The 144179-nt window shown below is 37.7% G+C and overlaps 4 protein-coding genes across 7 annotated transcripts; 3 read left to right on the top strand and 1 right to left on the bottom strand.

Annotated features, from left to right (window-relative positions):
• Positions 1–37202: 37202 nt before the first annotated feature.
• Positions 37203–76461, bottom strand: kcnt2a (potassium channel, subfamily T, member 2a). Its single transcript, XM_066692247.1, has 28 exons — positions 76116–76461; positions 65777–65856; positions 65582–65681; positions 64256–64304; positions 63677–63736; positions 63013–63087; positions 62520–62603; positions 60668–60762; positions 56799–56979; positions 56221–56385; positions 55699–55835; positions 54957–55020; positions 54042–54150; positions 53728–53836; positions 53395–53544; positions 52579–52808; positions 52079–52292; positions 51803–51908; positions 51434–51606; positions 50719–50790; positions 49844–49978; positions 48213–48324; positions 47270–47371; positions 46584–46667; positions 46019–46147; positions 42814–43114; positions 42037–42121; positions 37203–39937 (listed from the first exon to the last, which is right to left on the bottom strand). The coding sequence occupies exons 1-28, from the start codon at positions 76208–76210 to the stop codon at positions 39829–39831; spliced, it is 3405 nt and encodes a 1134-aa protein (XP_066548344.1). The 5' UTR covers positions 76211–76461; the 3' UTR covers positions 37203–39828.
• A 958-nt stretch (positions 76462–77419) lies between these two features.
• LOC136714780 (complement factor H) lies at positions 77420–91524 on the top strand. 2 transcript variants are annotated; one of them, XM_066692391.1, is made up of 16 exons: positions 77422–77565; positions 78397–78582; positions 78674–78779; positions 79256–79332; positions 79656–79838; positions 80201–80371; positions 80902–81093; positions 81396–81578; positions 84589–84756; positions 87159–87344; positions 87493–87672; positions 88201–88383; positions 89318–89497; positions 89786–89962; positions 90522–90707; positions 91399–91524. In XM_066692391.1, the coding sequence occupies exons 1-16, from the start codon at positions 77493–77495 to the stop codon at positions 91410–91412; spliced, it is 2445 nt and encodes an 814-aa protein (XP_066548488.1). In that variant the 5' UTR covers positions 77422–77492; the 3' UTR covers positions 91413–91524. The 2 variants fall into 2 exon arrangements, with proteins under 2 accessions (XP_066548487.1, XP_066548488.1); XM_066692390.1 differs by lacking the exon at positions 87159–87344 and having other exon boundaries at positions 77420–77565.
• Positions 91525–93806: 2282 nt separating this feature from the next.
• Positions 93807–135679, top strand: LOC136714782 (complement factor H-related protein 1). 3 transcript variants are annotated; one of them, XM_066692392.1, is made up of 14 exons: positions 93807–93941; positions 106838–107029; positions 107308–107484; positions 113839–114006; positions 115012–115197; positions 115341–115520; positions 115945–116127; positions 117113–117292; positions 121302–121478; positions 121694–121717; positions 121973–122149; positions 122946–123134; positions 123643–123686; positions 124345–124469. In XM_066692392.1, the coding sequence occupies exons 1-13, from the start codon at positions 93869–93871 to the stop codon at positions 123654–123656; spliced, it is 1920 nt and encodes a 639-aa protein (XP_066548489.1). In that variant the 5' UTR covers positions 93807–93868; the 3' UTR covers positions 123657–123686; positions 124345–124469. The 3 variants fall into 3 exon arrangements, with proteins under 3 accessions (XP_066548489.1, XP_066548490.1, XP_066548491.1); XM_066692393.1 differs by lacking the exons at positions 115945–116127; positions 117113–117292; positions 121302–121478; ... (3 more) ...; positions 123643–123686; positions 124345–124469 and adding exons at positions 130821–131003; positions 132504–132680; positions 132903–132926; ... (2 more) ...; positions 134852–134895; positions 135554–135679; XM_066692394.1 differs by lacking the exons at positions 93807–93941; positions 106838–107029; positions 107308–107484; ... (9 more) ...; positions 123643–123686; positions 124345–124469 and adding exons at positions 128074–128206; positions 129584–129769; positions 130821–131003; ... (4 more) ...; positions 134852–134895; positions 135554–135679.
• Positions 135680–137175: 1496 nt separating this feature from the next.
• Positions 137176–143692, top strand: LOC136714784 (complement factor H). The gene is made up of 8 exons (XM_066692397.1): positions 137176–137302; positions 137668–137847; positions 138755–138860; positions 139087–139163; positions 139435–139626; positions 141017–141190; positions 142140–142322; positions 143020–143692. The coding sequence occupies exons 1-8, from the start codon at positions 137233–137235 to the stop codon at positions 143208–143210; spliced, it is 1173 nt and encodes a 390-aa protein (XP_066548494.1). The 5' UTR covers positions 137176–137232; the 3' UTR covers positions 143211–143692.
• The last annotated feature ends 487 nt before the right edge of the window (positions 143693–144179 follow it).

The raw sequence follows: 144179 nt of genomic DNA, 5'->3' as shown, positions 1-144179 counted from the left end.
AAAACTCCACCTTCAACCCCGGCAGGTACTGTCTTTAAAAGATTAGCTATATATCATATAGAGTTTCCTTTTAATATATAATTCTTCTGAAGTAAAACTGAGATGTGTTATATAATATGTCACCCTATACCAAAGTATGGGCTTTAAAGATTCCTCCAGTCTGGTCATGGATTGAATAAATACTTTTTCCACCAAGAGCAAAACCTCCACCTTCCCCACCAGCAGATTAGCTTCACTTCATATCACGTTTCATTTGAATACATACTTTTGCTGCCCAGTCATGTTGCCTACAGGCAGATTAAGTCATTTGCTGTTATTCCCATCTGATGACTTTAAGAACAGACAAAATGAGTCCCTGTGACTTCAGACAAGATCTTGAAGGACATATCACATTAAAAGCCTATCAGAGCAGCAATTAAACCTAATTTGCCCCTAATTGTATCAACTCAGTTATTATATCCCCAAACTTATAATCAGCCCAGTAATGATATAAAAGAAAATATGTGACAACATAGTGTACGTATCTAAGCCCAGATGCGTGAGATAAGGGCCAGCTATCGATGGCAACACAACATGTGCACCTATGTCAAAACAATTCAGTAATAATGAACTCGCATTTTTACAGATAATGCCAATGATAATGTTCATTTTAAGCCTGAAGTGATTTTGATTTACATCTGCTGCTTGTATACTGTATCTTTTCTAATATGACATGCTGCTTCATATTGGTGGTGTAATATATAAAACATGGAAAACAAAACAAACATAAACAGACAGTATTCAATGTACATTACAGGACATGGAAAATGCAATGATGTCACCAATCCCGGCTCATTTCACTACTGTAAGCCCTATTACACTTTCAAGATATGGTTCGATATGCATGTTAACCAAGCGCTGTATATTTCAGGATTGTGTCATCTACACAAACGATGTTCTGGCAACATTGCAAGAACGTAAAGACAACCAATATGGACATTGTGGCAATACAAATGTACAGACTCCAGGGAATGCTGTCAAAACATCGTTAGGTAGAATTGTACAATTCAAATTACATTATACACTACAAATACCTTAATAGAACTACACTCTGGACAAACAAAGTCACGAATGAAAAATAAAATTGAACAAAATATGAATGTGAAATAATTGTGTATTGTGCATGATGTGCATTGAAATTAGTATGTTAAGCTAGTATGCGGCAATCTGAGGACTGTATGTTGGCATATTTGAACTGTTTCAAAGACGCATCATACTTGTGAAAGCCGAATACAACCAGACCACAATGCCAGCATGCAATGTGTTTTACACTTGGGGGGATGAGATTTTCTGCAACTTCCAGCAGATCAAACAAATGGTTTCCTTCTATATTTGAAAAGGAAACTTTGATATATTTCTTCGTTTATTAATCTTTTCAGGTCTGCGAGGGAGCAGCAATGTCACTTCTGGTCATATTTGAAAAGGAACATTATTATTTACCAGTGGTTTCATCAAGGAAGCAGATTTTGTAAAATTAGGCCCTGCAGCTCCCACTTGGTGACAGGAATATGAATGGCCGACACTCCAACAAATGCATTAGCAATGATTTATTTTAGTCCATTGAGTTTGTTTACTGTTATGTATGCCGATGGACACGTAATTATTTTGAGCCTGATCAGCAGAACAAAGTTAATAGTATGGAAATAGTGAAGCAATGTGACCCTTTTGTTGGCTATTTTAATAGAATTAAAAAAAAAATTAAATACAATAAATGTGAAGTGCTTAATGAACAGTCTGAAAAGATTGACCCCTCTCTCTTGGTTTCTGTTCCATTTCGAGAAAGGGTAGTGGTGTTTATCTCTACTAATATACAAATCTTCATATTTGAAACAACATTTAATAAAAAAATCTGATGCATTTAAATAAAAAAAAAAAAAAAACTGACAATTGATTACAGATGTCATGAATACAATACTATATTTAGTTCACCAATAATGCCATTTAAAATAATATAAAGCAGGGATCTTAATGTCATAAAGCTCTTTGCAAAAAAATAAATAAAAATAAAAATAAAATCCAGTAATTAGAATGATATTTAGAAAGTTCTGGAAGAAGTATAGAACAGCATTCCGTACGAGTTCATAAAAGTGTGCTGGAAGAATTTCAAACGGTTTTAATGGGAAAAGGTGCAATCGCTTAAGTTTAAGGAATGTATCCATTTGTTTATTTGAATAAGATTTTATGTTACACAAAGGTGCATTTACATTAAATGCAAAGTTTTTCATTGTGCATCCAAGTAGGAAAATGCAGTGTTTTGTAACTATTTGTGTATGTGTGTGTTTGTGTGCACTTGTGTGTCACGTTACTTATGTTTTGCATTTTCGTCATTGCCAGCTCGCTGAGAACAAAAGGCTGCGTTAGGAAATCGCTTGGGATCAAAGAGTAAGTGGATTACTTAAACACAATGATCGTGCTATAAACACTGGGGACTGGTCTTTCTCTTTGCAGTGCACCTATTAACATGTTTCCAATGATGTACATTGTTTCCTTTAGATTGTTTTTATTCTGTTCATCAGCACTAATTATAACCAGTAACTCTTTTTTGCAAACATAAAACAAGTTTAAAAGAGAACTAACTCACAAAACTTCCACTTTGAATTTTTGTGTGCTGCATTATTAAACAAACATCAACAAGATATCGGACATAGTTCTGTTACAAGTGACATTAGTAATACATGAACCAGTATGGTTACAACAGTAGAACAGCCAGCATCCACAGCAACGTTTGAAGAAGTGTTCAATACTTGGGAAGAAAATGGAATCTCCATAGATGGAGGTTATTTGACGATAACATCATAGTCTTTGCAAAGACATCCAAAGACTTGCAGCTTGAAATTCAAGAGCTCTCAGATGTAAGCAAGAAAACTTGAATTCAAGGGAGCTTGAGTGAAACCAAATTAATGTTTAACAGCTTTGTTAAATCTTAGAAAAAATAAGAAGATCAACAGATACTTTAAGAAGTCAAAAGTTATGTCTACCTTGGACAACAATGAATAGATCCAAGAAAAAACACAAATATGGCATCATGGAAAGAGTGAAAATGTTAAAATGGCAATGGGCCAGACACATGGCAAGAAGTGTACAGATCAAAGATGGACATAGTAAGCTATTGAATGCATCCCAAGAGTTTAAAAGAGACCTGGAAGACAACCACATGAAAGATAGGAAGATGAAATATTAAGCTTTGCTGGTGAAACATGAAAAAGGGGAAGCTATAGATCGAAGCAAGTGGAGACATCTTAGGGAAATAGATATAGGCTGCTGCTGCTGATAATATATATTACTGTGTCTTATCAGTAGGAGCTGTATAGTGATTTGTTTATTCATTTAAAATTATTTCCCTGATCTCTTAACAAAATTCCATCATTGTAAATTATCCTTTTTATTATTTTTTATTTTGTGGAACATAATGGATTATTTGAAAAAACATAATCCAACACCCAGTATCTCTTTACACATGCACTTAATGTCTTTTCAAATGGAAAAAAGAAAAATCCAAGCTAAAGTGCTCGACCTCAGACTATTGAATCTGAAAAAAACCTTTTCCTTTACCATTGTAATATCAGACAACTTCTATAGCCTTAAATAGCTGCCCTGGTGCATAGGCAACCCTAGCGCTATTTGATGTTATTCTCTCAGGCAGGGAGATCTTTTCATTAGTGCCAGGAGCTTCATCCAATTTTGCAATATGTTATATAGGGCTGTGTTCTGCATCTCAGCAAGTAATAATTGTCATGGTGTGTTTCTTGGCTGCAGTCTCTCATTGCCATGTGGTGAAACTTATGCATTCACTACTACTATGCATGTATTACAATCCTAAAACAACTGCTTGGGTTTTGCACTCACACTGTCCTGAATGTTCCCATCATAAACATTTTCTGGAAACATAAAAAAATGTGAAAAGTCAGTACCTGAAGACGTTAAGGCCTAGTCCACTCAGAGTTCAGACAGTAACAGACACATGAGATTAGCTTCATCCAAACTCGGTGAACAGCACATGAAGAACATCTTAAACTTAAAACCAGATGGATTGTCTTGGGCACTTTGTATATGGCAAGCCAAATTATCATTGAGAGATATTTTTAATTATCTTCAAATATTTCAATATATCTTTAAACGCTTTACATATATCTGCAAATCACAGATATCTTATTTCAAAGTACATTTAGAGATATCTTTAAATGATTTGCTGATATCTCTAAATCATTTAAATATATCTGCAAATCATTTAGAGAAATTTTCAAATCATTTTGAGATGTGCAAATTACTTCCTGTTCATTTACAGATATCTCTAAATCATTTCGAGATATCTTCAAATTACTTCCTGTATGTAGCCCAAGATTATCACTTCCTGTTCACTTGCTCATTCAGTTCTATCCCCTTCAGACCTGAATTATGTTCCAAGGTTTTGAAAAATATAACAATGCCTTTTTCTTATCTTTAATGCAACCAGAAATGGAACTTCAAAACTCTAAACATTAAACGTTAAATGTTTTGTCCATTTGAATGGACATTGGGTCCAAACAGTTTTAAAATACCAATACCAACATCATATGATAGCATCATATATAGCACTATAGGTACAGTACAGTGTGAGGTCATTAGACTGCACTATAGTTACGGTACAGTGTGAGATCATTAGACTGCACTATAGGTACAGTACAGTGTGAGATCATTTGACAGCACTATAATTACGGTACAGTGTGAGGTCATTAGACTGCACTATAGTTACGGTACAGTGTTGATGTAGTGTGAAATCATTAGACTGCACTATAGTTAATTTACAGTGTAAGGTCAATAGACTGCACTATAGTTATGGTACAGTGTGAGGTCATTTGACAGCACTATAGTTATGGTACAGTGTGAGGTCGTCTGACAGCACTATAGTTATGGTACAGTGTGAGGTCGTCTGACAGCACTATAGTTATGGTACAGTGTGAGATCATTAGACTCCATTATAGTTATGGTACAGTGTTGATGTAGTGTGAAATCATTAGACTACAGTATAGTTAATTTACAGTGTGAGGTCATTAGACTGCACTACAGTTATGGTACAGTGTGAGGTCATTAGACTGCACTATAGGTACGGTACAGTATGAGGTCATTAAACTGCACTATAGGTACGGTACAGTATGAGGTCATTATACTGCACTATAGGTATGGTACAGTATGAGGTCATTATTATGAGGTCAGTAAGTGCAATAACAAGGTTTATAACCTACTGTCCATTGTAATGGATGGCAAAATTCCTATATAAAAACTTGCAATTAAACATCTGATATTAAAGTTAAATTAATAAGTTCCATCTTTAATATTTTATCAAATCTATTAAATCTTGCAGCTAATATCTATAAATGTGAATACAACATGCAAAAATATTCTTTACTTTGCTGTGTGGGGTGCAGTCCTGCCATGCCTATCTTCAGTGAGGTGGAATTTTTTCAGTTTATAACAAGAGGAGTTTACTGCTATTTGATAGGTTGTTAAACAGCCAATAAAAGAAACTTGAGGATATAAGGGTGTGTTAACTTCAACAAAAACAAAAAAAATACAAGCTACCATATGACATCCATTGTAATGGACACAAGGTCTTAAGGAGCTATGTAACTGAATGAGGAAACGGGAAGTCATAATCTCAGCCAACATACAGGACGTCATTTGAAGATATCTTGAAATGCATTTTGAGATATCTCTAAATGATCATTTGGCTTGCCATACTTTGTCCTCTCCCTTTTTTTCACTTTTCTCAGTGGTCAATCTCAGTGCCAGTGTCAGATCACTGCTAGAACAGTTTCATTGAAAATAGATTTAGTTCAGAACAATAATGCTGCATTATGTTTATGCATTGAATTACTCTTTGTTAGATAATGATACTTTCTTGCCAGTTGAACAATTCAGACTTTGAAAAGAAAAGAGTGTGTGTGTGTGTGTGTGTTTATGACCTTCAGTTTGCATTCTCCACTGTGCCCTCATTAGGAATTAACAGCTGTGTATCGTTCTCCGGAGACTTAAAGAAATAACAAGATGTACACTGGCGGTGGTGCATTCCTGTCTTCATCTGTTTGATTCAAGTATTAAAGCAAGCATAATGCAGCAGGTACATTAAAATTCTGTTTTACATTAGATAATTAACAGGACCCTTGAACTTCAGAAACTCAATTCGTGAGATGAATGTTTTGCATCTATTTCCTGAATCACTGCGGAAAGCTTTAGCACACTCTTGAGATTTTACGATTTTTTTATGTGGAGAACCAATGGTTGTCACTCAGATCTTATTCATTAGGAAATGTTTAGTTATAATGGGTTCTCATTTTGGGAATATTTATATCTGCACATTTACATACCATGTAGAGTTCTGAAAAATACCATGTTATGAAAACTGAAGCGGAGAACTTGTTTTCTGAAGACGATGCTGTTTGCTGTTTATGTGGTGTGACAGCTCCACACATCTTTATCGTAAAATCTAGGGTGTGTTTGCACTGTCACAGTAGCAGGTTGTTTCTGTATCTTTGACCCCTGGTGGTCAATTCCCTTGAGGGGAATTTGGAATATATTAGAAAATAGCCAGAAATACTATTCATCAGATAAATCCTGAGATCTGCTTTTTTGAAAGATATCAAATATTTTGCAGAGTACATAGTACAACTTTACAGATATGTGGTATTATAATGAATATTTAATAAAGTATAGAAGCTCCAGCATGAATCCAGGAATTATTCTGTTAATTCTGATGTCAGAATGACATCACAGCCTGAAGGCAGAAGGCATTTGTCTGTACTACAGAAACTGTATATTTTCCTTGTTTGTCTGGTTTCAGATGTGAATATACTATTATTTTATTGGTGGGTTACATTACAAAGTGTTTAAAGTTTTAGATTAGTCCTTTACTGTAAGCATACGTTAACTGTTCCTAGAGCTAAAGGTCATAATTAAATGTTTGTGAAACTATGAAGAATGCATAGTTTTGACTTCTCCCTCTCAAAAGATAAGTGTGATGTTTGTTGATGTTAGTCACATTTTTCTCCCTGGTGAATTGCCTGGATATTATTTTCTCAAATGCATCGCTGTTATTTTTACACACAGTGCCCTGTATTGTAGCAGTCTTGTTTGAGATAACAGTTTGGTTTTGTATGTGTTAACGCTGTACCCATCCCTGCTTTTGATACTGGTTTAAGCACCATATGTAGAAGACATTTTTAAATTACATTTCAACCCCTCCACTGAAATTTAACATGCAGACACACAATAAGGATTTGCTGTTGATTTCTTTGAAGTGTAAAAAATATATATTCTACAAAAAGTTCAATTACATAGAGATTGCATATTGCAAATAGGTTGCATATTGTAGGCAGTGAAGTATTATTACTATGTGGCAGATTGTGTATTATGATTATTATGCAATTTAGTCCTTCATGGTAATCAACATTTGTCTGTCCTCCTTGCACTTTCTCTATGACCTGTTGTTGTGCTTCTGGTGGCATGGCCGCATGCTGCGTGCAAAGAGGAAGGCATTGAGGAGGAATAGAGAGAGAGAGAGAGAGAGAAAGAGAAAGAGAGAGAGAGAGAGAGAGAGAGAGAGAGAGAGAGAGAGAGAGAGAGATCCTATTCTTTGAGCTCACTGCCCTTTACAGCAACTTTCAAGATGGTTTTATAGCCTCTGCGTATCAAATCTGCATCAAAAACGCTTTCGGTATCAAGAGAAATGCTTCATGCATTAAAAATTAATCTCCCGCACTTTTAATGAACAACCTTTGGCCTGAGGGCATTACAATATTAAACTTTTCTTTAATGCTGACGGCTTCACTCAGTTTTACATTATTAAAATGAAAAAAGCTCTGCGCAGTACAATTTGTCCAGTATCATCATTAGGCAATCAGAAATTCACATACTTCTTTTCGTTAACATCTGTGCAAAAAGGCGTTGCACCTGTATCAAAATGCTCTGTTTGCTGTGTCCATTTTATTATTTTTTATTTTTTTAGGAGAGATCAAAAGCATCATCAGTTGCATCCAAATATGAAATGGCACCTATTCCAGGCATACATTGACCGGGCTTAACTAATATCTGAAAAATCTGTCCTGTCTTTCATAAAATTATGTCAGCAATCTAGAGAAAGACATCCTCCAAATGATATTTAAAATCATGCAAATCTTTACGCAAGAGTCATGCATCAAGAGTTTGCATCTCCCTGGATCCTTGGTGTTTTTTGTGTTATTTTACACTGGATGTGTGCGGGTAGCCTTTAGTGTGCTTTAAGGTCAGTTAATTGCTTTTCTTTAAATATTAACAAAGGAACAATGGTTACGTTTTAAGGTATAGTGGATTGGAAGTCTTCAATTCTAATGTTTAATTCAATATGGGACTGAATAAAATGGAAGCTCTCAGTATGAAACTGTTAACCTTGCAACTACTGACTTTGTTCTTCAGAGAGGAATTTCTGTATCCATACAATGGTGTTATCGGCAAGTTTATCGCCACAGCCTTCAGACCCATTCAGCAAAAAACGCACTTTAAATTGGCATGGAAATGAGAGCAGCAAAGAGAGTAATTTTGAAATAGACTTCACTTTTTGAGATTATGCTGCCGCTTCAAAGGAGACTTTCTTATCATGATTCACCTTACACGTCAAGAAAGTTATGATCACACGGCTACAGACCACAGGGATCAACCTTCGTTTAAAGCGCTCTTTCATGGTCAGTAATCTCTGTGACAGCTCAGATTTCAGTTGGTTCGAGTACTTGCGGTTTGTTGTAAAATACCATTCCCTACGTCAACTGCAAAGCTGATAATTTTGTTCACTCTTTGCCAAGATCAGGAGAGAATTGTGTTGCGTCTATAAGCTCACAAATATATCAAATTGATCACTGTGGTAAGATCAGATCCTCACAGTTGACTCCACCAGGATTGTCATACGTGTGATGTAATCTACTCAGTCTAATGACCATCACTTGTCTTTGTGTGCTAGTCGACGCATTTCAACTTAAAATGAACTATTTATGAATATATTTTACAATAGAAAGCCTTTGTCTGTTTTGGTGCCTTACCCCTACCTGCAGCACTTCCTCCTGCAACTAGCCGTGATGGTAACAATACAGAAATTGTTTTCTGAAGCTCACAATACAAGTATATCTTCTCCTCAAATAGCTCTAGAAATATTGTGTTTTTCACAGCAGTCATAAACAAGGAACACCAAAAGAATACTGCTTTCAGGAGAAAAGGAGTGTGAAGTTATCAGAATACAGCCATTATACATGTGTGTATATATTATTAACAGTTATATAAAACAATACATATACTAAGCAATACCTTATCTTTATGAGACTATGAAAATGAAATGCTATAACAAGGCTTTGAGATCATTGCCGTAGCATTGTAATATGCCAAAATGTTGAATGGAAAACTAGTTATTTAATACAATCACCTGTCTTTCAGTTCTTTTTTCTCTCTATGCACAGAATAATGACGGTAGATACTGAATTGTTTTGACAGGAATGTTTTCCTTTTTTCCCCGCACATCAAAAACAGTACAAACACAGGAGGAAAACAGAAGAGTACTGCAGCTCCCACTTACCTTAAAAGAAGTGACATAAGTTGTCATTTTTTCTCTCTCTTACAATGTGTTATTCTGAAGAGCCCAGAAGAAATATTTTGTTAACCTTTTGTTGATGCAGCCTACTCAGAAATGTAGTCATCTCGCTATCAGTCGTGGAATAAACATTTAGTGTGACTTGTCATTTCTCAAGTGAATGTGTGCTTCATAAACCGAGCATAAACACTTTTACATTTTAATTATGTTTGTGTAAATGCATTAAAACACCTTTAATGTAAAACATGTATCTTACTGTGTGCTAGTGGCTTCTTGCACCTCTCAATTTATATTAAGATTTCGATTAGATTTAGAATATACATTATATATATATATATATATATATATATATATATATATACACACACATTATATACACACACACTTTTCCATGACGAGCTTCAAACAATTATTGACTTAATTAGCTGCCATCAACTCAATACTAAAAGGGAAGCCAGGGTCTGGTATCTGGGTGATGTTGGGAAGGTAAAAAGTGATGTACTTCAGCAGATTTATTGTGTCCTTCATGCAAGTTTAATAGTAAAGTTATTTCCTTTTCCTTGTCTTATTTGCATAACAGCTAATCGGTCTGTAAATTATTAATGTGCACTTTGAACTCTTCATCTGACCTTTAGTGTTCCATTTCATTTAATAGTGAAGGATTTTAAAGGCACATAATGAAGAGGAAGGGTAAGTGTTTGAGTTATATTTTATTGCTCATGCACATCCACCCACACCCACACACACATCATTTCAATCAACACAGCAATGGTTTTCTTAATTTTTGTAATGTGTAACGGTGAAAAAGAGAATTGAATAGAAGAACCCAACCCACTAGAAAAAAAGAAGATAGAAATAAGACTATAAGAGCAAAAAGGCACCATGTACCAGAGAGCTAATCTGTCTGTTAGAGATTATAGAACAGGAAGTATAGGCCATATAAAATAATCTATCAACACTTATCTATGTCATATCACATTTAATAACTAACATGTATGTGTGTGTGTACATCAATTAGAACAAATATTAATGGAGAAGAAAAAAGATGGAGAAGTAAGTTGTTAATGATCTGCTTTCAGGGCTGCGTTTATTTACTAATTACTACCATAAGTTCAGTAGTTTAATTAAATTAAAGTCCACATCTGCTCCTAGTATCAGCTGTATCGTTCCTCCATGAGTCTTGTGTTTCCAACATAGTCCGTCTGTGTTAGCAGCAAAGGGAGTTTGGTCTTCCACAGCTACACAGTCCTCCACAATTGTTTAAATATTTAAACCAAAGTCCTGCTACCTGCCTCAGTCCAAGAAGCCACAGAGTTAACCTTTTATTATCCACTAGGAAGCTGCTTTGTAGTTCTCACTATAGTACAGTGACTCAAACAGAATCATTATGGTAAGAAAAAACTAAACAAAGATTAGAGGGAATAACAACTAAAAAAAAGTAGTTGAGTCAGGAAAAGACGCACACGGTTCTGTATGAAACATGCGTGTTTTATATGCTCAGCGGTGAGCGTCAATCTGTAAGAATCAAATCTATTTAAAGAGAGAGGTGACTCTTGCAGTTCATCATCAATGTCACTGAAGACGTTCAATTTTTCACTTTATTTGTAACCCTTGCATGAAAGGTAAGAGAATAAACACAAAAATTATGAATTCCTCGATTTATTTATTTTCAGCATTGTTTGGTCATTTACTTTAGGCTGACTATAGAAACCATTCCAGCCTCTCGGGAATCAATTTATTGACTGCATTTCAGAATGTTTGTAGGTTTTGCATCTTTGAAAAATTGGTCAATTGGTTAAATCGACTCACCGATCTCCCCTGGCTTTACGTTTGGGTGGTGTGTGGCTGCTGCTGGCCTCACTTGTGATGTGTTCATAATACGGTAACCCCTCACCCTTTTGGTAGTATCCTCGACGCGAAATAACTCAAGTTCACAGATGCAACCCTGGTAATCTGAGACTATTACCCAAAGGTCCGTGTGGGAGTCTCTCGACTTCGGGCAAAAAGAGAGTGTTCCACTTATACAACTTCCACTTTTTTTTTAAACACTTGTGATTAGGACTCAAGTGCAAAACATGAATTCCGTCCCTCAGTTAAAAATATTGTAATAATTAGTATTATTCCAATGATAAATACTACCCTGAAATATTGTGAACCTCAAAACTTGCATTTAGTTTCATGTGAAAGCAAGAAACTAAGAAACAGTCAGGGAAGTGCTATCAATAAAAGGGAAAAGTAAAGAATAAGCAGGCAAAACACAGCAGGGAGACACAGAACGTGCTCCAGAGCAAAGCCAGTAAGAGTGGTGTGCTCACCTCATCAATCAAGGAACAGGCACAGATCGCAATAAATTGCACTTGGTGAAAAAGATAGGGAAGAAATCAATACAGAGGTGAACCTCAGAGATCCAATGCTGATAGACAGATGGCCCAGTTATATATATCATGGTCAGTCCTGTCGAAATCAGATGTAATATCCAAGTGGATATTAACTGTATGTGACCTTATGCCAGTACCACCAAGTATTTGTGCTCACCTTTGACAGCAAGCAACAAAAAAGAATAATAGATGCATTAAACATAAACAAAATACAAGTATGTGATTATAAATATATAAATAGCTGCTGTAGCACTTATTTTGAAATTCCTAAAATAATAAAATGTTTTTAAACTGAGAACAACCGTAAAACAAAACAAGATTGATTTGAACAAGCACATAAGTTGTCTTGGAAGGACATTATTTTATTTGGCTTGTTTTCAATTATTTCTGTAACTGATCATTCATAATATTAACTGGTTATGAACTATACCGAAGCTGTAGTTTCTGCAAAAAAACAGACAGCTTTTAGAGATGGTTTAAGAATCTCCATCAGGAAATCACATTAGCCTTTCCTGCATCATTCATCAAGATTAATGTGTTTCTGCCCTAAAAATAGACTCCCTTTAATCATAGGAGTTGAATCACTTTTGTTCATTTACAATCAGGCTCACGGTAGATTCATGTCATGTCATATTATTTTTGTTGAGCAATTTCAAATGAAAACATTACCGATACTCATAAACAGCGAGTGAAATTGCTTTTCTATCAACCATTTATGTATTGTCTGATGTCTTGAAGACAGAGTTTGATGTCAAGTGGAAAACAGATTGTGTAGTATAATAAAAGGTTACTGTAGGATTGTGTAATACCTTCATGTAAAATCATATTTTATATATACATGTTGTGATGCTGTGCAGGGTGTGAGATGGGGAGACCGGCCTGGGAGGTGAATTTAGGAGGGGAAGAATCTGCCCTGCGGCTTCCCCATGAATGGCTCACTGCCCTTATAAAGCAGGAAGCTGCTGGTGGAAAGATGCAGAGAACATGAACTTCCTGTGTCTGGGATTTGTTGGCTACAAAAACATTTGCTTCAATATATACAAACTCAGTCATCAGGGTACTAAGACATCAACATATTGAGGAAACCTATATAACTCTATATTATTAAATATATCTACAACAATGCAACGTCAACAAACTGACACTACCCAGACACTGACATGAGAAAGATCAGCAAAGGAGCGCGTGAAGGAGACAAAATCTCTCCATAAGCCTTCACAGCAACTCCTGAAGAAGAGTTCAAGACTTTGGACTGAGAGGAAAAAGGGATCAAGTTCAACAAGTTTGAACTTACGTTTGGTCCTATTTGCAAAAACACCTGAAGACCTGCAGCTTCAATTCCAAGAGCTCTTAGATACAAGCAAGTAAACTGGACTTTGAACAGCTTTGTTAATCTAAGAATATTGAAATTGATCAACGGATGCTTGGAGAAGTCAAAAGTTATGTCACCCTTGGACAACAAATCAGCGCAGATGGAGACATTATGGAAGAAATCAAATGAAAGTGTAGAGCATTTGGAAGAAATTAATGCATCCGAGAACCAATCACTGAAAGAGTGAAAATGTTATAATGGAAATGGGCCAGATACATTGCAAGAAGAACCGATCAAAAATGGACAAAGGAAGCAATTAAATGTATCCTAAGAGATTAAAAAAGGCCTAGAGGACGACAACATAGAAGATGGGAAGATGAAATCATACACTTTGCAGGCATGAGATGGAAAAGGGAAACTATAGATCAAAACCAGTGGAAACATCTGGAGGGGGCCTTCACTCAGCAGTTGAAACAGCATTTGCATAATAGCCATGTTATAAGCTATATATATATATATATATATATATATATGGTTGTACAGCTTATAACATTGTTATTACGCAATTAAGCCTAAACACAATTATAAATCAGTACATACCAAAACATTCTAAATTCCATAAGAATTGCCATGTTTCTTAGTGTACCTTCCACTAGCGACTATAAAACACTGCAGATGTTGTTTTCTTACAGTTATATAAAACAAGCAACAACTTGTTTTTTCTGCAGACTATACAACCGTACAATGTATGTCAAGTTCAGTTAACAGTACCTACATTACCAATGTCAGTAGGTCTACTCAATAGACATGTTAAGTGCTCGCGATACAAGATTCCAGTAGTACTGAGCCAAATAGAGGAGTATTTTCTATGTGGTGGGCTGTGGAGCTAATTTATGGCACCAATTTGATTCAAGACAAACAGTACTATAGTAGTATAGTAGTAGTACTATAAAAAAAGTGGTATATATTAGATAAATTGTTTTATCCCTTTTAATACAGCTTGCATAGTTTTTGCAATTGAATGGCCATATAGCTGTTTTAATGTGGAGAAAACAAAAGGCAAATTTAAAGGAAGAAGTTCTAGACATAAATATGCAATTAGAATCGGTAATTTGAGTCAATCTGTGCCTAAACATCCTATAAAACAATGAAACGCTGCAGCCTGGACATGCTGAGGGGTAGAACGAATCAATATTTCTATTAGGAGAGATGACACACTTAAACAGTTATTGCAGAGGGCTTTTATTTATTTATCCATTTTATTTGTTAAGTTAAAAGTGATTACTGACCTGAAATTGTGTTATTCCTATTGGAGATATTTTTGAAATATATATACAAATTGACAAAGAAATTAATGATTTGGAAATTGGTATTTAATCCAAGACATGTATTAGTATTTTACTGCAAACAAGGTCAGAATCTAAACCCCAATTAAGGATTGGTTTGGCTGCCATGTGGGTATGGTCTTTGCTCAGTGTTAGGTTTTGTGTTTCAGGTTGACATGTTCTGATACATTTTTACAGCCTTAATTTTGTCATGAAGGGCGACTGTTTAGCAATTCTATTTTAATTAATTAATGTTTGGACATTGGAGAACAGATCAACTAGACCAAACTTAACCAGACCTGATTAAAAGTGACTTTCTCAAACGTTAAATGGAATGACAACTGGAAAAAATTAAATAAAATAAATCGCAAAACAAAAACCCCAAAAATGTTATTTCGGGATGATTTGCAGAGCCTATTTAAAAGCGAATCGGCTGAGCTTGTCAAGTTTTATAGTGGCTTTGTATCTTTTTTTATTCTTTATTGGGCCATTTTATCCTGCTGTATAACAAGGTTCAGTGAAACATGACAGAAACTATCGTCTTAGTAATGAAAAAATAGCTATTAAACATCAGTTTACCTTTTAGATAATTTTCTGTTTACAAAGGTATTCATCACTGTGATGTATGATTTTTACAGGGCACATCCTGCTGGAAGTTTATTTATGTGCATTTATTGATTTATTGTATTTATTTATCTTTCGCAAATGGCACTTTGCATTTGTTGTCTCTTCTGAAAGATAGTGATGTAGTGACTCCTATCTTCACACTGATTTGTTTCTTTCTTAGTTAGGACAGACATGTGTCATGACCAAACACAAGTCTCTGTGCTACTCCTGTGTTTTCCTTATATAAGCACTCACTGATTTTGAGCAAATGTCTCATGGTAGCAAAGCAGGTAGCGTTTCTTGATGTAGGAAAGCTGTTGTTGTCCGGTCATTTGCATTTCTGTCTTCCCCCACCCATTAAAACCTGTGAATACCAATATGTGAAGCTTATTAGACTCTCTCATGAATATTTCCTCCATTTATTTGCTTGCTGCAACTTTTCCTAATGTAGGTCATCTGTCAGCAGTCTCTCTCTTATTATGTTACCTTTATGCACAGTGTGAACTGTGCATCCTTCAAACCCCCAGAACCCTTGCATGCTTGTAGACCCAGGGGAGATGGGTGAACTGGCATTGCTCTATTAATTCCTACTGTTGCCCTGTGAGGCAGCCATTAGTCTTAGACACGGTTTCACACTTCTCATGCATTAAGCATTTTCCTGACACCGTTCTGAATTAGGCGCTTCATCTGTCTCAGTCTTTCTGTTGGCGAGCACCTTTTGTTTTGGAAATCTTACCTTGCTGCACAAAAGCTGGAAAACGATGGTCTTTCCCACCGGCGTCTCTCGGAAATAACAAGAAGCGAAATCTACAGTGCCATACCTGTCAGAGAAACTACAGTATGTTTGAGAGGTACACATTTAAAGATGTCATTTTAAATTGGGAACTGGTTTTGATGGTGTAATATGGTAAATGTATTGTTTTTCATTACACACTGAAAAGCTTGACAAACCACGTGAGGCAATGACACAAGTGTTGGTGCAAATTACACGATTTAGCGCAAAAAGGCCTAAAACAGGTTGTTTATGACAACCCTGTAAACACCTCACCCCCCCAAAAAAAAGCTTTATGCTTACTCAAGGAGCAGGATTAGTATGACCGGTGTGTCTTCAAAAGCCTCAAAGATGTACAGATGACGCAGTCTATCAAGCAGATTTTCAAAGAGGCATTGCTTTGATGGTGAAACATCATTGTTTGGTACAGCATGGTGAAAAACGACCCCTGCTCGTCTCCACACCTGCTCGTGCTTTCATTAGGGAACTTAAATTCTTTTAAGTTCTTTTATCTTCGTAATCTTTCATCTTTGTAATTCCCTAATGTGGTCTTATTTTTAGACGTTGTCATATGAAGACAAATTAAGTGTCTCATAGCCGGAAAGCACATTTTCCATTTCTTAAAATATTAAAAAGGAATTGTTTAATATTAATTTCCCGTCTTATCTCCCAGAATAGTTTCTCATGATGTATCTAGTGGTGTTTGGCACAAGTATTGATCAGATGTTTTCATATATAAATACGAAGCAACTGGAGGAATATGGTTTATAACTTTTTTGACCTATTTCAACATTATGATTGACAGTCTAAAAGTATGACATTGTTTTCAGGAATAACTGATATTAGTAAACTTAGAGCATCTCAATACAATGTCCATGGATGAGGACACCCATTAGATTTGACGACTAGGCCTGTAAATCTGAGGCAAACTAGCTATTTCTGCTTTCTATTTCAACTTATCATTAAAATCTGCATTTCCATTAAGTTTTGTGGTCAGTTTTGTCTCCATTTGATATGCCGTTCTGTTCACACTTTGAGCTTCAGAGCACTTTGTATGGATGCCACCCCTCATAAAAATAAATTGAAAAAGCATTGTGTCCCATTTACTGTTTACAATAATAACACAGTTATAATGATTAGTGTCATTTGACATTTACATTAACCCTACATAAACCACATGTATTACAAAAAGCTCTAATGACCTTTCACGTTATTTCACGTAGCTCACTGTTTGTGAAGGCCTCGGCCAAAATAAATCAACATCTTATTCGGCAACAACTTGGTTTAGTTGTCCATTTTAAATGGTGACTGCCTGGAAGGAAATATGAAAGATTTTGTTACTAGCTACATAATCAGAGCTTTGACTTATGGGAAAAATGAGGGACATGGAAATTAAATTTGCTTTTCAACAACTAAATAAACATCAATGATTAAAATAGCAATGTCATCCAAAAGTCAACCATTTCTGTCTACCATCTACCATCTGGCAACTGACATCAGTTAAGCTTAGCTGACAACTGCAAATTGCAAATGGCTGCCAGTGTTAGACGACCACGAAATGTACAGTATTTGCCCGTCTAAATACATGACTTTTTTGACACACAGAAATTAAGGGTTTCCATTGTATTAGTCATTATTTCATCATCACTTTTGTCATTTGTATTGTATTGGTATGGAATATGACACTGTATTGTAACGTCCTTTGGGGGAATTGATTTCCTCGTCTGTGGCTCACTCAAATGAAACCTACTCAAAACAGTAGAGCTGGAACATTTTTTGTTCTACCTCTTCTTCACTGCAGGTCACTTTGCAGCCGACACGATTTTCAGATTAGAGTCATCAGCGAATTTCCTGAGGATGGAACAGATTAGAAAACAAACAAATGTGTTTTTTTGCACACATGGGTTTTTGCAAATCACTTTAGTCTCTTAGGCAGATCATCCTAAAAGGCTGCATTGCCTTCGACACACTTGCATGCCCACACCGGAGAGAATCGCAAACTCTCTGTGACAGCACCCCCAGAATGCAATATTTAAATTATGACAGTTACTAGTGAGTAAACAACTGCCATAGGTGTATAAGCAGATTCGCAGGGCCGAATCTGACTGGGATATTAAATTGATTTATACATTCATATATCACTCCCCACATTGTTTAATATGTTTATTTTTATTTGGCTTATAGAAAAGCAAGTGTTTGGATAACAAAAAAGCATCATCGCAGTTCTATGATCATGTCAGCTGGGATTTGTGATTTATCGATTTGTTATCTGCTTTTAATCTGAGTTGGTTTGCACCCACCTGGCAATTTCTGAAGCTTGAAAACAATTATAATTTTAAATACATTATAATCTGAATACAGTAATTACAGGGAAATCTTAAGACTTATAAAAGATGGCCAATAAATGGTATAGCGTAATCAGCCTTTGCGTCAGATAATTTCCTATTTCTATAAACGTCTACAATGATGGACATTCATTTATTCATTTTGGGTTATTTGGTTGTCATGGTGAAGGAAAGCATAAGTTGGTCAATTAAACGGTACAAAAATAATAATTAAAAACACAAACATGACATGATAATTTAATGAACGGAAAGCTTGGTAATTAATAAATAAAGAGATAAATAAATACGTGTTTGCATATTTACTTTTAAATTAAAGCAAACGTTGAACTTCAAAGGAGGATTTACAGGCTTGGCAGCCTAGTCATCTTCCCTTTCAAAGCTGACCTTCAATTAGATGAACAGATTTATAAATTGTGGCTTAATTTAGGTATGTCAATGTGGCTTTTTTATCGGTGTATGTTATTACAGACCCTATTCTTACTTATTTATTTTCATTGTCTACTTTTTCAAAACAATAAAGCTGAAAATGTGTTCTTTATTGATATGCCACAGAGCGTATTTTGACAAAACACTTTTACTGAATAGTAATTATTTAAAACACAGCTGCTGCGAGTGTGAAAAATTGAGATATACTGGCAGGTGTCACGTAGGATTTGAGCAGTTGTTATTCTTTCTGAAGAAACTTTGCACTTGTGTCCCAGAACTCCAAACAACCTTAATTAGGTCTAGATTAAATCATAACTTCAACCAAGAAATCATACATTACCAGCCCAAAAGCCAACGAGGGGTTGTATTGTGTCAAAGCAATACAATCATGACAGACAAGTTTTTATGTAATCCATGCCCTACAGAGCATTTTATTTTCTTAGTCACATAAAGAGTCCTTACCTTCTTGCACTGTATATCAGAAATATAAAATAAATTAATCACATTTTAAATTATGCATTCTCTTTTAGCAGTGCACACTATTCTTTCATCACAGGTTTGGTTTTTGAGCACATGTAACTCTGTAAAGTTTCTCCAAGTTCTCACCGATGTCGGTCTCGAGAGTGACAAAGTTATCTGATATATTATACAAAAGTTTTTCACTAGTCCATCTATTACAACTTGATTCAATCAGCAATTCCCCCTCAGTTAAAGACGTTGGGTAATTTGTCCTTTTTTTTCTCTCTCTCTTGCCTGTGAGGCCAAATAAATCACGGTCGCGTAACTCATACATACTTGGACAATCTGCATCTGAAGCACATTAAGAGGAAGCTGATGGATTAAAGTGTCACCTCCCTGCTGAATGCACAGGATGATTAAGTGTTTGATAAAGTTCAGCACTGGTTCATTTTGTAGAGTAAATTGCTATTAAAAGGTAAGGCTCGGTTTTTATAAATTAAATAATAATAATTGCTTTAACCCAGACAGTCTTTAAAATGCTCACATGTATGCATATATATATATATATATATATATATATTCTTTCCTCATATCTATCTATGTATCTATACATCATCATTAGCATATATTGATCCACTGCTGGATGAAGGCCTCTCCAAAGTGTGTGTGTGCGTGTGTGTGAGATATATATATGACTGTCAACACATATTTCCATTTTCATAAGAACATCCACTTTTAAACACAGTCTCTGTGCAGTCAACAGAAATGTGCCTGTTTGATTGTCTTCATATTTTCTAATACTGTATTGTAAACTCCTACCTCTCTGTCAGACGCTGTCAACCACTTACAACACTTTCTCCAGACATTAGGAAAGCTTGGTCACAATTAATTGTTGAGTTGCCATTTTAACGTGTCAGCTTTCTTTTACATCAAGATCTGTATTATCCGAAATAATTAATTTTGTAAGATCACAAAAGCTGAAACGAATAAACAGTGCAATGCACCAGAGAGACGCAGTCTGAAAGGCTGAAGGCACAGCTTTGACACGCTAACGGCAAAGAATAACAACAGAATACATTAACTGCCTTTCGAGTATTTTGAAATATGTGGGCTGTAATTCCCAGCTGTATTTTCTCATCCAGGCATTTCCGCAGTGTTGCAAAATCACTCCCTCATATATATATATACACCTATTATTTTTTATTATTATTGTAATGCTTGATCACAAATACAAACCTGAGTTCATCCAAACATGTTAGTGAATGTATCAGCTGTAACTGCTGAGATAATGTTTGGTTGGCCATCTCTTTTTATTGTACACTGGCACCCAACAGATTAGGTTTAAATTGCAATTATACAATATTAGTTTTAGGATGTTTACTATTGGCATAGCATCATTTCTACCTATTTTAGACCGAGTAAAGAGCAGCAGCACATTGTACATGACCAATGCTATCCCTGCCGTCAAAATGAGATGCGTTTTAAAAGGAGATAACTGCATCTCTTGCCTGGTCAGCGTTTTTTTAGTGAAAGGTCCACTTATCTAATCATCTTCATAAAAATGTAATCTGTGCTCAATTTGTGAAAGAATAGCCCACTTCCAACGTTTAATTGTATTAGAGTTTAACAGAAATGAGGGGAAACTCTTGTGGAATAAAAATGTATTTCATCAATACTTTCCGATGGAAAAATCTCTAAGACATGTAATACTTGATTAATTTAAAAGCAATGGAGTATGAAAATGCAGCACAGTGGATGTATACGGGGGAGGAGAGGAGATCATACGTGCGACTTAGAACACAAAATCGTGTATAAATTATTTCCAGAGTTTGTTGGTGGGTCTGTGGTCAGACTGATTTGGTAAAAAGCCTTAAACTGATGTTAAGCATTCCTATAAGAGCATCTAAGATATAATAGCATATATATACACCAATCAGCCATAACATTATGACCACCTGCCTAATATTGTGTAGGTCCCCCGTTTGCCACCAAACCAGCTCTGACCCGTCGAGGCATGGACTCCACTAGACCTCTGAAGGTGTGCTGTGGTATCTGGCACCAAGACGTTAGCAGTCCTGTAAGTTGCGAGGTGGGGCCTCCATGGATCGGACTTGTTTGTCCAGCACATCCCACAGATACTCGATTGGATTGAGATCTGGGGAATTTGGAGGCCAAGTCAATACCTTGAACTCGTGATTCATCAGACCAGGCCACCTTCCTCCATTGCTCTGTGGTCCAGTTCTGATGCTCACGTGCCCATTGTAAGCGCTTTCGGCAGTGGACAGGGGTCAGCATGGGCACCCTGACTGGTGTGCGGCTACGCAGCCCCATACGCAACAAACTGCGATGCACTGTGTGTTCTGACACCTTTCTGTCAGAACCAGCATTCACTTTTTCAGCAATTTGAGCTACAGTATCTCGTCTGTTGGATCGCACCACAAGGGCCAGCCTTCGCTCCCCATGTCCATCAGTGAGCCTTGGCCGCCCATGACCCTGTCGCTGGTTCACCACTTTTCCTTCCTTGGACCACTTTTGATAGGTACTGACCACTGCAGACCGGGAACACCCCACAAGAGCTGCAGTTTTGGAGATGCTCTGACCCAGTCGTCTAGCCATCACAGTTTGGCCCTTGTCAAAGTCGCTCAGATCCTTACGCTTGCCCATTTTTCCTGCTTCTAACACATCAACTTTGAGGACAAAATGTTCATTTGCTGCCTAATATATCCCACCCACTGACAGGTGCCACGATAACGAGATTATCAGTGTTATTCACTTCACCTGTCAGTGGTCATAATGTTATGGCTGATCTGTGTATATATATAAGTCTAAAAACCCATATAAGTGTGACAGCTTACATTATTCTGGAGAATCTGGAATCTTCCAAGTAAAATACTAGAGTAAATAATTTTCTTCTAAATGTATTTTATTACTTCATAACAGAAACTCTCTGAAGTTGTGTAGTCTCTCTTTGAAGTGATATTGGTAGCTAGTTCTATGACAGACCATTAAATTGTGATAGGCCTATTGTACAAAGTGAATAAAAAATGCAGTTGCTACACCAAACTGAGGAGAAATGTTGCATTGTTTTCCGGTTCTGTCCATTTACCTTGTGTGTCTGGCTATCCTTTCTTGGGTCACTGCAGGCTTCAAGTCAAACCCATATTGAGTTATGGAAAAGGAGTCATGTTCTATTATTGTCAAACTAATCTAATCTTATCAAACAAATATTTAAAAATGTACTTTAAATCTGTAAAATAATCAGATTAACATTGGTCATAACAACTCTATGCATTAACAAGAAATGGGAATACAAACTGCTTTTGTAGTGCATGCTTTTAGTGTCCTTTTGTCACTGGATAACAGTGGCAATCTACATCTGCTTGCATTGTACACTGTTTAAAATGTTTGAAGAAGCCTTATAGAGAGAGACACGCAGTGCCAATATATTTGTCTATATGTTTTTCGTTTTCTTCTGGAATTGGAATTGGTATGATTATCAGTTCTCCTTGGCTGTCTTCACGTAAACAACAGGTTCCCTAGCCTGTTCAGGTCAGGCCATCCCCACTATAATATTCCCATACTGCTGCTGAACCGAGCTGCAAAATGCTGGTCTTTCAACACATAATTGTCATCTCTGATTGGCTGTGTACAGGGTGAGATGAATTAGGTTTCTAATTACATTCATTCTGGCAGATCCCAAGGTCACAGCAAAGCTCGTGGTGTAAAGTTAGGGCATGAAACTTGAATGCGACTCAAATGTAAACAATCCTGTCAAATGTGAAATCATCAGCTTTCAGATTTTGAAGAGAAGGAAAGAAAAAAGGATGCTTTCCGCACTGTAGTTAAAACAATGTATGCGGGGGCAGAGGTGCACGACTTCAGTCCTGCAGTTTTGCAGTGTCATCAGGTTTGTGTTCCTCCTCAGGTTTTAATGACCTAATTCAACTCCTTTGTAGTTTAACGGGGTTGATTCTCAGAGACCTATGTATCGGTATTTTAAATATGAATAAACAAAGCAAAACAACCTACCCAGCAAACAATCAAAACAAAAGCACCAAACAAAACTCAAAGCTCATGATCTATGAGCTGCGGTTCACCGGTTTGATCCCAGGTCATGTCTTTAGCTGATTGTGACCGGGAGCACTCGCACCCAATTGGCCAGCGCCGCCCGGGCTAGAGAGAACTAAGTTGTCCGGGTCTCTCTCGGCTCGTCACTTACAATTATCCCCTACTGCATCTTGCATTTTGCATCTGTTACACGTGGGAAACAAACTTGCCATATGCCCAACATTATTCCTTTGTTCTTTTCACTTGTGATGTATCACCACTTTTATGTTGGACCTACATGATTAATTTTGTGTATTTAGCTCCTTTCAAACAAACCATACCATAGAAAAGAAAATAAGCAGTGTGCAAATGTCTTTATTTATATACGGAGTTCAATGTTATGATTCGATTTCAAATTAAAAGAAGGGGATGGGGGGAATCATGACATGCAGATCAAAGTACTTCTCTGGGGCTTTCACTTATCTGGATCAAAACACCCTAGAGGTCTGTATTCAAAGAAAAGAAAAATACAGAGAGGAACATATTAGATTTGATTCTTATATCTATCCTTGAGGCATGCTAAATAATGAATCCATATTGGACTGCAACTTTTAAAAGAGAGAAAGCTATTGGTTAATTATTTAGGAAGTCAGTTCATTAGTTTTAATAGACTGAAATTATATATTTTTTTAATCTGATAAATAATATTTTCTGGTCTACCACATGAACTGATTTTTATTTTTATCTTTATTTTTCGCCAGTGCGCAATGACAACTGCAGGGCCTCAAAATAATGTGCATGATACGGTGTTCTATAAACTCTTTTTTCTCTTATATACATGTGTACCCCTTCCTTTAAAAGACTTTACAGTGTCACATGAATTAGGTGTGAGGGCTGGATATTTCATGCTGGAAAAGATAGGCGTCTGACAGAGTAGGATAGATAACCATGAGCAACATCAAAAATTAAAGCATTTGTCAATCATTTGATGGGTCCTAGCCCCCAGCCTTGCAGGAGCATTAAAATGCATTTTTTCTTCAGGGAACCAGGTGTGTTCAGCACTCAGTTTGACAAACTTGCCTAGAAATACAGATCAGAATTGATAGTGCCTGGAGTACGAAAATACAACAGATACGGTATGTTTGGCCATAGTTCATTATGAGTTTTATTTTATGTTTTCGTTTCTGCTCATACGATGAACTATTACTGTCATTACCTTTTCTCACCTTAGTTAAAACACTGAAGAATCTAAAGTGTAACACCTAAATAAAATATAAAGTGTTGCACAAGCTTAATGAACTTTCCTAAGATACAGACGGGTGACAAATTAAAGGAAAAACCAACACAGTGTGTCAGTGAAGTGTTGGGCACCACGAGCTGCCAGAACAGCTTCAATGCTCTTGGCACAGATTTTACGAGTCTCTGGACTCTACTGGAGGGATGAACACCATTCTTCCAAAAGATATTCCCTCATTTGGGGTTTTGATGATGGTGGTGGAGAGCGCTGTCTAACACGTCGGTCCACAATCTCCCATAGGTGTTCAATTGGGTTGAGACTGCGAAGGCCATAGCATATGAGTCACATCATTTTCATACTCATCACACCATTCAGTGACCCTGGTGCCCTGTGGATGGGCATTGTCGTCCTGGAAGAGACCACTCCCATCAGGAGAGAAATGTGTCACCACAGGATAAAGGTGATCACTCAGAATACTGTAACTGTGTAATGATTTGCAGTGACCCTTCCCTTTTAGGGGACAAGTGGACCCAGACCATGCCAGGAAAATGCCCCTCACAGCATAACAGAGCCTCCGGACCCCCTCACTGTAGGGGTCCAGCAGTCAGGCCTGTCCCGTTCTCTTGGTGTCCCACACATGCACACGCCCACTTGCGAGAATATGGTGAAGGATGACTCATCTGACATATCACTTTTTCCACATCTCTGTAGACCAGTGCCTATGGTGCCACAATAATGCCCTCTCTAACAAAGTCACTTACATCCTTTCCTCTAGCCAACTTGATCCAAAATCAAGGTCAACTGGGCCTGCTCAGCATTTGTATACATGCCACAGAGCATGATAGGATGTTAATTGCTTGATTGTTTGGAGGCATCTGCATTTGTTATGTTCCTCCACTCATTTATTCAGGCTTTTCCTTTAATTTGTCACCCGTCTGTATTTCCATTGGTAAATACCAATTGTATACACAATGAAAGAAGGATATTTAAGTGATCCCAGCCTACTGCTACTTTCTGAGAAGTATGGGGTTTTCCTCAGTACAACAATATAAACACACACATGGGAATAGAGACAGAGCACACTTGTGTCCTTTGGAAACATGATTCACGCTTTTGGCACCGCAAAGTTGCAAGTGAGGACTGTTTGTATGTTATTGGAAGCATATATAAGTATCATATAAGCTTAGAAGCCAGACAGGAGGTGCCTACAATCTAATATATACATGTTCTCTGTGTTAAATTGGTGTCAGCTCGAGCAAAATAAATGCTGACCCCCTGCATTATACGGAGAACTTGTGGATGTTAATCTATGAAGTATGTCTCTGTGCATTCATTTTGTGAAACCCACAAAGTGATGGAGTTGTTTTGGAGAAGGAGAATAAATTCCAGTGCTGCATATCATCGAGAAACAGTTCGCTCACTTTCACTGCGGGGGAAAAGTCACCCTTGTTTTATATTGTCAGACTGCAATGGCATGAGGATATTTTACTTCTCAAGGGCACCTGGAGATTTCCAGTTGCATACTTAATTTTCAGGCTTTAAACTGAATTTTCTTGGCGTATTTCTCGATTTTGTCTGCGATTAGTCAGATCTCCGAGTCTATGCTGAATGGAGAGAGAGTCAATTAGGAAAATCTTCTGTCCAAAATAAATAAAGTAGTAATCTTTGCCGGCCTATTGGGTGTCATGAAATCTTGGGATGTGCAATAAATTCATCTCTGAGATTAAGAAATAGATGAATGTTTGCCATGGCATAAAATGTAATTTACAGGAAATGTGCCCTAGTTTTAGCACTTCTTGGCAGAGCTGAATCTGCTTTAGAAGACGTCCAGCGGTACTAGAAACCATCACAGTGATTAAAGGGACCGTTAATGTGTTTTTATTTCTATACCTAAAGTGTAGTTGTTCTTACCAATATGAATTTCAACAAAACTACATTTGTCCTCTTTGCAACAGACTTTAATTAATGTAGTGATTATCTTGAGAAAAGGATGTTTACCAATTAATGAAGTGCTTCAGTAGGCATCTGCATATTCATTAATGAGTCCAGGTGAGATGAATGTGTTGTCTGTCCTTACCAAGTATTGGACACTTTAAAATACAACGTATCAAATAGACAGTCCTGCAGTCTAATGTTCCTATACAGTGGTAGGTATAAATGATCTTTAAATTAATGTATTTTGAACATAAAGAAGTGAAAGCCATCGGTTGATGAAGGTTGTCTCCCTCGAAAATTAGATTTGTCATCGGATAAATAGGTGCTTCTATGAGCAGTACTTGGATGTGGTGTATAAAATATACATATGTATAACTTCCCTTCAAAGAGCATCTACTGTGAGGTTTGATGATTTATTACCTGTTCGCCAATACTTGCCATGTAATGCGGAAAATGTCATTGTAATATAAATAATGTTTCTAGCGTGTTACTATTAAAATATATACAACTTCTTTAATGCCCATCTTGTATTGTTGCTAATTTGCATGCACATTTACATATGTGTACTTGCTATTTATTCGATGCCTGCTTGGTTCTCTATGGAAAGAACTGAGGGGAAATTTTATCCATAACCCATCTAATATATGACGAGTGTCTTTTCTTTGACTTTACTCTCCAGTCGCTCTATGAAATCTGCAGTAGAGGGGCCAATCTAATGGTAATTTAAAATAAAATAGTTTTTCTGAAAAGCAATGCACCATTATTATTTTTTCCCCCTGCAAAAACACATAATGGCATGAAAGTTATGAAATAAATACATGTCCATCTGAAACTTTATTATGCAGACCAGTGAAAAGGAGCATGTAATGGGGTGTCATTTCTCATCCGAGGTGTTCTCCTGGGCCGTGTACTGTATTGTACGTACTCGTGTTTGCCGGTTTGGGATGATTAACTTTTTAATGTACATTCCTCTTCCACACTGAACAGTAAATAGCTTACAGTGTCGATCTCAGCTATTTATTTTCATGCTCCGGCTCTGTTTTTGTGCAATGCTAGCTTGTGTCAATACTACAGGCCTGTCTGCAGTTGATACTGTTTGGCACTCTGTTGATATTTTGTCTTGGCAGGTACAGGGTATTACATGCACCTAATTATGTCAATTTATTATAGAATCTCTCCTGCAGCCCTTTAACCCTAAATTCAATTTCATATCAAGGTTTTTAATTCTAATACATGGAATAGGACATTTTCAGCAGACACCTATTAAAGCAAATGTATTTTCTCATTTTAATTTCATATATAAAGTAATCTTAAATAGGCCAAGCAAAAAAAAACGGACGTTTACTTATTCACAGGGAAATACCTGTTCTCCTTTCTTCTAGAGGATTGTGGCAAAGAAAAGCTCCATCCATTAGCTAACTTTATACGAATTGTCCCACAAGCATCCCTCCGCATCACGAGCATGACTCAAAAGATGAGCATCACCATAGAAACAACCAATCCACTTGGGACGGTCCTCCCAACCGCAGATCTGGCAGTGAAAGCTCTGCAGAGACACTGCAGCAAAGCACTAGAGTAGTGTGAATATTAATTTCTTACATTTAAAATAATTATTCAAGGGAAAGTTAGTTTGACAAGAACTACAGTCGATAACATTTCTAGTACACGTTTTTACTTGGCATTGACACAGATATTGATTATATTTTTTGTTTGTCATGCATCTATTTCTGTTCTGAACTATCTTATGTTAAATAGGTGACGCTGTAGAGTGCATATGTGTCAGCAAAGTGTCTGAGGAAATGTCTTTAGTAGTTTTGCACAGCTCCGACATGACCAAGAACTCAGAACAAAGTTGATATACATAAAGGGGAGTGTGCATGCTTAGAAAGGAATCATGTCAAAGGTTCTTGGTTGACTCTATTATATTAGGTCTGTCATAAAAGTAGATGCTTTGGTTACATTTACAAATAACTTCATGTTTCCTATACCTTATTGGCATCCCATATAGACTGATTGTTTCTCTACGCTCTCTATGCTGTCAAATTGATCTATTTTTTATTTGAACATGATCAAACCACATGAAATAACAGAACATAACTAGCATGGAATGCAAGTGAATATTCGAGCACCTTAGTTGAATGTAATATCTGGGTTTACTCTGTGCGCAGTCCCCCCAGGATTGTTTTTAATACCTTTTCAGAGCATTTACAGCATGACTTGTAACCGAAACACGATTATTAAAATGAAAAATAGAAATTCTGTTAATTAGTTGAGCATGTCCGCAAAGGAAATAATTCCCTCCCTAAGGATGTCATTTTAAAATCTATTGTATTCTGTTTCCAGCTAAAAAAATAAAAATACAGTATGTCAATACCGTCTGTGAGTACGTGGATATGAAAATGGGACATTAGTTGTTGTTGTTGTTGTTATTTAATATACCAGTAAGGAAAAGATCCAGACATTCTGCTTCCCAATTGCACAGATGCAGGTTCCTGACTGATTCATCCATGTGGAGATGTTCAGAATATGATCAATGTGATTAATTCTGCCAAGAAATCTGCAAGCCCAGTTATTAAATTGGTCGTTATTGCAAGTGTAAGAATACATTTAGCAAGGCAACCAGCTATGTATTACATAATTGTTCAATCATCTTTTTTACATGTATCTTTAATAAAAAAAAAGGAAGGAAAGACATGGGAGCAATTTGAGTTGTGACTTGCAGCAGCGCTGAAGTGCAATTTACAGTAGGCACTGTTTCTTTTGTTCCTTAAGCTGTTTGGAAACACCAAAGCAAGCTAATTTTCCCCCTTAGGATGCGGTAGTATGATGGAGCCACTGTGAATATAGAAATGAGACAGATGGGTTGACAGATTAAACCAGGGGAGGTTTTCTAAAGAAGCTATGTTCTGTTAGTGTCTAATGCATTGTATAGCCAGGTGTTTCGCTAATACAAACAGGGATAGCATGGATATTTACATCATCATCATCATCATTATTGTTGTTATTCAGGCCTGTGCTAACTAAAAACAGAACAATTAAAAACTATTATAGTAACTTCAAACCATTTATAGTAAGTCTGGTTGAAACAAACAAACAAACTAGACTGCTGTCACTCTTTTATTCATGTAACAATTTAAGATTAAAAATGTTATGTAATCACATCACAGCACACCGAAACTCATAGGCCTAGACTGATCAATTATTGCATTGGTCAGTGAGTCTCAGTGAGTATTTCCTTGACCCCAACACAAACAAAATTGAGAGGATTTGTGTAGTTTCTCATGCAAAATAGGTTGCTTAGCATAGCAAATACAGCAAACTAAGCTTTTTTATTATTATTATAGACACACAGTTGCCCTACACAACGAGGTTATACAGTCAATATGTTTATTTGTTTAATTGAAAGTATAATTAATATGATTCAATTAAAAACATTAGGTGATAGTCTGTGAAAGGATTGTGGTAAAGGATTTTCTTTTTACAGCAGAACGTGGTCAGTGCTTTGAAGGATTACATAAAAAAGGAAATCAATTGAATTCAAACCTCCAATTAAATTCCTTTCCTATTAAATCCGAATTCTGCATTAGACATACTTCTGTGGGAGATTTCTTGTGCTTCCATGTTTTAAAGATGCAATTATTTTGAAGAATCTTTGGTATTTTCAGGGACACATGAAAAATGAACTCAATATGGGATAAAATATTCAATTGCATTGCTTCTGCTTATGAGTGCACTTATTAGATCCATCAAGAATTCTGCTCCTTTAGACGGCGGTATGTAATTATTATTTTTAATGTGATTCCTTTTTGTATTATATGCTCCTGCTTTACTGGTACTCACAGTCACACACAACTTGAGTCTTGTTTGAATTTACTAAGCCAGAATAAAAGTATTCAAATTCCCTAAGAAAAATGTTTATTATATAACCTGTTTTTTGTAATTTTGGTCATATATTAATTATATATGGATGGATTTTGTGTAATGCCCTAGCTATACATTCTAAACCCAATCCCCTGGTCAGGTGCATGTCTGATTATTGGCCATGAGTTGAGGCTTGATGTTCTGTTTCTTTGCATTGAACTGGCAGCCAGTCATCCATAAAAAGACTGTACCTTTCACCTAGCGTCTGTCCTCACAATCAACAGAGCACATCAAATCTGCTGTGCCCTGACCAATCGTCAGACCTTGTTAAGCTGATGTCGGCTATTCTGAACCAATCCCTGTGAAAGTGTCCCAGTAAGCCCTCCGCCAAGGACTCCGAGCTAAAGACTTTACCGATGGTTTACTCTAAGTGACCTGAACGTAACCCACTCATACGCTGTGACGTCAGTGCCACTCCGGGGTATAATTTAATCTCACAAGGCAGTCCAGTTCACAACTGCAACGGCTAGTTCAGACCACTGTATATATTAAAAACCTGTGCGTTACAGCTTTCACCAAAACTTGATAGCATTAATCAGTGGAACACGCACAATCACACCATCACTTTCTCCACAGACACACTGTTACAGTCTATCTGTTAAATTTGCATAAGTCAACGACCTCTGGGAGAAGGGAACTCAAATCATCTCCTTTTTTCAAAGTAATCTGTTTGAGAAATGTTAGTGGAAAGGTAAGAGCACAGGCATTGGAAAAGTAGGTGTTCTGATTGGTGCCCGACCTGCTCTGAACTAATGAAGAGTTATTGCAGGAGTTACTCAACCTTTTTCAAGTCTCATCAGATTCTCTGTGTCTTCAATTGAAGTTAATTGACTGTACAAGGGATTAAGCGTGTGTCTGACTGCCGGTACGTAATCTTTTGAATATAACGTGCCCTGGTACACAATGAGGAGCGTCTCTTGCTACCCACTGCTGGTTGGATTTTCAAAGGATGGGTCGTGTATCTCAGATTGCTTATCACATAATCTCAGTGGATTTGTTATTCTATATCATCCTTTGATTTGTTGTGAGAGCAGAAGGGATTTTTGGTTTAGGACCTTGATGTGAAACAGAAGTCATAGCTGACCTTCGTCAAACAGTTCATGAAATAAAAATACAATAAAACAGTGATTTAATTTGGAGTTAATCCTGTTAATCTGGTTTTAAATTGATGTAGTAGTTTTAGGGAGAACAAAAGCATGAAATACCTATTCGTGTTCAAATTCTGGCCCAGGTAAAATATTAAAATGAATTGGGTTACCTTTTAAAAGTTTAGTTTGTGCTTTTGGCATTAGTCATGATTGGATTTATATTTGTGCTTGTACCCAAATAATTAAACATTGCTACAAAACTTAGTGTTTATCCCTTTAAATATACAAAAGATTGTGAATGCCAAGATATTCTTCATACACTCCGCCACAAGAAATAAAAGAAAACAATCAATAACTCATTTTGAAAAAATGTAAAGTTTTCCACTGAAGCATCATATTGTCGTCCCTTTATTAAAGGTCTTTGCTGTATTAAAGGACAATCACAGGGAATGGAACAGCAATAAGCTGGCATTATTCTTTTCTTACAGCAAAAATATAGGCAATAAGTATCCAGAAAGAAATAATATTTTCCCAATTGATTTTCTTGTTTTTTTTAGAAACGTTGCAAAAACCTACATAAAGTAGTGAGATCAAATAGAAGGTAGTTCATTTTCACAAAGTAATTATGCTTTTTCTGTTTTTTATTGAAGGTTATTTATAGAAATAAGTAATACTATTCTGTTTGTTCTATTCTATTGCTGTCTGTTGTTCCAGTCTATAAGAGCAGTCAACAACATTATACTGTCATCACCAAAAACAATTATGCATGCGATGTGCTGTTTCCAGGTGACGTGATGAATCCACTTTAATACGTTTTGATATAAATTGTTTTTAAATAAATCTGTCAAGAACACATACTTTTTCTTTTGATATAACGAAACTACACTTCTTATTTTCTTTTTTGTTTTTTGTATGTGTGCCTCCTCTCCCTCAGACCCAAGTTATTGTCATTACTAATATTTGTTCAATCAGGACGTATTTGCAAATACAGATACAGACTAATACACTTACACAGGAAGGAGTGTTTATCAGAAAACTAATATGTATAAGTTAGAGTCTGATTAGATTAGTAGTTTAGCTGATAACCCTGAAAAGACCATTTGAATAATCCTGGTGGCCAAAAGACTAAGCAAATGACAGTGCTTTGTACTGCATAGGTGGATATTAACTCAAGTTCTACAAGCATTAAAATTTATTCATCAGCAAAACTGTAAGCTTGTGAAACCTTAAAACTGATGACTACAAATATTAATCTGACAGATATGAAAGGGTTGTTTAGCCTTTCTGGGAAAGGCAACAAATTCAAATAACCAAAAGCAGTGTTCCAGACTGTATTTTTAGATTTGCATAATTGTTTTCAGGGATAAACTGCGAAAATGGGAGAAGAGGTTATTTTGAAAATAATTCATCAGCAGTGGTGTGCTGTGGGCCTCACAACCATGTTCCTGTTGTCGACACACCAAGAAAAAGCAGATGCAGTCATTTCAGTAGATTTGGATGACAAAAGAAATTACATTATTTTCAACTGAGTAACAGAGTGAAAAGGTCATTCGAACGCTGCCGTAACTGCAGAATAGAACAAAATCATTTTAATTATGAAGGAATGAGATTTCTAATCAACGTTTATCTGTGGTGATCAAACCTGCCTCGCTGAGAAGTTCAAGAGTTAATGTTTCCTGGACTTCACCTCTCATTGGAAAGCATTCTTCCTAATTAACTTTCATTAATTGTAATTAAAGCAGTGTTAAAGCAAATAATGCACCAACAAAGGGCATAACCTTGACCTGTGTACGACAATACTACAACTTGTGCTTTCTTAAAAGTCTTGGCTGACTCCTCGTGCTAATTGGGAATGGGAATTTACAATCCCCTCAGGAGAGGTACGGATGTTACTTGACTAGATTAGCAATCTTTTGGATTTGGAGTAGCACACTGAGAAAAGAGTTTTTATATAATTCCTAGTAATTCTTCATCAACACTGGGTGTGTTTTAAAAGGGGAAAAATAATTTCAAATGTAAATACATATAGATATACTTAAGTATTTAAATATATATTAAAAATAACAGTTTTTGACAGACCGTTTAATTGAATCTGTGTTTATCAAAACGAGAGCTGGCGGTGTATCATTTTCATTCCAGACCCGAGTTTAATACTTTAGCAAGACATGAGCAAAACAGTTTAATTGAGTTTGTATGATGAATTAACAAATCCATTGCACATTGTGTTATTTGTCATCTGATTAATGTCTCATAATTAAATTACCATCTTTCACAGCAGTGTTTTTAATGTTCTTGGAGGTGCACTAACTAGAATTGATTTTGCAGTCAAGGCTTCAATAAAAAGGAATGTTTCATGAGGTATCTGACAAACATGTTGATAGGCGTTTGTGTGAAATATAAATTGGTTGTGTTTGGGAATATGTGGGCTGTTTTTGATATTTGCCCCAATATTTCTTCAGATGAAAATAGGGGACGCTAAAAATGTCAGTTGTAATACCACAGTGCACAATGTATCTGGATACTATCACCTTCACCAAACTGTTACAAATAGGCATTCATTAGACAACACCGCAAACCTAAAACTACTGGTTGGAACAAATACTCAAAAATACTGGCATTGTTATTGCATCAGAAATGTAACTAAGAAAGAATTAAGCTGTAAATGTGTATCTCTGGGACGTGTACTAAAGAGACCAGTGAGATGAGCCATTTCTATCAGCTGATGCAGTATCAGGACTTCAAATAAACAAAAACAAAAGCACAATGATGAGTACAGCACGACGATTATTGAGCTGACTAATCTTCCACTCATGAAATCAGGGAGAAAAACAGAACATCCTGCTGCTGGCTTGTGCTCCCCATCCATTCATAATAAACATGCGGTACGCCACCTCGTGGAAGCCAATATAATATGTCTTACCTACACTACGACTGTTCAACAATTTCTACCAAGGACAGTGGCAAGTAGTGCAGGTATAATGTCATGCTAAGTAGCCTTGATTTGATTAAAAAATGGATAGACTAACAATAGAAAAGTATTTTACTATTTCTAGTACATAAATCATTTACTGCTTTGTTACAATATGTGAATAAAAGCAAATAATAACAACAACAACAACAACAGCATCTGAATACATCCAGTGCAGGTGCCCTAATAAATCACACTCTGGGAAACACATTTAACTATAGCTTTTTCAATCTGGTATGATTATCATTTCCTTCTCGGTATGATTATGTTTTTTTGGATACACCTTTTCACTCTTGTTTATGGTACTGTACCATATTTGCGGAATATAAAATACTAACTTCAAAGTCAGATTTACAGCGAAGTGATAATATCTTGCCTTGGTTCTGTAAATCACAGCGCAAGCAACACATTGATACTCGGCCTGCTGTCAAATGTCCTTTTAGTTTGGCAGAATTTAATTAAGTATTGATTTGAAACACCGCTTGATTAATTTCAAAATCATTCTGAAGTATTTCTGTGCAAAGAGTGTGAATTTATGATGTATAAAAAAAAAATGACATGAAAAAACACATATATAATTAAACATTATAACCACCCTAGACCAAGTAAATTTTACCATTCGAGGAAACTAATTTGGAAATGGATCGTTTGTATGACAGCATTTCAAAAGTTTAACTCTTTTTTTATCCTTGTCTTGCAGGAGTGTCGAAATGCATGATGCACAAACCACCAGAGTCTCACAGGCAATCAAGAGTAATCTAGCAATTAAGTCAGACTTGTCATTTCAAAATAATTTACCTTCAAAACAGGTTGCATATTTCTTCTTTAACAAATGTGCGGTATGTGCACCTCACGGGTAGACTTCCATTTATTCTCTGTGTGAAGCTAATCAGATCACCTTATTTTAATGAGCAAAAGTCATGACATTTAAAAAAATATATATTAGATGTAAAAGCTTTGGTGTGCTAAGTATAAAAGCCCCCCCACCCCCACCCTCTCTCTGCATATTGATGAGTATGTGTATGTGCTTGCCTGAAAGAATCCCTTCAAATTAAGCCATTTCAAATGTTTCTCTTCAGAGAAGAAGTCACAGCCAAACGCCAGCATCTCAAAAACCAAATATGATATTATAATGTAATTTCCTTTGTGCATAAAAAATCTAAGGCAAATCTCCTGGGCTAGTCAGCCTCAGCGTGTGTGTTTGTGTGTGTGTGTGTGTGTGTGTGTGTGTGTGTGTGTGTGTGTGTGTTTCTCTATAGCTATCTTTAAGCTTTCAACATTTTCCTGCAACTTGTTAGTCAGAAAAAGGAATTCAAAACACTATCAAAAGATAATTATTATCTCCTCTAACTCATCTCTCTCAAAATTGGAAGAAGCATAATATCACCAATACAACTCAAAGCTTAATTTTCTGCATTAATAGAATACACTTTTCAGCTCGACTCCAAGTGCAAATAACAAGGGGATAACTAGACATTGACCTAGTGAGAAGAATCCAGTTCCTCGTAGAAAATGAAAAACGTTGATATCAGTTTCTGAGGGGAGTATTGTGCCCAGAAAATAATACAACCAACTCCGCGCTGCTGTAAACAACAAACTATGACCTTGAAAAGATTCTGCTACAAGTAACACAAAACAGTGACAGGAGACTCAGCTGGAGCTCAAAAAATGTGCACAGTGAGCAGAAATCCCCAAAACACTGCTTTACAGCTTTCCCACTTCTGATTTAAGGCTCCTACACTTGAGAACTCATGGACAACAATCAGAATTGAGACTTCATTTGAATAAAAAGCTATACAGATATATTTTTAATAGTATGGTATAATAGTGCAAATAAAGTGCATGTGCAACAGACAGTGTTTTACCATTTGTGGTTTATTGTATTAATTATTAGTTAACATGATTCAAGCAGATGACATTGGCTGCGTCCCAATTTTTTATTAAAAGGCTGAATCCAAATTGTTTGGGGGATGCCTTTGATTTCATGTATCTCCTGCAAAAAAGTATGTATAATCAGTAATAATGCAATTAATTACCCAACTTAGAAATCCAGAGCATTAAAAATAAGCCTGAGCTGTCTGAATAATTTAATGTGATGAATGACCTCGATCACAACATTTTTACATTAGATATAGTTAAATATGAAGAATTTTTTTTCATGTCAATCTCTATACAGACTTTTTAAATGCTTCTTTATACAGAAAAACATTTTTCTTTAAACTATGCTGTAATTTTCACTGTTGCTTCAGTTTTCCACATAAGATAAACTCAACTTCCCCCGGGATGCGTAAATGTCACACATTGAATCCTGTTCTCTTCTCTCCGAGGGGATTTCCTTATGTCTGTCCTGTTGTGTGCTTAGTGTGTTGATTGAAGCAGCACTCTGGAAATGACTGTAACATTAAAATACAATGCCGCGGCCTGTCACTTTTGTTAGGTTTTCAGAGGCACTGTGTGAGATTCCAAGTAAAAGGAAAAAGACATTTATAACAGTTTGTGGTTGGATGCTTTTAAGGAACATACAACACACATACACCTTGGGTATTTCTCTTCATGGAAATTAAGTGTTAGATAAAAACCAGGTATTTATTTTTTATTATTTATACAATCTCTTGATGCATTGACCCATATTCGTTTCCCTTTGCTTTGGTAAGATGTTCATGCTTTCTAATTCAATACACAACATATAGTACGTGTACACTGACTGGATATGCTATGTCTGGACAAACATAGGTGGAAAGGAAAAGACACTCCAGAATGAAATACAAAAAGGTTTTATTCGTATCACATACAGTAAAGTCAGGTCTGAGATCAGGTATTGTACTCTGCTTGGTTTAGTTAAAATAAAAGTAAAGTTAAATAAATAAACAAATAAATAAATACAAAAAACATAAGTTTCTGAGCCTAAACAAATAAGAGGTCCATACTTTGGGAGTAGGGGGAGCAGAGTGAAGGAGTTTAAATCCAGGGAAGTCTCCACAAACACCCGTACGCAACAACATGACCGACATCCGCTGAAGAGCTCGGTATCTCTCTGGGAAATCCATCCACTCTGCCCCTGCCTACAGCTACACCTCTACACCATCGCCACCCCATACAAGTACAGCTGTCTTCGAATGGGTGACCGGTGCCAAAGATAGCAAAATAAACTGCCTCTTGGGGAGTCTTAATTCATTAGACAGAACAGACAGTTCCTCTGAGCGCTGCCAGCCTCCCACACCACGAGGACAGATTGTTTTGTTATGGCTTGCAGATGGTTCAAGGAAGATGACTCTGCACTCCAACACGATCTGAGAACTGAGCATCACTGGCCCAAACAAAGAGCCAGTAGGTTTGCAGAGTTGCTTTTTGTTACGGACACATGACTTTATGTAGCGTCAATAGATGCCCTTCCACTGGACGTCATGGATTTGGCTTCAGAACTCTTCTCCCTGGTATACAAGTGCCATGTGTTTTTTTATCTTAAGAAAGATGATGATTCAAATTCTTAAAATATGTATCTACAGTTTCATAATTACAAATCGTTCTCCTGCAATATATATAAAAACAAATTTGAGGGTACATATTTTTCAGCATTAGCAATATTTCCACCTGACTTTCGTTGCTGTAGGTCTCCCAGCCTCATTTCAATTATTTGCAGTTGTTGATACATTAAAATTCCAATATAAATTATACAAGCCTAACTTTCGCAATATGACCTGTAAATCATGATGAATATATTAAGGGTGATACACAGCATTCATCCGATTAGACGCTTTCACAAACAACATACCATCGATATATTTCTTTCTGAATTCTGTTTACAGGAATAAACTATTAGCGGTAAATCACGTGGCAACATTCCAGTGTCAAGTCATTATAATTGCAGCCATAACTCGCAGGGTGATTAATTAAAAACACATTTTTTAATGAGAAAAATAAATTTGCATTAGGTTACTTATCTTTGAGCCTAAGGTCATCCCTCATATATTAAATATGAATACAAAATTATTGTGCACATATGGTGGTTAAAAACCGAATATTAGAGATCCTGTGGGCAGCTGGTGGCTTGTGTAATTGTAAGTGGAATATTATCATGGATTTCCAATTATGTAAGCATTATTTATTATTTCGGTTGTTAGCTTTTTATTCTTATCACTTACCAAATCAAACTAAAGTAAAAATAAAATGTAAAGATTTCATTATTTTAAAAAACGAATAATTGTGAATTTTAATATGGAATGGTGTATGATTAATAAAGGTCTAAGCAATGTAGGTACATTAAGGAGTAAAGCAGGTAATTGTTTAAAAAGTCAATAGAACCGATATAGGTGTATTGTGCGTGTTTCTTTAATAGAAATGGGTAACGTTTGTGTGAAAATGTTCTTGTAAAGACAAAAATACATGATATGCTACATCCTTATATGACATGTATATCATGTATTTATATATATATACTGTAACCAATACTGCAACAGACAGCAATGCAGGTAAGTTTAAATCAACTATTATTTACGATGATTATGTATGATTTTCAAGGTTTACTATATTTCAATGATCATTCCCTTTCTGATGGGGGGCCTTATATAATTCTCTAGGCATTTTATTCACATGCTTAGTCTCAGTGTTATGAAGATATCATGTCTGAATCCAAATCAATTCTTAATCTCATCAGCAGAAAAGAAGATAAGGACATCGTTCAGTGTTCTTGTATTCTAGCATATATAGTAATATAAATAGTAATGTTGAAAATAAAAACAAAAAATACTGAAAGTATGCATAATATAGCTTAATCCGTAGCTTAATTAAATTAACTGTTAATATCCTGGTGTGCCGCTACTGGTATAAAAACATAATCACATATTGTTGTTTTCAGTTAGATGAGTACATTACAAAACCATCAGTAATTAAATAAGAAAAAGTTCATAATAAAACTGTACATACAAAGCTAAATGTATCTGACTTGCTGCCATAAAATATGAAACACTACTGCTATGTATTTTCAATATTGTGTCTTGGAAAAAAAACAAGTTATATATTGTATTAGATTTAACACAATTAGTGTGTTGTATTGTGTCATATACAATACAATCACTGTATACACTGGTGGTCTTCAAAATGTATTTTCCCAGTTTGGACTTGGCCACAGCTGATTGTGATGCATCACACAAATGAAATTAATCAACTCAAAAAGTGCTGACGGGTGTTCTGACAGAGACGCACTCAAGTCTCTGTACAACATCATCGAAATTGCCTTTTGTACATTGTGAACAAAAACATTTACATATAATTATTGTTTGATATGAGGACAATTATTGTTTTTATTTCCCTTGAATACCTTAAGGCAAGTTGCTTTTTGTTGGTTAATTTGTTTTTCCCCATCTGTGGCATCTGACAGGAACCAATCAGAGTTGAGTTTCATCCTTGGCATCATGTCCACTTCCAGTATGATTTCCAACACTACTCTCTGCATCCTTTTCGACATAGGTCAACGGATCAGGTCTAATGAGATAGCTGGATTGAAAAGGTAAGCAATAATTTAAAGGGAAGCATAACTTCAGGTCCTACATCTCTGTTAAGGAACCATATATACAAAATCTGTAGTAATAGTAATAGTAATAATAGCCATTAATTGGCCAATCCTATACAAAGAGACATGATCCTACAAACCTCATAGTTTTATTGAATTATGCATGATTAAAACACAGGGGGAAAAGTACAAACATGAACAAAAAACATAAGATCCTTTGTACTGGGACAGGGTGAACACCCCTGGTATAGAATATGGCCTGGATCAAAACTTCAAAGCATGTGCTAATCATTAATTCAGAAATGCAGTTGCTGCCAAATTTGCATGAGGTAGAAGGGAGGAAACTCTGTCCAACGAGGTATCGGTATCAGAAAAGTAATTTGCAATTGTGTATAAAAACTGTAACTGGCATAGTCTAGTTCAATAATGTTTTCATTTTCAGAAGCAGTCATTTTACGGGGCAGTGTGGATCGATGTATAACGATATCCGGTGTTAAACTGCAACTCGAAAACAAAGATGTAATTAAAAATAGTGCATCCTTTTTCAGCAAGTGATGTAAAAGCCGGTTGTCGACTAAATCCATTCAACAAAACTATAATTTACATTTTCAGTTTAACAACATTATCCAGAGTTATTGTTTGATTTTTTTTTCTCAAATATTGCTGTAATGGAATCAGAGCAACATGCTGAAATTATGAAAGATACATTTGCATAGAATGCTGCAAGGACAACAGAATTTAAATATACACTCACCTAAAGGATTATTAGGAACACCATACTAATACTGTGTTTGACCCCCTTTCGCCTTCAGAACTGCCTTAATTCTACGTGGCATTGATTCAACAAGGTGCTGAAAGCATTCTTTAGAAATGTTGGCCCATATTGATAGGATAGCATCTTGCAGTTGATGGAGATTTGTGGGATGCACATCCAGGGCACGAAGCTCCCGTTCCACCACATCCCAAAGATGCTCTATTGGGTTGAGATCTGGTGACTGTGGGGGCCAGTTTAGTACAGTGAACTCATTGTCATGTTCAAGAAACCAATTTGAAATGATTCGACCTTTGTGACATGGTGCATTATCCTGCTGGAAGTAGCCATCAGAGGATGGGTACATGGTGGTCATAAAGGGATGGACATGGTCAGAAACAATGCTCAGGTAGGCCGTGGCATTTAAACGATGCCCAATTGGCACTAAGGGGCCTAAAGTGTGCCAAGAAAACATCCCCCAGACCATTACACCACCACCACCAGCCTGCACATGATGGATCCATGTTCTCATTCTGTTTACGCCAAATTCTGACTCTACCATCTGAATGTCTCAACAGAAATCGAGACTCATCAGACCAGGCAACATCTTTCCAGTCTTCAACTGTCCAATTTTGGTGAGCTTGTGCAAATTGTAGCCTCTTTCTCCTATTTGTAGTGGAGATGAGTGGTACCCGGTGGGGTCTTCTGCTGTTGTAGCCCATCCGCCTCAAGGTTGTACGTGTTGTGGCTTCACAAATGCTTTGCTGCATACCTCGGTTGTAACGAGTGGTTATTTCAGTCAAAGTTGCTCTTCTATCAGCTTGAATCAGTCGGCCCATTCTCCTCTGACCTCTAGCATCAACAAGGCATTTTCGCCCACAGGACTGCCGCATACTGGATGTTTTTCCCTTTTCACACCATTCTTTGTAAACCCTAGAAATGGTTGTGCGTGAAAATCCCAGAAACTGAGCAGATTGTGAAATACTCAGACCGGCCCGTCTGGCACCAACAACCATGCCACGCTCAAAATTGCTTAAATCACCTTTCTTTCCCATTCAGACATTCAGTTTGGAGTTCAGGAGATTGTCTTGACCAGGACCACACCCCTAAATGCATTGAAGCAACTGCCATGTGATTGGTTGGTTAGATAATTGCATTAATGAGAAATTGAACAGGTGTTCCTAATAATCCTTTAGGTGAGTGTACATCAACATTTTTAAATTTAATAAAACTGCAATAATTTTTCTAAACTCTAACGCTTCTCTGACGGGCCCTGGAGTATTTTGGTAAATATCACCCAGTATTGTTTAATTCAATATTTGCTTTACTTACATAATATCATTCAGCTCCAGCTTCGAGTCAGGAGATGGATTGATTAAAATGTATGAGAGCGTGCCCTGGTGATCATTCATTTCATCTAGATAAAAACATGGGCGATGTACATTTGTCAATTAAACATAAATTAATACATTTAGCATCAAGCGTGTTCCAGTGCTTATCATTGGTTAGTTAATCACACCATAGTACTGTCTACTAAAACTACAGATTCATAAATATTGACAAAATATCAGATTTTCAGACAATATGAATGAGACCAAAAGAAATATAAACCTTTCAAATCAGATTTTTGGGATGGAAACTCATCCATTAGCACAACTGTATATTCAAATTAGTATTCTGTCATATGGAAGCATATAGAGGACTTAATTCAAATGATAATGCAAAATGGAACATCATTATGCAATCCCACAATTGCATAATTATGTTCCATTTATGTACACATTATTTGGGACAATGAAAATGCAATAATCCCATTTGCATTTGCATTTTCATATACTTGTACGCACATTTGCTGACAATATTAAAATAATAATGCAAAAGCCAATGGCAATTGAATTACAAAGACTTCCCCACTTTATGGTGGACTTCATTCAAATGAAAATGCATTTGTGAAATGAGAGAAACGGCACCCATCTTTGCAAATACATGTCCTAGTTCTTACAATGTTTTTTGGACAAAATGAAAATGCAAATGTCAAACACTAAAAGTTTGAACATAATTATGCAAGTGTTTTTCAGTTGACCCACAATATTAGTGTTTTCTCCTCACCGTAGCCAGCCGTTGAGAGACCCAGACTCTTCATCCTGTTTTTCACCAGTTCAGCCAGTTCTTGTCTCTCGGATCTCCTGCAGAGACTGATTCTTTGCTGGCCAATCTTCTCGGCCGTCTTGTTGACGTGTCTTGGCACTTTCCGGCTCAGCCGCCTTGCCCACTGCAGGCTTTTCTTCCGAAGCAGTGGCCGGTCGGACTGGTCGCTGGAGGTGGAGTTGCGGTGGTTGGTTCGATATGTGAATTGTTTTTTGGACTCTTTCGTGTCTTCACAGTCATCGGCATTAACTGAACTTTCGGACTGTGTTGAAAATAGTTTAAAAAAGTGTAAATGCATATGAATTCTACTTTCCTGTTGCACGATCACGCAAATGAATTAGATGTCACTTTTATTTTATTTATCACCCACATGGCTATCACCAAAGTTTACTTTTACTTTACAGCATAATCCAACACATGACAAGGTTGGCTTTTTCAGGAATAAGTGAGCGTTATAATCAACAAACATGCGAGGGACAATAACATATTAGTCATATCTGAAAGACCAAGGACAGAGAGAGATTTATGTGCTATTGTGTGATTTTCCATCTGATTCAGTTGAAAACAAACACCATACATATTTAACTATGATGGGGTTAACATGGTTGTTTTCTTGACTATTTTAATGCCTGTTACACACTTACTATAGGGAATACATTATAGTGGCCCTCCTTTTAAAGTACATCCATCCATTTTAAACATGCGAAGCTCTGAATTAATAAAATGTTATAAAGTATTTGAGATTATGCTTATCAAGAGTATTGATAGTGGCAGTCTTTAGTACAGTCTGTCAATCTTTGAAACTCTATGTCAAGGAATGAATTTACTTGAATTGCTGAAATAACATTGCAAAAGATTAGTAAGAAAATGCATTTGTTTTTTTTTAATTAACACAAAACGCATTAGCAGATACAATCGATAATGAGATATGTTGTCCACTCCCTCGCCGAATCATCTAACAAGAAAACACAATATCCAAATATCGTTCAATGTGAGTCACTCTTTGATCGATTGTGTTTAACTGGAAATTAAATCGGAGCCATTAAAAGAAACCTCAAATGTGCTTCTCTCGACGAAATGCAATTTCCACCCGTTACATTTCTGTATATGTGGATATAATTATACAATGCATGCAGCCTAATGGGATAATGAAAATGTTCAAAAAAGTGTGAATTGATTGCTCAATATTAAAACTGCAGGGGAAAAAAGAAATGTAAAAGTGAATATTTAACACCTAGCCAAGCACACACATCAAAATGCAGTTCTCACCATTCTCATTATACTAAATAAGATGTAAACGTGTGTACTAATAAGCACAAGAAAACAACCACAGTAAAACATCTGTTTATAGAAAAACTGCTTTATCTATCATGCAATATCATGCTGAAATTGTGAATAATAAATAATGCAAATCCTAATAGTGTACAATTTGCTACTTCTCAGGCAAAGAAATAAAATAACAGTGCTAGCATACCTAAAAAGTAAGGTATCATTACCCTTTTTATATCTATCAGACACTTGTGATTTGGAAAGCTGATGGTTTCTTTTTTGCTTTCTTTTTCCCATTTTAGACCCTTATTAATCTATTTCATCATAGAACTCTATAGTTCATCAAAACCCAGCCTTGGCTTTAAAAAGTGAATTGGTGAAAACAAAATGGTTTAATACTTATTGTGAGGTCATTTTATGGGACTTACATTGAGGAACAGAATAGAGAAAACAAACAAACAAAAAATAGACACTTGTGATATGAATATTAGATCCATGCAAATGCAGCAAATAAAATGACAGTGATCTGTAATAGCAGGATGAGAAAATAGAAATTTTTGAACATGGAACACTTTTATGGAACAGGCTGAGCAATACAAGTGGATAATACAGTAAATATGATGGGGGTTATCAATGAGTAACAATAAAATGTAATGGACTGTGTGATTGAAAACAAAGCATAGCTGATTGTTTGCAACTAAATCAATGACATGGATCTGTACTTTGGGCACAAGAGGTGGTCCAAGAGGTTTGTAATTGAAGTGTAGCTCATTAATGGTTTTCATTATACACTAACAAACCGCAATAAAGAGTCGTGTGCATTTTTATCAGAATATTTTTGTGTGCTTGTTTTCCAAAAACACTTTTCTCTTTCTCTAGAGTAAAAAGACCGCGTCTTTTGATCAAATGTTTTCTTTTATAATAAAGAAATACATACATACATGCATAAAAGGTTTGTCAGGGCTACAGCCCAGCACTCTACACCAGTCTAGCACTTCCACTTTCCCCCACTAGATGTCGCCATCGCCCTTCCTTACCAGTCACTTCTCCCAGCTCCCTTCATTCAATCAATCAATCAATCAACATTCCTGAACAACATGTGCTCTTGTTCAGTCACCCTCTGCTCCCATTCGCTCTGCACCTCCCCTCAGTGTCTCTCACACTTTGCAAAGTTTTGTCAGTTTCATCACTACATGTCCAAGCATTTCTTGTTGTTGCCGAGTTCTCCGGATCTCTTGCCTGACCTCCCGTTGCTCTATTTGCCTGATCGCCTGACCCTTGCCTGAGACCACGACCACGTCATTGCATTGCCTTGATTGCCCTGTCCTGCTGGTACCTGACTGTCCCTCCCAGCACTGCAACTGGGTCCACCTGTTCCTGTGCCCCACGGTACGTTACAATATTAGGATGCATCTTAGATAACCCAACTGAGATACAACATAACACATCACAGTACAACCACTGTGTACGATGTGATCTGAGGCTGAGAGACAAGTCTGTTGAGCAGCACTTCAGCAGAGTAGAGAGAGTGAGGATTAATTTAATAATGAATCCTTACAATTAGCGCTTCACAATGTGATACAATGCCACATTACCTCAATACCGGCATGGAAATAGAATTATTCTTGTTGATAATTATGTTTTCATGAAACCTTGTTCAACTGAGCTATAATTAAAGGTTCATTAATACGTAGGTAATTGATATAATCTATATATGATGATTATATACACCAAATGAGGATTGATCTCAGAGTCTGTTAATGTAGACTTCAGTGTTAAACATTTGTAAGCCTACAAACTAACTATGTTATCTACATTTCCATTTTGCACTTTTGTTTCCTTTAAAAACTCTCCTAAAACAACAGCATTCTTAAAAAAAAATGATACATTGCAGTACCTCTGAAGCTGGTAAACTCTGGGATTCTGTTCTATAGACCCCAATGGGAATATCTCCTGTAGAGGAACAGAGCTTTTGATACAGTCTTCCATAAGTCCTGATCCATAAATCATCTTCTGTAATTTTCATCTGAAAGAATACGTAATATCTTATTTTAAAATGATAATATATGTGGATTATATTATTAAGTGTCTACAACTATTTATTGAGAGATGGAACAACACAATCAGGGCTGCTGTCATACTAGTTCAAGGTGATATGCAAGAAATTAAAAAATGACTGGCCCTGATGCTCTGCGATAAACTATGAATATCCTTTTTGAGATATGCAGATTTTACAGCCTTCAAAACAATATTTTAAAATTGCAGCTGTCTGTGTGATGTTATGTTTCTATTTGAAGTACAAGTATAGCATTAGATGGTGTACAGCACAAGTATATCACTTTTAGTGCCTGTTTACCAAGGTCTCATCGGTTTCTGCTTTTAATTGTGAGTAAAGAAGGCATTATGGAGTTAATTCATAACTGTAAGAAAACACTCAAAAAAGAAGAAAAACAATACTTAACAGCACAAAGAAATCCAGATCCTGGCGTTGTATCCAAACCTAGAAGAAGTCTTGTTATGGAAATCATGTAGTCCTTCACAAATGACTAAAATAAACATAAAATCAAGCAAAAGAGAGGATAACAGCTAAGGTGTTGGAAGTTGATAAAATATAACACAGTGCGATCTCTACTTTTAAATCAACACCTTGTGCTAAAAAGGGATGGGTATGAGAAGATGACACTTTGGTGACATGACTCCTTCTCAAAGATCTGTGGCACACGAGCTCAATCACCACAACTTAGATTTCAGAACAGGCTCTGTAGGTATTGAGGGGCATCCATGGATGACGGCAGGACCAGATGCTGGACATGTGGTCGTTTAGGAAAGGAAATCTGTTGAGCAGTTGCTGCACTGGGGACTCCACACCAGACACCTGGCTGTTTGGATCCTTTACATGCAGTGCATCCTGGGATATAGTGACTGAGTGCATACCACAGATTAAAAATGTACATCACCTAATGTGTACTACACCTGCAAGAGGCTAATTAAGCAGAAGTCTGCACAAGTATTACAGTGATTGGGAGGACGTTTTAGACTGTAGCAAGATTATGTGCAGGCAAAAGCAAGCATTTACATGTTACATTAGTGTAAATCGGGTGCTAATAGACTGCTGATGAAATATGTTTTGAATAACAGCATACATTACCTGGTACAGCAGTGTGTCCAGCATGCTAATACTGAACACTCTCCCAGCAGCAAAAGGTAAACGAAACATGAAGGCTAAATTGGAGCCTCTCTCGCGTTCTTTCTGCCAGGAAGAAAAAGGAAGGAGTTACACAACAAAGTGGGACAATACAGCCCCCTGCTGTTGAGTATGACCAAACATTAAACAAAAAAAGCAGGTTGATAACAATCACACCTATTAAAGTAACATGATATGTTGTATGCTGTCAAACATACAATATGCTTTCAAACTTGTATAGTGATGTAATTAATTACTTAGAGAATTAATTTGGTCTGTATTCGTTTGTGCAAGTGACTCACTCCTGATCCTGGCATCATTGTTTCCATTTTACCTGAGCTCTTCACACATAAGTTGTGATAATTACTGATTTAAAAACCTGTAGGGACCTGCACAGAGTATCACACAGCAAGCCACATGATACTCTTCAGAAGCGGGCTAAATTAATTTCCCCTTACTAGTGTTTGTATTTCAATATTTATGAAAGAAAAGCACTAAGATCCTAAATAATGAACACCATTATCAGATGTTTCACAGCAAACTACTTGTCTGCTTTTTAATATGATAGACTGACAGTGCAATTCTTCCAGAAACAGAACAGTTGACGCAAAGCCCCCACAGTCTATAAACCATCTTCTATTTGAGGTTTTCCAGCCACTGTTGCGTTCATTTTGCACTGTGCCGAATTAAAGATAGCAACACTTGTGCTACACCTGCATATAGCTTTGTTGAGATCAAGGCCTACAGTGATTCGTTTGAAAATCTAAATTTGGCAGTTGAGTTGATCTCACTCATCCAAGGAAGTCACACGCACTGTTTCCTTATGGATTACAATGGGCTACACTGCATGGGACAAACACAGTCAGTGCGTGACGGCATATGTTACATGTGTGACTCGATCCCCTACCTTTTCGAGTTTAGAGAGGGACAGGGAGTAGCAGTCCTTGGCCCGAAACTGCATGAATCTCATGTTGGCAGGATGGGTCAATTCAGTGATAATGCTTAGACTTGAAAACAACCTAAATAAAACCAAAAATGACAACAGGCATAAAGAATTTGAAGCATTGTAATCTCTTGTCATTACCATTTGATCCAATGAAATGATTAATTACTCTATATGTTTAGGATATATTTGTGCATCAATTATTAATGAATAAGCAATGTTTAGCACACCATTAAATATACAAGATATTACAAAATATTAAGATAAAAAACAGTGTGCAAGTCCTTTACGGAGAGTTTGAAAATTATGTTTTTAACACCACTGTGTATGTTTTTATTAAAAGGATGCAACACGCACATCATTTGACACTATTTTGTCCAGTAAACAACCATGAGAAATCATTGAAATTACCAGTGTCAGATACTCCTTCATCTTCTACTCTAAAACTATCTACTACTACTGATTATAATAATGATCATAATGATCAATAATAATACACATTATATGAATGAACTCTAATGTACCACAATTTCAAAATGTATTGTTATAGTTAGATATTACATTATCCAAAATAAATTCAAGTATTTCACTGTCAGTAAATTCTTTTAAAATGGATGCATGATTAAAGTTAGTAGTTTTAGTTTCATGTATTTATTTATCTTCACTTATATATGTGTCTGTGTTTGTGTGCGCTGTTGTGGAAATGCCACAGTAGTTTGTGAATCATGTCTTTGTCCGGGAATATAATCATGTAAAATCCTTGTATCTTAAAATAAAAGCACATTCACAAAGTGACCTTTTCCTTCAAAGCGCATTGCGAGAGATGTCTAAAGAAACATTTTTATAAATAAGAATGTGATTCCTCAGGCGTGTGGAAACTGTATGAGCAAGGAATTCTGATGCCCTTTAAGATAAAGCCGAAAAATATAAATAGCTCAAACATGTGAGATGGGATCAGTCTTGTCTTTCCAGCACATCTTTCGGAGGCTTTAGATGGTTGCATAAATGCTTTTTGTCTAAGCAGCTAATCTTGATTATTTATGGCTTTCCAAGTGAATGCTCTTATTGGCTGTCAAACCCGCACTGCCATCTGCCGTCCGGAATACATATTACACCAACAATTTAATTACACACCACATCTGCATCAGTGTTGCGTTCCTGATTACATCGTCTTGCTGCTCGGGCAGTGGCATTGCTTACAATAACATATCAGACCGATACAGGACAGCGAGGACTGAACACACTCTTATGAAAATGTGTTTTGATGTGCTGAGATCTGTACCCATTTTGAACTCAGCCTGTCTCCTGAGTGATTAATTCAGCCATCAACCCGTCCACGGGTCTCCCGATTTGTCAGATTCAGTGTCGATCTGGTTGCACGTTACCATAGGAACTGCAGCTCTGTGATGGCGAGTTTGATTCATGCTCTCCTTCAAGTGTAATTATAGCCTCAGCAGCTTCCTTTACTCCGCTGTACAAATGACACGCACTGTAATGCTGACTCTGGGTGACAATAGATATGCATGCTTCCTTTTCATTTAGACACTTCCTACCATCTGTGTCTCTCCCGCAATGTCCGCACTGCAGCCTCTCACCTGAAGAGCGTCTGGACGTTCACAATGGTTTTGGCATCGGCCATGTAGTCCTCCTCGGCACTCATGGTGCTCTCCTTGTCCACCACTACCATGTTGGCAGCAAAGGAGACCCCACAGTGCAGAAGATCATCTAAGCTTTGATAAAATATGAAACACACGCATGACCTCAACATAGCACAGAAGAACAAAGGAAAACTTCTGAACTTCTGCTTACATGGAAACCGGCCAAGAAGAAAGTCAGATATTGTATTGTAGACGTAAAATATTCTGGAAAGGAAGCTAACAACATGTAAAGAATGGATTAAAACCGTACATATATATAGAAATATGTTTTATTTATAATTAGGCGGAAATATCTCTAAAGCACACTGAGGTATTATACGATACAGACATATTGTGTCAGAATAACACACTTTTAATCTTCCTGTCTGTGTGTGTGTGTGCATTGGCTTCAAGGTTTTTGATTCAGTCCAGGCCTTATTGTAAAATGTTTTAGTTTTTTTTATGTTGCAAATTAAACTGGAAGGCTATTTTCTTAAACGATTTAACTGTGCAATAATAAAGGCCTGATTCAATTTCATACTGATAATTCAATATCCTGACTGCCGTAATTTCTCTTTTCCCCAGGAAGTGTAATTAAGACACGATATATAAATACACAGACAGCACACTCATATTTTACATCCTCATTAAACGTCATGCTAAAAATAAAACAAGACAAGGTTCGGAGATGCAGCACACAACATGCAGTATATACATAACATGGAGTATGACAACAATCAGTTGAACAATACAAACTGAAGCATGTGAATATGCACAGTTTTAAATATGATTCATGCAAATGCAAAATCACTACAACAAGAATTGTAACATACTTGTCAATTGAGCCAACCATGTAGTAAACCATTGGAAACCAACAGATTGCTTCCAGAAAATGTGTATCTGGCCTAGAAAATGGGTATTTGAAAATATAATGACACTTTATTGCTCCTAATTAATGATGTGTTCAATTAAAGTAAAATAATGAAAAAATCAAATATGATAAGGCAACTGTCCTTATTACAAGGATTACATAAAATCAATTATGAAGTATTGTTGTCATAACTTTAAAAGAATGTGAGTTTTCCTGGACATAACTTTATACCTGAATCCAAAATCATTTTGTTTATGCAAGAAAAACTTTACAATCTTGCAATATTTGGTGAAAATGTACTTTTCTAAAAGCAGGAACATTTTGGCGTCTGTGGAATTATTCTGTTCAAGATGTCATTAATTAAAACCATCTTTTAGAACTTTAAATACTTACACTTGAATAGAAATACAACCACAGTAGGTTCCTTGGCTTATCTCTCTTTTACAGACTTCTCATTCACCTTTTCATACTTTCAGTTTTTGTTCACGTTAATTTCCATTTTCATGCTTAGTAACAAAAGCCCAATTAATTATGTATTTCATCGGGTTAGTGTTAGTTAAGGCCTTTCACAGTCTCAATTGTCTCATAGGGTTGAATCATAGTCATTAGGAGACGTGAGAATTAAGAGACTCCACTTTCGTCTAATTATTAGAAAAAGGTCACTTATATATACTTACGGGTTATCCAAGAGCACAACTATGGGGCTGAGCTCTTTCTTTGGTCTGTAGTATGCCCTTAGAGGAACGATGAAGTTGTATAGTCCATTGCCGGCTGTCTCTGCAGAAACTATAATCAACTTGTTTTTAAAGCTGTGTGCTTTGGCGTCTTCATAACAGTTATGTGGCCAACCCTGAAAATACAAAATAGGATGAATGTGCCAACTACCTTTTTCTTCACAACATCACATTGTTTTGTTTGATCTGTGAGCAGTTTAAGTAAAGAGTACATTTGTCCATTTTAATTTAATACCACTAAGTTATTTTCTTTAAAATCTTTCCTGTGTCGGTGGTAGTGATGGAGATTGGAACGATGGTCTGGCAAGTTACCTTATCAAGCCTGAGGCAATGGAATGGCACTTTTTCTCGAAGAAGGTGACAAAACGTTGGAGAGCTTCCGATATAAGGTGAATTTGGAGGATAGCCTTTGATATACCTTGGAATAAGCGGGATCAAAACAGAGCGGTTATGAAAACGTGTTTTGTTCACAACTGCGATGCATGAAAACATTAAGTTCATCTAACCTTAACAGTGTTGGCAGGACGAATAATCAACAATAATGCAAGATGCTGTAGTCACAACAATCACAACCCATCACAAACTCACTCCTCTGTTGACAATTCATCGTCGTTAGGTATTGCTTCATCCTCTGACTGGTCACCGAGTAAGTCGCACGTCTGAATGCACGAGGTGTCTGCTACTTCTAACACGGGCGCAATACTGGGTCTCCTGCCCTCTGCGGGAGCCCCGGGAGGAAGCGCCAGGTTTGGGCCACTGGAGGACCTACACCCTGTATCTTGTAGGTCTATTGCAACGGTGCCTTCAAAATAAGCATTCCAATACATATATAAACAAATACTGAATGACATTTAATATAATTATAATGCCAGCTATTGCAATAAAGCAGGCGCAGTATGATTCATGAAATGTAATAACATTGCTTATAACAGCTTATAACCTTGTAGTTATACTGTGCTGTAGCTTCAGTGAGTTTGCCTAGACTAGGAAAAGCAATAGCTAACCTTTTTCTTTCAATTTCCTCATCATGAACTGAAAACCACAACTGGTCTGGTCTTCAAAAGCAACGACGAACCTATTTTACTTACCCATACTAGCAATAACGCTGTGAACAGGAAGTCGAGACGGTCCGTGGTAACCTGCATTCAAAGACTTGCTCTTTGTTTGCTCACACTGGTTTTTAAACGTCGAGTTCTCCTCCTTGGTGATGTTGGTGTAAAAGCACGTGTCACTGGAGCTCATGGTGATGCGAGGCCCTGGATTGAGCCAGATGTTTTTATTGTCTTTTTTACGCACACCGATTAGACAGACGCCATACCTGAATCAGAAATGTGTGTCAATTAAAATCCAGAAGTAATCAAACATGTTTTACAGTTTCTCGTTGGCTTCCAGTACAGCATTACAGCGTCACAAGCAGGATCAGCTGTATAATGTTGTAAGTTCTTTCAGAGATGTGGCCTTCTCAAAATAAAATCCACCCGGAAGCCATATTCATTAAGCAGTTGCGGCATTAAATTCATAATGCCATCACATGACAGGGAGCAGATGGCATGGTCTGCAGGGATTCTTAAAATTAACATCCTGGAAGATGTATGTGAGAGTTTACCACTTAGTTGTTTTCTCATTAGAGGAAAGAAAAGAAAAAGTGTAGGTTAAGTGTGGTGGGAAATGATTTATGTATATTGATTTATGTAAATTTTCTAAATGATCTGGAATGTCTTGTTTTATTATACCTAGGCCTATAACATCCTGCTTTTTATAATGCTATTTCATAACTATATAAACAAATTCCAACAAACTTGTGCTCGTTTATTTTAGAGTGCGAAGTTTCAGACGCAATGTATTCAAATCATTTTCCCAAGTTGGTTTGTGCTTTGTGTTTCCAACGCTTCGGAAAAACTCACTTCTTATGTGCATGAAAAGAGGCGTATGTGAAACTCTTCCCCTCGTATTCGGCAAAAAACACACTGTGCTCTAAAACGATGTGGTAGATTTCATTCCCCGAACATCTGCCGTACATCTTCTGCCACTGCTCCTGAGACTGTTGTCCTTCCCTGCAGAACAAGTTCATCATATAATAAGGGTTGCGAGGGAGAACATAACATTCTTTTCTTGTAAATGCATCGTTATACAGCTAAGCGACGTAAACACAATAACTAAGCAACCACGATTTTACTCCTACAGTTTACCGAGAGAATGAAAGCACTGCGGTTTAATCTGTAACAGCTGAGACTTACTGTCCTCTGGACGTGTGAACCAGCAGGGTAATCAGGGTAGATGTTGCTGGACAAATACAGTTTAGTGCCAGCATGGCATACTTAAACTCCTCTTCACAGACAACGTGATCTATATCAAACAAAAAATAAAGGCTTATGTCATGCTATCCGTTTCAGACCATGACACACTCAGCTCTTCAGAAACTGACTAATAATATTGACTGTGACGCAAAATTACTGGTTTTCTACATGCAGCACTGTTAAATGACTTAAAAGACGATATATTCAGCAGAAGCGTCATCATACAGGCAGGAAATCCCAGTGCTTTCTGTTACCTGCAAATTTGACGTGAAACTTATTCTCGGGCTTGAGAATCTGGACGTAAAGTGGACAATTTGGCGCAAAGTCCTTGACAGCCCAAGCTCTTAAAATGGTTTGGTGATCCTGCGACATAAAGGAAAGAAAGAAAAACAATAACAATAATAAGCTTTTTCAAGTTTTTTGCATCTATATTTCCAGTAATTGAGAGAATTGGTAAATGAATAAGTCTTATCTTTTGCAGCACATTGTTCTGGTTTCTGGTCTCTATTTAGCTCTTGCAGTTATACTTATTCACCCACTAGAGGGAAGCACTATCCCCTGTATGCTGGAATTATTTCAATATTTAGAAAGAGAAAGATATTTAGATCGATCAATAGGTAAAACCATGTTTATGTGTATGCATTTACCCCTAATGATTCAAAGAGTATAGCACATGAGTTAAAAGTTGATCCATTTAACTCAATGACCTTTACTCTGTCTTTGTAACACTACTTTGATATAACACGGCTGCTGGAATTCATATCCTGCAATTAATATTAATGGGGAAATCATTTCTGGAACCGTCTCAAATGAATGTCAGTTCTGCTGGGTGAAATTAAGATGGCTTGGCTTGACATTCAAAGCAGTCAATGCATCGTGTTGTATCTACTGGGAAATGCAAAATCTATTATAATTATACGGCGTTTGTTTAGTATTTAAATACAGTAGGGGCTAGTGTAGTGTTAAAAATAACACCCCTTTAACAGAACTGTAACCCATCCCAGTTGATTGAGTTAAAAATGGGCTGTGCAAATTTTGGTGGCTGCTGACAAAGTTTACAAACCCCTTGTTTCAACCTGGGTCAGTCAACACTTGCTCACTTTCTCATTTATCAGTTCTCTTTGCATTTCATCCCTGAATAAACGTATTTTGGGTTATAGTCTACTTACAGCAGCCGTCCGATCAACTTCACATCGACTGCTTAACACAAAACAAGCCTCCGCGTTGTCCATTCTGGGGAGAGAAAATTAAAATGTGTGCAACAAAAAATATATAAAATCCTTTGCAATGCCCCAAGAGGAAAATACATCATACAGCATATTACACACATTAATACACATGCACGGAATATATTTGTGAGAAAATAATACTATTTATTCTTTCCAGTAAGGATATTTCAAGATATACAAAGAGGTGTGTGTGTTAAATGCTAATACTCAGTTTCAGGAGTTTACTTCTTTATCGGAATTACAAAATTTTGCGGTGACATTAAAATTCTTGCAACACTTCCTGAAGATATGTTATTATGAATCACCTGCTTCTAGCCTGCAGGGGGCATTAAATCACAACTTTTGTTGCAGCTGTGTACATAAATACAGCTGCATTTAAAACATATAATTCAGACCCAAGTATACTAATGGTAAATAGTTTTTTTTTTTGCTTTCTATATCTACTGAGTCTTCATATTCATTTCCCAGCTCTGCTCCATTGTGCTAATGGTAATTGGTGCATCACATTTTGTTATTCCCCCACCACATACCTATTAAATCAGAATCAATTAACACTGAATCATTTTCTGGAGCCGTGTGGGAGTAATGATTGAAATTAAAAAAGGAGAAATTGCAATTTCCTTTTCCAGTTCGAGCCACTTATGATCGCAGCGTAATGCATTCACTCAGAACAATCACTCACTTCGCCCTTAGTAAGTCTTGGTCTTTCAGTGCGGATCCTTGGAGGTATATAACTCTCTGGGACCACATGGGAATCTGCAAAACTCTCCGTACTTGCACATCCATTTCGGTCGGACAGAGTATTACAACATAATAATCCTGCAAGTCAATGGCACAAATCAGCAGCGCGGTGGTAAAATCTTTTGGAAATGTCCCAACACTGAAAATCATTGTAGGATTGCTGTACTGGTAACATAGCATTAGTAGTCAATGTCATAAAATATATGCCTTTAATTATCTCTGCAAGCAAATTGCTCTATTAGATCATAACACTTTTTTCAACACCCCTCGAAGAATACTACTCTACATGAAAAGGGTTTTTTGTTGATGTTTGTCCACTGTATTTCTTTACACTTCCAAAACAATACACCGGCATTATGCTTCGATTAAAGAACATTGAATGTTCCGGATAACATGAGGTGTACAGGAACCAGGTGGTGCATTGCTGATGAATATTTAGTAAAAGGGCACACGAAGGATGCACCTGTAGCCGGGGATGTGCGTAGAATTCATTGAGGAAGTCCATGAGCAGGTCGATCTTCAGAGAGCTGACGCACAGAACCACGTGTTTCTCAGTCTGCGCTCGATGGCGGCTATAGTTCCCGCCAGACTTTTGCCTCTCCATCCACAAATAAGCAAGTTGTTCAAACTGTTGCAAACCAACAAAAATACAAAACAGGTTATGGTGTTACTCATATTTCGCCCTTTTTTTTGTGACTTAATGGTTTAAAAACAGCAGTTTACCGTTTCCGTATGTAGCTACTCTCATTGCTACATCTATAAACCTGAAACACACTTTTGTATAATGTGAGCTTAGACAGTCTCTCTCCCTTTGAAAGCAGACATACTTTCTGTCATGGTTTCTATCTAATGAGAAGCGAATGTGGGCTAATCTGTCACCGTCTTCAAGTGAGATCCTCAAATGAATATTAATAGTGTGGTGTAGGAGTCTTAAAATGACTGCAAGCTAATTAATTTCAGCCTACAATAACGGATTTTTCTCGACCATTTTACATTTCCATATAGGTTTTTAAAATATTCATCGACGCTAACCCGTCTTACCTGAATTGGCAACACGACCAGGGCCACAGCGATCATGATCACAACCAGCAGCTTCGAAGGCCAGATATGAGGTGTGACATCGCCGAACCCCACCGTGGAGAAGGTCACGATGCAGAAGTAAAAAGAGTCGAATACGGTCAGCTTGTTTCCTGCCCGCTCTAAATGCTGAATCCCACATATGCTGAAAGTAAAAACAAATATATAACATATGGATACAAACAGACACACAGTCACATACGAATACAAGGGAGAAATAACTAGTATACTCCTGCAACCACCAAATAATTCCAAGACCTAAATCTGCTCTGATATTTCTGAAATCTATTTTACAAAAATAAAGAGATGTTATTTTAAATACAAAGAAAATGCACTAATACATTACATTTCACAACATTGTAAAATATTTTTTAAGCATATTTTCAATGCATTCTGCAGCAGGGGTCAGAGTTCAGTGCCCTGTCAGTAAGACTTGTATCAATATTGGTCCCCTATGTTCCAATCATTTCAAAAATGTAGAAATCTTGCTGGTAAACTGATGTTTGAGTTGATTTTGCTCAATGATTAACAAAGACAGACTTGTCTTCCCGTGCCAGTGCAAAGAGAACTCATGCAGTTTACAGGAAAGCTGTATTTGTTCAGCACGGAGGTTATCTGGCACAATTCAAAAAGAGTATTGTTTTCTTTCTAAATAAAATTATGCAAACGGACACAAGAGCAGGAACAAAGAACACTTTCTGCTGTTTGCATTTGCAGTCTTAAAGTGAAGAAGAAAAACTATTATTAAAGCTAGAAAAGAAGGTAAGGGGGCGGTGGACAACATGCACGACCCAGACGCTTCAATTGTTCTACTCCTAATGATGACTCCTTACCGTCTAAAAGGAGTAATTATACAAAATTAAATGGAAACTGTTGTTTAACATCCAAAGAAAAACAAATCGAAAGAGCTGTCACCTTGTACCTTGGCTGATGCACTTTCACCTTAAGTGACATAAAATATTTAAAACAGGTATGGTCTACTAATTACGTAATATAAATATTGAATAAAAAACAAACCTGCCAAATAAATGAGTTTCCTTTTTACACATTGTTGGCATGATGTTACAAAACTTAGTCTATTTTCCTTCCCAATTCTAACAAGGATAAGCTGCCATGTTATGTCTTCTTAGATCTACTTCACAAAATTAAATTGTTTTATTAGTGAGTTCTGACTTGCACCACTTGGGAGTGCAATTGCTGCAACACTCATGTAGAAATATGATTTGAACCATGTTAAATATAACGTCTTGGATTCGTATTAACATCAACACCTTTCTTTTTGAGCGATACACACAATCACACACCTGCATAAGGTCATATCATATTCCTTTAATCACATACAGCCTCTAAAACACACAGGCCCCATATTGCTATGCACGGCAATCTCATTAATTGCATAATATCTATATAATGGTACATTAAAAACCTAATGGGAATCTAATTTGAGAGATAATAGTTTTTAAAAGATCTAATTGCTTAGTACCACTGAATAGAAAAGTTTAATTTCAAAGCTGTCACACCTTGTTTTGTCTAATCTAATTGTTCTAGCAATGTCTTTGCTCATGAAGCTCAAAGATAATCTGAAACATGATATGATTAATACAACTTTACTCTGTAACAATTTCACAATTCTGAAGCACACAAAGCATTCATTTCAAGGTTAATATAATATGGTCTCAGCAATATATATAAAAAACTGCCTCTTAGGTCTATTGTTATCTTATTTATTAGTGATTGGCAATCTTTGAAGAAGCTTTAACTTCTAAACACACTATGTTATTTTATACTTGGGGGGTTGTGTCTGTGAATCTTAGTTACCTCCTGGTGGGTAGTTATAATGTAATGTTATCAGTAAGGGTTTGTAATGAGTGTAATTTCTGCATGTATGAGCAATAAGCCACAAAATGGAAGTCACGTGTAATGATCACATTTCGCTGTGAAACAAATTACGTACATTAGTGGTAAATAAAGCAGAGTGGATCATATTAAGCAGAGGAAATGAAAGGCAATTAGTGGCAGTACTTTAACTATCGGCTCTTCTATGTACAGTGGGGGAAAAAAGTATTTGATCCCCTGCTGATTTTGTACGTTTGCCCACTGACAAAGAAATGATCAGTCTATAATTTTAATGGTAGGTTTATTTTAACAGTGAGAGACAGAATAACAACAAAAAAATCAAGAAAAACACATTTCAAAAAAGTTATGAATTGATTTGCATGTTAATGAGTGAAATAAGTATTTGACCCCTTCGACTTAGTACTTGGTGGCAAAACCCTTTTTGTAATCACAGAGGTCAGACGTTTCTTGTAATTGGCCACCAGGTTTGCACACATCTCAGGAGGGATTTTGTCCCACTCCTCTTTGCAGATCCTCTCCAAGTCATTAAGGTTTCGAGGCTGACGTTTGGCAACTCGAACCTTCAGCTCCCTCCACAGATTTTCTATGGGATTAAGGTCTGGAGACTGGCTAGGCCACTCCAGCACCTTAATGTGCTTCTTCTCGAGCCACTACTTTGTTGCCTTGGCTGTGTGTTTTGGGTCATTGTCATGCTGGAATGCCCATCCACGACCCGTTTTCAATGCCCTGGCTCAGGGAAGGAGGTTCTCACCCAAGATTTGAAGGTACATGGCCCCGTCCATTGTCCCTTTGATGCGGTGCAGTTGTCCTGTCCCCTTAGCAGAAAAACACCCCCAAAGCATAATGTTTCCACCTCCATGTTTGACGGTGGGGATGGTGTTCTTGGGGTCATTCCTCCTCCTCCAAACACGGCGAGTTGAGTTGATGCCAAAGAGCTCGATTTTGGTCTCATCTGACCACAACACTTTCACCCAGTTCTCCTCTGAATCATTCAGATGTTGGCAAACTTCAGACGGGCCTGTACATGTGCTTTCTTGAGCAGGGGGACCTGGCGGGTGCTGCAGGATTTCAGTCCTTCACGGCATAGTGTGTTACCAATTGTTTTCTTGGTGACTATGGTCCCAGCTGCCTTGAGATCATTAACAAGATCCTCCCGTGTAGTTCTGGGCTGATTCCTCACCGTTCTCATGATCATTGAAACTCCATGAGGTGAGATCTTGCATGGAGTCCCAGACCGAGGGAGACTGACAGTTATTTTGTGTTTCTTCCATTTGCGAATAATCGCACCAACTGTCGTCACCTTCTCACCAAGCTGCTTGGCGATGGTCTTGTAGCCCATTCCAGCCTTGTGTAGGTCTACAATCTTGTCCCTGACATCCTTGGACAGCTCTTTGGTCTTGGCCATGGTGGAGAGTTTGGAATCTGATTGATTGATTGCTTCTGTGGACAGGTGTCTTTTATACAGGTAACGAGCTGAGATTAGGAGCACTCCCTTGAAGAGAGTGCTCCTAATCTCAGCTCGTTACCTGTATAAAAGACACCTGGGAGCCAGAAATCTTGCTGATTGATAGGGGATCAAATACTTATTCCCTCATTAACATGCAAATCAATGTATAACTTTTTTGAAATGTGTTTTTCTGGACTTTGTTGTTGTTATTCTGTCTCTCACTGTTAAAATACACCTACCATTAAAATTATAGACTGATCATTTCTTTGTCAGTGAGCAAACGTACAAAATCAGCAGGGGATCAAATACGCTTTTCCCTCACTGTAGGTGTTGCAGCAAGGGTATAAAACAAGGTTGCCGCCCTCCTATCCATTGCATTAGTCTGAAAACATATGGCATACCGTTGTAATCTGCTTTTGTAGGAATTCAAATTCAGTTTGTTTTGATACTGGGGTTGTAACAAAAGTAGTCACAGTGTATAGGCATGGCATTTGTCTGAGATTGGATATGTGAGATTTTGACAACTTACCAGGTGAAGATCAAGCAGATCAGAGTAGATATCAGCATGAGGACCTGATTAAACATGGCAGATTGTGTGCGCTGGATGGCTCTGTGGAGATCATTCTGCATAGACAATAACATGTTAAAACTCAGCACATGACGACAATTGCTTTGGTCACACAGAAGCCATGTCTCGGCTATTATTGGTTAACCATTACTTTCAAATAAGATAGTGGCTCACGATAAAGCAATCTACAAGGTCTACACCATTTCCTTTATAAAGAGAAATCCATTAATCTATAAACCATTCCTTCAATCTTCCTCTCATTATAGTACTCCAGTTTCCGAAATATAATCCAATTAAATAATTAAATGGCAAATTAGTGTTAATGAGCATGTGCATCATTTTATTATTTAAAATGGAATCGTTATAACTCGGATCTTGGTGCTACACAGAGCGTTTTGTGAACTATCAAGTCAGTTTCTCTTCATGTTACACAATGCAGTAGCCACTGGTATTTTTCTGTATTCTGTACCCAGTGCTCCTGGCCTCAGGCTTGTATGCTGGCTTTTGTATTTGCCACTGAATACAACACAATAACAACCACCGAACATAGCAAGCAACACAAACCGAACATAACATATAAGATCCCCTCTGTAAAATCCACACTTAATGTACAGCTTCACGGCCCTCTGAGGGATATTAATTACAAAATAATAAGGCAAGTGCATTCAAGCTGTGACCTTGCTGTGCCAATTAATGAATTAAATAGCTCACTCTGTCTTGCAATGCGAATACTAGGTCTGCCCCAGACGGACGCCCATTGGGAGAAAGCACACAGAGTTCCCGCAGGTGTAACCTCTGGACAAAATGCATTAGTCCTACACTTACACCAGCTTCACCAGATAGTCATAAATGAGAGCTCATGTGACCGGTCTTTTGTATATAATTCCATTACAGCAATGGAGCTTGCAAAGGAATGGACTATTATAAAGCAAAGGCATTTTGTTTTCAGTTTTTCATTGTGTTTAAAGTGCACATAAAGTAACCACACACAATTGCTCCTGCCTAAGAATAATTCCACAGTGCTTCCCTCAGCGCAAACCAATGCATTGTTGACAATACCCTTCTGGCTGCAGCTGTCCACATGATCAGCCATTAGCATCTGAAAAACCTACACTCAAGAGGACGTACATGGACAGAGCACACAACAGAAAGCAGGTATCGGCATTGTGGTAGAAAATTTGCTCAAATCTTTGACCCTGATGAATAATGTAACACCAGCATAATTTCTCAGCAGTGCTACTGTTGTATTTCCTATAATCATAAAGCAAACAAACACACATAGTTTCCTTCCACAGCTAAAAACAACTGATGGAAAATGGACTGGAAACTATGGTCTTAAACCAGAGGTAAACCAAATTCTATACAATACACTGTAATAAGTATAGTAAAAACTGCAAAACAATCCATCTATGGTTCTTTTAAAAATAACCCTTGTGTTGTCTGTGGTGAAACACATGTGCATTAGACACAGCGGGAGAGCTGCAGCAAATTCGCTTTAATTGCCCCTAACCATGGGGATTACAGACAGATGTGGAAAACCCTCTGATGTCCTTATAGTTTCATGCATGTGGACTGGTGAATGCAATAAATATATCTATCAGCTCTAAATATCTGTCTAATGTAATATGTCCGATGTATGTTTCCCTAGATTTCCTATGCAGTATGAATGGCACATGTTTCTCCAAACACAGATCCTTGTGCATTTTCCTAAACAAATGGCAAATGCAAACATGCACAGGTAAGCAGCTAATACATATGTGTTGGTACATTTATGAAGGTGTAAAATATGTATTAGCATCCGGATCATACTCACAATAGTATTCTCTATGGCATGCTTGGCTAACCAGCAGTTAAGGAACACGGGAATAAACAGGTTTCTCAGAGGATACCAAAAGATCTGAAACAGATTAGTTTATCAGTACATGATACACTGACACACATCTATAGTATTATATAGGCTATTTAGTTTGTTCTAGTAACAAAGGGATCAATAATGTTTTATCAGACTACTCAATCAAACTTAAAATTAACGAGTAACCTAGTACAAGAGGTTACGTATTTCAACACTTTCTTGTTTGATCATCCAAGTTAAATATCAACATGTTTATTTTTCACATATTTGTTGCATCATATCAAGGTCTTGTACAGCACATGCAATAGATTTACCAAGACACATTCATTTCTGTTATTTTATATATTATTTTATATTTTAGTGTCTTGCACTTCATGTAGTCACTTTACTTAAAGCACACCTGTGATATCAAGTACAGATCGTTGTGAATATCCCTCAGTGGGAGAACCCTTACCGTGATAAAAAAAGGAACTGTGTTAATGATCTCCAGAAGAAAGGATATGCGTAGTATTTGATCCCAAAGGTTTCCCTAACAGACATTTTAAAAACAGTTGATGTAAGATATATAAGCATACGTTTATAAACATATACAGTTGTAGTGAAAGGAATTCAAACAGTTCATTAATCATTACTTGATGTTATTTGTTTTGAACCATGGATTTCAAATGAAAACTGGGCAAAAAGGACTTGTGTTTTAGTCTCTGTACATAAAATACTTCAGGGCAACGCAGAACAAAAGATTTGACCCAGATCTACAACATGATGTGATTGTAAAGCGAGTTCAAAAGCAATACCGTGACATAGGTAGATCTTTATGTAAGTGTAAGCTATCTTTTTGCTATCTTTCGATGGCTTAGAGTATATTCTGTCAAAATACTCTGTATAGTAAAGCTGTAAAACAAACATATTTTATCTACCCTGTTCAAACAGCAAAAATGACAATGGATCCACTAATCTAGAAGTAAACTCAGGTGCTGTAACAGGCTTGATTTATCTTGTGTGACATCGTGTGACGTTTAAGTTATGATCAATATTGAAAAGGAGTTAATCAAACCCTTGGATGCACAAAGGTCATGCAAGCATACCATTTCCAAGGGGACCTGTATGATGAGAATTACCTTGTAACTGAGGTAAGTCAGCAACATTGTTTCAAAGAAACTTATCGAGGCCACAGAAACCTAAAGTGAGCAAACAAGTCTCATGTAGATCAAAGCAATACTTCACTAACTATGGCAAAACAGACACTATATTTAAAGTATCAATTGTGCCACTTTTATAGGTATATGGTAGCAAAAGTGTATTTTATTTTATACTATAGTACCAAGTGTGTTTGGACAACAGAAAAAATACATAAGACAGTTACCTGGACATTATTTAATATAACTAATATATGTGAAAGTAAACAACTGTTTTACATTACTTTTAAACCAACATGTCAGAATGGTTACATACACTTTTACTATATTGTACCATTTTGTAGTTCTTGGTGGCTAATTAAGTCTGGTAAGTACCCTGTAGTAAAGCTACACATTTTGTGGAAAGAGCTCACTATATCTAAATAGTAAATTTGTAAGGTTGTAAGGTAAAGTGTACTATGATTCTTACTATTGACTAAATGTATTAGCATTTTACCACAGAACAATATAATGATAAATATAATGAGAGTTCTATTAATCGTCCATCTAATATCTGCGTACCTGTAACCCCCATATGGGAAGACTTCTGTTCACCCAGATGATAGGGGACCTGGGACACAAACACCCAATAATAAATACATTAAAATCCTAAAACAAAGGCACTTTATACAAAGTCTAATAATTATAAAATAAACTACAAATGCCTTGTTTTGTGTTGCCAAATGCCCAATTTTCACTCTTTTGATTTATTCCATCGTATTTTCATCAGTGCTTATTTGTTGTCCAATGTCCAATACCTTTTCAAGTAATCATTGATCTACTTCTTTTTCCTTAGATTTAATATTAAATTCTTTCTCTCTCTCTCTCTCTCTCAATACATATATATTACTATAGAGCTCAATCATATTACAATCACTGTTGCATAATCTGTATTTCAGGCTCTATACTAGGTATCATTATAAAAAATAACAAATATATATATATTCTCGAACCTTAAAGAAATTAATATTTTATTGTTATACTACTACTACTAAATAATAATAATAATATTAATAATAATAATAATAATAATAATAATAATAATAATGTTTCTACTTACCAGTCAATCCCAAATAACATGTAAGTCTGGTTGGAGCACCCCCAACTTGAAAACACATGGTTGAAAAAAGTCTTATTACTTCTGAAAAATTATTACTTTATTACCCTCCCAAGAAGTTATTACTATATCAATATCATTTCTTTCAGCACTGTCATACCTCAAGTGTCCCAATGCACAACACTGATCTAATATTCTTGATGTGCATCTTCTGAATCTTTCTCCAGCAACAGAAAATAAATCCATCAGCGAGCCAGAGCTAACTGCTAAAAATGACAGATTTTCTCCAAACCATTAACTTTAGTCTAAAAATCCAAAATAACCTTTTCTGTAATTACCTTTTGCCTGTCAATATTGCTGTACATTTTCAGATTCATGTAAAGGTTGTTTAGTTAAACAAGTGCTTCATTTGTATTTGCAAAGTCTAAAAGTGCAAACTCACATAAGTGGTTACACATAAATAGACAAGTGTAGTAACTGGAAAAGCTAAACAAATTTAAATTGTGCATAATGTTCCCTTAAATAATTCCGCCTCCACACAGATGTATCTTGCATCTGTGTACCATACATTTAGTTTTTTGCAGTATAATTTTTGTAGTTTTGATAAACACAAATTATACAAAATATTTTACATACTTAATATATTCTCATACTCCTAGTTTTAGCTTTATATATATATATATGCATTCAAACTCTAAGGGCCCCATACACTACACGAATCTGCCACTTCTGTTTTAATATTGTGATGTAATGTGATTGTTAATTTACAACATACAAATGAATTGATTTACCATCCGATTCCTTTCGTAGGGTCGTCCATCAAGACACGACATATGTATAAAACACAGCTGAGCACCTTGAGAAAAAAGTGAAACAAGCGTATTCTGAGGCCTACAAAAAAGTAAAAAAGCAGAATGTTAAAGACACACAATTGTGTCTATACAATACACATTTTCTCATCACATTTAAATAAGAATAGCACTTACTTGATCTTTGGTTTTTGATAAAAAACAGCTTTAGTCTCTCCTTAAAAGTATTTTCATTCACATAGAACTCAACCTGCACGCTGTCGATAAGAAAACAACAAGCAACAACAAAAATAAGGTGTTAAACATTCATTTTGTAAGCATCTCAGCAGGGAGAATGTGCAATATAGGTATATTTAACACATTTACTTATTTATTATATATTTAAATAAGTAAATATGCAATACATAACAGGGCACAGCCGCACACACAGATTGCAACCACTGGGTCCGGCTCTGAACAGCTATTTTAGGGTCCTACATGCATGCAAGTGTAACTTGCATTTGCATTGTTCATGTGTTTTGTGAACTGCTGTGCGATGCATGTGGCTGATGTCTGGAGTGTCTTCAGACAGATCAATACAGTGTGTAACTGTCATTCTCAGTCATTCTCCTGAAACGTAGAAGGTTCTGTAAAAACTGGATTTGTAATACCTTTATCTCTTTCTTTATATTAGAATCTCCAAATCTTTGTTGTCTGCTCACTGCTACTCTGACCTTTTGCAAGAGGCATGAAACAAAGCCAGCACCCTCCTTAGAGTAATTATACACTCACCTAAAGGATTATTAGAAACACCATACTAATACTGTGTTTGACCCCCTTTCGCCTTCAGAACTGCCTTAATTCTACGTGGCATTGATTCAACAAGGTGCTGAAAGCATTCTTTAGAAATGTTGGCCCATATTGATAGGATAGCATCTTGCAGTTGATGGAGATTTGTGGGATGCACATCCAGGGCACGAAGCTCCCGTTCCACCACATCCCAAAGATGCTCTATTGGGTTGAGATCTGGTGACTGTGGGGGCCAGTTTAGTACAGTGAACTCATTGTCATGTTCAAGAAACCAATTTGAAATGATTCGACCTTTGTGACATGGTGCATTATCCTGCTGGAAGTAGCCATCAGAGGATGGGTACATGGTGGTCATAAAGGGATGGACATGGTCAGAAACAATGCTCAGGTAGGCCGTGGCATTTAAACGATGCCCAATTGGCACTAAGGGGCCTAAAGTGTGCCAAGAAAACATCCCCCACACCATTACACCACCACCACCAGCCTGCACAGTGGTAACAAGGCATGATGGATCCATGTTCTCATTCTGTTTATGCCAAATTCTGACTCTACCATCTGAATGTCTCAACAGAAATCGAGACTCATCAGACCAGGCAACATTTTTCCAGTCTTCAACTGTCCAATTTTGGTGAGCTTGTGCAAATTGTAGCCTCTTTTTCCTATTTGTAGTGGAGATGAGTGGTACCCGGTGGGGTCTTCTGCTGTTGTAGCCCATCCGCCTCAAGGTTGTACGTGTTGTGGCTTCACAAATGCTTTGCTGCATACCTCGGTTGTAACGAGTGGTTATTTCAGTCAAAGTTGCTCTTCTATCAGCTTGAATCAGTCAGCCCATTCTCCTCTGACCTCTAGCATCAACAAGGCATTTTCGCCCACAGGACTGCCGCATACTGGATGTTTTTCCCTTTTCACACCATTCTTTGTAAACCCTAGAAATGGTTGTGCGTGAAAATCCCAGTAACTGAGCAGATTGTGAAATACTCAGACCGGCCCATCTGGCACCAACAACCATGCCACGCTCAAAATTGCTTAAATCACCTTTCTTTCCCATTCAGACATTCAGTTTGGAGTTCAGGAGATTGTCTTGTCCAGGACCACACCCCTAAATGCATTGAAGCAACTGCCATGTGATTGGTTGGTTAGATAATTGCATTAATGAGAAATTGAACAGGTGTTCCTAATAATCCTTTATGTGAGTGTATATTACCTCCCTGAACACAATCCCTTTTATAAGACTGTCTAGTGCATGTTACTTTCTACTCTTTCAAACCGATGGGATACAACACTGACTGAAAGGGTGTCCAAGGCATTACATGCTAGCTATGCTAAATACCCTTGTCTAATCAAGTTATCTTATTCTCCTACTTTGTATCCAGGCACATGATAAGTGGTAATTTGATATCGAATTGATTTATAATAATAATAATAATTACATTTCATTTTCCCAATGTGAGGCGTTACATTTGCACTAAGCAGAATAAACTGTCAAACAAAAACCTGCCATCAATCACTAGAACTGTACATTGAGATTGACAGCTGGCGAGATGTTATTATTTGGTCATTACTAACAATGGGACAGTTCAGAATATTATTGTCTGAGCTGAAACTAATAAATAACTCACAAAAGCTGCACAGATACTCAAGCAACATATGTTTATATCCACATTTCATAGACCACAAATGAACTCACTTCATGCATAATGCAAGTGACCAAACAGGAAATTTTAAAAGAGAGAGGAAAAGAGAAGAAAACTGTGTCAGAGCCGTATTTCCCTTCGTTTTACCTCATCCAGCACTGCTGTGTTTAATCACATATCAAAAGCAGCACACCCACAGGCTGTATTTCATCTGATTTTTGAAGGCTGCAATTATGTCTTTAAAGTATGAAAGAATGTATTACCAGTTCCCTTGATGAGTCATATTTTAAAAATGTATTTTATGATGGGAATAAATATAGGTAAGTGGTCCACAAAATGTTATTTTTCAGCACAGAAGAAAACATGTTTTGGGGGCCTTAATTATACACAACAGACGTTATGCAATGCCTACAGTGCACTCTTGCTAAGTGCTGGACAGAAAACATGTTTTTTTGTATTCAGATATTTGATTCATAGCACCAGACCACGAGCCTTTGCTCTTAGAGGGCTGCCAGACATTGGGGTGTTCATGCTACTACACTGATATCCTTCTGACACATTTTAAACAATATCTACAGTCAGGAATACTACAGATTTTAATTCATTCACACTTACTTTCAGTAAATCTAAAATGAAAATGAAAAACTGAAGTAATAAATATTGTACCATGCTGGTTTGCAGACATTGGCAGCCCAGTATTGTGATTTCTGCGTTTTTCATTTTCTTTCATCTATATCTGATGAAGAAAGTGCATGAATTATAGATCTTCAGAAAAATACAATATTTAAATTGTTGTAAATATATATTATATGTATCTTCAATTATTATTATGTAGGGTCGGTCAGAAGCTGTTCAGAAAGTGTCTGCCACATGCATCTCATCAATAATGAATCTCCTCTTTGTAATTGATTACAGACTCAATCGATGCTTTTTGTCCTGTGTATCATAAACGCCTCTACTGATAACTGAGTCATTTAAGTGTGTGTGTGTGTGTGTGTGCGTGTGTGTGTGTGCGCAAGCCCTCAGCCTATTTCAAAATTGCCACCCACGGAATTGCACCTCTTCCAACAGACAAACTGTGAAGTAGCATACGGTATTAAATCTGTCAGTATATTCACCTAAGCTCTCATTTCACCCCATCAGTCACCCCTTTGAATTGCTCTAACAATGCGTCAGAGGTGATCACCCCCCACCGCCATGCAGTTCCCTTCACTCACAGGTGTGAGAGACAACCTCTCAGACACTGAGGTCTCCCACTGACCTAGGCATGGAAACACATTTAACTAATCAAATTATTCTTTTTTTTTTTTTTTCTCCAGCATGCAGTTTGAATACGAAGTGTCATGAGATGTTTCAAATGTAAAATGTCTAATTATGTTATTTCTAATCAGTATTATTCCAGCATAGAAACACATCACATATCAGCGATGTGAATTAAGCTTCCCCTACAGAACTACATTCCGATTAACGGTTTTTCAATTTAATAACATGCAAACACTTTTCTAGTTCTCTAGCATAATTAAAACATAGTGTTTCTGCAAAATATTTAAGTAAACATATAAATATCAACAAATTAGTATGTTTGTTATCTCTTTTATACATACTTGAAGGATTCTGTTTTAATTATTTCACTGTCAGGCATTTAATAAAACACAGATGAAGATGTATTTAGCAAAGATGTCTGCTCTTTGACTTGGCTATTCTTTTGTCATTAGAGGGAAAACCCAATGTATACTTTGTATTTCACAGAGATCTAATTAGATCTCTAAAGCATGTCCTACAACGAAGTTTACAAATGTTAACAATACCTTTAATTACAAAGAAAATATGCTAGTGATGGGCAAATACAATTGACTACATTGTCCACTAAATGGGTTTGACATGCATAACATGATTTATATAATTTCCTACTGCAGAACAGAAACAGAAACAGAAGCATTGCTTTAATATTTTATGTATCGACATGCATTATGCACAAAAAGCCTTTTCACAGCAAAACAATTATGTTTACAGAACCTTTTCAATACAATAGTTTCATCCAACCCTGGAAAAATTCTGCCTTCTAAATACACAATGTCCAAACAAATGTCATTATTCTTCCATGTTATTTTCTCATTTATCTGTTGAAGAGCCTCCAGCGTATAAATAACTCCAAGGGATACAATTTCACCTGCAACACTCACCGTAGTTCATTTCAGTTCAATTAGCATACTTTCAGTATATACAGAGAGATGTCAATGCACCTGTTACCCATCTTAATCCTTTAATGAAAGCATGCTGGTGGTTGCATAACCATATGACACCATTTTAGCTACCTATCAGGGCTTTCTGCTATTTCTGACAAATTAACTGAGTTTAAAGTAAAATGTTACAGTTAATTATAGTCTCATTACCTGCTGAATACATGTTTCAAAATTTGGTTAATCTCATAAATTCTCAGCAACACTAGTAGGGCAACTGGGTCTAAATCATAAGAGTCAGTTTTAATGTAATTCCAATCTACAGGGACCATTAGAAACTGTGCAAAACTAGCGCAGTAACCAGTCCTGATTGGGAATTGATCCATTCAAGGCAAGCTGTGACAAGAGGTCTATGATCACCGTAGTACCATAAAATTACTTATTGACAAGCAACCAAGGTAGAAAAAGCTGATGCCAAAGGAAGCAAATTCTCTACACGTTCAGCACATAATTGTGCTTAAACCGTTATCAGTGCAAGAGAGTAATCAGCCACTTGGACGAAAGGATCTGTATAATAAATATCAGAAAAACAACTTGATCAAACTGCATTTGATTGCCGTCGATTAAAGAGAGAGAGAAATAAGGAGACATGATTTCACATTCATCTGCACCATGTCAAGGACTCGACTGAACAATCATCCTCATCAAGATGAATATGTAAAGAAAATAGCAGAACCACAAAGATAATCAGTGGACTGGAGAGTTTAGATTAGGAATCAGTGGCTTGAGGTCTCAAAGGGGGATTTCCATGCAGTGTTTTTAACTCGTGAAATGATGATGCCATGTTTGAACCGAAAACTCGGGAGGATCATGTTTGTGGCCAAAAAAAAACTGAAAAGGACACGGTCAATCCCAAATACTTGAGTAAATTATATAAAAAATACGAAAAACACACCTATTTCCACATATCCGCATTTCACGTGCAAATGCTACTAATAATCATATATATATCCTTTCATGGCATTATTATAAAAGCAGAAGTTAACTGGTCAGTTTATTGTGGGTTTCAATGAAGTTGCTCATGGACATTTCATGGTTTGCAATAGTGTAGTTCATGTTGATGGTAATGTGGAAAGCATTATCATAATGCCCTCTATATTGTTGTGGGTTTGTTGTGCACTGTTCAGTACATTAGAAGGGAGATCATTAGCTCACAGCCTGCTGCTCCATCAGTGACGTGAAAAACACTCGGGTAAGATCACAAAGTATTAAATAACTATATGCAAGACACAAGCCACCGCTACACACTGTTTCATCTGAACACATTGTCACATGACAGCTATGGGTTCCATGATGGACGGAGTGTCTCGAGTATTATTTGCATATTTATTTACTCCTTTCCTTTTAATTTGCATGAAGTCCCGGTAAATAAATTAGTACCATGTAAACCCAGAGAGGGAGTGGGTCATTTAATCTTTGATTTGAGCATATTGTCTCGAGTAAGATCACAACACACAAGTAAACACCGCTAAATTCAGTTCCTGGATGCAGTCTGCAGTATCTTCTGGTTTTTATTCCAGTCAGTTACAGTTCTCACATACTTAATTGTTTTTTATATTGGATTATCTGGATGAAGGGAGTACTTCTCTCCAGGCTGTTTTTTTTCTGCTGTACCTTTACTATTAAGTATTCACTATCATTATTTTCTTGCCAATAACCATTAAAGACCCTGAGAATATCCTGAATACGCTCAACTGAGGGGAAACAAATGTTAAAAACTAAAACTAATAGGCCTAGTTTGTTTGTAAATTAGTTGAGATTATAGTTAATTGATAAAGAAACAGCAGGATTTTAAATTAAGCAAAAACCAAGGGACACAACCCCACTCAATTCAGAGCAGTGCATGAGCAGACAGCAGTCATTTTATAATACAATTTGTGAGCCCATCTTTGAACACATGCGATCATCCCCTGGCACACTGCCAAAGCAAATTTGCAGAATATAACTTTGCACCCAAGAATACTAGTAATTATTGCTTCTGATCCCTGCAGGGGCTCCATGCTAATATGACTATGTTATTAGGAAATAGTAAATTATGTTCATGCACAGCCTTTCCCTGACGGTCATCTACAATGATTTCACATGATGTAGATTAATTCTAAATGGGTACATTCTTGCAGCAAATAACCATAAAATCAAAACATATGTCTCAACGCCCTATTCCTAGTGGAACTAGGAATCCATGTAGCCATTATTCCAGTTTTTCTTGAATCTACTCAAGAACAAGGGTTGGTTTCCAACTTCCATAGTTTCCATAGACAGACCTACAGCAATTAAGAGACCGCTCACAGCTGTGTGTACAACCCCTCTAACAAGAGGAGAAACTGCAAATTTTAACTTAGCTCCGCTAGAAGTGTCTGGACTCCACCCAGGCATAGAGAGAAATTGAAGTCTGAAACCGTATAGTTTTCTCAACTTTCTTCTGGCAAAAACCTACCCTTATCTTCTTATAAAAGAAAAGCACCTCTATGTTGTTTATTTCAGACAAGCAAAGATCTCAATACAAATGCATTCATACCTTCTGTAAAATGCCCACTCCAGTTCCTGAGAAAACCATTAAGCATTTTAACATTATTGAGTGTGACATTCATTCAGTGTGACACATAATATTCTTCTATGCATTGAAGTCTATAATAGGCAATTATTATATATTATTCTTCCTTGATTATACTATTCAGAATTGCAGCATGTATTATATATGTGTATGTGTTACACATGTTTAATAGAATGAAATGGCCCCTGACATTGTCTTTATCACTCATAAGTCACAAACTAATCTTGGAAGCAAAATGCCTTATCCTCAGGGCGATATTTACAGATCTGGGGGCCTTGGGCTACGGTAATTTACGGGGGCCCCTCCGAAAAAATGTAATCTGCTGAGCCACCATTCAACTACGCAACAACACACATTTGCTAGGGAACGTTAATCACACACAGCTCAGGGTACCCTGCACCTAAAACAGCCTGTACCAGCCACACAGTAATGATAATTAGTGTAATAATCACAGTAAATTCTCATCACTGAGAGACGCTACAACATAAGTAGATAAAATGTTATTGACTCACCATTACAGGAACTTGTGGCTATGTTTACAATAATCTGTTAATAATCTGACTAATAGCTCAATTGGAATACGATACGAGTCGGAACATTCTGAATTAAATGTCGCTGAAATTCTACATGTAAACAGAGCCACTGAACCTGTTTCAAAGGGTTTGGATAAACTGTATCGGTGTATCGGTCATCTTATCATAGCTCATGGTCAGACAGAGACACTAGAGCAGTGGTGCCTAAACAATGTCCCAGAGGGCCCCTATCCAGTACGTTTTGTCAATCACCCTAAATTGCTAATTTCACAAATTAACATTCAATTTAGAGAATCTCTGGTCACTGAGGGCTGAAAAGGGTAGTTCATTTTCTCTACAAAACTTAAATTCACAACTCACCTGCTTAATTGATCACATTGAAATGGTTCCAGGTGTTTAGAAATTGATAATTAAAGGTTACCTATAAAACCTGTGGGACATAGGGACCCTTGAGGACTGGGTTTGGGCAGCACTGATCTAGTCATCAAGAAACCGAAGTGTGTCTCATCCTGACAAATCACAGCCAGGTTCCTTCAAGTCAGCTGTCTCTTTATACAGCGAGCTCTGTCATCCTTAAACTCAGGTTATATGTTTTTTTTTTAGACAGCGTTTTCTGACATTGACGTTGTGATAGCAGACTGGAGGGCACTTAAAATATGCTCAGTGCAAGTGTGCCATCACCCTGACGGTCTGCTCCAAACTGCCCAGCTGATGTGTGAAGGAGTTGTACACATCCTAAGTTTCTTTAAATTCTTTCAACACTTTTTACACATCCAAACACACTGCGTAGCTTGATCAGTATGCCTTGACGAATGTCTGTCCATGCAGAGTTTCACTGAGCTAGTGATCTATTGTTGTTGGAAACTCTTAGACTAAACAAGCACCACAACAAACAATAAAAGGATTAAAAAAACAAAAATAGTATTTACTATACAATCTTCCATAAATGTGCAGCAATTTGTCTTTATTACACTTTATTATGCGATTTGATTTGATTTAATATAAATGTTATGTTTAAATGTAATTGTTTTCTCTGTCTTATGAATGACACCATTATATTATCTAAATCCCCATTTGACTATTCTCTAAGGCAGGATTAGGTCGTTCACTGACAACTTTTACTATTAACTCAAAAACTGAACAAATCGACCGATTTAAAATCTCAGCTCTTCCACTCCAGTGAGGTGTAAATTAAACGCCCCGATGCTGTTTCTTCTGTGGCCTCAGCAGATCCTCCTAGGGATGTTCAATGAATTAGGTCCCAAGAACTCAGATGTTCCTATTAACAATTGAGAGTGGTTTCAACAGTGGAAGCACATTACATTAAGTATATTTTAATAGGAAAAACAATAAGCAAATAAAATTGTAACTTTAGAAAGGTTTACCAAGGAAAGTGTTGTAAAGACGACTGTTTTACAGAAGCTTGATATAAATATTCTAAAAAGTTTTATTATGAGTATTGTATGAAAAACTTTTTTGCAATCTTATATTGATAAACCATATTTAATTCACCAGATAAGTTTTATAATGTAGATTAACAAATTGATTTTTAATTGTATTTATTTTAAAACCTTTTGATCCTGGAAACAATATTCATGGTAAGATTTCTTGTTATTTAACCTGATGTTTTCCTTTAAGGGGTTAACTGGTACTGAATAACTTCATCAGCATTATGGAAATAGTAAAAGAGAGTACCTCTGGATGTGTCAGATGTTAAGTGCTCATTCAGAAGGTCATCCACCCACATAACAATTTACACAGCATATAGACGGATATTGAATAATGCAAACATAACTGGGTACATAGGTCTTAAAGTAACTGCTGAGCACAGTGCTTCTGTAAATAAATCAAAAGTTTTCTCACATCCCTAATTTACACTCAACGTTTCAGAGTACACTCAGAGCACATCTCTTGAAAACCACTTGTGGGGTGTTGTCCTTTTACGCATTACTGGGTGGGATTGAGGCCAACACATTTTGTGGTAGTTTTAACACTGTGTGAAGTGAAGTGAGGAACAGCAACTGGGTTGGAGGATTAGGAGAGACAGCGTCCTTCATAGATGACATTCTTACTTATTAACATATTTTGTGAGGAATGTGAACACGTCAGATTTAAGAGTTTTTTTAGGTCATTGCTCAGAATGCAGGCAATTGAAATCGGCTCCACAGCATAGCACTGCAATTAAACAAATACACTTTACATTGGTCAGATTTAAATTTGTTTGTCCTGAGCTATGTAAAATAAATGTATCCAAGTATTGCATAGATGCATATGTTTCTAGTCAACAAAAGTACTGCATTTGAATACATATTTGATTAAATAAATACAAACCAATCCTTAATATAACCAAGTAACACGTTTTAGTCAATAAATACAAATATAGTATGTTTATAATGTACAATTACTCTTTTACCACTTTGATAAAGATGAAAGACCAGGTGAGTGCTAAGGCAATGTAATAACTAACATACTGTGAGGATGCTCAACATTGAGTACATTATATATATATATATATATATATATATATATATATATATATATATATATATATATATATATATATATATATGTAATGTATAATTTGCACATTTGAAACATCAATCCATTCTCACCCATGTGAAGATCTGACTTACAGGATACCCTTGCAATCTGACTCCAGCTCTTCCTGGTCTTTTGAAAGCACCAACCTGTTGCCTTTTCAATCCCCGCATCCTGTGTGGGCTCCCGGGTATCTGTGCTCCCTGTAAAAGCATCGTTACACCTCACCTGTCGTCGCTCTGCCAGCCCTGGTCGCCCAGCAGCAGATCCCTAAATCTGTACCGGGGTGGAAGTGGGGGGACCTCGCTTTCCAAATCGACCATCTTCTCCAGTAGTAAAACCAGGCTATCACACGCACAATGATCAGCAGAAACGCGAGTGCATGCTCATGTCAAAGAATGTAAAATGCAAGGAAACGGTATGACACAGGATCCAATGCACGCCGCTGACCAAATCATAGATGAATACATAAATGATAAAGCAGTCAATGGGATTATTAAATGATAGTTTGCTAGTAACAGAGCTTGTATTCAAATATCTGTGTGCGTGTAAGTTTGATCTTGTTCTTGTTAGACTTGGCAGTATCACCTGAAATTACATTCGTAGTAAACATCTATGCGCATCCCCTATGCTTTGCACACACGCAGTGGCCAATAGGAGTGCGATGCCCGCGGCTGTCTGTAACACCGGGCGAGTTCGTGAAGGGCAGGCGTGCGCAGATCTGCGCGGCTGCACCAATGGGATCGGAGGGATTCTGCACCTCTGCGCAGAACTGCCGACATCTGCGCTACACGGACGCAGCCATCCCTACAAGAGTCGGATCACGTTGGCCGTCTCCTGTAAATACAGATGTGTTGTTATTCGGGTGCAATTCAAGGGTTAGGTTGTTTTATTGAAATTCAAATATAGGGGATTTCTACTCCATTTTCTGAGTTTCACTATTTTTCATTTTTAGTTCTTTATATAAAAAAATAACTTATTTTTCTATGCACATCCTTACAGTATCGTTTGTAAAATGCATGCATGCATGTAATACACGCATATTATTTTGGTTCATACTTCAAGCAGATCGGAATGATTTCAGAAGTATAAATGCCGTGTACAGATAGATGATTGCATCCTGCTGACAAAAACATACATTCTGAATAAAGGAGCCCATGCATTGTTGATAGATATACAAATAGATCATACATATAGATATAGATATAGTCTGTGAAGTAATTTTGAAGTTGCTGACACCTTGTGGTTGTCTTGCAAATTCTGCAATCATCATCTAAACACAAAAATACTGGAAGGAGCTCTAAAGCCCATTCATGCTCCCTGTCTTAAAATGAGACAAGAGTCTAAGTAAGGGGGACGTTTGTATCCAGGGAAGGGGATGGGAGAGGTGGAGTTACATCCAGGTCAATACAATCACCGGTTTGTTTCTCTGGATGCTTCTGTCCCTCTCTCTCCTAAAATGCTTGTTTAAACAAGAGTCACAAGAAAAGTGGGAAATTATTAACCCGATGGAGCCTATTTAGAGTCAAAGCCTATGTGCTTGGCTTGACTTGCACAACTTGGGTTTCACATGGGAACTTCACGTGTTGCTTAAACTGGATTAAAATGGAAATTGTGAAATTTGGATTTATTCTTACATTATGGATCGCCATTTTTTCTGCAGTTAAAACAGATTCAGGTAAGTATTTTTCTGTTTCATTTTTTTTTTAAATGCCTCTTTAGATCAGATTTATTACCACAGCCACGATAGCAGAGCAAAGGCTGCAAAATATGTTCTGATTGAAAGCTGTCCAAAACAAATTTAGGATAATGCGTTCATATGAACTGGTGCTTTTATCTAATTTCAGTCCTTCTTTATTTTTTTAAAATCTTTATGGCAATTTATAATTATTTAAAACATATTTTAATGTGTTTTTGTATGTTAGATTATGCAGATAAACTTGCTTATTGTGGTAACAAATTAATAAATTAGGTGTCTACCAATAGGGTACAATTCTTAAAACGGGTTGTTGACTTTAATGTATCTTCATACGGAGACAGATCAAAACAAATACTAATTTGAAGAAAGTCAAAGAGCCTTGAATGAATCCATTGGGTCATGATTGAAAAAGTTTGTAGATATACTTTAAGACTAAATACTTACTCCCAGTGTAAATGACCGTGTGCGCTATGACCTCAGCCAGAAAGGGCAAAGTAGTCCCATATCTGTCTGAATTCAGTGTTTCTTTAGGGAGGGTTTAACTATGGTAATAGATCGAAATTCTCATATTTTCATATAACTTTGAAACTATTTAACAGTTGACAGAATAGTAAAACATTGACAGTTTTGGGCCAACCCAGATACAGAGTTAGAACTGACCAATGAAATGTCAGTATGTTGCAATGGAGCAGTCATCACAGATGTGGCAACTCCATATTTTTAATAGGTGGGTTTGAATATTCTCATATTTGTATTTCACTGTTTTTCAAGAATTTATTTTAAAATAAAAATGTCCCTTATTGTTTTCAGACTGTGAGAGAAAGTTCCTCCCTGAAAAGGAGAATGCTTTCATAGTTGATGACGACAGCAAAGCTACATACAGCAGTGGTGAAACTGTGAAGTATACATGTCAAACTGGTTATATTTCCAGAGGAACAATTTCATTCAGATGTGAAAGAGGGACGTGGAGGGAAACGGCACCAAAATCATGTCGGCGTAAGGGAATATATAGATATATATATATTTCAAGACATAAATTATATTTATCTTTTACGAATAAGTGATTGTTATATATTTTTTTATTTAGCAAAGCCTTGTGGCCATCCTGGAGATCTAGAAAATGGCTATTTACAGCTTGAAAGTGGACAGGAGTTTGTGTTTGGATCCACAGTCAAATATTTTTGCAATGAAGGGTAGGTGATAGTGCTCAGTAATGTTGCATTTTACTATTTGAAAGGTCAAGTAGTAAATCTTACACACAGCTGTGTTGTGCATTGGGGAGGGATAGAGGTGTTTCAGGGGGCTGGAGTTAAAATGCTCAGCTCTGCTCCTGGAGAGAGAGGCAAGTCAGTTTTGCAGGGTTGATTTTTTGTATTTATTAACTATTATAAGTAAAGCTCCAGGATGCAATCATCAAACAGCCTGTGCCTAATCAGAGTACTAGTAAGGAAACAGTATGGTTTTTTATTATTACCAATATTTTAAGGCATATTGTTTACTAACAAATGAACAAATTTGGAAATATGCAAATCTCAGAACAACAGACACAAAACCTCATATCAGCTTTTCTGTGAATTGGGTTTGTGACTTTACCACCTGCCGACCATAATTGTAATTTGATATACAGTGAATTTAACAGGAAAATTAACAATTTATGCTCTGAATTTAGATACCAAATGGCGAGTCGGATTACTTTCCGCAACTGCAGAGAGAAGGGATGGGACAATGATATTCCTCACTGTGAACGTAAGTAAATTTGAAATGTTGTACCACACATTAATTATTGTGATCCAGGACCCCCTTGTAAATGAGGCCTCAATGGGTACATTTCCTGGTAAAATAAATCAATATAAAAACACAACCTTCCCACCAAATTGATTGCATGTGTACTAAACATTTACATTGATAATATTTAAACATAGTGCCTTGGCTAAACGGAAGATATTTTATTTCCATCCTTTACTATGATACATTGCATTAAAAAAAATTGTGACATTTTTAGGTAACTGTGAACTTAGAATCTGGTCATATTGTACTATCTGTTTATTTATGTAATATCTGTTTATAAGCTGTGATGTGCATTCCTGAAGAAGTAACAGCTGGTTTAAGGTCAAGTAGAGGAAATGAGCCCGTCCCCTATGGAAGTGTGATTCGGTTTGAGTGCATCACCCCTGAGCATAAGCTCGAAGGCGCAGAAGAAATATTTTGTGATGCTGCAGGTCATTGGAGTGCATCTAACCCAAAATGTGTAGGTGAGCTTGGTGGATAAAATGTAAAGTCTGTAAAGTCTTTATTTTGTTAATTTCTTTCATTGGGATTTAATTTTGTTTACTAATATAGTCTGTTTTTTCTCCCCTAATTTACTTTAGCAGTTGCATTTAACAGTTTAATGCATTATTGTTCACTTTTAACTGGTCTTTATTTGTTTTTCTGTACTCTATAAAATTATTCAAATATTTGAAGGACATACTTAAGATACACCCTAGTCTGTATTTCCTTATAAATACTGATACAAACACGATATTTAAACACTATATTTTAGTCACCAAAATCTTAATGTTCAATGTGCATGATGAACTTCTGGAGTTATTAACATCATGTATTTATTTTAAAGAAATAGCATGTGGTGCTCCTGAAATATCAAATGGCAACATCCAAGACAGAAAGGAGATTTACAAGAATCACGAGACCCTGAGATTTAACTGTGATAACGGTTTTAAACCAGCTGAAAGAGGAATGCCAAAGTGTACAAAACAAGGCTGGAGTCCAGAGCCAAGATGTGAAGGTATTGAACAGTTCTAATGAACACATTTCATTCTATAGTATTTAATCTTTGGCAGCTTTTTCGTATTTTCATACGTCTTCAGACAGTTTTCTCTGTATTGTTTCAAAAAGCATAACTAACAAGAACAACATGAAAAATGTGTGGAGTTGTTCTTTGACCACATAATAATGTTCTGCTTGGTGTCTGATATCAACATTTGTATTTTTGTGCTACTATTCATTTCTAGTGTGTAAACGCTTTTGCTTTTTTAACTCACATTTTCTGTCACCGCACTGTACTGAACAAAAGCATTGTCTGGCGTTGTTTGAATGCAATTCACAATTTCAAATTCTATTGGATTTCTTACTGATGATGTATAATGACTTTTCTAGAAATCACATTATCAGCAGCATTCTTATCCTTTTAACTCTTATGAGGTTTCTTACATATTTCAATATTTATTTGCTCAATACACAAGTATGTTATTTATGTTGGTCCATCTGTTTAGTTGGTCCACCTTCCTGTAAACTGAAATCCCTTCTCTTTTACAGAGGTAACATGTAAAAAACCATCTACAGAAGATTTTGGATATTCTAGCAAAAACATATATATAGTTGGAGAAAGAGCCACCTTATCGTGTCCTCTTGGACTTAGAACTGTAACTAATGAGCAAAGCACTACTCTCACCTGCACAGAAAACTGGACTATGAATGAAGGCTGGTCAATCAGCCCTTATTGTGAACGTAAGACTTCATGATGCACAGCTTATGTGATTTATACATTTCTTTTAATTATGTATAGAGTATTAACTATAACTGGGAATTGACTTAGTATTCATAAGTAAAAGCATTCTATAAGTAAAAGAAACATATTTAATGGATAATTGTCTTTATTTGTGTAATTTAAATTCAGTCCATTAATGGAAATGTCTGCTATCAAAACCAATCTTTAAAAAAAAATCAATAATAATAATGATAATAATATTACATTAATACATTTTTAAATAATTAAAAAAAGATTCTCATGTTCTCTTGTTTATTTTTAGAAATTCATTGTGATCTTCCTGTTGGTGAGGGATTATCCGTCTATAGGCGTTGGTCTTATCCAATTAACAGATATCGACACGGGGATACAATAACATATAATTGCTTAAATGGATACGAACCACGAGGGCAACGACAGTCAACATGTAGACTTAGTGGATGGGAGCCAAAACCGATTTGCAGTGGTAAGAAAGTATTTTCCTGCACTTTAAAAAATAGTAATATTGTGGCGATGGATTATATCAATTACTTTTAATTCTATATCAAAAACATATATGTTTATAATGTATTTTTTATAATAAGTAATAACTCCTCTTTCTGTGTAAACTGAAATATACAACCCTCTTCCTGGTGGCAGCACACTGACACCCCTATCTCACGTGGGTACGGGTTCAGTACAGGTTCAGTTCAGCAGTGGAAGCCGAGCTCCATCGCTCCCTGTGGGCCAGAGAACAATCGTGACAGTTAGCACAGGTCTCTCCAGGCCTGCTCTCCTCAGCCCTCCCTCGGCTCTGCACTCGGTTGCATCCACCTCAGTCCCGGCCTCCTGTGCCACCTCCTGACACCTTCCAGTGCCCCACCCACAACTGCTCCACGCTTCAGCCAGCATAGTCGTGGCCAACCTGCTGTGAGGACATGTGGCAAAACGGACCCCAGCCCTGAAGGATTCCAGCAGTCTCTGATTAACCTGTTCAACCCCCAGGACTGTGGGTTGCTGCACATCATAAATGTTGGCAACTCCCTGTAATGTTGCAACCCATCCCCCGTACTTCGGGGTGGAACATGGACATTCATGAAGGATACACTACAGCACACAGTGCACAATATCTGTTAAATGCCCCCTTTGTGTAGCACCAGTCCACCTCCTTGTCTCTGGAGAGAGTTGCTTCCATCTGCATGTGTCTCTCTCTTTTGACTCAGAGACTCTCTGTCAGTCAGAATTTGTCAGAGACTGCTGAGCCTTCTACGTTGAAGACCCTTCTCAGATGGCGAGTTTGCAGATGTGGTTCAGTGCGCAACCTCAACACGACTGCCCTCACAGAGTGCAAATCAATCTGACTACAGGGTGCTCTGATGGAAGAGCTACTTGGCTCTTCAGATAGTCCACATCCTTGTCTCCAGAGAGTTGCTTCCATCTGCATGTGTCTGAACTCTCCACATCCTAGGCCTCTGTCATGGCCTACAGCAACAGGCACAGCCACAATTACCTACTGCCTTCTATCTCCATCTATTGCTGGTACAGTCCATTTGAAATCATTTCAGTGAGGCATGCATGGAACTCGTTGCCAGAGACCTCTCAGGGATGCTGGGGATTGGTGTGCTGTTTCAGCAGTGGCCACACGGTCTCCTCTACACATTTCCTCTGTTCCCATGACCAGCCATGCTGGATAATATCAGGCGAGAGAGCTCTAGGTCTGGCCCCTGAACAGGAGCGCCTCATGGCCATAGGGCTGTCTGATGCATTTGTGGCCAACATTCAATCAGCAGTACTGCTCTGTGGGGTTGGGTTCTTCCACACCTGCCCTATGGCAGTGTTTCTGCAGTTCCTGCAAGAGCTGTTGGATGCTGGCAAGTCCCCATGCATGTATGCTTCAGCCTCCCTGCTCTCTATATCTCCCTGCTTAACGCCTTGATGTTGTGCTGGAAGCACTTTCTAAGGCCCCCTTTGATCCACTTACCTCGGCTAAGCTGAAGCTGGTCTCTATGAATACTGCATTTTTGCTGGCCTTTGTGTCTGCAAAACACCTTAGTGAGCTGTATAGTGTATGTACTCTTGCTGCATCCCTCTTGTGGACTAATCGGACTAAACCTACTTTTCTTCTGAAGGTTTTCTTCCCCTTCTATGTCAACAGGGCGTTGGAGTAGATGGCATTCCATCCTCCCGCCTTCTTTTTGGAGGAGGAGAGAAATTTGTAATTGCTTTGTCCTACACAGATGTTGCAGTGCTATATGGATCATACTAGGGGGGTCCGACCCACAGATCAGATGTTTGTGTCTTATGGTGTGCAGATGGAGGTGCAGGCCCTGTCCCATTGGATTGTTGACACTATTGCCACAGCCTACATATCTCCATACATCCCAGTGCCTGAGCAGCTGGTGGTGCGCTCTCTTGCATGGCGTGTATTCGTCCTTGGCCCTTTTTCATGCTTTCGTGCGGTTCTACAGACTGAATGTCGCAGCCCAGCTTCCTATATAGGACATCCTGTGTTGGCTCCAGTTGAGCCCCAGCAGCCTGTTGGCACATGTTCCTGGCCTCTGTGTGATGTTGGCAGTCAAGTGAGTAGGTTTCCTTCTCCCGCTACTGTTTGTACCTGTCTGCCAACCTATTAGGCTGTTGGCCTCATATGTCATGTTGTGAACCGCTCCTCCTGACCTGACCTTTGTTTTGACAGTTGAGCATTGCCTTGTGTCCCTGGATCCTGCTGCTGTCTGATTGGTGGAGCACAGGTTCCTATTCCTATACAGGCATCTGTTGATGCCCGCACTCTTTCTGTTCCAGTAGAGCCTCGCCTGATGCCCCTGCTCCTGGTATCGACTTGTCATGTGCAGGTCCCCTGCTTCCCATATGGTGTTGTTTTTATTTCCAGTAGAGCAGGACCTTAGGACTCCTTTCTTGGTGGTGTACAAGTCTTTGTTGATTCCTGCCCCATTTTTTAGGTTGTTCTTATTTTCCACCGGAGCTTGACCCTGTGGCCCCTGCTGGGGCCCTGTTGCTTCTGTACCCTCTTTTATATTATTATTAAGTTGAGGCCTTATCTGCATCTGCATACTGGCTTCCTTATCTGTACGCTGCTGATTTGGGTAATATTCTTGAACCAAATCGGTAGCTTCTATATGCAACCATCGCTATCTGAGGAAGAGAATACTGCACAAAGACTGCAAGGTCGCTTAGGACCTCAAGCCTCCATCAAAAAGAGTCTGAGTCGCTTTGCGTTGTATTAGTTAAAGCAGCAGTGGAGGGTCTGCCCGAGTGACAACGAGCAGCGGCCGATATGCGACTTTGTTAGACAATGTGTTCATGGGGTCCCATTGTAACAAACATCTCACCCCATCTCTCAGATAACCATCATTGCATTCACAACCAATCGTTTTAGTCGTTTCAGTAGAAGTGTTACAATCTTTTCTGTATGTTTGGGTATGAATTTAACTCACAATCACTTTTTATGTTCTATTCTTTTCTTGTTTCTCTTTTAGAAATAACCTGTGATCCTCCAGATATTGCAAACGGCAAAATATTATATCCAAAAAATATTTACAAGTTGAATGAGCGTCTTCGTTATAAATGTGGCAGTGGATTTCATGCAGTTTCAACTGAGGTTCTGTGTGGAGAAGATGGATGGGACACACTTCCTTCTTGCAGAGGCAAGTCTCAAACTGTTTTAAACATGGAACTGCTTTACTTGGCCTTTGTGTTTTGTGTTGTTTGTTGGAACAATTATGGATTACTTTAGCTCCCAGTGCACTTCAGTTTGTTTCCTTATAATATAGTAGTGGCCTCCACATTTATTCATACCAGACAAAAACATGATTTCACAGAAGAAAGAAACTGCTCAAAGAAATTAAAATCTGTAAAACGTTATGAACGCTGCACAGAATAACATCTTAGGTTTTTCATATAATGGTGTGATTTAAAAATGCACAATGCTCAGATTTGAAGGCCACTGTAGTATACAGTATATACTTATAGTATGTGATATTGTAGTGATACATGTATGCATGCTGTAGTTTGTTGCCCTCCCACCCCTGATAAAAATAAAACATATACTAATAAAGTGAGAGTGTGTTGCTGAAGGTATACCTAGAAATATTCCACCGACTCTTCATCTTGTTCTATTGCCAGCAGGTAAGCTAGTGATTCTGCAAAATATCAGTTTGTCTTCCAGGATAAGAAATAAGTGTATATTACACATTCAGAGTTATATTACTAACCAGGTAATACATGGTGCACTGAGGTCTATATTGGGTGGGTCGTGTGTAAATTGTTATATGGTGGAATTATGTCAGTAGGAATTTGACTTGAGGCATTTTGTCAATAACTGTCATTGAAAGTTTGGATTCTTATTTGTTCCTAAGATTGATTATTGTTATGAGCACATCATTTGCTGTTTTTGCTGGATTTGTTCATTTTATTTTAAATATAAAAAATGAAAGGATCCTGGATAGCTCACCTTTCCAGAATGTTTTACTTTAACCTTCGATATTTTTATGTGAGTCTCAAATATGTGTATCCAAGGGCATTGCATCATATCTCTGAGAGACTCAATGAGGAGTTTTTCAACAAGCAAACCACACTCCCAGTTTTAATCTGAAACCCATTACTTTATCTACACTACATGGCCAAAGGAATGTGGACACCCCTTCTAAGTAGTGGATTTGGCTATTTCAGCCACACCCATTGCTGACAGGTGTATAAAATCAAGCACACAGCCATGCAATCTCCATAGACAAACATTTGCAGTAGAATGGGCCGTACTGAAGAGCTCAGTGACTTACATCGTGGAACCATCATCAGATGCCACCTTTCCAACAAGTCAGTTCATCAAATTTCTGCCCTGCTAGAGTTGTTAGTGCTGTTATTGTGAAGTGGGAACATCTAGGAGCAACCACAGCTCAGCCGCAAAGTGGAGTTACACAAACTCACAGAACGGGACCACCGAGTGCTGATGCACGTAACGTGTAAGAATTATCTGTCCTCGGTTGCAACAATCACTACAGACTTCCAAACTGCCTCTGGAAGCAACGTCGACACAACTACTGTTTGTCGGGAGCTTCATGAAATTGGGTTTCCATGGCCAAGCAGCTGCACACAAGCCTTAGATCACAGTGCGCAATGCCAAGGGTCGACTGGGGTGGTGTAAAGCTCACTGCCATTGGACTCAGTGGAAACATGTTTTCTGGAGTGATGAATCACTGGCAGTCTGACAGACAAATCTGGGTTTGGTGAATGCCAATGCTACCTGCCTGAATGCAGAGTGCCAACTGTAAAGTATGGTGGAGGAGGAATAATGATCTGGGTCTGTTTGTCATGGTTCGGGCTCGGCCATTAGTTCCACTGAAGGGAAATCTTAATGCTATACAGCAAACAATGACATTTTAGATTATTATGTGATTCCAACTCTGTGGCAACAGTTTGGGGAGGCCCATTCATTTTTCCATGACAATGTCCCTGTGCACAAAACAGGTCCATACAGAAATGGTGTGTCGAGATCGGTGTGGAAGAACTTGACTGGCCTGCACAGAGCCCTGACCTCAAACCCATTGAACACATTTGGGATGAACTAGAACGCTGATTGTGAGCCAGGCCTGATCACCCAACATCAGTGCCCGACCTTACTGATGCTCGTGTGGCTGAATGGAAGCAAATCCCTGTGGCAATGTTCCAGCATCTAGTGGAATGCCTTCCCAGAAGAGTGGAGGCTGTTATAGCAGCAAAGTTGGGACCAACTCCATATTAATGTCCATGATTTTTAAATGAGACGATCAGATGTCCACATACTTTTGGCCATGTAGTGTATCCGCATCAAAATGTTTGTATCTTTGCTGAGGTTGAGATCATCCAGAATGTTAAATATATTGCCAAAGTGAAATGGTATTTGTATTGGCTATAGCAATCAACAGAATTCCTCCAATTGTTTGAGCAGCAAAAATACTGACAGCAAGACTCATTCCATGCGATGGCCAACAGACCTATACTTATTATTAGAAGACAAATATGTGTTTCTATACAAATGCATGGCTATTAACTGTTAATTTATTCTCATCAGTTCAAGAAGGGATGTGTAAGAAACCTGATCTACGTAATGGATTTTGTACACCAAAGCGGGAGGTTTATGGCCAAAGAGAAACTGTATATTATGCTTGTATTCCTGGATATAAACCTGTAACAGAAGGATGGTGGGGAACACTACAATGTTCCAATGGCGCGTGGTCCGAGACTCCAGAATGCATTTGTAAGCCATTGAATGTATTTTCTGTCTTATGAACAATATACCATGACCTTAAATAGGACAATAAGCAATGTCAGATTTTATATTTCATAACATGCATTATGCACAGTGTGATTTTGTTCCCCCATAATGACGTGTATTTCTTTATTAGCTCAGGACAGTTGTGTCACTGTTCCAACAATCCCGAATGCAAGTGCTGAACTGCAAAGTTCAAATATATTTTCCCACGAAGAAACAGTAAAATATAACTGTGACTCGCTGTATGAATTTGAAGGTACAGATGTTGCAAAATGTATTAATGGAGAATGGGTCCAGTTGCCAAAATGCATTCGTAAGTATGGATTTAGTGTCAGTAGTGCCTATATTCCATTGAATGGGATGGGGGGGGGGAGGTAACAGGTTAACAACATATACGTGTTAATTTAATTTAATTTAATAATGCATAGTTTCTGAATTAGAAGTTAATTTTGTCTGTAATGTCCCTGATATTAGTATTAATATTAGATACAGTGTCAGTATATTCACCATTATTTTAGTATTTATTTTATTATGCCCATGGAGAAATGGGTATATTTCCAATTTTTTTGTTTTTTCAATATATACATGAAAATATCATTATTTTTGATATTATTAAAATAATTTCAGTAATGCTTGTTTTTAGTTTTTGTTAAATAACTGTACCAGCATCAGTGTCAGTTATCGGGTGACAGCTGAGAAATAAAACCATAATATCATCTTATTTTAGCCATAGTTTATGAAGGTTTCAATATGAATGAATACATAATAAACAGCAGTGTCTTTTCTAGGTGTGACAGGAAACACCTTGACTAAATACATTTTGTTTTTGTCTTTTAAACAGTAAAGGGAGGAACATGTGGCGTTCCCCCTCATGTAGAACATGCAGTAATTACATCACCGTTTCAGACACATTATCCTTGGAATGCAGTTGTGTCATACAGTTGTGAAGGGTCATATAAAATGGTTGGAAGTGAACACATTTGCTGCAGTGACAGAGGTTGGAGTGATAGTCCGAAATGCCAAAGTGAGTAGAGCTTTTTGTCATTCTTCTTCCATGAATTCTTTCATGCTGGGATAGTACTCTAAAAACACGAGCGTCAGGGAGAACCGAACCCAAAAAAACAAACAGACTATCTAAATAGACTCAAATATAGCCTAGAGGTATATGAAGAATCCATTGTTTCCATTGCATCCTATGTGGGGAAATTGCAACTTAGAGAAGCTGTGTGAAAATATGCAGATCAAAAGCCTTGGCTGTGGTGAGAGGAACCCAAAGAAGGGGCACTAGACCATAATGGCTCAAAAGAGAAATGGATAATAGTGATCTGGACACAGTAAAAATTTTCAGTTCTTACAGTACATGCAAGTGGAATTGCTTTGCTGGGAGTTGTTGTTTATATAATAGAATATTTCTCAGGTCTATATTTTCTGCTAGTCCAAGCAGGATTAGTTTGATTTAGTTAACCTACTTCTAAATTACACACATTAAATAGGATGATCAGGGAAAGAGGTGACAGCCTTTAACCTTATCATTTTGAGCAGAAAGCATGATTATCTGACCATTCTGGAAATTATGAAAAACAAATGCAAAATTGGTGGTGTCACTTGATCATTGAAATATTGGGGAATGGAAAGTTTGCAGTAAAATGTCAGCAAAACATATCAAGCTTTAGATTTTATCTTCAGAAATATGAAAAGGTTATCCAGATTGTTCTGATTGAGTTGAGTTTCAGTAATATTTAATAAACTGAGATTGTGGATGTGGACCTGTATATTTTAATACAGAACTCAAATTGAGAGGTTGACCTCAAACTCCAAGAATGACATACATTTTGAGTTAATAAATAAAACAAGGAGGACACATGAATATTTTGAATAACCACATTGCATTTCATAATATATTTTTAATTATACTTCTATGAATATAGATTTTATTTGTATTTATTATTTTTTATCAGAAATGTCCTGTGACCCTCCAAGGAATATCACAAATGCATCATTTTCAGAAAAGAATGTGGACAGAGAATTTTCACATGGAGAGACTGTGGAATATGTCTGTAGAGATTATTTTAGGTTTTCAAATGAATCCTCCTCAGCTTTGTGTGTAAAAGGAACTTGGCAATATCCCACCTGTGTTCGTAAGTTCATCTTATTTCCATAGTGGCTTTCTTATCATTTTCCATTTTTAAGCATAATTTTGAGAATAACATGTACTGACAAAAAACTGAAAACTGAAAATAGTGCACAATTTGACCTATATAAGTAAGAGGGGTGTTGTTACTTTCTCTGCTAGGAAACCCATTACTTCAGAAGTGGACAAGGTATCTAGAGCGTCCTGTTAGTTTTTATAAGCAGTGTAATTCATACAAAGTGTGACATTGTGTAGGCTGCAAAATAATGATTGTTCTCACACATGTTTTATACAGAACAGGATTACTGTGATCCCCCACCTAAGCCGGCAGGGGGATATGTATCACCTGCAGAAGAGAGATACCACAATCACGATGAGGTTACCTATCATTGTAATGACACGTATGAATTACATGGAAACAGTACAGTAGTTTGCAGCCATGGGGAATGGACCGCAGTACCAGAGTGTGTTAGTAAGTTCAAATCAGCAGCATCACTGTCATGAATTTGCATTTAATTAAAGAAAGACAACCTGAAGTCCTTCCTAGTATCTGATAGGTCTGATTTAAATACACAGTTTTGCCTTTTTTTGGTTGCAATGACTATGAACATAGTGTTTTATATCCTTGAACATACATTTCAGAACTGTACTAATGCAGTACTAAGTCCTTTCACTTTGGACCTTTGATCAAACACTATAGATTTGAACCCAGCTAACACAACGTTGTGGTAACGTACACCTGGTTATTCTCTAGTTTGTTCAAGACATATTTGAGCAGATTGAAATTTTGGAAAGGTGGAAATGTGTGTCCCTTTGGAGAAAATGACAGAAAGAACAGATCAAATAGTGTTGATATCGATGTGCTCATTTCCACAGTCACCTGACCTGACAGTCACCTGACCTGAACCCAACTGAAATGTTATACAGTACTGCAGTTTCTGATAGTTTGCTGTTAAATGCCTCTAGACAACATAAGCATTAAACATAAGTCTTTTGAAGAAGTTAATGCTTTTCATTGCATTGTTCATTAGAGCCCTGTATTATACCATCACCAATAGACGCGAAGTATAACCTTCAAAGTCCAAGGGATCAAGTACATGTTAAACATGGAAAGACATACAGTTTCAAATGCAAACCTAATCATTACATTAAAAATGGAAACTACTTGAACACAGCAGAATTGGAGTGTCTTAATGAAGAAATTGCTTACCCAACATGTAAGTATGATACATATTAATGGCTTTTGACTCATGAAATGTTTTTCACGTCTGTCTCTTCTGTTGAGCTGTTGTGATCATTTGATTTTATATATTGTGCATACAGCCATGTAAAATGGATTGACGTCAAAAACAAGATATGTAGTGTAAGCAGTGTAGGCACCATTTACAACAGTGATAGTTAATTTGCCTTTTACTGTTTCAAACCCTTAGATGATCTTTAGGTGAGGGCTGCTGTAGTCTCATGATTTGCCAATCATAATAACAATCATCAACAGCAGTATTTTTTAGACAGGACAAATCAAGACCCTTTTCCCTCAGGATGAACCCGGCGGCCATGTAGGAGCCGCCAACAAGGAAAAGAAAAAGTGGCCCATCTGAAGGGTTGACCAATCATAGGATGAATGTGTGGAGTCTCCTTTCAGCACAATACCCTCAGCTCCCACTAATGGTTGCATATTAGGCCCTTAATTCTCATTATATAAAGCTGTAAACAGCAAAGATAATACCATCATATTTCAGCTGAAATACTCTACTCTCCATTTTTATAGAAACATTGAAACGTTAGTGGTAGTCGTGAATCACTAAAGCTTTGTATTTGACAGAAGCAGCAGCTTATTTCTCTTCGTGTGAAAACTGGTGAGAGTCGCACTCCCTGAATGCTGTCTTGTGTGCTCTTCTTCTTCACCAGGTGTACAGGGATGAGAATAAGGATGCAGAGACGCTACACTGAAGACCAACAATACAATACATATATTCCGCTGTTCTTGATTTTGTTCTTGTTTTGCAAATAAAGAGGTCATTCTAAAAATTCAAATATGAATTGTGATGTTCCTGTGTTTCAAAATGTGATCAGCAAATTATGTTCCTGTTCATAAATATTCTTCAAATGTTAAAGTTTGAATTCTCTATCATTTTAGGAAGTCTATTAATGTTGCATACAGCACATTTAGTCTCAACTACAGATTGCAACAACAACTGTCAATGTCAAGAGTAACAATCATAGCAGCACCTCGGAGATTGAACACAGCTTCCTGTCTAGATTTCCCTACGACAAAAGTGCAGGGAGGGGAGAAGGATCCCTGTCAAACCACTAATTATGAGGGATAGTTAGGGGGTTTGTCAGCATTTGTCCATGGATTTGCACTGGGTTAGGGTTAGGGGCAGAGTTTCCCTTAAACTTAGACTGTCAAAATAATGAAAGTTAACAATTCTGAAGGGTTATGACTGTAGAAAGATTAAGTTAAGGCTTAAGAGTCAGTTTTGTCAGTTTGCTAAAATAAGGACTTTTTAAGATGGGTCTTTGCTGTGAGGGTTGAGTTGGGGGTAAGGATTGGTCAAGGTTAAAGGTCTACTTAAAAGGTCTTTAAAATAAGAAAATATTCTATTTTATTTTATTTAGATCATGAACTGTTTGGTGGCTTTATTGTGTTCTAGACATCAACATTAAATGATTAATACATAAAACTTGCAGACATCTGAAGAAGCACTTTTTGGAAGCTGTGAATGTCGGGTCAAGATTGAATTCTAAGATTTGAAAAATTAACTGGAGCAACTGAGAAATGTCAATTGTTGTCCCTTATATTTTTTTAGTGGCAGTCTCCCAATGTTTCTTGCTGGGACATACACTGATCAGCCATAATATTATGACCACCTGCCTAATATTGTGTAGGTCCCCCTTTTGCCACCAAAACAGTCCTGACCCATCAAGGCATGGACTCCACTAGACCTCTGAAGGTGTGCTGTGGTATCTGGCACCAAGACGTTAGCAGCAGATCCTGTAAGTTGTGAGGTGAGCCCTGCATGGATCGGACTTGTTTGTCCAGCACATCCCACAGATGCTCGATTGGATTGAGATCTGGGGAATTTGGAGGCCAAGTCAACACCTTGACCTCGTGATTCATCAGACCAGGCCACCTTCCATTGCTCCGTGGTCCAGTTCTGATGCTCACGTGCCCATTGTAGGCGCTTTCGACAGTGGACAGGGGTCAGCATGTGCACCCTGACTGGTCTGCGGCTACGCAGCCCCATACGCAAAACAAACTGCGATGCACTGTGTGTTCTGACACCTTTCTATCAGAACCAGCATTCACTTTTTCAGCAATTTGAGCTACAGTAGCTCGTCTGTTGGATCGGACCACACGGGCCAGCCTTCACTCCCCATTGCATCAGTGAGCCTTGGCCGCCCATGACCCGGTCGCCGGTTCACCACTTTTCCTTCCTTGGACCACTTTTGATAGGTACTGACCACTGCAGACCGGGAACACCCCACAAGAGCTGCAGTTTTGGAGATGCTCTGACCCAGTCATCTAGCCATCACAATTTGGCCCTTGTCAAAGTCGCTCAGATACTTACGCTTGCCCATTTTTCCTGCTTCTAACATATCCCAGCCACTGACAGGTGCCATGATAACGAGATTATCAGTGTTACTCACTTTACCTGTTAGTGGTCATAATGTTATGGCTGATCGGTGTACATACATATGCAGATTTCTGACAAGTGAAAATAAATATAATTTAGGGTAGAGTTAGATTCATACAGGCGAGACAGAAGAATATAGTTGTTTGGCTTGCCATGTTCTTTTGAAGTTCATGACATGTTTATTTCCCTATCATTAAATGGACACATAAAATGGTACGATTCTTTCAGGAGACACAATATCACCTGCAACACCCAGAGCAGATTAATTATCAAATTTAGGGCTAGACCAAGTCAAATGTTTGACCCACCCCCAAATACCCTATGGCGGTTTGATTTACAAATAGTATTTTAACAATAAATTAAACCACAATAGGGTACAGATTTGCATATGGTTTCGCACTTAGAGTACATATAGTGTCATCACTTGGGGCTCAAAGTTTTCTGGAAGTAAATAGATTAAAACAAAAATCCTGGTTTGCTTCCCTCCCCCAAACAGTGCAGGAATTTAAATTTTATTTCTAAATTTTAGTAAAAAGTTAACTTTTTCTGTTTGTTTGGTTTGTTTGTTTCTCTAAGTGATTACCTCTCTTCTAAAGTCCTTGTTTATACAAGAGATGGCATTAAATACTTTCAAGAAATTATTAACCTGAAAGAGACTATTTTACACCATGTGCTTTAGCTTGACTTTCACAATTTGGGTTTTCCATGAGAACATCTAGTCTGCCTTAACCTGGAATAAGATGGAAATGGTAAAATTCATTTTAAGACTGATGTTGTGGATCATTATTTGTGCTGCTGTTCAAATGGAGGAAGGCAAGTCTTTCATTTAATTTTTAATTTCTTTCCTGAAGTCTAAACCTTGATAGTAATGATAAAGCACAGCTAAAACTGCAGCATAACTTGACTAAATGTTGCTTTAGATACATTGTGGACATTTGTGGACAGTCCTGCTTCATTTTTACTTTTCTTTTCAAGTTGGTCTTCTTTCTTTTTTAAAGAAATTATTTATAATGCATTCAAGTTATCTATGTGAGGTAACAAGTGAATCAAAGTATTATGTTTTTTCTGATACTCTTGTGTGTCTTTATATGGAGACGGCCAAAAGGCAGAATAGTAACTACAGTAGTTATAAAGTAAATAGAAAATTGTTATGCATACCATAAATTACCACAGAAATTTCAGTTTCAGTAGCTTAGGCTGGTAACTTAACTTTCATAACCATTTATTTATTGAAATACAGGCTTTGCTGCTTCAGTAACTTCTTTCAAAAATCTATCTTTCCCCTTGAAAATATATAAATATACAGTCCTGTAACAAAGTCAAATTTATCAAAAGACTTCTGGCCATATTAAACCAGTCAGTTTACCTTGATCTAACTATTTCTTAAAGGCATTTGATACTGTATCATAACCTATTCATGTACGTGAATATATCTTTACTGCATTACTACAATTTGAAAGATATGAGCTATTAATTCTTATTGTTTTAACCCTTTTGTTATTGTATCTTTTTATTTAGGTAGATGAGGAAGTTATTTGCATTGGTCCATCTATTTAGATTATCGATGTTTTCATGTACTCTTCAAGTTTCTAACTATAATGTATTTTCCAGTGTGTATGACGAACTCATGGAGTTATTAACATTATGTATTTATTTTAAAGAAATAACATAAAAGGATATCTACAAGATTAATGAGGGCCTTAGATTCACCTTTGATTACAGATTTAAACCTGCTGACAGAGGAGTGTCAAAGTATATAAGATTCAAGTTCTATAGTATTTAATCTTGTTTGTCAGCTTTCCTTCAGAGAGTTTTCTCTGTATTATTGTTTCATAAAGCATAACCATTAACCACAACAAGTGAAAAATGTGTGGAGTTGTTTTTTGTTCTTCACATAATTATCTGCTGCATGGTGTTTGATAACGTTTGTATTTTTGTGCAACTATTTTAAGTCACATTTTCTGTCACCACACAACTGTACTTGATTTCAAATTCTATTGAATTTCTTACTGATTATGTATAATGACGTTTCTAGAAATCACATTATCAAGCGGCATTCTTGGCCTTTTATCTCTTCTGAGGTTTCTTACAGATTTCAACATTAAGAAAGTGTCCAATCGAGAGGAGCCATTCACCTCATCATGCTCGTTTGGTGTCCATTAATAACTAAGTGATCAAGGATCCTATCCAGTCTGTTTTTGAATGTTCCCAAACTGTCTCTTCAGCCACATCGCTGGGGAGTTTGTTCAGATTGTGACGCCTCTCTGTGTGAAGAAGTGTCTCCTGTTTTCTGTCTCTAATGCCTTGAAGCCCAATTTCCATTTGTGTCCCCGTGTGCGTGTGTCCCTGCTGATCTGGAAAAGCTCCTCTGGTTTGATGTGGTCAATGCCTTTCATGATTTTGAAGACTTGAATCAAGTCCACACGTAGTCTCCTCTGTTCCAGGGTGAAAAGGTTCAGTTCCTCAGTCTCTCAGTAGGACATTCCCTTCAGACCTGGAATAAGTCTGGTTGCTCTCCTCTGAACTGCCTCTAGAGCAGCGATATCTTTCTTGAAGTGTGGAGCCCAGAACTGTCCACAGTATCCAGATGAGCTCTAACTAGTGCATTGTACAGTCTGAACATTACTACCCTTGTTCCCAATTCTACACTTTTGACAATATACCCTAACATTGTGTTTGCCTTTTTTATTGCTTCCCCACATTGTTTGGATGGAGAAAGTGAGGAGTTCTCGTAGACTCCTAGGTCTTTCTCATGCGTTACTTCATCTATTCCTCCCATAGTGTAATTATAGTGGACATTTTGTTACCTGCATGTAATGTACTTGTACTTGTCCACATTGAATTTCATCTGCCAGGTGTTGGCCCACAACTGAATATGATCTAAATCCCTTTGAATAACCTTAGATTATATTCACGTGTGAGCTGACACCTAGCAGATTAAATTCAATGTGGACAAGTGCAAGGTATTACATGTAGGTAATAAAAATGTTACCCTGAATACCTACAGCTTCCAATTTGAGGATCAGTCTTTGGTGTGGAACCTTATCAGAAGCTTTTTTGGAAATCTAAGTATATCATATCATATGCTTTCACGTGATCTACAGCTGCAGTTGCATGTTCAAAAAATTCTAATAAATTAGTAAGACATGATCTGCCTCGACCAAGAATATGGTTTTCATTAAGATGCTCCTCTATTTTCTGTCTAATAATTTTTTCCAACATTTTACAGGTGATGCAGGTGAGACTGATTGGTCTGTCATTCCCTGGCTCAGTTTTGTCCCCTTTCTTGTGGATTGGTATGACATTTGCTGTCTTCCAGTCAGTTGGCACATCCCCTGTTCTAAGTGTCTTTTGGAATATTTTAATTAGCGGCCTATAAATAATTTCCCTAATTTCTTTAAGCACTGTTGGAAATATCCCATCTGGCCCAGGTGATCTGTTTGTTTTTAATTCTGCTAGTCTCTTTAGTACCTCCTCCTCCTCATTTAAGCTGATCTCTCTAAGGGTTTGACTGGACTGGTTGTTAACCTGTGGCATGTTATCCGTTTTTTCTTCTGTAAACACCTCTGTGAAATACTCATTTAGAACATTTGCCACATCTTGTTCGTTTTCTAATGCAGTGTTTCTCAGTGTTCCGCGGAACAGTGGTGTTCCGTAGGATGGGTGTAGGTGTTCCTTGAAAAAAGTAGAAAATAATACAGCTAACCTTACATTTAAATTAAACCGCAATCAATCAGGTTTTAAATAGTAAACCAAAGTTAGTTGTTACAATGTTGCTCATAACTCATAAAATTGACAAACATGGGGTTTATAAACCAATACAACGTTTTCTACAACCCTCTAAACCAATAGAAAATATTTTTTAAAGTGACCTTGCATTTCAGTGTGCTTCGGTTAGTGTTTATTCTCGTTAAGCAGATTACCGTAGACCGTGGCAAAGAAGCACATTTTTACTAAAAAGAACATTAAATCGCTTTTCCACATTCACAAATGAAAGAACTTATGTTTGCTGATGACGATGACTACACAGCATCAGCAGCTGACAGGGGATCACAGTGAAAAGGAAAAAGAAAACGATAAAGTAAGAAAACGGGCCTCCCAGACAATGTTGGATACAACTGAAACTATACCCGAAACTATGAGTGTTTTGACTATGATTTGTATTGCAATATTTGTAACTTACATAGTAAATAAATTACACTTTTGAGGGTATTTAAATATATAGGCTATACTTATATATGTGTGTGTGTGAGAGAGACTTACAACGTCGTCGTCCCCACACACTTTAGGTTGGCATTTATTTTGTATATAAGGTCTGAAAGGACATGATGTCAGCCTCTAAAAAGGAGCTGCATGCAGGTGAACACTTTTTGAAAACAACCGAACTGTTACAGGTGAGCAAATAAGCGCTCAACACATCAGAACAAACACAGATCACTGTCACAGCCCCCCAGAGTGACACCTCTGTGCCACAACACGGGCACAGGTATGGCACTGATTCTTTCTATGTATTATTTTTTTACTTTTCACAACAGACTATGAATAACAGTACACACAGTATTTGTCAACCAGTTGTTTTAAATTTATTTCACTTCAATGTTCAATTACTAGTCAATCACATACACGTACGTTGTTAATAAACGGTTTTCCATTTAAATACGTTATTTTAACGTCTGATTCAGCGCCAACAAGCGGGCGGAATGGACGCCATCAGCCTCCCAGTTGCACACAGTCCTGCAGCGCTGTGTCTGTACAGGCAATTGTTCACTTGCAAAGAAAAAACTGAACAAATATTAAAGTACAAGATGTGCCCACCACGGGACTATGTAATGTCTGCTTTAAAGGACTCAACTTCAAATCTTATGCTTAAATGCGAGTAGAAAATACGCATTTTAATAAAAATGATAATAAATACAATTGAATTACATACTTTTATGAAAGCACAATAATAAGCAAAACCGCAGCACGGGCATAGTATAACCAAGAATGATATCGATAGTTTGTATTTGCAGTAATAAAAATAATCCTATCTAAATTTAAAATAAATCCACGTAAATTACAAATAATTCCTGTGCATCCTAACTGGTTCTGCGACCTTAACAATGAAATACTTAATTTAATACCAAAATAACATGCAACGTGTTCATAGCCTAAAACAAATCACACAAACTGAATAAACTAGTCCTAACCCATGACGTGGCTCTTTAACATGACAGAGTATAACTATTAACGGGATCCTCACATGTCAAGTTTAAAGATTAAACCTTTACAAACCGATATCACTTAAAAGAAGTTAAGAGGCCAATAATGTGTTCATGTATAGTATCAGGTGTTGATACTTACTATACTTGTTGAAATAACCCTCTTATTGCATTGATTTCAATGTGTGTTTTCGGTGCTGGTGAATTGAAACCAGTGACAGCGTTTTTCATGGCTAGAACAATACATGGCATTGAAATCCGTTTAAGTATAAGTTGCTTGATCCGTGTATCTTCACAGATAAAAAAATAAACTGTATTCTTTATAAGCTTTTTACGTACTTACAGTTTACAGAGAAGATATCTGTTTAAGTTTAAGAAAATGCGTTTCACATCAGTGATTATCAGAAAACTAACGCCTGCATTAAAATGACGGTGCACATTACACGTCCTTTGACACGCATTATCGATGTCTGAGTTAATACTTTGATTAATAATTTTAAATGAATACATTAGCTTAGTTGTTTTATAGTATTTTCAAAAACATGGATACATTGTTTATCTGTCCAGTCTGAACCTCAATTTGTTTCAGACTGGCCATTGCAATTACACTGGTAAGTTTATAATGGTAGGCCTATTTTGTATTTTCGTCAGTAATTATTTGCCTGTTGGGAATGCATGGTGCACTGATTGCCTATATACAGTTAGCAATATAAAAGCAATACAATCTGTGATTAAACTGCAGTTTTAAGATTATATAATGTGGTGTGCCTCAGGATTATTCCAAGTGCCTGGGTGTGCCTTCTCTAAAAAAAGATTGAGAACCACTGCTCTAATATACTTCAGTTTTTAGCCTTTACCCATTTCACTTCCTCCTTTCCTCTCTTGATATTTTTTTGCATACTTCTATTAAAACACTTTGGCACTAATTTCTAAGTAGTATATTGTTGAAATATAACAAACCTTTTTCAACCATATCCCAGTCAGGGTTCTAGGGTTACTTTTTTCAGGAGCACTGTGTCCCTACATTTTTCAATTTAGGGGCACAGTTCAAAATTTAGGGGCACATGCACATCAAATAAAAAAACAAATGCAATAATGTACAAGACATGTAAATACATGCACACACAGCAGTGCCATTGCAATCTCAAAACGAAACCCAAACATTTTTCATTTGTTATTTCGTTTACAATATGAATTTATATTTTGAATTCAATATTTATGGCAGTGATTTGATCATAGTCCGAGCCTTCTGTAATAATACACCACGGCTGTGCAGTGCACTTCCAGGGGCTGTGAGAAGCGCCCCTCATGATAGTTTAAAGAAATCTTACAAATCACCTTTTAAAAAAGTGTCAGTTAGTTATAAGTTTTAAAATCCTCCTAGCCTTTTTATTGCTTGCCCCCCTTTATTGGCTATCCTGCTTGTTTTCTTGCTTACTTGGTTTAATCTGTATGTACTGTACTGTACTGCTGTATTGCATCTTTTTACTATTTTTGTTTAGACTCTTTCTTCAGTGTAGCAAGTGGGTATAATTAGAGTGCCTTATAAATAAAATGTTTAATAATAATAATAATAATAATAATAATAATAATAATAATAATAATAATGTAGTTGAGGAGGTAAAAAAACAGGCGTAGCTTGCGAGATGCACACCAGTTCAAGAAACGGGAAAGGCTGAGTAATTTGTGCGGTTTTAATGGATCCAATGTGCCATCGTTGATGGTCTTCAATGTAAATTCAAGTAGCTGCGCCCCAGGTTGAACCAACTAAGTAAATCTTAAGAGATTTGTAGATTTAAATAATTGACATTATCGATTAGTTGTTGCAGCCCTACTGTCACTGAGTACTACTGTAACTGTAAATTTGTTTTAATGACGAGGCGGCTAACAGTCCACAACCAAACTACATTTCCCACATTTGCTACCGTAATAATGTATAAAATATCGTTATCTTTCAAGTTGGAAGCACTGCCCAAGGGGGAGGGGTTTCTGCACACTTCCGCGGGAACCCGATTGAAACGTCACTCTATCAAAGCTGCCATTGGCCCCTGCGCTCGTCACTCAGAACAGGTCCCTTCCCACTTCCTGTTCTATAAAATGTGACGTCAGCGCAGGTTCGTCCTCTTTTGCCTCTTCGCTTGACTCAGGAACGTAAGCTCTCTGTGTCTGTGTTTGTAATAAACATTCAAACTGCGTATTTCGGCTGGCTGGCTCACTTCATAGTGTTGTTCACTACCGTTTTCGCTACACATCGTCTCTGTCTTGTGCGTGTTTAGTTATTATTGATAGCTAATCCCGATTCTGTCCCATCCGCGCACCGGAGGTCCGGCTGCGCTTTCGGTTTCAGTTTCGTTCACAAGAAGAGCCTTTTAAAAATAATAGTCGTGGTTATATAGTGCTATATATATTCCGACTGCTTGCTGTGTTGGTTTTTTGTCCACAGGGCTTTATCCTCCACAGCAGGAGTACTAGCTACCGGGCTCTGCTGCAATTGCCGCCGCGCCCGGCGACTCCCCTCTCCGGCGAGTGATGGAGGGGCCTCGGGGGCGTTGGATCTCCGCCTCTCCCCGAGCCCCTCCGTCCCCTCCTCCAGGATGGTAGTGCTGGGGACAGCCGCACCTGCGTCCTCTCCTACTCCCGCTGCTGTGCCGGCTGTCGCTCCCGCACCTGCCACGGCAGCTGCCCCCCCCCGCGACAGCCGCGCCGCCCCTGCCTGACTTGCCCACGGTGCGCGCCCCCGTGCGTGCACGCGAACGACAAGGAGGAGTGGTTGAGTGACGTCCCCGGGCTCCCTCCCCCTCTTCTGAGTCTTCGCTGGCCTCCTCCCCGCTGCGCCGTTGTCAACGGAGATCAGGCTCAGTGGACAGAGAGCGCAATGAGGCTATCCTTGCTCTCAGCAGCAGGATGGACCAAATCTGTGCTCTCCTGGCCACGCAGGCAGCGCAAGCAGTGCAACAGGTGCCGCCCCCCCCACACCATGACACTCCGCCGCTGGCTTACACTGCGCCGGTGGAGACTGAGGGGAGTCTGTCTGCCCCATCCCAGGAGGAGGGCAGCAGACAGGCCACCTGGGAGGAGGACTGCCTGTCTCTGGGTCCTCACGAGGACTCAGAGCTCGAGGCGGAGCTCATGGAGGAGGAGCTGGTCACTCCCACCCCTCCTCCTCCGTTGAGCGTGGACGCCCCTCCTGCTCCCACGGGACAGGACAGGGAGTTCTGGGCAGTCATCCAGAGGGCTGTGGAGTCTCTTTAGCTCCCCTGGCCCTCTGATCCTGCCCCACCGCGCTCCAGGTTCCCACAGCTGCCTGAACTCCTCGAAGAGCTGAGGGCTACCTGGGACCATCTGGCAACAGCCCCTGTCCTAGCCAGGAGAGGGGAGGCTTATGCCAGGACCCAGAGAGTTGCAGAAGCGGGCTTGGTGGATTTTCCCTGTGTAAATTCCACCATAGCCACCCTCGTCTCCCTACTTCCGATGTCCGCGGAGCCACGTGACCTGGCCTGCCCCAACAGGCAGTGTCGCATCATGGAGTCGCTGCTCCAGAGGGCGTATGAGGCTGGAGCCCAAGCGGCTCGCCTCCAAAATACGGAAAGCCTGCTGGCCTTGTACTTGGCTCAGCTGGCAGAGCCCTCGGAACAACATGGCACATCACCCATCCCGCCCCCTATCTCAGAGATAGCGGCGGCGGCGGATCAGCTGGTCACGGTGATGTGCCAGGGAGTAAGGGCGACAGGGCGATCCTTGGCAGCCATTGTGGCGGCGCGCCGCCAGCTTTGGCTGTCCCAGGCCCCTCTGTGGAGGAGATGCTCTCGCGCACCCTCCAGGAGAGGGAGCTGTCCCTGCAGCTGGCCCGAGTGTACCCAGTGGCACCTCGGGTTCAGCAACGCAGGCCGTCTGTGGCAGCTCGCCGGCGGGGAGGCCCCCCGACCGTGGCTTCCAGGTCACAGCCCCGCCCACCTTCCGATCTCCGCCAGCATTTCACTGGCAGGCAGGCGCCCCCCCAGGCTCGCCGCCCCAGTGGCCCATGGCAGCTCGTGGTAGGAGGGGACCCGGCCCGACCCCGCCTCCTCCACCACCCGAGCCCCATCCCCGAGGCGTTCCAGCAGCCTCTGGCCCAGCTTTACACCCCCCAGCAACTCTCCAAATGGCAACACTGCACCCAAGACTCTTGGGTGCTCCAAATTATATCAGTTGGCTACTCCCTGCAATTTCAGACACGTCCACCCCCCTTCCAGGGCATGGTGTGGATGCAAGTGAGGGACCCGCTCTCCTGGAGACGCAAGCAATGCCGGGGCAGCACGAGGGATTTTATTCCCCATAATTGCTTGTGCCCAAGAAAGATGGTGGTTTCCGCCCTATCTTGGATCTGAGGCACCTGAACCGCCACCTCAAGGTGCTGCGCTTCAAGATGCTCAACCTGCGCACCATGTCCCAGGCCATCAAGCCCAGTGACTGGTTCACCACGGTGGATCTGAAAGATGCGTACTTTCACATCCCCATTGTGCAGGCACACAGGAAGTTTCTCCACTTCGTCCTCGAGAGCCGAGCGTTCGAGTTTGCTGTTCTCCCCTTCGGCCTGTCGCTAGCACCACGCACTTTTTCCCAGTGCATGGACGTCGTGCTAGCCCCCTTGCGTTCCAGGGGGTCCGCGTCCTCAATTATCTAGACAACTGGCTGGTTTGTTCTCACTCGAGGGAGCAGGTTTGGATTCACACAGACCTGATTTTAGGCTGCCTCTCCAAATTGGGCCTTCGGGTCAATCGAGAGAAGAGCCACCTGACGCCAACTCAGCAGGCACAGTTCCTCTGACTGTGCCTCGATTCCGTTGCCATGCTCGCCACGCTGGCACCAGAGAGAGTTGCCTCAATACACACGTGTCTCTCCCTCTTCCGACTGAGAGCTCGTGTCAGGATGTCCCTTTGCCAGAGGCTGCTGGGCCAGTGGCTGCATCACAGACCCTCCCCCTTGGCCTCCTCCAGTTGAGGCCATTGCAGTGGTGGTTCAGGTCTCTCAGGATGCACCCTCGCCGTGATCGAGCACGCCGAGTCACAGTCACTCCGGCTGGAAGGCGCCCCGTTGGTGGTGGAGCCCCCACAGTTTGACCCTCGGTGTGCCCCTGGGGCCAGCTTACCACCGAGCAGTCATGATGACAGACGCCTCCAAGCAGGGTTGGGGAGCAATCTGCAACGGACGTGGAGTCCGAGGCAGGTGAACCGAGCCCGCACGGGCCGTCCATATCAACATCCTGGAGTTACAAGCAGTACTCCTTGGACTGTCTCATTTCCTGCCAGTCCTGCGGGACAGACACGTGCTGGTCCGGACGGACAACACAGCAGTGGTAGCCTATATCAACAGGCAAGGAGGTCTCCGGTCGCGCAGACTGTACTGTCTAGCATGCCGTCTGCTTCTGTGGGCGCAACCACGGTTCCACTCCATCAGAGCAGTTCACCTCCCAGGCCTGTCCAACATGGCGGCAGAACTCCTCTCTCGGGGAGGCCCCCCAGTCTCAGAATGGCGCCTCCACCCGCTTGTGGTACAACAACTGTGGAGCCAGTTCAGCAGGGCAGACGTGGATCTCTTTGCCTCGGCAGAGTCCACACACTGCCCACTATGGTTCTCTGTCCAAGACCGCTCAGGAACCCTAGGGATCGACGCGCTAGCTCACAAGTTGCCGCGCTGTCTCCTTTACACATTCCCACCGTTCCCACTTCTCCCGGTGGTCCTGGCCCTATCGCTGTCCACGCTCAAAGTGTATCTGGTGGCCATCTCGACATGTCATGTTCGGATTGATGGCGAGCCTCCTCGGTCTCATTTCTGGCTGTGCAGTTTCTGAAGGGAGCTCAATGGCTACGGCCTTCTCGAACCCTTTCACTGCCGGAGTGTCGGCTTCACCTGCTCTGCCCTGTGCGGGCCCTCAGGTGCTATTTGGAACGCACTAAGGATATTCGGCGCTCAGACCAATTGTTTGTGTCTTATGGAGCGCGGACACAGGGCCAGGTGCTTTCAAAGCACTGCCTCTCGCATTGGATTGTGGACACCATTACCATGGCCTACGAGTCTACCGGCACCCCGGTGGCTGATCACCTGGTGGCCCACTCGACTCGAGGCGTTGCCACATCGTGGGCCCTTTTTCAAGGTGCCCCCTTGGATGGATGTGACGGGACCGGTCCCTTCCATTGGGAACATGTCGAGCCCCAGTAGCCTGCAGGCTCTGGCTCCTGCTTTTCCTCTCCCAGTCTGCCCCTGTAAGTGCATCCTGAGGGAGCTAGTGAACCATGTATTTTCCTTCCACCAGACTATGCCTTCCAGTCAAACACCCACGTGAGCTGCTCCTGGATGTACAGACAGCCCTGTTGATGTGTTCCCAGGGCTTATTGTGTGGCCTACAGGCATGTTGCCTTAAGAGGCTGCCCTGTATATAGTTTGTTCATTGTAATTGTGTCGCAGTGGTGCATGCGTTTGGCCTGTATCCCGCTCTGTGTATTGGTCAGCAGGTCTGTGGCCCACTCTGGCTGTATTACGCCATAGAGCAGGGGACCGCTGCTGTTGTCCTCTAGCGGAGGGCACTGGAGTTCTCCAGTGCCCCACTGTGTACATATTTCATTTATTCACACGGTAGAGCTGTAGTTGTCCTGCGTTAGCTGCGCTATTCGCCAGGTGTCAACTGCTCCTGTGTTCCACGTGTGGCACATGAGCCAGCTCCTGCACCCCGTCATGTATATATGTATTATGTGTTAAACAGCAGGACTGTGGCTCCATTCTAAAATTGTAGCATGGAGTTCACTGCCGCTGTTCCCAGCTGACGGCGCTTGAGATTTGCTGCCTCGCTGTGTATATAGTTCCTTTGTTAACACAGTAGAGCTAATGTTGCCCTGCGTTGGCCAGTCTAACCAGCAGGCGTCAACTGCTCCTGTGTTCCATGGGCAGCGCATGACTTTGTTCCTGCACCCCGTGGTGGATATAGTTCGTTCGTACGAAATCTAAATTTTCATCACAATGGAGCTCTTCCACTCTGTACTGTTTAGTCGAGTTGGATGCTCTTATGCTGCGTGGTGACAGCATGAAGGTCTTGTTGTCATGCGATATATATGTATTGTGTATTGTTCAGCTCGGCTACTCTGTTGACTAGCCAGCTATGTATTATATTGTATTTTTTTTTTTTCATTGGGTCTGTGGTCCCACTGCTATTGGATCAGGGGTCCACTGCCATGATATTGCGCGGAGGACGCACAAGTGCTTGATTGCCCGCGCCAGACATTGTGCAAGTAGATTACGGCCTCGCTCCTAGCTGCACTAGTAGAGCAGCCGGCCTTGCTGTTGTAAGCGGAGGGCTTAAGAGTTAACCTCTGTAGTCGTATATGCTGATTGCAGACAGTTCCTGGTAGAGCGTGACTACGGTCCTCGCTCCTGGACGACTCAGGTGTGGCCCTATGGGGCCCCTGAGGTTACTGTCTGGAGTTGTGTTGCTGAGGTCCCCTAGCAGTACACCTCAGGGCAGGCTCCCTTATCAGCTCGCTGCCTCCTCCCTTGCGACGGTTTTGTTATATAGTAACCCCTCCCCCTTGGGCAGTGCTTCCGACTTGAAAGATAACGATAGGTTGCATATGCAACCCCGGTTATCTGAAAAAGGAAGCTCTGCCCAAGGGTTGCAAGGTCGCGCGGGAGTCCAAGCTCCCGGCAAAAGAGGACGAACCTGCGCTGACGTCACGTTTTATAGAACAGGAAGTGGGAAGGGACCTATTCTGAGTGACGAGCGCAGGAGCCAATGGCAGCTTTGATAGAGTGACGTTTCGATCGGGTTCCCGCGGAAGTGCGCAGAAACCCCTCCCTCTTGGGCAGTGCTTCCTTTTTCAGATAGAGCCCTGCCAGTCTATGTTTGGGAAATTGAAATCCCCCATTATAACAGCCACATCCTTGCGACATGCAGTCCTGATTACACTGTACAATGCAACATCTTTCTGAATATCTGAGTTGGGTGGTCTGTAATGCACTCCTACTACTAATCCTCCAGATCTTTTATGCAAAAGTTTAACCCACAAAGATTTTGTTTTGTTACTGGGATCTAATTTGAATTCTTCTGCGTCAATGTCATTTCTGAAATATAATGCTACCATTCTTTGGGCCTGTGCCTCCTAAACTGTGTGTATCCTTTCAACTTGTATTCATCCCCATCATTTTCTCCAAGCCATGTTTCCGTTACTCCTACAACATCATAGTCACATGCCAGCACTGTGGCTTCCAGGTCTAACATCCTGTTCCTTATATCCTTGACATTGAGGTACAGACATTTCAGGACTTTCCCACTAGCAGTTTCCCTTTGTTCTCTTTCCTTAGTGGAACATCTCCCATTATCAGAGCTCCCTGCCCCCCTGGTCCCTAGTTTAACATATTCTAGTTTAAAAAGATGCGTTTGGTCAACAGACAAGGACGTTATTTATGTTGGTCCCTCTGTTTAGTGTATCCATTTTCATGGACATCTTCCTTTAAACTGAAATCCCTTCTCTTTTACAGAGGTGACATGTCAAAAACCATCTACAGAAGATTTTGGATATCCTAGCAAGAACATATATAAAGTTGGAGAAACAGCCGTGTTATTGTGTCCTCGTGGATTTAGGACTGTAACTTATGAGCAGAGCACTACTCTCACCTGCACAGAAAACCAGACTGTGAATGAAGGCTGGTCAATCCGCCCTTATTGTGAACGTAAGACTTCATGAAACACAGCTTGTTATTATTATTTTTTTTAATGATTTATAGAACATTATCTATAACTGGGAATTTATCAAGTACACATATGCAAAAACATAGAAACATATTTCATAGATAACATTATTTATGTGTAATTTATCTTCAGTACATGAATGAAAATGTCTGCTATCAAAACTAATCTTTGAAAAGGATTTCAATTATAATAATAATATTACAATAATACATTTTTTTATAATTACGGAAATGTTCTAATATTATTTTTTTATTTTTAGGAATTCATTGTGATATTGCTGGATTATTCATCCAGAGGACTGGGTATTCTCGTCCAAATAACAAATATCAATATGATGATATAATACAATATAATTGCTTACAAGGATACAAACCACAAGGGCGACAACAGTCAACATGTAGACTAAGTGGATGGGAGCCACAACCGATTTGCAGTGGTAAGAAAATGTTTTCCTGCACTTTTAATTAAATCATATTGTGGCAATGGATTAGAACAATTAAGTTTAATTCTATATCAAATATATATATATTGTTGCGATCTTGCTGTTGGTACTAATTTACAGAGGCATGGATAAAGGCAGTCACATGACAACAAACTTCCTCCAACTGAGTAGAAGGTTTATAAATGCACTTACAGCACAGAACACCCAGTTGTGATGCTCAAACTCCTGCGCAGAACAAGTGACGGTGTGCACTGTCCGAGCCAGGAGTCTGCGAGCAATCAACTACGTAACCAACTCAGCATTTCCTTATTTTTCTCAATAGCCAAAGCATCTGATCAGAACTACGCTCGCCATTGGCCAATAACAGAACACATGAGTACCTGGTGCTGAAGCATAATAAGCTTTGAGCAAATTAATATGATATACTTGTTCCGGTAGCCGACAATCTGGCTGTCGGACCCTATAGTTGACTCTTTCGACCATTTCATATTTTCCATTCCATGTAGTGAGTAGCTTGCACTCTACTGTAGGGACCAAAGTATTTTTGAGTATCTCTGTGGATACACGTTATACTCATGTCTCTGACTTTATGCAATTTCTCAGTAGCTACTAACTTCTTAGCAACCAGGGTTATCATGCTGCCTGAATCTAAAAGTGCAGTCACTACTTTCCCCTCTACCTTCACCTTACACATATGTTCAGGTTCGGGAGGCATTCTCACAGAAATAGCTGTAACAACTGGACAAGCATACAACACCGGGTTATCATTATGGTCTTCACACACATTACATTAAATGGGTTCATCCTGGAGATTACAGTAAGCGGCAATATGTCCCCTCACACTTAGCTACCTTTTTCAACTCTGTTGCCTTCCCCCAGATTCTTCCCTCTTATACCTGGTGGATGATTTGTAGATTACCACCAGGTGAACTCATTAAGGAGGAAAATGGCTGGCTGAGGGTTCTGAGACATGTAGTTTTTCTGTGGGTGACCATTATGTTATCTGTAGTCCACTTGTTTTTAAGCAGCCACCTTTCCACAGGACACATTCCCATTAACACCTCTGCCCTCACATATCTCCCATTGAGCACCCTTCCCCTTGGATTATCACAATATACAGTATATATATACAGATTTACAAATTAAAGGAAAAAACAACTTACTGTCCCAGTAAGGTGTTGGGCCACCATGAGCCGCCAGAACAGCTTCAATGCTCTTGGCACAGATTCTACGAGTCTCTGGACTACACTGGAGGGATGAACACCATTCTTCCAAAAGATATTCCTTCATTTGGAGTTTTGATGATGGTGGTGGAGATCACTGTCTAACATGTCAGTCTAGATATTCCCTCATTTGTAGTTTTGATGATGGTGGTGGAGAGCACTGTCTAACACATCAGTCTTAGGTTGAGATCTGGTGACTGTGAAGGCCATAGCATATGATTCACATCATTTTCATACTCATCAAACCATTCAGTAACCCTCGTGCCCTGTGGATGGGGGCATTGTCATCCTGGAAGAGACTTCTCCCATCAGGAGAGAAATGTTTCACCATAGGATAAAGGTGATCATTCAGAATAACTTTGACATGATTTGCAGTGACCCTTCCCTCTAAGGGGACAAGTGGACCCAAACCATGCCAGGGAAATGCCCCGCACAGCATAACAGAGCCTCCGGACCCCCTCACTGTAGGGGTCCAGCAGTCATGGCCTGTCCCGTTGTCTTGGTGTCCCACACATGCACTCGCCCACTTGTCAAGAATATGTTGAAGGTTGACTCATCTGACAACATTACTTTTTTGCCTATGGTTATTGCACTACTGAACTCTCAAATGTGCATTTGTCTTTGTAATGAGGAGTTTATGCACTGCCATCTTGATCCAAAATCGAGGTCAGCCAGTCCTGATCAGCATTTGTATACATGCCACAGAGCATGATGGGATGTTAATTGCTTAATTGTATCATGCAGTACACCTGTTTGGAGGAATCTGCATTCGTTATGTTCCTCCACTCATTTATTCAGGTTTTCCTTTAATTTGTCACCCGTCTGTATATAATGTATTTTTTATAATAATTAATAACTCCTCTTCCTGAGTGAGATATTTTTGGAAGGACATTTTTTTTATTATTATTATTTTGAATACATGGTCTTATGATGTTATTTTTCGAGTGACAACCCACTTCCTGGGGGCAGCACACACTCTTCACTGACACCCCTCTCTCTCGCCTGGGTACAGGTTCAGCCCTGCAGTAGAAGCCATGCTTGATCATCCCCTGCAGGCCAGAGAACAATCGAGTTAGTGTTACGGGCGGGGCGTAATGAGCCAATTGCAGTTAATTAGTCACTATTTATTTATTTATCTAATTTAAAATTCATTTAAGTATTGTTTTGTGCACCATTGGTTTTATGATTGTTGATTTATGAAGTATGTTTTTTTTTTTACTTCCTTATTTTCTACATTTGTGGTTTTTGGTGATTGGGTTAATTATTGGTTTATTTGATTGATTGTTTTGGTTGATAAGCACACGCCGCCGGGTTAAATTCCACGTGGACTCATCCTGCACGTCATCTCAGTGATTGTTTTCACCTGTACCCAAGCCTCTCTTAAGAGTATTTAAACCCAGAGAGATGGTCAGTCGGGGGGCAACCAACCACAGAGTAGCACATACACCCGGATCCAAGCCAAGGTGCAGCGCAGCAGGGAGGAACACGGCCGAGAGGGTGGGAGATAAGGGACAGCGGTGAGTGCCGGAGATGTCATCAGAAACCGATTATAAAAGAAGCTGGGGACTTTGCACTACGGGAGCCGACAGAGAAACTTCATGGAACGTTAAGTACTGTGCTTCCTTTCATGAGAAAAGGGAAGAGATAAAAGAAGCCACACAAAGCAGGAATTGAGCTTTCTTTGAGACTTTTCATTAGGGTGTTTCAGTTTTCTGTCCACCTATTGAAATAGGGTGCCTGTGAGACTTACCTGTACCGGCTGGCCTGTTATGCTGGTGGTCCTGGCGTGTGCCTATGAAATAGGAGGATTATTGAATAATTGCATTTGTGCATTCCCCTGCCAGGGGAGAGAATGGATGGGTGTGTACAAGGTCTTCTCTCATTAAATAAAAGAGGTGGCTTGGTCGTGGTCTTGTCACCCCTAAGTACCCCATAGGTGGTGACATTAGCACAGGTCTCTCCAGGCCTACTCTCTTCAGCCCTTCCTCGGCTCCGCACTCGGGTGCATCCACCTCAGTCCCAGTCCCTTGGCAACCTGTGCAACCTCCTGACACCTTCCAGTGCCCCACCCAGAAGCCGGTCTTAGCCGGTCTGCTGCCAGGATACGTGGCAAATCGGACCCCAGCCCTGAAGGGTTCCAGCAATCTCTGACTCGTGTGTTCAACCCCCAGTGACTCAATTTGGCACACTCACATCCAGGACTCCTAGGTGCTCCAAATGATAAACATTGGCAACTCCCTGTAATGTTGCGCACATCCCCCATACTCCGGGGTGGATCATGGACATTCATGAAGGACACACTGCAGCATGTGGTGCTCAGGGTGGAAATTTTAGCCATGCTTGAGAAGCTCAACATCCGCTAAGTGCCCCCCTTTGTGTAGCACCAGTCCATCACTTTGTCTCTGGAGAGTTTTGCTTCCATCTGCATGTGTCTGAACTCTCCACATTCTCAACATTCTGCAACTCTTAGCATCAACAGGCAGGGGTTTCTGTAGTTACCCAGCTGGTAGTCCTTCCACACGAGATGTCTGGGCATGAACCAGTCATGAACATGGCATTGTTTCTGCAGTTTCTTCTGAAGTTTCTCTCCCCCTTCTATATCAACAGGTTGATGGCATTCCATCCTGCTGCCTTCTCTTTGGAGGAGGAGAGACATTTGTAATTGCTTTTGCCCTGCACAGGCGTTGCAGTGCTACATGCACCATACTAGGGGGGTCCGACACACAGATCAGATGTTTGTTTCTTGTGGTGTGCAGACAGAGGGGCAGGCCCTGTCCAAACATCACCTGTCACATTGGATTGTTGACACTATTGCCACGGGATCCATCCCAGTGCTTGAGCAGCTGGTAGTGTGCTCTCTGTATAGCGTGAAAAGTGTCTATATTGTCCTACTCTACAAAGTGTTAGGTTTTTAACACTTTTGTAGAGTCAATGTAACTCTATAAATTGTTAAATTATTAACACTGGCCAACACTGGTTATAGTTACATTAACTCTACACTAGTGTATAGTGTTAAAAATCACAGTGCAATTTTTTACTGTAGAGTTAACACTATTATTAACTTGTATTATAACCATTCCAGACATATAACCCCTGTGCCTTTTAGTGTGCTTATACAGGTAATACTCACAAGCTGAGAAATAGACAAAGCAAAAAAAAAAACATTTGTTAGGTGTTGATTTAAAGACAAGACAAGTTGATTTAAAAAGGTTTAGGGTAGGAAAACCAGACAACACAAATGTAAATATATTGGTGGTTAAAGACACATTTTACACTCAAACAATCATTGCTTTACAATAATTAATATGTACACAATAATTAAGAAAAAATAACAAAATAAAACATACATTATTCTGGAAACTACCACAATGCATTGTGGGAAAGTTTAGTTATTTGGTTTACACCCAGTACAGTGTTGATTCAACACTCTTTATTTTGACACCCATTATTAACACTGACTCTCAAGATGGTTTAACTCTCAGAATGTTAATTTCACCTAATAAGTGTTGAAACAACACTGATTTTTAACACTATTTTAACACTAATTTTAACACTAAAGATTTTGCTGTGTGTATTTGTCCTTGACCCTTTTTCACACTTTCATTTGCTTCTATAGACTGAATGTGACAGGCCCAGCACCCTATATAGGACATCCTGTGTTGGCTCCAGTTGAGCCCCAGCAGCCTGTTGGCACATGTTCCTGGCCTCTGTGTGGTGTTGGCGGTCAAGTGACAGGGTTCCCATCTCCCTCTTCTGTCTGTACCTGTCTGCCAACCTCTGTCTGCACATCCTATTTGGCTGTTGGCCTCGAATGCCATGTTGTGAACTGCTCCCCCTGTTGAGCTTGACAGTTGAGCATGGCCTTGGTTCCTGGATCCTGCTGCTGTCTGATTGGTGGTGCACAGGTTCCTATTCTGGGCGGAGTAAAGGCATCTGTTGATCCCGGCCACTCTGTTTGTTCTGTTTGTTATTTTTTTGTCAAATACATTGACCGTTTTGGATTTAATTTTAAATGCATTGGACCTTTTTGTTTGTTTTTTATTTTACCTTTTTAATTGTTTCTTTATTTTGTCCAATGCATTTTCAGTTATTTTCAATGTATTTGACTTTTATGTTGGTGTGCAGTTTTGCGTTTATCACGTTTGTTTTGTTGTTTTGGGCACGTTTATTTTCAAGTTAATTGTTTTGTTAAAAAATCACAAAGATTTAAAAAAAATTTTTAAGTGATTTTAAGGATTGATATTTTAAAGATTTTAATCACAAGTATTAAATAATTGAATTGTTTTTTAAGAAATGTAAAATACTACATCCAATAAACAGTATTTTACTCTGTTTGTTCCAGTAGAGCCTTGCTTGGTGGCCCTGCTCCGGGTATTGACTGGTTACCTGCAGGCGCCTGTTGTCCCCTGCCTCCCTTATGGTGTTGTTTTTATTTCCAGTAGAGCGGGACCTTGTGACTTCTGGCTTGGTGGTGTACAGGTCTCTGTTGATTCCTGCCCCCCTTTTTCAGTTTGTTCTTATTTTCCACTGGAGCTTGACCCTGTGGCCCCTGCTCCTGGTTCGTTGATTGTTGGTGTGCGGGGCCCTGTTGGTTCCCTATCCCCTTTTATATTGTTCTTAAGTTGAGGCATTATCTACAAGCAGGCTGTGGTCTCAGGATTGGCTTCCTTATCTGTATGCTGGTCTCCCTTGAAACATCTTGGGTATACAGTACCCAACCCACCTTTGCATAATATTCTGGATGATGGTAGCTTGTGAATGCAAACATCTGAGAAAGAGAATACTACCCAAAGAATGTGAGGTCGCTTAGGACCTCAGGTCTCCATCAAAAAGAGTCTGAGTCGCTTTGCGTTGTACTAGTTAAAGCAGCAGTGGAGTGACAACAAGCCCGAGTGACAACGAGCAGCGGCCAATATGCGACTTTGTGATCATGGGGTCCCATGGTAACAAGCAACATCCCAACCCCCTGTGGGTAGTGCTCTCTCTCAGATAACCACCATTGCATTCACAACTGATCGTTTTAAGACGTTTCTGTAGAAGTGTTACAATCTTTCCTGTATGTTTGTGTGTTAATTTAACTTACAATCAATTTTTATGTTCTATTATTTTCTTGTTTCTCTTTTAGAAATTATCTGTGATCCTCCAGATATTCCAAATGCCAACATATCAAATCCAAAGAATATTTACAAGTTCAAAGAGCATCTTCATTATCAATGTGACAGAGGATTTATTCCAGCTTCAAGTGAGGTTGTGTGTCAAGCATATGGGTGGGACAAAGTTCCCTCTTGCAGAGGCAAGTCTCAAAGTGTTTTAAACATCAAACTGTTTTACTTGGCCTTTGTGTTTTGTGTTTGTTAGAACAATGATGTATTACTTTAGCCCCCAGTGCACTTCAGTGTGTTTCCCTATAATATATTATATATTTATTGATACCCTTGATAGATTGTAACAAAAACTTGACTGTGAATGATTGCGTTAAACTTTATGAACACTGAAGAGTAAAATCATGTTTTTCATATAATGTTGTGTTTTTAAAAACACAATGCTCAGATTTGAAGGCCACTGTAGAATATATACTTGTAGTATGTGATATTGTACTGATACATAGAACATGTATGCATGTTGTAGTTTCCTGCCCTCCCACAGCAATACAAAAAAATTAACATATAACAAAAAAGTGAGAGTGTGTTGCTGAAGGTATACCTAGAAATATTCCACTTTATTGATTCTTCATCTTGTTCTATTGCCAGCAGGCAAGCTAGTGATTCTGCAAAATATCAGCATGTCTTACAGAATAAGAAATTAGTGTATATTACACATTCAGGGTTATATTACTAAGCATTTAATACATGATGAACTGGGGTCTATATTGGGTGGGTTGTGTGTAAATTGTTGTATGGTAGAATTATGTCAGCAGGGATTTGACAGGGAGGCATTTTGTCAATAACTGTCATTGAAAGTTGTTCCTAAGATTGAGTATTGTTATGAACACATCATTTGTTGTTTTTGCTGGATTCATTACTACCTGAAGTCTGGAACCCATAGACAGATGCTGGGTTTCTTCCCTGGTGATGCTCTGCCAGGCCTGCACTGCAGCTGTCTTTAGTTCCTGCTTGTTCTTGGGGCGTTTTGCCTTCAGTTTTGCTAAAGACAGCTGCAGTGCAGGCCTGGCAGAGCATCACCAGGGAAGAAACCCAGCATCTGCTGATGTCTATGGTTTCCCTGTTTTCACTATTAGAAGACAAATATGTGTTTCTACAGAAATGTTTGCCTATTAACTGTTATTTCTTCTCTTCAGTTCAAGAAGGGATGTGTAAGAAACCTGATCTACGTAATGGATTTTGGAAACCAGAGAAGGTGGTTTATGACAAAGAAGAAACTGTATATTATGCTTGTATTCCTGGATATAAACCTGTAACAGGAGGGTGGTGGGGAACTCTAACATGTTCCAATGGCGCGTGGTCCGAGACTCCAGAATGCATTTGTAAGACATTGATGAATTTTCTTATGAACAATATACCATGACCTTAAATAGGACAATAAGCAATGCCAGATTTTATATTTCATAACATGCATTATGCACAGTGTGATTTTGTTCCCCCATAATGACGTGTATTTCTTTATTAGCTCGGGGCAGTTGTGTCACTGTTCCAACAATCCCGAATGCTATTGCTGAACCAAAAAGTTCAAATATATTTTCCCACGAAGAAACAGTAAAATATAACTGTGACTCGCTGTATGAATTTGAAGGTACAGATGTTGCACAATGTATTAATGGAGAATGGGTCCAGTTGCCAAAATGCATTCGTAAGTATGGATTTAGTGTCAGTGGGACTTATATTCCTTAGAAGGGGGGTTAACAACATATAACTGTTAATTTAATTTAATTTAATATTATTAGTAGTAGTATTAGATAAAGTATCAGTATATTCAGCATTATTTTCATATTTATATAATTATGCCATGGGAGAAAAGGGGTATATTTCCAAATGTTTTGCTTTGCTTTGTAATGTCTGTCTTTAGTTTTTGTTAAGCATCAGTGTTAATTATCGGATTACAGCTGAGAAATAAATCAATAATAACATTTTTTTTGTCATAGTTGTTGAAGGCTTCAATATGAATGAATACATAATAAACAGCAATGTCTTTTCTAGGTGTGACATGGAAACATGACACTCTGTTCTAAGTATCACTGTTGACTAAATCATTCTTGTTTTTGTCTTTTAAACAGTAAAGGGAAAAATATGTGGTGTTCCCCCTCGTGTAGAATTTGCAGTAATTACATCACCGTTTCAGAGACATTATTCTCTGAATGCAGCTGTGTTATACAGATGTGAAGGATCATATACAATGGTTGGAAATGAACACATTTACTGCAGTAAAGGAAAATGGAGTAATAGTCCAACATGCCAAAGTGAGTAGAGCTATGTGTCATTTTTTTATTTTTTTATTAATTAGCGGGATGGTACTCTGGAGTGTCAGGAAGAATCAAAACGAAACAACAAACAGTACTGAATAGACTCAAATATATCCTAGATATGTAAAACAGCATGAACAGGTTTTGTATTTTACCTTTAGATCAGCTAAATTAGATAATTTAAATAAAATGTGAAATAAAAGAAAAAAGCTTTTCTCAGTCAAACCTGTCATTATGTCAACAAACAATATTACATACATATCTGGGCATGCCTCTGTTAAACCAGAACATATATAATCTACATTTCATCTTCTCCACTTCTTTAATTTTTAAACTGTTCTTGTATTATCCTTGATTTGAGTTCTGGCACAAAACAAAAATTGGATAATAGTGTTCTGAACACAATAAAAATGTTCAGTTATTAAAATAATACATGCAAGTGGTAACATGAACTTGAACATGAACTTGCAATTTTAGTAAAGCTGTCCAGCAGGATTAGTTTGATTTGGGCCACCTACTTCTAAATTACACAAATTAAAATTGATTGTCAGAGAAAGTGATAGCCTTTAACCATTACATTTTGACAGTTATCCCATAGCAGAAAGACTGATATCAGCTAATTCATTGAACTGAATTAATTGATATTGAAAAAAACAGCAGAACTGGTGGTGGCACATGATCATTACAATATTATGGAATGTTTTTTTGAAGGGAAAAGTTTGCAGTAAGTTGTCAGCAAAACATATATAGCATTGTATTTACTCTTGAGAACATGTTAAAAAGGTTATCCAGATTTTTCTGATTGAGTTGAGTTTCAGTAACATTTTAAGAAAAACTTAGAATGTAGATCACTGGTGTATTTTAATACAGAACTCAAATGGATAGGTTGACTTAAAAAAACTCTTTGAGTTAATAATAAATAAGAAAAATATGAATGTTTAAATAACCACATTGCATTTCATTTATATTTATATATCAACAGACACAAACTGTGACCCTCCAAGGAATATCCCAAATGCATCATTTTTGGAAAAGAATGTGGACAGAGATTTTTCAGATGGAGAGAAAGTGGAATATGTCTGTAAAGATTCATTCAGCTTTTTAAGTGAATCCTCCTCAGCTTTGTGTGTAGGAGGAACTTGGCAATATCCCACCTGTGTTCGTAAGTTAATCTTCTTTCAATAGCGGCTTTCTTGTCATTTTCCATTTTTAAGCATGATTAGTTTTTGAGGATAACATGTACTGACAAAAAACTCAATCATGAAAACTGAAAATAGTGGACAAATTGACACTCTGTAAATATACCTTTATAAGTAAGAGTGGTGTTGTTACTTTCTTTGCTGGGGAAACCCATTACTTCTGTAGTGGAACATTTAAAAATAGACTGGATAGGATCCTTGGATCACTTAGTTAAAGGACACCAAATGAGCACGATGGGGCGTCTGGCCTCCTCTTGATTGGACACTTTGTTACATTATTATGTTCTTATGGAAAGGTATCTAGAGCAGTGATTCCCAACCTAGTGGGCCGTTGAGGTACTGCAGGTGGGCCGCAAAAATATATATTTTTAAAATACTTTTTAAATAGGGATACATAAAAAAAATAAAAAAGGTATTTCTTCGAAGGCTCATTTAGTCTCCAGACCTTCAGAGGTTTTTACATTTTTGTTCTCTTGTAGATAGAAATTGGCAGTATTAGAAACCACATACTACCCTAAAGGTGCTTCTCACCGAACGCACAACGGATGTGCCAGGACAGTCAGTGGGTGGCTCTTGTTAAATCAAAGCTGTAACTTTTGATTGCCAAGGCATACGCATGACATTATATCAGGAATAAATACACAGACCAACATTCATATTTTTAAACCACAACTCCTCCAATACCATGATCCCAGCACAATAACCTAAAAGTACCCCACACTATTATTTTTGTTTATAATAAAGTTATTTTTATACACTATTAATAGGCTATATATGCGATTTTTGTGCCATTTGCTGAGTATGGTTAGAGCAGGCATCATCGTGCATGGTACATTAATATTAAGATTATGCTATTGATTTTAATTGAGCTTTAATCTGTCCATCCACCATTCATTGGATATCAAACAGTTTAAATGCATCTTAGCCATGCTATTGCACAATCCACAGAGCAATGTGCTACGAATTACAACTATGAAGGATTGACATTAAGGATGTGTACAATTTCATCACAGCTCTGTATTTTATAACTAAACATATGCGGGTATATACTACTTTTTCATTATAATTGTAATATATTACTTACATTAGCCTGTAATATCAAGTTAAAGTTTATTTAACTCTTTCATTATCGAGAAAAACTGCGATCCTCACTTTTTGGACTGTATTGACTTCTTTAATTTTATTGACAGTTATTGTTCCAACTTAAGATGTCACTTGTAGCCTATCTAAATTAAAACATTTAGCTTTTATACTGCCCATTACTTAAATACAAGTTGTTGGATATAACAAAGTTCAAATCAGTTCTGCCAGCAGGTATTGGACCAGATTAAAATTAAACAATCTACCAGCATGCATGTGGACCACTCTGTGTTATTCTGCAATATTGTTTCTTTTCTTTACTATTTTCAGTATGGTGGTGACTTTTTTAATGTTACTGAACACCGGGGTATAAGAACATAAGAAAATTTACAAACGAGAGGAGGCCATTCGACCCATCATGCTCATTTGGTGTTCATTAATATCTAAGTGATCCAAGGATCCTATCCAGTCTATTTTTAAATGTTCCCAAACTTTCAGCTTCTACCGCATCGCTGGGTAGTTTATTCCAGATTGTGACGACTCTCTGTGTAAAGAAGTGTCTCCTGTTTTCCATTTTGAATGCCTTGAAGCCCAATTTCCATTTGTGTCCCCGGGTGCGTGTGTCCCTGCTGATCTGGAAAAGCTCCTCTGGTTTGATGTGGTCGATGCCTTTCATGATTTTGAAGACTTGGATCAAGTCCCCACGTAGTCTCCTCTGTTCCAGGGTGAAAAGGTTCAGTTCCTCAGTCTCTCAGTAGGACATTCCCTTCAGACCTGGAATAAGTCTGGTTGCTCTCCTCTGAACTGCCTCTAAAGCAGCAATATCCTTCTTGAAGTGTGGTGCCCAGAACTGCACACAGTATCTAGATGAGGTCTAACTAGCGCATTGTACAGTCTTAACATTACTTCCCTTGTTTTAAATTCTACACTTTTGACAATATACCCTAACATCCTGTTTGCCTTTTTTATTGCTTCCCCACATTGTTTGGATGGAGAAAGTGAGGAGTCCACGTAGACTCCTAGGTCTTTCTCATGCGTTACTTCATCTAGTTCTATTCCTCCCATAGTGTAATTATAGTGGACATTTTTGTTACCTGCATGTATTACCTTGCACTTGTCCACATTGAATTTCATTTGCCAGGTGTCGGCCCACAATTGAATATTATCTAAGTCCCTGTGAATAGTCTGTGCTGCCAAGATTGTATCTGCTGAGCCACCTATTTTAGTATCATCTGCAAATTTGACAAGTTTGCTAACTATCCCAGAGTCCAGATCATTAATATAGATTAGAAACAGCAAAGGCCCTAGTACTGATCCCTGTGGAACTTCACTAACAACCTCACTCCAGTTAGAAGCAACTCCTCTAATTGACACCCTCTGTTTCCTAGACATCAACCAGTTCATAATCCATCTACTTACATTACCCTGAATGCCTACAGCTTCCAATTTGACGATCAGTCTTTGGTGTGGAACCTTATCAAAAGCTTTTTGGAAATCTAAGTATATCATATCATATGCTTTCACGTGATCTACAGCTGCAGTTGCATGTTCAAAAAATTCTAATAAATTAGTAAGACATGATCTGCCTCGTCTAAACCCATGTTGACCATCTCCAAGAATATGGTTTTCATTAAGATGCTCCTCTATTTTCTGTCTAATCATTTTTTCCAACATTTTACAAGTGATGCAGGTGAGACTGATTGGTCTGTAATTTCCTGGCTCAGTTTTGTCCCCTTTCTTGGATTGGTTTGACATTTGCTGTCTTCCAGTAAGTTGGCACATCCCCTGTTCTGAGTGTCATTTGGAATAATTGAGTTAGCAGCCTATAAATAATTTCCCTAATTTCTTTAAGTACTATTGGAAATTTCCCATCTGTCCCAAGTGATTTGTTTGTTTTTAATTCTAGTCCCTTTAGTACCTCCTCCTTATTTATACTGATCTCTCTTAGGGTTTGACTGGACTGATTGTCAACCTGTGGCATGTCATCTGTTTTTTCTTTTGTAAAAACCTCTGTGAAATACTCATTTAGAACATTTGCCACATCTTGTTCATTTTCCAAGATACCTCAATTTTTGCCCTTTATCTGTTTCACTTCCTCCTTTATTGACCGCTTGCTGTTGTAATATTGAAAAAAGCTCTTTGCATTGGTTTTAGCTCCAAGAGCTATGTTTCTTTCTATTTCCCTCTTTGCTTTCCTGATCCCTTTCTTAAGATCTCTTTGCAGTTCAACATATTCTATGTATTTTGTTTCGTCACCATCCCTTTTGTATGCGCTATACAATGTTTTCTTTCTCTTGTTATTTTTTTGCATACCTCTATTAAACACGCAATCAGTATACATCAAGGGTTTGTCACCGATTCCCTATTAGACATGTATGATGCTATATGTATTAAATAAAATACAAATTAAAGTTAATATGCATACATCAACGTGCAATCAGTTTATTGTAAGAAAAGTTATTTAACTGGAAGGTTAAAATGTTTCATGCAAGTTAAGTCAATAACCTACCAATATATAAACCGCGGGCTTGTAAACATTAATTACATTTTCGATAACTTATTTTAGACTACAATGTTTTATTGTGTTTATATGGATTAGCTGTAAAAAAAAGATTTGCATTTAGTTCTATACACTTACTAGCTGGTGATGTCATCGACACATTATATGTCTAATTTATTTAAATGTATTTAAAATGTGGTTTTGAATGGATTATGTAGGTAGTGGGCCTCAAAGGTTTATGATGTTGATCAAGTGGGCCTTGGGATGGAAAAGGTTGGGAAGCCCTGCTCTAGAGTAAGCTGTTAGTTTTCATGAGCAGTGTAATTCAAACAAAGGGTGACATTGTGTAGACTGCAAAATAATGATTGTTTTCACATCCCTGTTTTATACAGAACAGAATTACTGTGTACCCCCACCTAAGCTGGTAGGGGGATATGTATCACCATCAGAAGCTAGATACAACCATCACGATGAGGTTACCTATCATTGTTACAAGCCACTTGAATTAAGAGGGAATGGAACAGCAGTTTGCAACCATGGGGAATGGACGGCAGTACCAGAGTGTGTTAGTAAGTTTAAAATCAGCACCATCACTGTCATGAATTTGCATTTAATTAAAGAAAGCCTGTATCCTGAAGTCCTTCCTTGAATTGAAAGCTTTCCACACCCTGTGAAAATATATAATTGTTAAAGTTGTTGAATGTGAATTGCTAAGGCTTTCATGTTGTTTTCAAATTACCATAAATGTGAAATATAACCTTAATGATCCTTTCTTTATTTTTAGGGAAAACTGAAAATGGGGCATCTGGTAAGTCCTGCATTTTAAATCCAAAAACTAAATTACTTTTTCTTTTCATAACAAAACCATGGTTGATTGAATTCATATTTTTAATTAGATTCTAGGCAGTATTACAGTATAAAAAGATCTTCATTATCATTTGTCTTCTTAATATAAGGTTGTAAATCAACATGCAATTACACAATTAACTATCACTGTTTATTTTAATCACATCAACACATATTGATGTTTTAAAGCATGAATAAAATGAAAGATGTTTTCCAGATGTTAAGTGTGGACCACCACCAGCTGTAGAAAATGGGGATATCAAAGAGACACCAAAAGAAATCTACAGCCATGGTGAAAAAGTTACATATATATGTTTTAGATCTTTTGCATTAACTGGAAGTGAAGTAGTAACATGTTCCCGGGGTAAATGGACAACACCTCCTACATGTAAGAGTAAGTAATTTAAATACATGTATGTTGTGCTTCTTGCAAGAAAGAAAATATACATATCAAGTAAGCAGTTCAACTTTTATGAGGACTTTGACGCATTATTCGCTTAAAATAACTCATGTTTTCTTAATTCTGATAGGCATTCAAGAGGCATAGTTTAAATGATGTCACACTAAAATATCAAAGATCCCATGGAATATCCGTCTTACCTGAAACGGTGCATTGTGGGATTGCAAGAAGTTCTGGTGGTGCATTTCTCTATATTTGTATAGCGGAAAAAAATGCCTCACTTCATATTACAGCTTTCTCTTTAAAAAACTATTGCATTTTTTTAAACTATTTTTAACATGATGCACCTGAATTGTATTAAGAGACACCCCTTCATAGCGTGTATGTGTTATTATTTCAACCAGCAATGTTATCACATTAAGCCGGCAACGAGACACAGCACTTGGGTGATAAAGTGTTCTTGTCAGGTGAAAACATTGCTGGTTGAAATAATAACTGGTTTATGTTAAGGAGGGGTGTCTTTAACACAATCCAAGTGCAGCGTGATTACAAATGAAATTGTTCTTAAAACAGAAAGCTTGGCATATGAAAAGAGGCAGGGACTCCTTTCAGTCCCTTAATGCATCACACCTCAAAGTTTGGAGAAAAGAGGGGATATACTATCTTGTTTATATAGAAACAAGATCTCTGATTAGTGAGGTTTTCTGATGGGAAATGCTTGCTGTTAAATGCATCCAAACAACATAAGCCTTTTGAGAAAATTAATGCTTTTAATTTTATTGTTCATTAGAGCCCTGTGTTATAACACCACCGATAGACCCGAAGTATAACCTTCACAGTCCAGGGGAAATAATATATGTTAAACATGGAGAGACACACTATTTTCCATGCAGAAATGGTTATTACTTCTACAAAAATAGACGTTACTTATACGGTGGAACAATGGAGTGTCGTAATGAAAAAATTGATTACCCAACATGTAAGTATGACACATAAGTATGGATTTTGGCTCATGACATGTTTTTCACTTCTGTCTCTTCTGTTGAACTCTTGTGATCACTTGATTTCATATATACCATGCACACAGTCATGTTAACCAATTAACGTCAAAAATAAATAAGATGTCAGATGCCTTTTACTGTTGTCTAACCCTTAGGCTTTTAAGTTATATGGAAAATAATACTATTTTAAACAGTAAAGTTGAGAAGAGAGCTCTAGGACTTGGGCCCATTTATCTAGTTTTATCATGTTATTTTTTATCAGTTCTTATGTTTGTTCTTCATTTTAGAACTCTTGGTTTGAATAAAGGAATACATTAAATAAAATGTAACCTGTCCAGTAGTAGCAAACTATAAACCTATAGCTAATAGGGGACATTAATTGTGTTATTGAAACAAAGAAGTATCTAAAATACAATAAAGCCTCAACTAAGTCTGTGGTTTTCTGTATTTTCATAATATGTTGTTTTCTCCAATGATGTGCTGTAGGTCAATACTATTGATGATTCTTACATGGGAGAAAAGCAGGATTGGTGAGTTGTCAGTTTGTCAGTGCTAATATTACATGAGTGTCTTTATTTTTTTGTTGCGTTTCAATCCTTTTTCCAACCTGTGGATACTGTGTGACTGAGACATTAACCTCTGCACACTGAAAAATCTGTATGGAAAGTTCATGATGCAACTTCACAGAAACACATTTTATGAATCATGAGTTTTGTACTGATCATTGGAGAACACTGTTTTGCCAATCATAATAACCATCATCAGCAGCAGCAATTTTTCAGACAGGACAGATCAAAACCCTTTTCCCTCAGGATGAACCTGGCGGCCATGTAGGAGCCGCCAACAAGGAAAAGACAAAGTGGCCCATCTGCAGGGTTGACCAATCATAGGATGAATGTGTGGAGTCTCCTTTCAGCAACATACCCTCAGCTCCCACAAATGGTTGCATATTAGGCCCTTCATTGTCATTATATAAATCTGTAAGCAGCAAAGATAATACCATAATATTTAAACTGAAATACTCTACTCTCTATTTTTATAGAAACATTGAAATCTTTTCCGTAGTGGTAGTGGTGAATCACAAAAGCTTTGTTTTTGACAGAAGCAGCCGCTTATTTCTCTTCATGTGAAAACTGGTGAGAGTTGCACTCCCTGAATGCTGTCTTGTGTGCTCTTCTTCTTCACCAGGTGTACAGGGATGAGAATAAGGATGCAGAGACGCTACACTGAAGACCAACAATACAATACATATATTCCGCTGTTCTTGATTTTGTTCTTGTTTTGCAAATACAGAGGTCATTCTAAAAATTCAATATGAATTGTGTTGTTCCTGTGTTTCAACATATATTGATGTTCATCAGTATTCTTTAAATGTGAAAGTTTGAATTATCTGTATCATTTCAAGAAGTCTATTACTGTTGCATACAGCACATTTTTACCGCGTTTCCACTGGCCATGTTCAGGTGCACCTCAGTATGGCCGTGCTGTAACTGTGCACCTACACTGTTTCCACTCATTGTCGTGAGCTACAGCTGCCCTAGGAAGTGACTGTGAGACACGAAAGGTCAAACCTTTCTAGTATCCTAGTATCCTAGAAATTCTCCCTTATTAGTGTTTAAACTGGAGGCTGAAATACCTCTAACATTAAAGTGTAACTTTTTTACGATATCTAACACAGTCTTATAGTATAAGTTAAACCAGATATTCAAAAGTAGAAACCGGGACACATTGAAACAATATATAAAACAAATGACATCACTTAAAATGTCAAATTGTAAATAACCATGTATCATGATCCGATTAACTTTGACAATATAGCTCAATTTAAGTTTCCTAGATATTTTCCCTTATTATTTATCTGTGGGAGAATTAACTGCAGTATTAAATACAGTGCGCTGGGTTTACACCTGTCCTGTACCCACTACATGTCTATATCATGAAATATACAGTATAACAGTCACAGCCAGTTTCTTAAGCAAAACTCATACATGTGTATATAAATACAGCTACAACACTCTGGCATCCATAACTTACTGGAACAGTTTCCCCACAGATTCAGTGTTAGCTGTTTTCTCTGTATACCTGCAGCTTTATCAATGTGCAAAATAAAATAATCACACATCAATAACATCAGCTTTTATTGTGAATGGGATTCCTTTAAAAATACCTTTGACACCGTAATGAATGGATCACTAGTATTAATCGCTAAGTTTTGTAAGGTTTAAGGTTTGTATTTCTGCTGTCGGTAAAGCATCTATACTTGGATTACCATTAACATATATTTATAGCGATAATATACGTTTCTGCATAAGATTGATCTCATAAAAATTAGCCTCTGTTTTAAATATTTTAATAGTTTTAAGATACTGTAAACGGGGAAGCTAAAAACCGGTATGATGTACCAAACTGTGCCGCCTGAAACTAGTCCGGGCACAGGCGGAGGCACAGCAGAGCCTTAGAGGAAACCACTCGGCCCACTCGAGGTGCAGCTAAACTGTGTTAGGGTTAGGGGGAGTTTCCCTTTAACATATAATTCCAGAAGAGAATAATGAAACTTATTAATACAGCTGATGCAAATTAGTGCAAATTGGCATTGGTAATGTTATTGATTCCTAACAATTGTAAAGTGTTATGATTGTAGAAAGATTGGGTTAAGGCTTAAGAGTCAGTATTGTCAGTTTGCTAAAATAAGGACTCTTTAAGATGTGTCTTTGGTTTGAGGGTTGAGTTGGGGTAAGGATTGGTCAAGGATAAAGGACTACTGTGCAGTATTTAAAATAAGAAAAGAGAACATTCTATTTTATTTAGATAATGCTTGTTTGCAGGCTTTATTGTGTTCTGGATTTCATTATTAATACACAAAAACATGCAGACATCTGTAGTAGCACTTCTTGGATGCTATTACTGTCCGCTCAAGATTGTATTCTAGGATATTAATAACACTTGGTTTGTTAGTTTTTGTCTCCCCATATGTGTCTTACTGGGAAATACATGCATATTACAGATTTCTGACGAGTGAAAATAAATATTATTTAGGTACAGTTAGATACAGTAGAACATTGCTTTGAATCTGGTTGTGAAAGCAGGGACACTGGCCATGTTCTTTAGAACTTCACAAGAGGTTTATTCCCCTATCATTAAATGGACACATACCAGAGGAGGCTGGTCCATAGAGGCAGAGGAGGTCGCTCCTCTTCTATGTTTGAGAGGCAAGAGGGAGATCAAAATATGAAAAAGAGTAATTGGTTGAAATAAACCATTACCAGATCTCGGTATCATTTATAAAATAATGTCTCTCTTCTTTGGAAAATTCCATTATTGAAATTCTGATTAAAACGCTTCAACAGCGACACCTGCAGGCAGAGGGGAAGGGCAGGCTGTGTGAAGTGGCGGTGGGGGGCAGAGGAGGACGGGCTCCTGCTGTCCTCCTTAGGGCAGGATCTCTTCTATCAATTTAATGTACTTCATATTTTTTCATACTAATCTGTTATTGGCCAAAACACATAAAATGATGCTCCAAGGGAGGACGTCCTCCCTAACCAATCAACAACCAGAATACAATATTGACATTGCGCTCGTCCAATGATAATTTCCAAATTTCATCTTCAATTCTCTACCACTGTATTGTACGTGAGTGTGACGAACTGGTGGCAAAGTCATAGATACAGTACCATATTAGAAAAGAGAAATTATAAGTGCAAATTGCGAACCACTTTCAGATTTTTCAGATTTACATTTCCCTTTTTTTATCGAGCAGATAGCTAGAGTTAGCTTCTTCTGACCTTGCAAGATCCAAAGAAGACAGCCAGCCTTTACTTCTCTCTTGCTGTTGGAAGACTGTATGCAACAATAGGTCAGCTATGAAGATAATCTCCCACCATGTAAAGTGAGTGGAAGCCTCCCACAGGCAGAAGAACTCATTTCATTTTTGCTTTGTTTTTAATCATTTCAGATTTTCATGGTTTTTGTTTTTGCTTTTTAAATCAGAGGGTGTAAAATTCCCACTGTGACGTACTGGGTGCTGCGTCACGGCTAATTGGTCACACATTACACACACACGAGGTTCATCCCATCCAGAGCTGCAGTGATTAGATGTGTCTTTCCCTCTCTTTCACCTGGCCCCTTTTATATTCATCCTTTGTGCTGTAATATGATATATGATAATCTGATGTTTTTTCCTTATGGAAGATGGGGATAAACTTCAGGTGCATTACCTTACCTTAGTTGTATAGTAAGTTTGCATTAGGTTGGTAGTTGGATTATTGCTACATCTGAACATAAGAACATAACATATCTTGAATATAAGAAAGTAGAGATATGTAGCCAAGTAGTGTAAACATGACGCAGTGGGTTGGTTTTCCTCCTGTCCTCCCCAATTTTATGAGTCACCAGCTGCCATAGACACATATAATGGCAAAATTCTTCCAGGGGACACAATATCACCTGCAGCACCTAGAGCAGATCAATTATCACATTTAGGGCAGACCAAGTCAAATGTTTGACCCACCTACAAATGGCAAATGACAAATTTGTACCAGAGAGCATTTTGATTTACAAATAGTATTTAAACAATAAATTAAACTACGATGGGGTACAGGTTTGTACTTTGCGAGTCACACGTAAGTCAAAGTTTTAATATGGTCTTGCTCTAGGAGTACATATAGTGTAATCATTTGGGAGTCAAACTTTTCTGGAAGTAAATAGAGAACAAAATAAATCATGTATTGCTTCACTCCCCCTCCCCCAAGCACCTCAGATATTTACATTTTATTAAAAAAAAACTTTTTTTAAATGTTCTGTTTGTTTCTCTGGGTGATTCTCTCTGTTCAAAAGTGCTTATTTATACAAGATGGCATTGAATACATCTGCAGGAAATTATTAACCCGAAAGAGCCTCTTTTAAACCATGTGCTTTAGCTTGACTTTCACAGTTTGGGTTTTCCATGGAAACATCTAGTCTGTCTTAAACTGGAATAAAATGGAAATGGTAAAATTTAGTTTAAGTCTGACGTTGTGGATCATTATTTGTGCTGCTGTTAAAACGGAGGAAGGCAAGTCTTTATTTTTCATTTCTTTCCTGAAGTCTAAATGCCACTTTAAACCTTGGCAAAAATGCTGCCACATCCATGATAAAGCTAAGACTGTAACATAAATAAGTTATGGACACTTGTGGACAGTCCTGCTGCATTTTTACCTTTATTTTCAAGTTCTTGTTTCTTGTTACAAATGATTTATAATGCAGTCCGGTAATTAACATTATGTATTTATTTTAAAGAAATAACATGTGCTGGTCCTGAAATATCCAATAGCAAAATCCAAGACAGAAAGGATATCTACAAGATTAATGAGTGTCTTAGATTCACCTGTGATAACAGATTTAAACCTGCTGACAGAGGAGTGTCAAAGTGCTCAAGACTCAATTTCTATAGTATTTAATCTGTAGTTGGAGTCAAACACAAGTAAAAAATGTGTGGAGTTGTTCTTTGTCCACATAAATATCTTCTGCTTTGCATCTGATAACAACATTTGCATTTCTGTGCTACTATTAATTTCTATTGTTAACACTTTTGCTCTTTTAACTCACATTTTCTGTCACCTCACAACTGTAGTGAGCAACAGCATTGTCTTGCATTGTGTGAATGCAATTCACAATTTCAAATTCTGTTGGACTTCTTACTGATGATGTGTAATGACTTTTCTAGAAATCACATTATCATTGGCATTTGTGGCCTTTCAGCTCTAATGGAGATTTCTTACCTATTTCAATATTTAGTTTGCAACCCCCCACACACTGTTTAATAAATAATTGTTAATGGTTTACAACTTACTTTTCATGCTCTATCAAATCTTATTTTCATTTTATAATAAATTCATTTTTTGTAATAAAATAACTGTAATTTTGCTTAAATTTTTTTGAAAATATGTGCCTTGTGTTATAGAAGTGATCAAAGCTTTTCTGTATGTGTGAGTTATTTATGTTCTATTATGTTGGTGTTTATTTTTAGAAATTATCTGTGATCTTCCAGTTATTGCAAATTTTAACAAGTAGACAACACTCAGTTTCCATCTGAAACCCATTACTTTATCTATGAGCATCAAAATGTTTGTATCTTTGCTGAGGATGAGATCATTCAGAGCGTTAAATATATTGTCAGAATCAACTGGTCTTTGTATTGGTTATAGCAATGGCTATGGCTTGCATTTGTCAAGAGAATTCCTTGAATTGTTTGAGCAACAACTGACTGCAAGACTCATCCATGCGACGGCCTGCAGACCTACATGTGCAGTAACAGTTGGGACATCAACCTAGAACTGAACTGGAGAAGGCGATCATTGTTTAGGCTGCATTTGCCTGTATTCACTATTATAAAACAAATATGTATTTATATACAAATTCATGTCTATTAAGTGTTATTTCTTCTCTTCAGTTCAAGAAGGGATGTGTAAGAAACCTGATCTACGTAATGGATTTTGGACACAAGAGAAAGAGGTTTATGACCAAGGAGAAACTTTATATTATGCTTGCAACCCTGGATATAAACCTGTAGCAGAAGGGTGGTGGGGAACTCTAACATGTTCCAATGGCGCATGGTCGGATACTCCAGAATGCATTCGTAAGCCATTTTTATTTTCTGCTAGTGGTACTGGTGAATATGATGGTAAACTATACCAATTTGCAATGACATACCGTGCCTTTTGGACAGGGGGCTTCACTAATACTCCGCCTCACACCCATACAATCACACATCACACACCCCCCAGCAGTGCACATGCATTAGGACTGTGCTATACCTCAATAAAGTAAGATTTAATTCAAGTACCCAAAAACAAACACTCAGGACAATCTCTACACTTGCACAGCAAACCACACATCACTCACGCTCATACCTAGAAGTCATATTTAATATCCACGGATAAAGCAAGACACAAGAATAATTAATCTGTTTTCAGTTATAACCTAATTCAGTAAATATTGAAGAAAAATATGTAACCGCAACAATAGTTTTGTTCATTGCTCAGACAACCCAAACACATCTATATGACAAAAAATATCAAATTTAGATAAAAATAAAATGCTGCAGGTTGTCATTTATAACCACCGTAACATTCACTAGATAATCTGAAGATTAAATCCATCCGATGGACCTTTTGAACAAGGAGATCTAACAAAATGTTTCCTTTGGCTTTCGACTCCATGAGAAGCTCCCTCTGGATACCAAATACAGATAAAGCTGATACCCGGGGCTTGTCCTGTTGTATTCCTCAAGTACTTCTTACTCTATTTCATGGTCAGAAATGTCAATTCAACAGATTCCCTGGTCACAGGTATCGTCAAAACTAAAGAAGTCACTAAAGTCGGTTCAGGCTAACATGAAGGCCTTTTCCCTGTAGTTCTGTTCTAAGCCGCAACATATCAAAGAAAGACTTGTATGCTTCCTCCCAGGTTGTGAAGACCTGTTTGACCGTACATAGTAATGCAATATTTATGACCAAATAAAAACATGGAATATATAATATTCACAATAATGACAACAATGATTTAGCCATCATTTATGAAGGCATTAAGATTAATGAATATATTAATTAATAAATAGACACTCTGTTCTAAGTATCACTGTCTAAATCATTTTGACTAAATCATTTTTGATTTTGTCTTTTAAACAGTAAAGGGAGGAACATGTGGCATTCCACCTCATGTAGAACATGCAGTAATTACATCACAGTTTCAGAGATATTATCCTCTGAATGCAGATGTGTCATACAGATGTGAAGGCTCATATAAAATGGGTGGACATGAACGCATTTACTGCAGTGACAGAGGCTGGAGCGATAGTCCGAAATGCCAAAGTGAGTAGAGCTTTGTGTCATTCTTCTTTCATGAATTTGCTGGGATGGTACTCTAAAACACAGGAGTGTCGGGGAGAACCAAAAAAAAAAAAAAAAAAAAACCAGAATACGTAATTAGGCTCGAATATATCTTAGGTGTATAAAACTGCATGAATAGGTTGTGTATTTTACATTCAGATCAGCTAAACTAGATTTTGTTAAATAAAGGAAAAAAGCTTTTCTCAGTCACACTTGTCATTATGTCAACAAACAATATCTTATAATAATAATAATATAACAAACTCAGTTAAACCAGAAAATATATAATCTACATTTCATCTTATGCACTTCTGGAATTTTTAAACTGTACTTGTATAATCCTTTATCTGAGTTCTGTATTGTAATATTGCACTTTTGTTTTGCTCATGGAACCTGTAAGTCACCCTTGATGAGGGCATCTGCAAAGAAATCAATAATAACATACATGTATTGTTCCGAATATACATAAAGAAGGGGCACTAGACCATAATGTCTCAAAAGAGAAATGGATAATAGTGATCTGTAAACAGTAAATATGTTCAGTTCTTACAGTACATGCAAGTGGTAACATGAAGATGTGGAATTGCTTTGCTGGGTGTTGTTGTTTAGAGAATACAATATTTCTCAGGTCTATATTGTCTGCTAGTTGGTTTGGTAAAGCTGTCGAGCAGGACAGGCCTTCTTCTACATTACAGACATTAAATCAGATGGTCAGAGAAACAGGTGACAACCTTTTCATTTTGAGAGTTCTGGAGGGAGAGTTTGCAGTAAAATGTCAGCAAAACATATCAAGTATTGTATTTTCTCTTTTTTAAGTAAAATTGTAGTCAAATTGTATGGTAAACATGGAGTGTATTTAAATACAACAAATAGAGAACTCAACAGGAGATGATGACCTCAATTAAACCCCAGAACTACATACATTTTTTATAAAATACATGAAACACAGAATAAAAATATGAGTATGGCTTAAACACATTACATTTCATAATATATTTATACTGTTTATAATCAGAGACACACTGTGACCCTCCAAGATATATCCCAAATTCATCATTTCTGGAAAACAATGTGGACAGAGATTTTTCAGATGGAGAGGCAATATATCTGTAAAGATTCATTCAGGTTTTTAAGTGAATCCTCCTCAGCTTTGTGTGTAGAAGGAACTTGGCAATATCCCACCTGTGTTCATAAGTTAATCTTCTTTCTATAGTGGCATTCTTGTCATTTTTTATTTTTAACTAAGATTATTTTTTGAGAATAACATGAACTGACAAAAAACTCAGCATGAAAACTGAAAATAGTGCACAATTGGACGCTCTGTAAAGATACTTCAGTAAGAGGGTTGTTGTTACTTTCTTTGCTGGGAAACCCAATACTTCGGTAGTGGACAAGGTATCTAGAGTGTCTTGTTAGTTTTTATAAACAGTGTAATAAAATATGCTGCAAAATAATGATTGTTCTCACACATTTTTTATACAGAACAGGATTACTGTGACCCCCCACCTAAACCGGCAGGGGGATATGTATCACCTGCAGAAGAGAGATACCACAGTCACGATGTGGTTACCTATCATTGTTATGAGCCATATGAATTAAGTGGAGACAGAACAGCAGTTTGCAGCCATGGGAACTGGACGGCAGTATCAGAGTGTGTTAGTAAGTTCAAATCAGCAGCATCACTGTCATGAATTTGCATTTAATTCAAGAAAGAAAGCCTTTATCCCAAAGTCCCTCCTGGTATCGAATTGAAAGCTTTCCACACCTTTGAACATATATAATTGTTAAAGTTATTGAGTGTGAATTGCTAAGGCTTTCATGTGGTTTTCAAATTATCATAAATGTGAAATATAACCTTAATGATCCTTTCTTTATTTTTAGGGAAAACTGAAAATGGGGCATCTGGTAAGTCCTGCATTTTAAATCCAAAAACTAAATTACTTTTTCTTTTCATAACAAAACCATGGTTGATTGAATTCATATTTTTAATTAGATTCTAGGCAGTATTACAGTATAAAAAGATCTTCATTATCATTTGTCTTCTTAATATAAGGTTGTAAATCAACATGCAATTACACAATTAACTATCACTGTTTATTTTAATCACATCAACACATATTGATGTTTTAAAGCATGAATAAAATGAAAGATGTTTTCCAGATGTTAAGTGTGGACCACCACCAGCTGTAGAAAATGGGGATATCAAAGAGACACCAAAAGAAATCTACAGCCATGGTGAAAAAGTTACATATATATGTTTTAGATCTTTTGCATTAACTGGAAGTGAAGTAGTAACATGTTCCCGGGGTAAATGGACAACACCTCCTACATGTAAGAGTAAGTAATTTAAATACATGTATGTTGTGCTTCTTGCAAGAAAGAAAATATACATATCAAGTAAGCAGTTCAACTTTTATGAGGACTTTGACGCATTATTCGCTTAAAATAACTCATGTTTTCTTAATTCTGATAGGCATTCAAGAGGCATAGTTTAAATGATGTCACACTAAAATATCAAAGATCCCATGGAATATCCGTCTTACCTGAAACGGTGCATTGTGGGATTGCAAGAAGTTCTGGTGGTGCATTTCTCTATATTTGTATAGCGGAAAAAAATGCCTCACTTCATATTACAGCTTTCTCTTTAAAAAACTATTGCATTTTTTTAAACTATTTTTAACATGATGCACCTGAATTGTATTAAGAGACACCCCTTCATAGCGTGTATGTGTTATTATTTCAACCAGCAATGTTATCACATTAAGCCGGCAACGAGACACAGCACTTGGGTGATAAAGTGTTCTTGTCAGGTGAAAACATTGCTGGTTGAAATAATAACTGGTTTATGTTAAGGAGGGGTGTCTTTAACACAATCCAAGTGCAGCGTGATTACAAATGAAATTGTTCTTAAAACAGAAAGCTTGGCATATGAAAAGAGGCAGGGACTCCTTTCAGTCCCTTAATGCATCACACCTCAAAGTTTGGAGAAAAGAGGGGATATACTATCTTGTTTATATAGAAACAAGATCTCTGATTAGTGAGGTTTTCTGATGGGAAATGCTTGCTGTTAAATGCATCCAAACAACATAAGCCTTTTGAGAAAATTAATGCTTTTAATTTTATTGTTCATTAGAGCCCTGTGTTATAACACCACCGATAGACCCGAAGTATAACCTTCACAGTCCAGGGGAAATAATATATGTTAAACATGGAGAGACACACTATTTTCCATGCAGAAATGGTTATTACTTCTACAAAAATAGACGTTACTTATACGGTGGAACAATGGAGTGTCGTAATGGAAAAATTGATTACCCAACATGTAAGTATGACACATAAGTATGGATTTTGGCTCATGACATGTTTTTCACTTCTGTCTCTTCTGTTGAACTCTTGTGATCATTTGATTTCATATATACCATGCACACAGTCATGTTAACCAATTAACGTCAAAAATAAATAAGATGTCAGATGCCTTTTACTGTTGTCTAACCCTTAGGCTTTTAAGTTATATGGAAAATAATACTATTTTAAACAGTAAAGTTGAGAAGAGAGCTCTAGGACTTGGGCCCATTTATCTAGTTTTATCATGTTATTTTTTATCAGTTCTTATGTTTGTTCTTCATTTTAGAACTCTTGGTTTGAATAAAGGACTACATTAAATAAAATGTAACCTGTCCAGTAGTAGCAAACTATAAACCTATAGCTAATAGGGGACATTAATTGTGTTATTGAAACAAAGAAGTATCTAAAATACAATAAAGCCTCAACTAAGTCTGTGGTTTTCTGTATTTTCATAATATGTTGTTTTCTCCAATGATGTGCTGTAGGTCAATACTATTGATGATTCTTACATGGGAGAAAAGCAGGATTGGTGAGTTGTCAGTTTGTCAGTGCTAATATTACATGAGTGTCTTTATTTTTTTGTTGCGTTTCAATCCTTTTTCCAACCTGTGGATACTGTGTGACTGAGACATTAACCTCTGCACACTGAAAAATCTGTATGGAAAGTTCATGATGCAACTTCACAGAAACACATTTTATGAATCATGAGTTTTGTACTGATCATTGGAGAACACTGTTTTGCCAATCATAATAACCATCATCAGCAGCAGCAATTTTTCAGACAGGACAGAACAAAACCCTTTTCCCTCAGGATGAACCTGGCGGCCATGTAGGAGCCGCCAACAAGGAAAAGACAAAGTGGCCCATCTGCAGGGTTGACCAATCATAGGATGAATGTGTGGAGTCTCCTTTCAGCAACATACCCTCAGCTCCCACAAATGGTTGCATATTAGGCCCTTCATTGTCATTATATAAATCTGTAATCAGCAAAGATAATACCATAATATTTAAACTGAAATACTCTACTCTCTATTTTTATAGAAACATTGAAATCTTTTCCGTAGTGGTAGTGGTGAATCACAAAAGCTTTGTTTTTGACAGAAGCAGCCGCTTATTTCTCTTCATGTGAAAACTGGTGAGAGTCGCACTCCCTGAATGCTGTCTTGTGTGCTCTTCTTCTTCACCAGGTGTACAGGGATGAGAATAAGGATGCAGAGACGCTACACTGAAGACCAACAATACAATACATATATTCCGCTGTTCTTGATTTTGTCCTTGTTTTGCAAATAAAGAGGTCATTCTAAAAAATCAAATATGTTTCAAAATGTGATCAGCAAATTATGTTCCTGTTCATACATTTTATTCAAATGTGGAAGCTCAATTCTTTGTATCCTTTTAGGATGTCCATTAATGTTGCAACACTGTCAGTGTCAAAAGTCACAATCATAGCAGCACCTTGGAGATCGAACACAGCTTCCTGTCTAGATTCCCCTACAGCAAAAGTGCAGGGAGGGGAGAAGGATCCCTGTCAAACCACTAATTATGAGGGATAGTAAGTGGGTTTGTCAGTATTTGTCCATGGAGTTTCCCTTTAACCTATAGTTCCAGAAAACAATACATTCTAATTATTAGCATAGATGGTGCAAACTGGTGTCAGTATTAATGTCATTGGTTCCTAACAATTCTAAGGTGATAAGATTGGAAGAAGATTATGTTAAGGCTTAGTTATAGTAAGTATTGTTGTAACAAGTAGTGTTAGTACAGAGTTACACAAAGCTTGTACAGTTTGAGATCCATTGGGTAAATGTAAAGATTTCTATGATCTGTGAATGTTCAGTTTAGGGTAAAGATGCATAAAGATTATTTTTATTTTTTTATGGACTGTTTATGTACCTTATTGCATTCTGAACATTTTTCATATAATTACTAATCAATAATGAATACATAATTCAGCCTAGAGAAAACGAAATACTAAAGTTGATTGAACTATGTTATAACATTGGGTTTATAAACTTTGGACTGCCACATTATTGATTTCAGTTCAAGGTCTCAGTCACCCTGCCAGTAATTTGTGTATTAAGACTAATAAAAAGAGGTTGGTGTTATTTATTTTCTGAATATAATAATGAAAAGCATGGACAGGGCCATTAATTCCCTTAGCATAAAATGGGCATGTTATTTATATATAATACAAAAAACATGTTTTTTTCCCACAGATTTTTACATGAATAATAAGAGCTTCACTTACTAGACACGCCACTTACTTCAGTACTTTTTGTTGTTGTTAAAGTTGCTACGTTTGTAAGGCAATCTGGCAATATGAGTAAAGCCAATTGCTTTGATTTCTGATGTATTATTTTACACACTAAAACAGGAAGGATAGTTACATATGGCACAGTTAGTTGCAGCTATACAATGGTACTGATTGTGAGTGGCATATTAATTAATAATCATTGTTGTTGGCATTAAAATAAAATTGCTATATATAAAATATGAACTGGCTACTTTGCAGGTATAAAGAAAAAATATATGATTTATCTATCATGCCTTGTATTTAGGGTTTTGTAAGTTTATTATGATATATGATTACTGCATTTTCAGTGGAATGTAAACTTGCAAAGAACTAAAGCAAAATTATCATTTTGAAAGCACTGGTCACATAAATAAGACATTGGTGTCTGGTGAAATGTATTTACATAAGGTATTGAGTCAGAGAAACAAACAACTGCTTAGACACACGGAGACATGCACAAAAAATAAACATAACAAGACAGTAGAAAATAATTAACCAGCAGGAATATATTTGACTTCTTTCAGCAGGAATCCATTTTGCCAGTTTGATCAGCACAGACACACATCTACTAAAATGAGAAAAACACATTTAGCTTTGCTTTTCGTATTGTGGAGTTGTGCTGATGTTTTAACAAAAACGTCAGGTAAGGAACTGTATTAATTATATTATTGTTAAAATGTATTCATTTGTTTATTGAGCTAATTTTGTCATATTTGGTGTGAGGTCCAATTAAGAACAAAATATACAGTTTTCGTAGAGTAGTATTCAGTACACCTTTAAATGTCTGGATTTCTTAGCAGACACCTTATCCAGGGTGACTTACAATTGTTATAATATATCACATTGTTCTAAATTAACATCACTGAGTATACTTGTTTGTCCTTTTTGAAATATTTCAGGTTAATTCTAATATATAGGCATACTTGAGATAGTGTTGCTTTTGAGAAAAAAGTCCTGTGTACATAAAATGACTATTAGTGTTTCTTTTTAACCAAATCTGTCCTGTAGCGTGCTCATACTTGCCGAATGTAGAAAATGCATACATTTCTACTGCCTCACAGAAGGACAGTTACACACATGGAGATGTCTTGTACTTCACCTGCCACAGTGGATTCGTTTCACGAGGAAGGATCAGTTACAGATGTGATCATCAGTCCTGGTTATTAAATCATCCTGGGAAATGTGAACGTAAGTCAATCTTCCTCCCTCTCCTTGCATCTATATGGACACACACATGCACACGCACACGCACACTCACACACACACACACACACACACACACATATATATATATATATATATATATATATATATAAACAGACACATAATGCTTAATTCCTCCTGAAAAGTGATTACATTAAAAGCATGTATACTTGCATGCCTTTGGTGTGTCATAGAATAAAGCAAAGAGGCTGTGAAAAGAGATGAATTATTGCTCATTCTACAAAGATATTCTAAAATGGCCTGGACACATTTGTTGGTACCCCTTAAAAAAGATAATAAATAATTGGATTATAGCAATATAATAAGCGATTAATTTCTTTAATTAGTATCACACGTCTCCAATCAGGGTGCCTTGAATCTGTGCAGGGGACAATGAAATCTCAAGACTATCAAGGCATTCTGGAGCGAAACTTACTGCTCAGTTTCAGAAAGCTGTCTCAGTCACAGGTCATGGGTCCTCCAACAGGATAATGACCCAAAACACACAACTAAAAGCTCCCAAAAGTGGATAAGAACAAAACATTGGACTGTTCTGAAGTGGCCTTCTATGACTCCTGATCTGAGTCCTATTGAACATCTATGGAAAGAGCTGAAACTTGCAGTCTGGAGAAGCACCCATCAAACCTGAGACAGCTGGAGCAGTTTGCACAGGAACAGTGGGCCAATCTACCTGTTCACAGGTGCAGAAGTCTCACTGAGAGCTACAGAAAATGTTTGATTGCAGTGATTGTGCATTATTTGTTTTTTGTGGAGGGGTACCAACAAATTTGACCACGTCTGTATAAACACATGGATGGATAGATATATGCCATGGTTTTCCCAAATTTCATTTTAAAATGTATATTAACCATGTGGTTTCATTTTCATCTAGGAAAATTATGTGGACATCCTGGGGACATACTAAATGGTCAGTTTAATTTAGAACAAGGGAAAGAGTTTGTGTTTGGAGCAGAAGTGAAATATTCCTGCATTGAAGGGTATGTTATTATGCATTTTTACACATAAATAAAGGTTTTGTTAATACAGATGGGTTAATTCCTTCAATTTTGCACAATGTGCCTTATGTGTAGCTTAATCTAGGAAAATCGGCATGTGTTATACATTTGGAACCAAAATAATAGTTTACAGAAAGGCATCTTACATTAAGTATATGTCCGGGGTATATTAGAGGAGGACAATATTTTAATGGAATTATTTCTTTAGCTACAAGATGGCAAGTCAAAGGGATACAAGAAAATGTGAAGCCAATGGATGGAGTCATTCTGTCCCTCACTGCGAAGGTAATATTTTTATTTTTGGTTTTGTTTAACAATGTATTTCAATACAATATACAATAAATGAGGTTAACTACACTACGTATTTCCAAAAGTAAGTTGAGAATTGTATATCTTAAAAGTTGTAGCCTACTTTTCCATAGTTTGATAAAACAAAATATATAAAAAAATTCTGCCTCAGTTTAGGCTTTGAAGAATCTTCACTTTTAAATGTAGAAGGAAAGAAAAGCTGTCCTAAGCTGATTTCAAGGAATATCATAACTTTCTTTTCTCCTAGTGGTGAAGTGCATGCCTGAACAAACAGGAGATAATATCATTGTTACTGGGATGCCAGAAAATGTGGATCAACTTCCATATGGAAGTGCTTTGCAGTTTGAATGCACCTCCTCAAATTATAAGATCCATGGCAACTCGGAAATCTTTTGCACATCAAATGGGACGTGGAGCAGCCCGTTTCCTACATGTGAGGGTATGGTACTTTCAGTACATTGTATTCTCGCATTTAATTTTTGAACTTTGACACAGCAATCAAGTCCTGTACCATCTTCAGTTTCTTCTTCAACTTTCACTCTCACTCTCCTGCTTTATCGAGGGGGGAGCCCATCACAGTGGGATTTATATTTTGGCATGTACTAAGAGAAAATATGTTAATGAAGGGTGTCACATATTGTATATTTTTTTGCCAAACATTGTCCTGATGAGCCCCTATCCAGTCTCGAAAACTTGCTAATTTCAAAAGACTGGGAACACATGGAAGGTATTGATCAATTAAGCAAATAACTTGTTCAATTAATGGCACTCATTGAGAGCTGAAAAGCTGGTTAATTTCCTTTAAACCAAATCGCTAAATAACTTAATTTAACAAATCACCTGCTTAATTAATCATGATTAACTTGTTCCAGGTGTTAAGAAATAGACGATTAAGTGTTACCTATAAAACCTGTGGGATAGGGGCTCTTGGAGGCTGGGTTTGGGCAGCATTTGTTTAGAGCAGTGGTTTTCAAACCAGTCCTGGAGTTCCCCCTGCCCTGCTGGTTTTTGTTCCAACCGAGGATTTAATTCCTTAATTGAATCCTTAATTGACCTAACAAAGCAATATACCATTTGATTACATAATTAAGACCTAGGTTGGAATAAAAACCAGCAGGGCCGGGGGTACTCCAGGACCAGTTTGAAAATCCTGATTTAGAGTATATCCAGGGCTGCAACAACTAACTGATAAAATCGATTACATTGATTATTAAAAATCATTGGCATAGGATGCATCATTGGATCCAGTGTGCATGGAAATGTAAATATTGTGCTACTATGCATACTCTCATTTTAGAAAAAAAATTAACATTGTACCTACACAGTCCAGTATTGAACTGTCGTTAAAGCTATTTGATTAAGAAAAGCCTGTATACACTGACTTTCATGTGTATTCCTTATTTTGTATAATTTATCAAAACCGTTTACCACCTTTCAAACTGAAGAGTAAAACTCCTTTGTGTTTTGAGAACACGTTTTCTATTGGTTTTATAACTCAAATCTGATTGATCTAAGTAGTAATCAACAGATTACTGTGAGATCTGAGCAACATTTGTTCTACTTAAACAGTAAATGTTCAGCTGTCAGTTCCTTTGGCATAGGATTACAAACCAAAACTTAAAAATAATAAAATAATAAAAAACAAAACACACCATCTGGGTGATAGACTGAAAAAAAAAACTTTTGCAATAGCTGGACAAGTTCTGTTTGTGTTACATATTTTTAACTTTATTTAATTATTATTAGTTTTACTAACTTTGGACTAATATGTGGCTCCTCAGTGAAGATATCTATCTGCCTGTGAAATAATTCCTTTTGTTTGCATTCAGAACTGTGTGGAGCCCCACCAGCCGTTGCCAATGCAGATATTGTAGGTTCAAGACGGAGCAGCTACAGAGATGGTGAAAGCATTGAATACAAATGCAGAACTTATTATTATCTTGAAGGTTCAAGGTCTGTAACATGTAACAGGGGACAATGGACCAACCCACCAATATGCAACCGTATGTCTTAAAGTTTTCTCATATTATTCAAATAAAGAACATGCATTTGTACCGATTCAAATAATTAAATCATTAAATTCAATAATTTATGTAGATTTTACATTTGTCTTCGGATTTTTTTTTTTAATTTTAAATATATCAGACATGCTTTCCACAAGGAATAAACAATCTGCAAAACATTGTTTTTGAGAAGTTTTCTAGCTTGCCAAATAAACATTTAGAGATATCTTGAATTGGACCATTACTCTTGAATTAATATGAAGATATCTGAAATTCATTTAAAGAAGAAAAATGCTTTGGGATCACTCAAAATAACTACCTGTATATTTGCTGAGATTACCACCTCCTGTTCACTCATTCAGTTATTCAGGTTATAAATGAACGAGTGAACAGGGAGTGATAATCTATAGTAGTGTAGTAGTAATGTATCAAAATGTATTTTAGACATCTGTAAACATTCAACTACTTTCTAAAGTGCAATGGGATACAATATCAATATACCAAAAACATCAGCGTGAAAATAAATGTTACAAAATGTCTCCTCTAAAGTGAAGATATCACACCCATAAGACAAGTTACTAGAAACAATATACATTGAATTTCTATTTAATATTAAATATCGAATTCATTTGGAGACATCTCAAATGCATGTCAAGATATCTTCAGTTATTTCAATATATTTCAAAATATAATTCACTAAATGTAAATGTAGCTTGTCATTGCATGATAGCTAATGGAATTGCCACTGACTTAATACAATGTGCTGTAAAAATGCAGCAACCAATTAACAGGAGCCATTTGTCATTTCCAGCTAATCCTTTACGTATATTGACATATATTGTATTTGTATATTTGATTTATTTGTTAGGTTTACATGTTGCCCACTATTGCAGTGTCTCACACTGAGGACAGATCTAGCTCACTGTGAGACATTTCATGTTTTGTTTAGGATACATTTCTGGGTGTGGATCAGCACCAATAGTTGAAGATGCAATTATTGTATCAAGCCACAAGGACAGCTACAGTGATGGTGAAAGGATTGAATATGCATGCCCAAGATATTATGAAGTTGAAGGACAAGCAATTGTTAGATGTGACAGAGGACAATGGACCACTCCACCAGGATGCAAGAGTATGTCATAAACCTTTTACATATTGTTCATATTAAGAGAAAGTAACCTGAGTATAATTTCTCAGTTGTTGAAGAACAAGAATAGAAACATAACATTTTGGTTTAATTTCAGTTGTATGTTAAAATCCAATATTCTTTCTATAGGAAATAGCAATGGTATCTTTCTAAAATGATTTTAAGAAAAATGTTTGAGCTGATGAATTTGGCATTGGTTTTATACATTTTGATTTAAAGAGATATAATTCTTCTCCAACCATTAAGGAAAACAAAATTGTGACAATAAAAGTTGATATTTCTATCTAATCCTCTTCATGAACTTCCTAAAATGTAATGCAGCAGTGTGGAGTAGTAGTTATTTATATTTTTTTTCTGTAGGGAATAAGAGTAGTATCTTTATCATGTTTTCAAGACAGTGATCTGAGCTGATTAATTCGTCATTGCTTCTTTACAATTTGCAGTGAAAAGGTATAATTGTTCTGACACTATTAAGGAAAACAGCTATTTATAATTTTACAAACAAAAGTTCCAAATCCATTTGGAATTGAACCCTAGTTTTTTTTATTCTTGTTTTCAATAGAGAAGGACATACATTTAAACTGAATGAAGGACCCAATTGTCTTATGAATGTAATCTAAGTAATATAACTGCATTACTGCATTTGTTTTTCACCAGGTACATTTTTCTTTTTCTTTTTTAGAGCCATGTGTTGTGACAGCGGAGGAAATGCTAAGAAGAAATATTAAATTTAGATGGTCAAATTCAAAACTACCAATGTACTTAACACATAAACAATATTGTGAATTTCTGTGTGTTCAAGGTACACAAACAAGAGATCGTCTTAGATTACAATGTGAAGACGGTAATTTTAATACCCCTACTTGTTTTTAGGTGGGGGGGGAGAAAGTATAATGGACATCACAATAATGACCAAATTCAATAGTAGAAAGATTATTCTTGATCTTGATCTAGTGTGGAAGCACATCAGGTGTTGTGGTTCAAACCAAACAACATTTTTGTACAAATTTCACCTGCAAACATCTACATTCTGTAGTGTATACATATAAAGAGTTATGTACAGTTATACACCATAACTCCCATTTGGCTTCTTGAACTGTTCATATTTTTGCTTTCATGATACTAAGACATCATATCAGTCAATTAGAAAATGAATGATTAAATACCCGTACTTTTCCTTAATTGTAAGAATTTAATTTTGTAATAAAGTGACTGTTCAAAAAGCACTGTTTTTCAAAAAGCAAGTAAAAAATGTCTCAGATAAATAAATATACTTCAGTGATCAATATGTATTCAAATTAAGGATGTGAAGATTTTCACCTGCAACATGAATAAAAATACACTGAGACTGTCAACTCGGTTCTAATCTGCTGATTGAACTACAGACATTGGTAAATCACATTGATACATTCACCAGGAAGAAATATGTAATAGTCCTAGATTCAAATCACACCATATTAATGTTTCTGTAAACTGACCATCGTGTTTGCTATATGAGTAATTTAATATTATTAGTTCAACATATTAATATGGTGGCAATTGTTTTACAAGCAGGCCCTACTTAAAGCAAGGGGCCCATGTGGCTTGGGGGAAATTTGTTACAGTATTATGTATCAGGTCGATTTGCTACTGGTAAGGGTTTAAAAAAAAAACAGATACGACATTTATATATATATATATATATATACAGTGAGGGAAAAAAGTATTTGATCCCCTGCTGATTTTGTACATTTGCCCACTGACAAAGAAATGATCAGTCTATAATTTTAATGGTAGGTGTATTTTAACAGTGAGAGACAGAATAACAACAAAAAAAATCAGAAAAACGCATTTCCAAAAAGT

Source organism: Amia ocellicauda, chromosome 19 (assembly GCF_036373705.1).
Source record: "Amia ocellicauda isolate fAmiCal2 chromosome 19, fAmiCal2.hap1, whole genome shotgun sequence".
Classification (NCBI taxonomy): Eukaryota; Metazoa; Chordata; class Actinopteri; order Amiiformes; family Amiidae; genus Amia; species Amia ocellicauda.
Note: the sequence above shows the minus strand (reverse complement) of the source record. Positions and strands in the feature narration are given on the sequence as shown.

Coding starts and splice junctions, on each gene's coding strand:
- kcnt2a (XM_066692247.1), bottom strand. CDS start 76,210: ATGGTCGATTTGGAAAGCGAGGTCCCCCCACTTCCACCCCGGTACAGA. Junction 65,682..65,776: donor TATCAAAAACCAAAGATCAA/GTAAGTGCTATT, acceptor ACTTTTTTGTAG/GCCTCAGAATACGCTTGTTT. Junction 53,545..53,727: donor GTTCACACGTCCAGAGGACA/GTAAGTCTCAGC, acceptor CTTGTTCTGCAG/GGAAGGACAACAGTCTCAGG.
- LOC136714780 (XM_066692391.1), top strand. CDS start 77,493: ATGGAAATTGTGAAATTTGGATTTATTCTTACATTATGGATCGCCATT. Junction 78,780..79,255: donor AAATATTTTTGCAATGAAGG/GTAGGTGATAGT, acceptor CTCTGAATTTAG/ATACCAAATGGCGAGTCGGA. Junction 87,345..87,492: donor CGAGACTCCAGAATGCATTT/GTAAGCCATTGA, acceptor TTTCTTTATTAG/CTCAGGACAGTTGTGTCACT.
- LOC136714782 (XM_066692392.1), top strand. CDS start 93,869: ATGGAAATGGTAAAATTCATTTTAAGACTGATGTTGTGGATCATTATT. Junction 107,030..107,307: donor AATCCGCCCTTATTGTGAAC/GTAAGACTTCAT, acceptor TTTTATTTTTAG/GAATTCATTGTGATATTGCT. Junction 116,128..117,112: donor TAATAGTCCAACATGCCAAA/GTGAGTAGAGCT, acceptor ATATATCAACAG/ACACAAACTGTGACCCTCCA.
- LOC136714784 (XM_066692397.1), top strand. CDS start 137,233: ATGAGAAAAACACATTTAGCTTTGCTTTTCGTATTGTGGAGTTGTGCT. Junction 137,848..138,754: donor TCATCCTGGGAAATGTGAAC/GTAAGTCAATCT, acceptor ATTTTCATCTAG/GAAAATTATGTGGACATCCT. Junction 139,627..141,016: donor CCCGTTTCCTACATGTGAGG/GTATGGTACTTT, acceptor GTTTGCATTCAG/AACTGTGTGGAGCCCCACCA.